The sequence below is a fragment of the Bombyx mori genome, chromosome 22 (assembly GCF_030269925.1).
Source record: "Bombyx mori chromosome 22, ASM3026992v2".
NCBI lineage: Eukaryota > Metazoa > Arthropoda > Insecta > Lepidoptera > Bombycidae > Bombyx > Bombyx mori.
The window spans coordinates 6,642,002-6,761,695 of NC_085128.1; the positions used below are offsets into that span (position 1 = coordinate 6,642,002).

At 35.8% G+C, this 119,694-nt stretch overlaps 4 protein-coding genes and 2 long non-coding RNA genes across 13 annotated transcripts; 4 read left to right on the plus strand and 2 right to left on the minus strand.

The window, feature by feature from the left end:
- The first annotated feature begins 317 nt into the window (after positions 1 to 317).
- Positions 318 to 12,242, plus strand: LOC101741455 (traB domain-containing protein). Of its 2 annotated transcripts, none has more exons than XM_012695341.4 (11): positions 318 to 513; positions 848 to 1,048; positions 2,309 to 2,404; positions 2,854 to 2,984; positions 3,265 to 3,389; positions 3,546 to 3,672; positions 3,844 to 3,983; positions 4,292 to 4,443; positions 5,673 to 5,778; positions 8,500 to 8,621; positions 9,577 to 12,242. In XM_012695341.4, exons 2-10 carry the CDS (start codon positions 853 to 855, stop codon positions 8,612 to 8,614), a joined length of 1,188 nt encoding a protein of 395 aa, XP_012550795.1. In that variant the 5' UTR covers positions 318 to 513; positions 848 to 852; the 3' UTR covers positions 8,615 to 8,621; positions 9,577 to 12,242. The 2 variants fall into 2 exon arrangements, with proteins under 2 accessions (XP_012550795.1, XP_012550797.1); XM_012695343.4 differs by lacking the exon at positions 318 to 513 and adding an exon at positions 514 to 657.
- A 927-nt stretch (positions 12,243 to 13,169) lies between these two features.
- LOC101742994 (traB domain-containing protein) lies at positions 13,170 to 20,696 on the plus strand. 4 transcript variants are annotated; one of them, XM_021351828.3, is made up of 8 exons: positions 13,171 to 13,410; positions 14,212 to 14,354; positions 15,570 to 15,694; positions 16,387 to 16,513; positions 17,160 to 17,302; positions 18,420 to 18,577; positions 18,888 to 19,000; positions 20,573 to 20,696. In XM_021351828.3, the coding sequence occupies exons 1-7, from the start codon at positions 13,311 to 13,313 to the stop codon at positions 18,992 to 18,994; spliced, it is 903 nt and encodes a 300-aa protein (XP_021207503.1). In that variant the 5' UTR covers positions 13,171 to 13,310; the 3' UTR covers positions 18,995 to 19,000; positions 20,573 to 20,696. The 4 variants fall into 4 exon arrangements, with proteins under 4 accessions (XP_021207504.1, XP_021207503.1, XP_021207502.1 ...); XM_021351827.1 differs by having other exon boundaries at positions 18,888 to 18,990; XM_021351829.3 differs by lacking the exon at positions 18,420 to 18,577 and having other exon boundaries at positions 13,170 to 13,410.
- Positions 20,697 to 28,148: 7,452 nt separating this feature from the next.
- On the plus strand, positions 28,149 to 31,004 carry LOC101741318 (formylglycine-generating enzyme). The gene is made up of 4 exons (XM_004931896.4): positions 28,149 to 28,902; positions 29,261 to 29,432; positions 30,007 to 30,166; positions 30,671 to 31,004. The coding sequence occupies exons 1-4, from the start codon at positions 28,380 to 28,382 to the stop codon at positions 30,809 to 30,811; spliced, it is 996 nt and encodes a 331-aa protein (XP_004931953.3). The 5' UTR covers positions 28,149 to 28,379; the 3' UTR covers positions 30,812 to 31,004.
- Positions 31,005 to 39,082: 8,078 nt separating this feature from the next.
- LOC101741086 (elongation of very long chain fatty acids protein AAEL008004) lies at positions 39,083 to 73,328 on the minus strand. Of its 4 annotated transcripts, none has more exons than XM_004931894.4 (10): positions 72,801 to 73,328; positions 55,865 to 55,914; positions 46,537 to 46,605; positions 46,175 to 46,257; positions 45,989 to 46,096; positions 44,945 to 45,028; positions 42,433 to 42,489; positions 41,354 to 41,596; positions 41,106 to 41,258; positions 39,083 to 41,023 (listed from the first exon to the last, which is right to left on the minus strand). In XM_004931894.4, the coding sequence occupies exons 3-10, from the start codon at positions 46,592 to 46,594 to the stop codon at positions 40,874 to 40,876; spliced, it is 936 nt and encodes a 311-aa protein (XP_004931951.2). In that variant the 5' UTR covers positions 46,595 to 46,605; positions 55,865 to 55,914; positions 72,801 to 73,328; the 3' UTR covers positions 39,083 to 40,873. The 4 variants fall into 4 exon arrangements, with proteins under 4 accessions (XP_004931951.2, XP_004931952.2, XP_062530877.1 ...); XM_004931895.3 differs by lacking the exon at positions 44,945 to 45,028 and adding an exon at positions 45,362 to 45,442 and having other exon boundaries at positions 72,801 to 73,078; XM_062674893.1 differs by lacking the exons at positions 55,865 to 55,914; positions 72,801 to 73,328 and adding an exon at positions 46,708 to 46,886.
- Positions 73,329 to 76,545: 3,217 nt separating this feature from the next.
- LOC134200963 (uncharacterized) lies at positions 76,546 to 81,002 on the plus strand. Its single transcript, XR_009976096.1, has 3 exons — positions 76,546 to 76,800; positions 76,912 to 76,972; positions 78,281 to 81,002. It is a non-coding gene; the product is annotated as an uncharacterized LOC134200963 (long non-coding RNA).
- Positions 81,003 to 90,236: 9,234 nt separating this feature from the next.
- Positions 90,237 to 93,348, minus strand: LOC119630208 (uncharacterized). Its single transcript, XR_005245994.2, has 2 exons — positions 91,889 to 93,348; positions 90,237 to 91,804 (listed from the first exon to the last, which is right to left on the minus strand). It is a non-coding gene; the product is annotated as an uncharacterized LOC119630208 (long non-coding RNA).
- Between the last annotated feature and the right edge of the window lie 26,346 nt (positions 93,349 to 119,694).

Below are 119,694 nucleotides of genomic sequence, written 5' to 3' on the forward strand. Positions count from 1 at the left end.
CATGGGCGACGGTAACTACTCACCATCAGGTGGGCCGTATGCTCGTCTGCCTACAAGGGCAATAAAAATAATGCGCAATGTAGGCGTGAGGTGATGGTTTGCTTATTAGATATAAAATAATTAATAATTGGGAATTTAATTGTTTTTATGATCGAACAATTACCAATAGTCATCGAACAAACGATAATTGATCAAAACTAATTAATCTGAGCGATAAAAATAAAGATATCTAGTAAGAGGGGGCAACTTAAGGGTGATCATTTGTTTCATTAATTATAAATAAATAAAAGATGAACAAACAATTTTTATATTCGAACGTTAACGAAACAACGACGAACAAATAATTAAAAATAAAAAAATCCAAAATAAAAAAAGGGGGCTAAATTCAGTAAGCCCACTTAAAGTGAAAGTAAGGAAAATCTGGAAAGTTGATCCCGATCAAAGTTGTCGAAAGTTGTCAATTGTCAGTTGTCAAGAATAGCAAATAGCAATTCATATTTCGTCCATAAATAGGTAGGTACCTAAATCCGAATTTTTCGATTTGTTTACTTCGTTTAAACGCATCTGTAATAATTGTAAAACAAATTAATCTGATTAAATCGATTAAATACTCAAAAAAAATCCGAAAAAGAGAAGAATTCGGAAATCGTTACTTAGGTCTTTAAGCTTATATTCAGTCGACAAACGTTTCGAGTTGGCACTTCGATCATTTTATCCATATGTTTAAATCATATCCATTTAAACAGGATTATGTTAAAAAATAACTAATGACTCGATTTAAAGTACTCAGCTTTACCTAACAGTGTATGTCAGTTTAAATTTACACAATTCTTATAATTTATTGTAGAAGAAATGGATGCTGCCGATCGTCTCCTACAAAACGACGAACATAAGCCCCGTGATAACTCAGATGGAATAATATTCGCACCGCCTAAACCTTCAGTTAAACGTGATATTACGAATGAATGTCAGTTGTTTATAAAAGCTGAGGATGGTGGAGGAGATGCATCAATAAAAATCAATGAAAATATGCCCGGGGAGAACAGTGGTAAAATTTAGAAAATTTGTTAAATCTTTTGTAGTACATTAAGTAATAACTAATGATATGTTGAAAGATATAAAAGTGTGTAATTCATTATCAAAACATGTCTTTTTCATAAAAACATACTACTCTTTTAATGATTTCATCATATAACCATAATATTGGTAAAATGTTGAGCAGGTACCAAGCTTTGTGATTTTTTAATTAGTTAACAGTGCCTTTTTAGATATACTTTTTACCACACACATCTGGCTCTTGAATGAACTGTTCTGCACTATACTTCCTGAATGCTATATATCCTTCTCCAAACAAGGCTTGCAGAAAGTATTCTAAAAGTAGTATAGTAAAGTATACTAAAAAGTTTATACTTCAACCTCAGGTCTCATAGTGAGTGGAGGCATTTATATTGTTATTTTTTGTATAGCTGTAATTTCACTGCAATAGTTTGAAATTCCTATCCACCTTATATTATGCAATCAGAACTTGAATTGATTGGTCAGCAATAGAGGAGCTTTTATAAATACTATTTACCTAATCATATTAATTATTTGGTTTTCATAATTAATACATGTGTTTAGTAGGTATTATTTGTAAATTAATTTATTTCTAAATAAAACCACTATTAGTATTCTTATAATGATAATTTATTTAAAAAAAAAAAACCTTATTTGATATACTCATTTAGAACTTTATCAAATATGTGAAATAATTAGTAATAATTTCAATTTAATTAAGAAATAAAAATAATAATTTCAAAAGTGCAGGAATGTCACTAATGTTACAAATATGTAGAATTAAGTGTAAACACAATGTTGAGAAATTGTAACATACATAACTATGAAATGAATCAAAATTAATAGGTATGTCATTCAAATAAAGCACATTTTCTAAAAGTGGAATATGTACATTATATTATAGGCACATAGTGGCTTCTTTAATATATTTGCATTAAGGTATATAGCCTAGCAAAGTTTTGCAAATGGGATAGATAACTAGTATAGCAAAATTTTATAATAGGGTAGATGATTGGGCTAGTATAGCATAGGCATTTTGGCACCAATAGTATAATTGTGAGGGATCTTAATGTAACTTAATATCTTAGGGGATCATAATATGGACCGAAAGTAAATAATCTATTTAATAGAGCAAATAATAAAACTTGAAGTGCTTAATCGCAGCCAGTCACATAAAAATAATTTAGATATAAATGCATGTATAATGTAATATCACAATGTGTTACACTTGTAGTTGTTGGTTTTATTTCAGGAAAACCAAAGTTTGTAACATCAACTCCTGATGAAAAAAAGGAAAGCCCTTCTGAAAATCAAATTGCTGATTCTAATCCAGAATGTGATATGGAAGGTAATATGAAACAAAGCCTCCATTGCCGAATTCATCAACCCCATAAAATGAGATATAGAAAAATTACTTACTGGATGGTCGAGCTCATGATCCACCTGGTGTTAAGTGGTTACCGGAGCCCATAGATATCTACAACGTAAATGCCGCCCCCTACCTTGAGATATGAGTTCTTAGAAGTTTTTACAGTACAATGGCTACCTCACCCTTCAAACCGAAATGCATTGCTGCTTCACGGCATAAATAGGCAGGGGGGTGGTACCTACCCATGCGCACTCACAAGACGGGGTACCACTAGTAATTACGCAAATTATAATTTAGTAGTAGTAACCCAAGTAGTACCCAAAGTAGATTAACATGCAAACATTATTGCCTTATGTAATTTTTAACACTTGACAATCGGTTTTTTTTTGTCTGAAATGAAAATGAAGTACATATATGCATGTTTTCAGGTGTTCCAGAACTACCTTTAGATGAAGGATTGCCTAGCACTGTCACAGTACTAGATGCGCCTGATGGCGGAAAGGTATATTTAATCGGTACTGCACATTTCAGTCTACAATCACAAGAAGATGTATCTCGGGTTTGTAGTCAAGACATTAATTAAATAAGCTAAGTCCATATTATAATAAGCAAAAATGTTACTTATGTTGGCACTATTCTATTCTATCAGCCCACAGATGTACACTGTTGGATATAGGCCTCCCCCAAGTCTCGCCACAAAGATCGTTCCTTGAACTTGATAATTAATGTAGTTCCAAACTTAAATTAAACTAATGATTGAAAATTGAATTTTGTTATAGTGTTTTATGACATTTAGGTACAAACATTTAAGTTTTTTGTATAGTAAATTTATATTTCAGGTAATACAAGAAGTAAAGCCCCACATTGTTACAGTTGAGTTATGCGTTCAGAGAACCAATATTTTATTGCTCGATGAAGAAGTCATTCTTAGAGAAGCTAAAAATATTAATATCAAGAAAATAAGGTCGGTATTTTGTGTTTTTTGACAAAGGATCAATTATTTTCCATTATACCTTACTAGTTTCATAAGTGATTAATTTTTTAACTGTTTTAATAATAATAATAATGTTTTTACTTTAGAACATGAAACTTAGTATTTAATTTAATGTGTTGTTTTCAGGGCAACAATGGCTCAAAATGGTGTCTTCAATGGACTCATGTACATTCTTCTCTTAAATATGTCTGCTCATATCACCAGAGAGTTAGGTATGGCACCTGGTGGGGAATTCCGACGTGCTATGGCAGAGGTGATTATCTATACTGCTATAAAACCATATTAAAAGTACATACCTACTGTATTTCTTCACTGAAGATGCTTACAAAAGGAAGATTTAACTATTTTATCTACTTAATTCTTGCGATTGAAGTAAATTTTAGCCAAGACAAATATTCCTAAAACACCTCTTTTTTTTTTTCAGGCGAAAAAGATTCCGAACTGTGTTGTACAACTCGGTGACAGAGCGATAGACGTTACATTGCATAGAGCTATCGCGTCACTCTCCTGGGGACAGACTATAAGATTCATATGGCATTTACTTACGTCTAATCAAACTATAAGGTAATCTTTGACCGTAAGGTTGTCAACTCTTAAACCTGACCATGAATCCTAATGACCTATTATTATTTATATATAATTATTATCAGACCTATAGTATTTGCTAGCTTAACAAATAAACATTAATTTCCGTTAATCTCAAGGTAAACCGTATATTAGTCCCGTTTTGGTTTGCTATACAGTGAATGTTGTTCTCAAACATCTGCATGTAAAAATGAAAAAATTCTGAAGCGTGAATGTCGCGTTCTATTTTCGATTCGCATTAGGAATAATATTTTTAGAATTCTTAATGTTGTGTATATTTTTTACAGCTTAGAAGAAGTGGAAAAATGTAAACAGAAGAAAATGTTGGATGATATGTTGGAGGAAATGGCTGAAGAATTTCCCGCATTAAAGCAAGTGTTTGTAGTTGAAAGAGATATGTTCCTGTGTCATTCCCTGCAAGTAGCTGCTTTGCAGCCGCGTAAGTACCCATCGATGATTCAATAAAAAGAATGCTAAAAAAGTATCGTCTCCATCAGCAGTTTCAGTACTGGCATCTTTTACGTATCATTCGTCACAACTGAATAGGTGGAGGGGGAAACTCAATGTTGACTAATCGAGGGAAAACCATGTTATGTTCATTCGAATGAAAATCTTTTCATGTATGCTCATATTGTGTTTGTAATTTATTATTGTACTCTCCAGTATCAAATATATAGGAACTGGATCCATTCTGGATACATACTGGATCTAACACTGTCACTCAGTTCCACTTATACTACACTCTACTTTGTATAAGTATTGTGTGAGGGACTGTCGCTGTAAATGTCTATCCAGTAATCACTTAACACCAGGTAGACCGTAAACTGGTCCATCTTTCCAAGCTTAAAAAAAACATATTTCGAAATGTCCATTATATTGTACAATGAGAGAGCGTCCCTTGAAACTGGAGCGGCTTAAAGTAGGCCCGGGCCTAAAATTGCATTATTTAAGGCCGGCCCTAATTAATGCAATTTTAACATATTTCAAAGTTACTTTTCTATGACGGATATTTAGTTTTATCGCGAAAACAGTTCGTGGACTACCGTCAAATGCGTATGCCATTCGAAAAATTTGTACTCCTTCTACGGGAAGTTGAACACCGGCGTATTCGTATCTTATTTTTCCTACCTATTCGCTGGTAGTCTTAAGGGACTATTCCACTACGCGCGAATGGGTGATAAGCTCATGGGTTCAATCTGTGAGAATTTGCTAATACCAGCCCTAGCAAGGGAATTCGCTTCGCAGAATCTACTAACGGATCTGAATCACGACCCACTGAGAAAATCGGGCGAGAAACTCAGTGGGCTGTGTCTATGATGTCCCGATACGAGTACAGTAGATGCTTTATTCCGTAGAACTCAACTGCATAAAATAAATGAAGACATAAGTGGGTGAAGGGGATTTGATACAATTTGTTAATTTTGAGCAAACGGACAATAAATTTTTGTTACTTGTACTTTTTCGACGTTCATTACGTGTCATTTCTAAAAATATCCTTTAAACTCAAAGTTTTAAGGTCTAATATGGTTTATAGGCACACAGCACCTTCATTCAATGTTAAAACTGAAAACCTTTAAAATTGTACTTAACCTCTTAACTTACTTTAACTCATGTCTTCAAATATTAGTTGTGTAAACTATGATAATAATAATAAAAATTGGCTGTTAGGTCACGAGCCTTGTCGCATCGTGGGAGTCGTTGGGATCGGCCACGTCGGCGGCATCGTGGAGCACTGGGGCAAGATCAAGCCAGAAGACATTCCGCCTTTGTTACTGTAAGTTCATTTGAATTTTTGTCATCAAGAAGATAAAAATATAGTTACGCGCTGGTGTTCGAGATAAATAAAAATTCTACCGAACTATAAATTAAAACTGCATTAACACTTAGAACACTCACGGAACGCTTTAATAGTAATCTTTAATATCTTTTTTAATTTAATCTTTAATAATAATTTAATAATAAATTAATTTAATAATAATCCCGTAATTAGTGTTACGCCGGTAAGAGGAACGCCATCTATCGTCAAATACTGGTGGTAGGACCTCTTGTGAGTTCGCGCGGGTGGGTACCACCCTACCTATTTCTGCCGTGAAGCAGTAATACGTTCCGGTTTGAAGGGTGGGGCAGCCGTTGTAACTATACGCGAGACCTTAGAACTTATATCTCAAGATGGGTGGCGCATTTACGTTGTGGATGTCTATGGGCTCCAGTAATCACTTAACACCAGGTGGGCTGTGAGCTCGTCCACCCATCTAAGCAATAAAAAAAAATAGCCGAACGAATATCGAAGGATCTAGTAACATCTAGAACGCTCGAGACGCAAAACGCCATCTATTGTCAGATAGCAGAAACGCATATCGAAAATACTCGACTTGTGAGGAATGTTCTCGATAGTTTTAGGGATGTCTTATCGGCTATAAAAGCGTTGCAGAGATGGTACGCAGTTTGTTAGTAATCGAAACTACTCGAAGCGAGACAACGAACGGATTACCTGAAGCAAAGCGGAAGAAGCGAATTGAGAATTTTAAAGTGTTTGTGAAGTGTTTTAAGTATTCTAAGTGCCAATACAGTGATAATTTGTACTTCGGTAGAATTTTTATTTAAGCTTTTTTTTTTAAGCGCAACGACATTGAGTGCACCAGGTCGATGTCTAGTTTAATGACAATAATGGCCGTCTTATATTTCGAACCGGAATTTGTGAATGTCAGCGAGCACGCAACTTATTACTCTAATGACAAAAAAAACGTTATTTTTTAATAGGTCGAATTTGAAATATGTCGCCTACGAATGGCGACTATCAAGCAGGACAGGCTAGTCTGACGTTAAAGGCTTCGTCAAATAGAATGTGTATTAAAATACTGGATAATGCCCGAAAAATTTATAGAATTAGTTAGAAAATACCCATGTTTATACAATGCCACATCTGAATCACTCCACATCTTAATACTTTTAAATTTTCAGACTGAAACAGAAAGTCACTATGATTTGGCGAATGCGTTGCGTCAAGGAGCATTGGACTCATCTAGTCAATTTGTGTGACATGAAAAGAGCGCGACGTTAAAACGCAGCGCTAAGTACGCGTTCTGTTTGACGAAGCCTGTGCGAGTTCTTTAACGCTCTCGATAGCGTAACAGTTAATTTAAATGTCTATGGAGTTGGAACGTTTGCCGCTAGGGGCGCTGTTCCGACTGCATACAAAGGACAATGACCAAAAGTGGGCCAACTTTATGTCTAAACTATTTGTACTTGAAAAACTATGCCTTATTTTTTCACTTGTTTAGTTTATGTATCAACATTTCTTTCACCCTGGCATTGTTTTACAAAAAAATAAATTACTTATTTGATAACATTTCAAAACTGAGTGCCATAGTTTTTAAATTCGCCAATAGGCAAAGGGCTTAGCCCATACAGCCTTATAGTAAACCTATATGCTGCCAGACGAAAGAGTTGTCTGTCACTTGAACAACAATTTAAAAAAAATAGCTAATGGCAATAATTCACAGAGTTTTTAGTTTATTTTTGTTCAATTCCATATTTATATATTGTAATAATAATTATTACTTAAAACCATGAATTATTTGATATTTTTAGATATTAATGATTCCATTAGTAAAAATCTCAATGGCCTACCATTACTCTATTCTTATTATATATGATCAGAGAGTTTTGGCAGCAACCCGAGTGAAGCGTCACTTGAAGTTTTATTTTAATGTTTTTTTAATAGTTTATTGTGATGTATAATTTATAAATTAGGTGTTGTTTTGTGTATTAAACGTCAATAATCGTTGTTCACGATTATTGAGGCATTGGAATAAAACTGTGGCTAACATAGCAGGGACTGTTTTTTTTTTTTCAAGGTAAAAGGTCTGCGGAAATTCGCGCTCACGCAATGTGTTATTAATCGAGTTGACGTCAAACTTCCAAAAAGCTTTTTATTGACATTAAAAAAATATAACTACCACAGACTAGGCTGTATAGGCTACGCTCTTTGCCTAATTATTGGCGAATTTAAAAACAACAACAACATTATCGTTGCCGGCTTCCGGATTTTCATTTCATTTTATTATTATTATGAGGATATAATAATAATAAAATGTACGTAAGGGCTTATTTCTAGCAACATTAACCACAATTAACTTATTTAATACTATAATGATGAGAGCGATTATTGATTTCGAAGAAAACAATTAACAACTCAATTCTAGCTGCAGAAAAAGACAGATTCCTCTTAAACCTGTGTGAGAATATAAAAATCGTTTTCTGAATATGAAACGATATTTCTTTGTCTATCAAGTTGTTTCTCAATTAAGTTAAAACCATCATCACACGACAACTTTTTTTAGGGGCCTAATCGCTCATAGAAAATGGGCATTGTCCTTTGAGTTAACTTTACGCTATCGAGAACGTTAAAAAACTCACACTAGGCACACTGGTGCGCGCTAAGTACGCGTTCTCTTTGACGAAGTCTTAAAAGACATGCTTGTGTTGCGTACAGAGTACCGCCACCGTCGTTGTCGACCCGCGTGCTGCGCTCGAGCGTGCGCGTGGCGTGCGTGTGCGGCGTGCTGTACGCCGCCTACCGGCTGTTCCCACGCCGCCTGCTGCCCTGATATTAAGGTATATACCTACGGATCGGATTACGGATCGTACGGATTAGATTCCATCCAGCGAGAAAACGTTCGTTGAAAGGAATCTATACAAAACATAATAACGATTTAATTAAAGTGTGCTTGTTTATTGATTTTTTGGATAAACAAACAGCAACAAATTTAGATGATTTTTACGTGTGGTTTGTGGGACGGAGAATGATAGACTAAGTACTTTGCTCCAATTTAGTTATCCGTTAATTTATATAGTGTAACATTTAATTTATCTACTCAAATAAACTCATGGACTTTGGACAGGCAAAGACCAAATTAATAGATAGATAATATAACTAAAAACTATAACACTGAATCCTAGAACGTATACAGACAATTAACTAGTGCAACCTATTGTATTTGTAAACGAATATATTTTAAACTAATTAATAATCAAAAACGGATGTTTGATATAACTTCACGTTCAGACAGGTCCCCCAATTTATGTATGTAGGTAATGTTTAACATGAACTCCTAGTTCTTCGAGATATTATCGAAATCATCATACATTTATTTTATGTTTCAGAGGATTATTAATTTATGTAAAGATAAACTAGAAGTGTTGATAACTATACGTCTTTTTGTATCCCCACGATCCACTAACGATGCTTTTAGGTACCTAAAGCACCAGTAAATTAATCCATAGACACAGCCCAATGAGTTTCTCGCCGGACCTGCTCAGTAAGTCGCCATTCCGATCCGGCGGTACATTCTGCGAAGCACTGCTCTTGCTAGTGCTAGTGTTAGCAACGTCCTCAGGTTAGAGCCCCGTGAGCTCACCTACTAGTTAAGGTTACGCTGATATAGCCTCTCAAGTCTCTCAGCTTAGGTAGGAAAAAAAAGAAAAGGTGAATCTAGTATGATCCCTCGAGGTCACTAGAATAGGTAAAAAAAATAAAAAAGTGGTACATAACTATGGCAGTTTGTTTCAGTTGGCAACACGTTGACGTCGATTCGAAGGCTACGAAACTTGTCTGTCGGCTCACATTTTACGTCCGGACGAGCGCGCCTGCCTCAATGATAAGATGTAACATGTTCGCAAGTCGTTAAAAACACTTTTACGTTTTGTTTCTCTTTTATTTTAATATAGACGATTTTCCGTGACCACGGAAATTGTAAAGACTGCGTTAAAAATAGAGAATTGTTAAAAAAAAAATTAATAAAAAAAAGATTAAACCGTAAAATTGTTTTTGATCTTGTCTATGATTATGAAAATCTTGAAAAAAGAAACTAAGTTCGCAAATTTTATTAATAAACGAAAAAAGAAAAATTATAATTAATAATATAAAAATAAATTAAATAGATATATATATATAAGGAAAATAGCTTATTATAATCCTTGATAAGGTATATCACCTACACATATTATACTGAATTTAAATGTTGCGCATGTGCGCAATTTAATATTATTACTTCACAGATGTAGATTACTTACCGGTTCTAATTACCCTTTTACGGGATCCAGTTTCGATTTCCGGTTAGATTCAATATTTATTTTAGAAAAATATTTCCTTTGCACCAATTAATTCCATCGTTTTAATTGGCAAGCATTAATGAGTCACTCCTACTACGTAACATTGAGTTGCATTTTCTTTGAAAATGACTTCGTATTATGGTAGTATGAATTATAATGTGAAACTATAGTCTGGTTGGCGCTAGATAATGTATCACAGCATGGCGGACCGCAAATCAATTTACGAATTTTAGGAATAGACTTTTTTCCCTACCTATTCGTTAGTAGTCTAAGGGGCTATTCCGACATCTTCGACGTAAATGCCGCCACCCACTTCGAGACATAAGTTCTAAGGTCTCAGATTTTATAGTACATATAAACAAATAAACTTAACAATAAAACAAAAGTATAGTGCTATGAGTCATTGTACTGGAGCGGTTAAGGACACGTAAGGATACGCCGAAGATGCCTCAAGACTGCGGTCGCTACCCAAAGTGGCCTTTTGTACATTAAGCTCTCGTTGCAAAAGTGTTTTGCGCATTCGAATTTAAAATTTTGTTCTTATGTTACAAATAAATAACTTTCAACAATAACAATTTATAATATACATACCTACAAGACGATGATTTTGCTCCATTTGTTGTATTTAAAATGCAAGTTTAAATAAACATGTTGTATTTTGATAAGTGTCTTGTAATTTTTGTTACAGTAAGTACTAGAGAGTACTTAATACACGGTATTATTTATATACTATTAATTATATATCCTGACTTATTATATAACGTAATGTTTCCTAGTACTTTCTGTTAAGTTTTTGTTTTCTACGCTTATTGCAATAATAATTGAGTCAAAATTTTACAGTAAGGACTGTGATAATTTAAAAGGTAAAAAAAATCCATCCATGTTATTATAGATAGATCGTAGAATTTATATAATTGAATACAGTTTGTACCTAATTAATATTTTTAGTATTAATTAAAACATCGTGTTAGGCAGGACTACCTACTCAACTATTTGAGTTTTAACTGAATAAAAATAATAAGTAGTGTATTACTGAATAGTACGTATTTGTTCGTGGCAAGTACTAGGTAGTCGTTAAGAATTTTAAGACACAGCTTCTGTTTACCTTTTTGTTTATTATTTTACAGTTTTTGAACTAAACAAATAAGATATTTCAATCTAAGACCACCATTCATAACAATAAGCGTTTATTGCTTAATTAAATAATTCTTTGTAGATTTTAACGAAGGGAAGTTGGTGTGTTGCCTTATTTAAAAAAAAAACAAATTAATATGGCAATACTTTTCGGAGGATGCTATTGTGTTGCCTTATTAAAAATGAAACAAATAATGGCAATGTTTTACGGATTGACAATAGAAGTCTATAACCAAGCACAAAAATACTGATTGCGGGTTGCTTCTGTGTGAAGAGCTTAGTATTGGTGGATTACCTAAATCATGTGTGAAGCTTATAATGGTAACGAGTGTATGAAAAACCGTAAAATTCTAGAAGAAAGTTATTTAAAATTAATTGAACAATAACGGCAAACACCATAAACTCTATTGTTATTTTTCGAATTACATAAAAAGAAGAGTTTGTTTGTTCGTTTTCTATGCGTTAATCCGATTGAATTGAAACTTCTATAGAGGTAGATGCTATTAATTTGCATTGAAAATGTCCGGTTTAATATCATGAATGTACTACAATTATTATCGTTATTTGCGAGTAGGTTCAATAAATATGTTTATTATCCTTTATATAATATATAAATTAAATATGTTTAATATGTTTATTTTCGAACAGAGATAACGACAGCCAAGCGTGACAGAGATTCACTGGTCGTCCTGCTGAACTGTATAAGAATAATATTAAATGAAACTTATGAATATGGATAGGTGTATCTCATCTGATGTATAAGAAGATTTCTATTCCTTATGACTATGTAGTTAAATATACATGTTGTATATCGTTCAAACAATACTATAGGATTTATTACTACTATTTTATGCTGGTTGTTTCTCAATATTAATACATTAAATATAATAGAGTACAATGAACATGTTACCATCTTTGAAATGAACGTTAGGTTTAAATTTTGTAAGTTTAATTTTAATATTTGCCAATAAATATCTTATTAGTTACTGAGAGTTGCTTTTTATTCCGCTTCCATTACACATGCAGTTATGCGTTTCGGTTCGAAGTAAAGTAACAGTAATATAACAAAAACAGTGTTTTTTGGGATGATCTCTGTTAGGATCACGGATTGTTACTTTCGACACTCTTTCTAACACTGAGATGTAAACTTTAACTCTGTATGTAAACAGTATACAAATAAAACGGGCAGCGACGCGCTCGGTATACCAATAAGCCTACAGTTTCTCGTCGGATCTTCCCAGTGGGTCGCGATTCCGATTCGGTGGTAGATTCTACGAAGCATTGTTCTTGCCAGGGCTAGTGTTAGCAAATTATTTTAGGTTGAGCCCGTCAGCTGACCTACCCGACCGGACGTTGCTGAAATAGCTCCATAAGCTACCAGCGAATAGGTAGGGAAAAGAAATTAGTCTTTTTTAAATACATTCATACATATTCCCTTACATGAAAAATTATATGAAGCGAAATGAGATGAAGTTGATAAATTAGAGACTTCAATCAATTGGGATAAAATTAAATAGAACGAGATAATATGGGATGAAATAAATTCTCAGTAAAATAGTGATTATTTACTGAGAGTTCAATTGACTTAATGGAAAATAAAACTCTAGAAGTCCAGCGGCTTTATTTATTTTCCCCAGATTTGAGCACTTCGACATATTCTAAACAGCTAATAAACTACCATTTTACACATTTAAACCTGTAGAAACAGTAAATTTACAAAAAACAATTCACAGAACTTCGCTACTCGCGCTCCAGCTAAAAGTTCAACAATGTCTTCAATAAATTACTCACTTAAAAATATTTTAATTTGCCTAAAAAGTAACTGTTTTGTTTTTATCTTCCAGTAGAAATTTGAATAACAAAATCAATGTTACTCAAGGTGAATCCATACTCCTTGCAAACGAATCAAACCCATTTGTGACATAAATTTATTGTTTTAACCTATCAATTATGGTGCAGTAATTTATAAATCAGTTTTCGATACCACCTAAAATAAATTTTCGTCTATTTTACAGATATGTGACGAAATTCCAGTTTTTATAAATAGTGAAATAAAATATGAAATGCCCAATATGTGTAATAGCTAGACAATTGTTATTTAAGAATATTGAAAGCATTGTCACAGCAAAACCAAATACTGTACAAACATATTATAGTCGTAAGTGTTTAAAAACATTCTTATTCAGTATTTGGGGCATAACATCAGCGTACCTAATCATAAACATACAATGTAGATAGGTAATAAATTCAACTTTATCACTATTTTAACCACGTAATTCAAATTTCTGTACGTTGTTGCCTACGAGTTGTTGCCATTTGGTATGTGATTTAAAAAAATGCTTTTACATCTTTAAAATAAAATCTGTATTGTATTTAATGTGGTCACGATTGAAAATACTTATCTACACTACATTAGCCTGGACAATATCAGATACCTAACTGACTGTAATTTTTTATTCTAATGAAATACGTACATAACAAATGTTCACGATTGACTTCCACGGTGAAAGAATAACGTCGTATAATAAAAAATCAAACCCGCAAAATTATAATTTGCGTAATTACTGGTGGTATGACGTCTTGTAAGTCCGCAAGTAGTCCGTGTTACTCTGTTTCGCTCTTAGCCTAAGCAGCTATTCCAGCTTCTTCGGAGCTCACGGGCTCAACCTCAGAGAATTTGCTAACACTAGCCCTAGCAAGAGCAGTGCTTCGCAGAATCTACTCACGCTACGGTCTGCCTCTTTTTGAAACGAAGTAGTTTACGTACATAGTAGCCAGGCATTATGGTTTAAAGACTAGGGCAGTCATTATATAGTTTCATTGAGACATCCTCATAACTAAAACTGAGTTATGTAATTCACGTATTTTGTTTTATGGGATTCGATAACATCAGTTGGCCGTCACTTTCTCCAACCAATAAGTGAAATAAAAATATGATTATGAATTGTAATACTTGCAGAAAAGGTTCTATTACGAAAGAAAAGTGATGTATCCCAGCATTTACCAAAATCTGCTACACTTTTGCAAAATGATAAACAAGCCACGGTCGTTCTTTTGGGTACAGTGCACTTCAGTAAACAGTCTATTGAAGATGTTTCAGAGGTAACGTGGCATATGTTGTTCACTAGTAATATTTCTATGAATGGTCTGCTAAAAAATAATCGTGGGTTTGTAATCGGGTACTACAACTCTTGCTACTTATGCTTGCTGGAATCTCATTATTTGCATATTTTTTTTGTTTTGGATAAATTTCGTTAAGGATCTACGGACGAGGAGGACCAATGTGAGTGTGATCTCTAAGCCAAAATGGTCACTCTCGTTTCGTATAAAACCACAATGGCCTCTCCAACAGCTTTCCACGACTCAAGGCCAGAGGATGTCTATAAAATACCTACCTAGACGCAGATACGGCAAGCAAGCGCTAACCCTCACAGGCCTCTAATAGATATTGTTTCTCCCGCATTGATCAGGAAACCTCATGTGACATGGTAGGCGGGGAACACACCAGTACCCCTTAGGCCGGGACCCGTATCTGCAAAAACCTTCGCTCGGTGGAAGTTTTCCATTGTTGTTTCATTTAAAATAACAAATAAGCGGGATCGTAAATTAACATATTTAGGCTTAAAACACACTTTACTAGGTACTAGTTCTCAATATAGCAATTAGGGAGTTACTTATTTTTAAGTTAATATTTATAAGTATGTACTTATAAGTTATTATTAATCATAATGAATATACAGGACAAGAAAAAAGAATTACAGTGCACTTTAAAATATAGTAGTCTGAAGAAACGTAATTTAGTATTTTTTTGGATTTTCTCTAGTCGTATACGACCCCGGCAAGTGTAAAACGACAAAAACTGTAGTGTCCAAAACGTCGGAAATAATGTAAAGATAATAAAAGGCGCCAGGTTAAAACCGTAAAAGTAGTTTTAATTATAAAACATTATTTTCACTTAGTGCAACTTTTAAACTGATATTGACATGGCTTAATGCAATATTATTAATAACGACTTCTACGGTGGAGGAAGAACATATTGAATAAAGTGAACTTAGAAAATTTAGATTTGCACAGTTAGGGTTGGTAGACTGTACTATGAGTCCTTTACGGTGGGTACCACCATCTTGCCTATTTCTACTGCGTAGTATTTTTTGCGCTCTGGTTTTCAAGGATAGAGAAACAAACAGTTATACGGTAACTGAGATTCGACCTCATATCTTAAATTGATCATTCACCTTGTCTTACGACACCTTGACGTTAGGCTTAAATGTGTATGAGTACGGATATTCGGTCTTGTTTATCGTAAAATTATTTTAGATAGTAAAGATACTGAATCCCAATGGTATTTTGGTAGAACTTTGTCGCCAAAGAGTATCATTATTGGAACTAGACGAAAAGAAGTTTTTGGAAGATGCAAAAAATTTTGATTCCAAAAAGCTAAAGTGAGTTTTGACAAATCATTATTTCGCCTGTTTGGTGTCGTTCTTGAATAGCACCACCCCATCTCTTCCCGTAGGTGTTGTACAAGGAGTCGAAGGGATTCAGCGGAGAAGTCTCTAAGTATTGTACTTCAAACCTGAACCGGTAACTTTTTGGTGTATAAATGTAAACCCTCACGGGTAGGTTACACCAGCCTCCTTGTCGTCGCAAAGCAGTCATGCATTCCGGTTTCAAGGGTAGGATAGTTGACTATTGTTATACAACTATCGTGATTGAAACTGTGGTCGATGTCTCAAACGTATTGAATAGGAGTTGTAATACCAGTTTTTGGGGCGCATCTCGTTGGACTTGCGCCTACGCGATGAGGGCAGTAGGTGCGTCTTATCGCAGTTAAACCGACCAAAACACTCAGTGGATCGAAAAACTCGTGGCTGGGTCTCAGGTGACGGATTTGGGGGTGAGCTAACGCGTTTCTCAGGGCTTACATCTTCGCCATTCTGTCTCCACGAAACGCCGAACCGGCAGTCGTCGATACGGCTAAAAGTCATTATTTTTGGCATTCATTAAATAATTTATTCTAATAATTAGAAGATAAGTAGACAGTTTACTTATCTACAATTCCAAATCACTTCGGATATTTTTTTATTGTAAGTATAAACTTAAACTAAAATTTAAAACAAAAGGTTTTTAACAGACAAGCCGTCAAAGGCCAAAATCTCGTAACTGGTATGCTCCATGCCATGCTGCTCAAAACGTATGCTGATATAGCTAAAGAGCTAGGTGTTGCTCCTGGAGGAGAATTCCGGAGAGCATATCACGAGGTAATCAAAAACCCTACTAATATATAAATGTGAATGTAAGTTTGTTTGTTACGCTTTCACGCGAAAATTACTCAACCGATCATCATGAAACTTTGTAAAATTGTAAAATATTTGTCAAAAAATCTCAAAATCTAGCTTCTTCAACGCCATCTACCGGTTCAGTAATGAATTTCCAATCCTGAGTACTGTAAATGAAGTCGCGGGTAAAATTTAGCGTTATGCCAAAGTAACTATTCCACGCGGACGAAGTCGCGGGCAAAAGCTAGTACTCTATAATAAAACGTTTGATTTCTTTAAAATATATGTTCTCTTATCATAATAGATTTATCTACCAAACAGTTCGATGAATGTATGAATCCAAATTTTATAGATTTTATATTTTATTTTTATTTCTACGAATACTGATTAGTTCAGTCTGAAAATTCTTTCAAAATAAAGATTAAACCTACGTTAAATCTCCTGGAATTCAAAATTTATTTCTTTTTCAATAATTGCAAAGGGAAACAAAAATGAAAATCAAATGAATACGAAATCGCGTTAACCAATATAGTTTATGTAACAGTAGCCAGCAGAATATTTTTTTTACTAATATAGTCTTAAGTAGCAGTATCAGTATTTGGTACAAAATTTAACGTATACTTGACAGATGCAAAAAATTCCTGGATGTAAATTGTATCTCGGAGATCGACCGATTCAAATAACAATAGCACGAGCTTTTCAGTCGCTAAGTGTCTACGAGCTGGGTCAAGTCCTGTATCACATTTCAACATCGAACCCGAAGCCCTTAGAGTATGTGTAATTGACCCTCGTTTTTGTATCTAAATTGTAATTTAGTCTTTAGTACGTTTTTTGATAAACTTTATGTGGGTTATCAAGACCGTTGCCGCGTTGGTATGTACATAAATATGTCAATGAACTCATAAATAGCTTGTAAAATTAAAATCGGTTTGAGCTCGTTGTTGATATGTATATGCCTTACTTGAAATATAACATAAAACAAACTTTTCAAATTCGACGACTTCAACACAGGATTTTCAAGTCGGAACCCATGGTGCGGCACAAGTGAGCAAGATGGTCGGAGCAAAACCGTATTACTTACCGGTGCTACCTATATTAGCCCATACCACTAACCATGCAACAGCGGTCTTCGTAAAAAAAAAATTATTGCTTTGATGGGTGGACGAGTTCACAGCCCACCTGGTTGATGTTAAGTGGTTACTGGAGCCCATAGACATCTACAACGTAAATGCGCCACCCACCTTGAGATGTAAGTTCTAAGGTAGGCTGCGGTAGGCAGCAGCTTGGCTCTGCCCCTGGCATTGCTGAAGTCCATGGGCAACGGTAACCACTCACCATCAGGTGTGCCGTATGCTTGTCTGCCTACAAGGGCAATAAAAAAAAAGGTCTCAAGTATAGTATAGCTGCCCCACCCTTCAAACCGAAACGCATTACTGCTTCACGGCAGAAATAGGCAGGGTAGTGGTATCTACCCGTGCGGACTCACAAGTGGTCCTACCACCAGTAATTACGCAAATTATAAATTTTGCGGGTTTGATTTTTATTACACGATGTTATTCCTTCACCGTGGAGGTCAATCGTGAATATTTGTTGAGTACGTATTTTATTAGAAAAATTTGTACCCGCCTGAAATTTGAGCATCGGTGTATCGCTCAACACGAATGCACCGGACGTCTTATCCTTTAGGCCACGACGACTTCCTAATAGATCGCCTACTTTGAATTGGCTGAGCCTTTGCTCGCCCACCTGCACTGGTGAAACTGGAAAGGCCTCCAGGCCACCAGTGATGCCTCAATCACAAAAAGTAGTTTGAAATTGTAGGTTTAGTTTATACCTCGTATTAAGTTCACCAACTGTTATATGTGAGGTCAACTTGAACTTTCTCTAGTAAAAATAATCTGGAAAAGTACAAAGACAAAGAGTTTGTACAATCTCAATTTGAAGAAATAATAAAGGACGTGCCGGCATTCAAAAAGATATTCCATGTTTTTGTCGATGAAAGGGATAAATGTCTTGCATATTCATTGCAAGAGTGTGTTCGTTCAGGTTAGCTGTTAATGAATTATTTTTTATTTATTGACACAGGAAGGCGGCTTCACGGCCCATTTGCCCTTGAACGGTTACTGTAGCCTGTAGACACCACAACATAAACGCTGCTGTAGGAACACCATGAAACGAAATTAAAGTTTTAGTGGCTTTGGTACAATGGCTGTCCTACTTTTCAAACCAGAATTCGTTTATCGTCGCTAGTCTAGAATTTTCTGAAGTTGGCCGCAAGATTTTTTATATTATGGCATAGCAGTATCTTCTGCTGTTTATGTAGGTAATAATTAATTATTAATTAACATTTTAACAGTGGAAAATCCACGCGTACTAGGAGTAGTTGGCATGGGTCATGTGGACGGAATTATCAAGTACTATGGAAAGATGAAGCAAGAAGACATTGTTCCTCTGCTCTTGTAAGTGAAGGTAGTTTTTCTGTTTCAATATATCAATTATAAATGATTATCTTTTACTGACTTTCCGATCTACGTGTACTATATATCTTATATCGAGTGATTGAACACCCGTGCAGCTTTTGATTAAAAGGTATCTTGCCTATATTCTTTCTAGCCGGGGGGTCCAAATTATTTCTATAACGAATTTCGTCAAAATGGGTTTAGTTGTTTTGGCGTAAAAACGTAACAGATAATCAGATTTACCTGAGTAGGCCTCCCACAAGATGGAGAGGCGACATTTTGAAGGTTGAAGGAATGCGCTGGATGCAGATAGCGCTCGACCGGTCATGGTGGCGAGGCTTTGAGGAGACCTATGTCCAGCAGTGGACGTCTGTGGACTGAAGTATAGATTGCTTTGTAGCTTTAACTTAGTAATTTTCTGTACAATATAACCTTTTTTCATTAAAATCGAATATTGGAAAAAGTAGTCGTCATTTAACGAATTTAGGAATTTACTTTTGTACTCTTCAGTAACAAAGCAAAAAAATATTGTTAAGGTAAAAGTAACTCCTGTCTGTTACGTTTTCACGCCCAGACTACAAAATGGATTTCGATAAATTCTTTATGGAAATAGGTTGAGCCATAAGAAAGAACATCCCTATGAGGAGGCAGTCTCCTCCCGGTGATGGTCACGGGGCGACCTAAGGGGGTTGAGGCTGCGCCGCACGCTACCGTCACTCTAGCGCGCTGGCACCAGGAGGACGGGACGGCCTGCAGGTGTTGAGACTCACATACCCCGCGCGCCCCCTAGGCGCGGGGACCTCGTAGGAGGTTCGGAAACCGGCCCGAAAAAAATTTATTATAATAATAATAATAAGAAAGAATATAACTATATTTCATTCCACTGCTGAGTACGAGTCTCCGCTCACGTAATATATAGTCCGCGCAAGCGGAGCTGCGGCCGGAAGGGTAGTTAAGCTGTTTGGTGTACACGATTTCTAGTTTTTAAATCACAATTCTTAAAGGATTCAGGTTTAAGAATTTAATTCAAAGTGGCCGCTGAGTTAAAATGCCAAGTTTAACTTACTGTAGCTCATGCTATTAGACAATCTTGTCCAAGCACTACTGGTACTTTATTGAAATTCACAGAAAACAATCTTATAGAAATTCCTTACCAGAGGGTATTTTTGTACGTTCTCGATAGCGTAAAAGTTAGCTCATATTTGTATGGAATGGGATCGTTTGCGTACGTTTGCCGTTAGGGGCGCTGTTTCAACTGCATACAAAATTGGGTTAACTTTTACGCTATCGAGAACGTTAAGAAACTCGCACTAAGCACTCTGAACATGGAAGTCGGTCTTGATTCAAACTTGAGAACTGAATTCGAAGTCTCCATTATTTTAAAATAACGGTTGTCTATATTCATAACTAGAATACAACTATGGTTGTACGGCAGTCAGCAGTAACAATATGGAAGATATGGCCCACCATCAGTACCGTACCTATATATAATAAATAAACTAATAAATGTCTATTAAAACATGAACAGGGATTCATGTCTACTAGTACCTACAACAATTTAAATTATCCACATTTTTTTCAGGATTCCTCCTCCGCCATTTTACGTTCCGATAATTCGTAAAGGTTTGAAATTCACATTTTATTTTTTATTATTTTCATTTTTTTATAGGATTATTTTTGGATAAAATTATAATCATTTAAGCGAATCTAGTCTTTTATTTACTTTTACAAAGTATTCAAGGTTAGTAAATAAATAAGTGTAATTAATAGATATTTATAAGGTTATTGTATGGAGTGTAGGGTGGAAAAATAAATTCAAATTCAAAATCATTTATTTCAACTTGGATGTCATCAAAAACACACTTGTTGAATGTCAAAATGTAAAAGAAAATGTTAACTCTACCACCGGTTCCAAAAAAGCCACAGTCCTGAGAAGAACCGGCGAAACAAACTCAGCGGGATAACATTTTCATAATATTTAATCAAATTGGCAGTTTTTTCTATGCTTTCTTTAAAAAAATCGGAAGGCAAGTGAGAAGTGAGTCCACTCAATTCAGTTGGATTTTATACAATTTTAAACCAACGTTCACTTCATCAAAAGCAAATTTAATATAATAATAATTAGGTATAATACGGACGTTAATTTCAAACCAAGAATACGTAAATTTAACTAGATTGTCGCGAACATGGATATTAACTTTCATAAATGTTCTTAAACGTTTAATTTTTTTTCCTATATATTCTAGTAACTTGGAGGGGTTATTCTAGATTCACCGAGCTAGTAGGTGAGCTCACGGGGCTCAAGCCAGGAGTGTACTAACACTGGCCCTAGCAAGAGCAGTGCTTCGCAGAATCTACTATAAGATCGGAAACGCGACCCACTAAGAAGATCCGGCGAGAAACTCGGTGGACTGTATTATGGGTTAATAAATTTGTCGCGCCCTTCGTCACAAGCGAAGGGTTTGGAGAGGACGGTGACCGGTGCTTGAGATACCTCAAAGCCAACGGGGCCAATGGATCGGGAGGACCCGTAATGACGTGTTTTAGGCGATGTCGATTCGGGTTACCGGATTGGGTATGGCGTTTCATAGGCACATCTTAGCAGGAATATAGTAAAGTGAAAGAGCAGTGAAACTATTTAAGGTTTAAAAGTAAATTATAGTTCATTTCGTATCTTTAAAATACTAAGTCGTTGAACATGACTTCTCGGGCAATTTTAATAAGTTCTCTATATTATTGGGGCTTTTTTTTCTTTAATTTCGTCTCATCTCTTTCCACCTTGAATGTGTTTTTTTTCTAAGTTGGGGAACGCGAAGAGTGAAGTTGTGTGATTCGTTTTATTTTGTCTAATTAGTGTTTCTTCAGGTTTAAATGTGTAATAACGGTGGTTTATTAACTGTTTAATATCTGTGAAACTGTACAAATGTGGGAAAATGGACAAAGCCGCTGGACGTAACTTCGTGGGATCCTCCAAAATGTTCAGTGAAAAAATCTCATTAAATGACCACCATTTTACTGAGATTATATTTAATCCCATATTATCTCATTTCATTTCATTTCATCCAGGTTGATTAATGTCTTAAATTAATCATCTTCATTTCATTTCATTTCACTCCACATTATAATTTTTCATAAAAATAAGAATAGGTATAAATTAAATATGAGACATAAAATAAAGGTCATAAAATCCCTTAAAAAAAATATTTTTCTAAGTACTGGTCTACGACACTGGCAATAATGTTTTTACAGGAAACCGTGTCTCCATATACTTAGGTATTATACCTACCTACACGGTGTTTACCGTAGATGCACCGTAATCTGGTCTCTATCTACCGTCAAGGTAATATTATTATTACCTGGTCAAATATTACCGTATTAACATTATAAATTACGTTTTTGTAAATATTTTATCATTTACTGAGTACTTAAAACGAATCTCAGTCTATCAACTTAATAAATTTTGCAATGGCAATATTACAAAAATCCCAAGAGGAATCCCCAATGACAAGAAGTTTATCTCCACCACGCAATCTGTTCTCGTCCTTATTTCTACATAAGAAAGAAATAAAGTACGTGTGACCTCCCGATCCATTAACGGTGCTTTTAGGTACCTATTTACCTCAAGCACCGGACAGACCGGTCACCGTCCTCGCCGAAACCGTCGCTTGCGACGAAGGGCTCGATAAGTAAATTAACCCATAGATACAACCCCTATGAGTTTCTCGCCAGATCTTCTCAGTGGGTCGCGTTTCCGATCCTATGGTAGACTCTGCGAAGCACTGCTCTTGGAAGCGATGGTGCGAAGCACATCTCAATGGACCAGTGCTAGTAACACTCTCGGTTTGAACCCCGTGAGCTCATCTACACGTAAAGCTTTTTTTTTTTATTGCTTTATTGCTATTCAAACTGAAACGCATTACTGCTTCACGGCAGCAATAGGCATGGTTGTGGTACCTATCCGCGCGGACTCACAAGAGGTCGTACCACCAGTATAAATGGCCACTAGAGGCCTATCAGCATCAGTTGAAAAAAAATGTACGTCTGATGGATGAAAGACGTAAAGTTTCAGGCCAAATAACGACATGTTGTCAAAAATGAATAAATCCATCGATGAAAAAAACACTGCCGTGCTAGGAGAAATTCAGAATAACAACAAAATATTCAGACTTGATTGGTTCATTCATAATAATGTTTTTTCCTTTGAAAAATTACACGGTAATTTACACGGTATACTTTTACTAAATTCAACATATCTTTGCAACACGGTAGTTCTTGATTTATTACTTGATTTATTGACATAGGTACATGGAGACTTTGAACCCAATACAAACTGAAAAAAAGAACATCAAGAGAAAACACCTACTCCCACTATTATCTGTCTGTTCATTATTACACCGGTCACTCACATGCGCACGAATACGCAAACCTGCAAGTGTAGGACGACATTTGCGAATGATTATGCAAAGTTTTCGCAGCATTCGTGGTTTTCCAAGCTGTGTCGGTTTTTTAACAGACATCAAAGCGCGCGAACCTCGAACCTTCGCGTAGTCTCCCACACATTCGCTTGCCCAGTTGCGCCGACGATTGCGAAGGTAACGGACGTATCGCCATTTTCATAGTTCGTGACGTCTACTGTGTAGCGTATCTTCATTAAAAGAAATCCCATAAAAACAGCATGGCTGATAATGATGTCTGGGAAAGAATTCAAAACTCTTTTTCTTTTCAACGTTCTATTGACGACTTAAAAAGGAGGAGAAATTCGTGAGACATTCGTAAACAAGTGTAGGAGGAAGCGCAAACGGGTTCGCAAATTGAGTATGCGAACCCATTTGCACAGTCGCTAGGTTTGCGAATGATTGTTTGACGGCCCTTCACATGCGCGCAAACATTCGTACAATGTACGTATATTCTCGCGCATGTCAGTGGCCGGCATTAGTCTCTGAACTAAGTAGCCATAGATATGTTTAAGTTGACATAGAGGTCTTTATATAAAGTCAAAGGTCTATACCAGGCACTGAAGTAGGAAACCTATGGAAATGAAACGTCAACAAAAAATTCGTGCCACTGTGACGCATTGAAGTAGGAAACCTATGGAAATGAAACGTCAACAAAAAATTCGTGCCACTGTGACGTCATCTGGCCACAAAACATGGCGGCTTTAGTGCTGCTCAGAAGATTTTAATGTTAGTAGGTTTTATCGATAAACGTTCTTGGCTTATTTTATTTTAAATATTGTTGTGTATGAATGTATTTGTAGAAATTATACTTTAATAGGAATTAAGTATATTGTTATGTGCAAAGATGATGTGATTTAGATATTATGTGAAATCTAAGACGAGTTCGTGCTTCAAATTTTCCAAGTAAACGATATGACGATTTTTAAAATTTGCTACACTGATTTTATAAAGTTGTCGTTTGCCGCAAAACATAAAGATATGGCATAGTACAGTGCCATCAGCCCATTTCTATCATGCTAAATGTTATCGTATTTTGAGTACGTGTTTTTCTTAGACTATTACAATCTATTTTAATTGTTTTGCTGACTCTAAAGTCCGTAACACACTACCGCAGCGCACCCCAAGGAAGGTGCGCCGCACCATTTGAATCACTTTCACTTGAGAGTGATTCAAATTTTAAACTTATCAAGGGACCGCGTGAAAAAAAAACACCTACAGAACATTTATTCATTATTAAAAACGTCATTCCTTGTGACTTCCTCTCTAAAATCACTTAATTATTAAATATTTAACGAATTTACAATAGTGTTTTACTCACTGCGAATAAAACTATTTTATTTAAATAGTTCCGAAGAGATTTTGTCGGTAGCCTTTTTCCCGAAATATCTTCAAAATGGGTGCTATTTATATAAGCAATTGTACGTATAGAACAATATGTCGTGTCCCTACTATATAGGTCTATGCTCCGTCTAATGAGGCCGAAAATCCGCCATGTTTAGCGCGCCAAATGTCATTGTCACGTAAGTTCGGCCGTCTGTTTTGGGTTGTACATTATTTATTGACTTTGATATCGATTTAATATGATTGATTATATAAAATTTCATAATTTATCATGCTTAAAACATACAAAAATAATAATTAAAAAGTTTTTTATAGGATCTCAAGAAAGTCGATGCCCTAAAACTATTATCTATATGTATTTAAATTCATTATGGAGCCCTCATCCGAAAAATCCATTTTTCGGTCGGAATCTATTGATCATGACACTAATCATAAATACCACTTTAAAATATGTCATCAAAACATATTTAGACATTCTGTTTAGATATTTCGGGAAAAAGGCTACCGACAAAATCTCTTCGGAACTATTTAAATAAAATAGTTTTATTCCGCAGTGAGTAAAACACTATTGTAAATTTGTTAAATATTTAATAATTAAGTGATTTTAGAGAGGAAGTCACAAGGAATGACGTTTGTAATTAATGAATAAATGTTCTGTAGGTGTTTTTTTTTTTCACGCGCTCCCTTGATAAGTTTAAAATTTGAATCACTCTCAAGCGAAAGTGATTCAAATGGTGCGGCGCACCTTCCTTGGGGTGCGCTGCGGTAGTATGTTACAGACTTTAGAGTCAGCAAAACAATTAAAATAGATTGTAATAGTCTAAGAGAAACACGTACTCAAAATACGATAACATTTAGCATGCTAGAAATGGGCTGATGGCTTTGAACTACGCCATATCTTTATGTTTTGCGACAAACGACAACTTTATAAAATCAGTGTAGCAACTTTTAAAAATCATCATATCGTTTACTTGGCAAATTCGAAGGACGAACTTGTCTTAGATTTCACCCATCTAAATCATATCATATTTGCACATAACAATATACCTACTTACTTCCCTATAAGTATAAATTCTACAAATAAATAATACTCAACAATATTTAAAATAAAATGAGCCAAGAATGTTTATCGATAAAACCTGATAACATTGAAATCTTTTGCACAGCACTAAAGCCGCCATGTTTTGTGGCCAGATGACGTCACAGTGGCACGAAATTTTGGTTGACGTTTCATTTCCATAGGTTTCCTACTTCATTGAGACGGAGACGGAGATATTTACGTATATTCATGTTTCATTTTATGTACGCACTGAAATACTGTTATATTGTTTTCCTGCGAGTTAAAGTGCTGAGTAAGAACGAGATAGATATATGTTTATGTGTGTGCCTTCAAAATGGATGCTATTTATATAAGCAATTGTACGTATTGAACAATATGTCGTGTCCCTACTATATAGGTCTATGCCCAAAACAGACGGCCAAACTGACGTGACAATGACATTTGGCGCGCTAAGCATGGCGGATTTTCGACCTCATTAGACGGAGACGGAGACATTTACGTATATTCATGTTTCATTTTATGTACGCACTGAAATACTGTTATATTGTTTTCCTGCGAGTTAAAGTTCTGAGTAAGAACGAGATAGATATATGTTTATGTGTGTGCCTTCAAAATGGGTGCTATTTATATAAGCAATTGTACGCATAGAACATTATGTCGTGTCCCTACTATATAGGTCTATGATACCAGGCCATAAACTCAAAAAAAAAAAAGATATGTTTACACTGTTTACAGTACCGTACAATGGGGTAAATAGGGACAAAATCGACCTTCAGATTGAATTTTAAAATAGTTCCAATTAAATAGTCACTGCTCAACGAAAGAAATAAGTTGAGTCTTGAACGTACCTAGGTGATAAAAACCGTTACATAATTTTAATTATTCATTTTAAAGAAATAATCGGTAAAATAATGGTCGTCCCAATTTACCCAGCGTCCGGGGTAAATTGACACGGTTAAGGGTTAAATTGGGATATTTGTAAGGGTTGTCAACTCGCAGTACTGCGATATATAGGTAGGTGCCATATAATTATTTATATGGACCGAAATGATGAATACAATCCATAATTTAAGCACAATACACAACATAGTGTAAATTAAGCTGGTTTCTATTCCGAAGCGATGTGACGTGAATGATAATCAACAATACAATGATCAAAAAACAGTATGTGCATGTTATATTTTAGAAAATTATTAATTATTTCCTTAAAAATCACAACTCTGAAACAAAATGATAAAATAGAATAAAAAATAGAAAACAAAAGGACTGGAAATGCAATAATACAATTTTATTTAATCAACATTTTCAAAATAATCTTTGAGCAAGAGTAAGATATCAGGTGAATAAGTTAAAAAACAGCTTTATCTGATTACTGCCAATAATAACAAAAATAAAAGAAATTCTTTCTAAGCTAAATAACTAAACTCAATTAATTCACTCACTCATAATTGGATATCTCGGATTTTTAATTAATGTTACATTTAAAATCTGAGGCCTGTTTTTATTTGTGTGTGCGTTTTGAATGTTAACAAAATCATGATTCGACGCGTGAATAGATTCTGAAATAACAAAAGTTTTGATTCGTTTGAGTTCTTTTAACTTTTAATTTTTTTTATTGCTATAAAGAACATACGACCGGGCAGATTTTACAAGGTAAATGTCGCGAAAAAAAAGTAATTATATATATACTTTTATTTTACCTATAATACTTACATAAACTAATTGATAAACACATTAACCTTCTTTACATCACGCAATTAAGTGATAGTATAGGCTAAAAAATCTATTATAAGATATCAGTGACAACCCTAACAAGCCATCCCTATTTTGTCTTTTGGCGTTCCAATTTTGTGTTTTCTCGTCCCTAATTTTTCCAGTCTCGTTCCCAATTACCCTACAAACGTCCCAATTTTCCCCAAAAAGAAAGGAAAAAATATACATTTTTTATTTTGTCGAAATATTGTATTTAAAATAAGAATATTGCAACTTACCGTTTGTTGTGGTATTTCCAGGTGTATTAAAAACTTATATAAACTGTGATCTTATTGAAAAAACAACGATAATATTACTTTTTTTTAAAGTTCTTTAAGCTGTTTTAAAACGCACTTTTCAACCACTATTTTCAATTTAATTTGACGAATTTTTGGGACCAACTTAACTCATATTTAGTACTTGCATAGTTAACTTGGTTTTTCTTCTATACATTGATAAATATTAACATAAACAAAATTAGGTAGATTCCGTGCTACAGGTACTTTGAGAATCTTCCGCAGGTTTGTCCCAATTTACCCCAGGATCCCAATTTACCCCATGTCATGGTACGTGCCTACTCCAAGGAACGGCGGTCAGCGACTCTCGCATATTTACAAAACAATTCATGACATTTCACACTAGTTATACATAACTGAAAAGTAGACCATTACTTTCATCTTACCTGTTTTTCTTCAGTATTGCACAAATGAAATGCAACTCCTTTAACTTAAACGGCTCCAAGTTTTAAATTAGGTCTTGTTGTTATTGAATTAATAAATATGCATCTATCTATATGCCTTGTTTGGCTTACACAAATTATCTTTCCTTTGGTCGGAAGTGATTGTGGCTGCAGTGTGAATAGAAATGGAGAAAAAGACCGAAATAATTTATATTCAGGCAATAACAATGAACAATGCTCTGTTGAAAATATAAGTGATAAAGTTGAAGATGAACAGCGGTCTAACGAAATGATGGTATTAGTGCCGGGTGGGGAATACCAATATGGAACTGATGACATTGTAATTGAAAATGATAATGAAGGACCAAAGCGAATTGTCAAAGTTAAAAGTTTTTTTTTGGATAAGTATGAAGTATCAAATCAGGATTTTAAACACTTTACTAGAGTTACAAATTATAAGACTGAGGCAGATATTTTTGGAGACAGTTTTGTGTTTGCACTTTTTCTGAATAATACCTTTAAAGAAAAAATCAAAGATTTTCGAGTTGCCCAAGCTACTTGGTGGTACAAAGTGTTTGGTGCCAATTGGAACCATCCTTTTGGACCCGATTCTAGTATAACAGGTAATTTATTAATGTAAAAATATACATGTTAAGAGGAATTATTGCTTGTACCTAGTTCATAAATAGGTATTCTGTTGTCTCCACCATGAATAATAACATTGCAACCTAATACAATGTTAATGCAATTCCTTGCAAATTATAAGTCCCTATATTATATCTGGTGTGGGAGGGATCTTACAAAATCTATCCAATCACATGATAACATGTGAAAATATGATTTAGACTGACATCAACTGTAAGTATTAGGAGTCTTATCAGTAACAGTAGACTTACATGCAATGATGATGAAGTTGATACTATTAACAACGTCAATGATGATGATGATTGTGATACATTTTAAACAATATTCTGTGTTTAGATGTAATGGATCACCCAGTTATACATGTATCCTGGAATGATGCGAAAGCCTATTGTAAGTGGAGAAGGGCAAGACTACCTACTGAAATAGAATGGGAAGCAGCATGTAGAGGTGGACATCAAGACATTAAGTATCCTTGGGGAAATAAGCTTTTCCCAGAACGACAATACAAGTAGAGTTAATTAATTAAATAATAATATATTATAATAATTAATAATTTTATGTTAAAGGGCAGTATTTTGTAGGCAGCTGCTTTGCTGTGCTCTGGCATTGCTGATATCCATAAGTGATGGCGACTACACACCATGAAGTGGCCACCTACATACAATGGCAATAAAAAAAATAGAATTTCTAAGACTGTTACTATTCACCTTAAAAGTTTTATTAGAGCCTCAAAAAATTACTAGTAGGGCATATTTTAAGCCTGCATGGGTACCATTCTCTCAGTTTGTTTGCCGAGTGCTTTGTGTAGAAGTTGGTGCAGCAGCAGCAACAATTCTATTAAGACTCACCTTGTGTACCATTTAAGAGCAACAGCAAGGCAGTAAGCTCACCACCGATCTATACAATAAATATGTTTTTACATTTAAAACAAATTCATCAAAACTGGCCCCACATAAAGTGAGCTAAGGGCAAGAATAAGAAGATGATTTAAAGCAAATCCACCAAACTTTGTATCTAATATATTATAATAATATGTTTCTCTTCTTTGTTCCGTTTTGTTGTACAAACTTTTTTCCCCTCAGGGCAAATATTTGGCAAGGAACCTTTCCACATCATAACTCTGCCAAAGATAATTTTGTTGGTACAAACCCTGTAGAATTATTTCCTCAAAACGATTTTGGTCTTCATAACATGGCTGGAAATGTTTGGGAATGGACAGAAGATGCATGGACTGAAGATGATGTAAGTGAATTATAAGTACAGTCAAATGTCAAAACAAATATATAAGGTTTTATTGAAAGTTATGAAATTGATTATATGCAACATGTGACTGAATAGGCAGATACAAAGTTACTTTTTCTGATGTTGGGGCTAGAAAAATTGTGAAAACTTCCTTAGAAGTAAAAAGAGTTTTGAATGTTTGGTATGTAAAATCATATCATTTCTTAAAACTTGGTACACATGAATTCTGCGTATTGATGTGTAGCAAGCAATGTAAAATACACAATATTCTCTTAAGAACCTCAAAGAAACTGTAATATATATTGGGAAATTTCTTTTAGATAATGTTTTGTATAATTTTAAATAAAAAAACTTGATACATCTGAGTTTGTTCAACCATCAACACAATAAATATCCACACTGCGGTGGTAATGGGCTGAATGCTAAAGGGGTATATTTCTTGAAATAATTATTGATGTCTATGTGATGACATACAACTGGTAAAACTGTATTTTTATATTTCAGCCCAAAGAGAAGGTGAAGAAAGGTGGTTCGTATTTATGCCACCATTCCTATTGTTACCGATATAGATGTTCAGCACGATCACATAACACTATAGATAGTTCAGCAGGGAATTTAGGATTTCGGTGTGCTAAATCAATTTAATTATGTATTATTTTTTAAGTTAAGATAATAGTAACATAATATAATAATATAAAGGTAGGTACTTAATAAATAAAAGTTAAATCAACCTGTTCATTTTGTTATTTTTATATATTATTGTTTTAACATTTCAATTGTGACATTTTCTAGGATAATTTGTATCATGAAAGACTTTAATAAATGTTATTAAATGAAATTCGTAGGTAGTATTTTAATTTTAATTCATTTTTAACTTTTTAGGTACTGACATGACCTAAGTATACTAAAGTAAGCAAAAAAAAAAAAAAATATTTTTTTTATAAATTAAAAGTAGTACCAATTTAGGTCTACACTTGACTAAAACCATGTATTTTTTAAAAGACAAGTATATGAAAGATAGTCCTAATCTTATACATTTAAACGAGCAATTCTTGTATATTAATTAATATATATACAATCTGAATCTCGGAAACGGCTCCAACGATTTTCATAAAATTTAGTATACAGGGAATTTTGGGGGCGATAAATCGATCTAGCTACGATTTATTTTCAGAAAATGTTGTTTTATTCGTGTTTTTAATAATCAACTCTTCCCGACATCTATTGGCGAATAATAATACTATTTTTCTTAATTGAGGGCAACTAACCGCTTTAAAGACACAAGATGACGTTATCAAAAAAAATTATATAATAAAATATAATATTTTTTTTACTTTTTTTTTATTGCTTAGATGTATCGACGAGCTCACAGCCCACCTGGTGTTAAATGGTTACTGGAGCCCATAGACATCCACAACGTAAATGCGCCACCCACCTCGAGATAAGTTCTAAGGTCTCAGTAGTTACAACGGCTACCCCACCCTTCGAACCGAAACGCATTACTGCTTCACGGCGGAAATAGGCGGGGTGGTGTTACCTACCCGTGCGGACTCCCAAGAGGTCCTACCACCAGTGATCTCAGTATAGTTACAACGGCTACCCCACCCTTCGAACCGAAACGCATTACTGCTTCACGGCGGAAATAGGCGGGGTGGTGGTACCTACCCGTGCGGACTCCCAAGAGGTCCTACCACCAGTGAATCTGGTAATTGTTATACATACTAATATTATAAATGCAAAAATAACTCTGTCTCTATTTTTGTCCAGACACAGCCCACTGAGTTTCTCGCCGGATCTTCTCAGTGGGTCGCGTTTCCGATCCGGTGGTAGATTCTGCGCAGCACGGCTCTTGCTGGGGTTCGTGTTAGCAACGTCGTCAGGTTTAGTGTATATGGGTCTATGGGTTTGAGCCCTCTGAGCTCACCTATTAGTTAAGGTTACGCTGAAATAGCCTCTCTAGGCTATCAGCACAGGTAGGGGAAAAAAAAGCGTGCGCCGCTTCGATCAACAATAGTAACTAGATTTCGGGTCGGTGCAAAAATCCGTCTCGTTAAAATTAAATAACAGCTCACTTGAGATGTGAGCTCTTATTATGTTTAGTTCTCTTCAGACACCAACCGTCAACCAGACGTCAACCCGTCTCACAATGCAGCAGTGTGTATTCAAAAGTTGCAAAAATAATGCCCGAAAAACCAATTTACCGGCCGGAGTATCTTACTTTCGGTAAGCACATGAACTTTAAGTTATATTTTAAGCTTTAATAAATAATTGTTGCGTCTATTTCTTAGATGTATCTTGAGGTGGCCAAGAAAATGAATAAATGCGTTTACTTCTTCAAATACTCATTATATTATTTTTAATTAATTTACAAATATAGAATTGAAATGCGCGTCCATCTTTTTTCTTCGTGTTATAATAATTTTAAATTTTGACAATTGGTGCCACTGTTGCGTTTCCTGTTTTGTGATTGGTTCGTGCGATATGACGTCATCGTTGGCCAATCACAGCCATCAATGTATTACGTGACGTTGATTCGTTAACATGCTCCCGGCCTTGGAAGCACCAGGTTCCAACAATTGGCGGTGATCATTCAGGAACCCAGTAGCTGCTACCGTGCGTAATCATTCTTCATATAAGGGAAGCGGACAGATTTTGGAGAATGCCCGTCTCACTATCCCATCCTCTTTGCGAATATCAGCCACACGTGACAAGCTGTCTTTGCCTGGATATGTTTTGATAATTCGTCCCAAGCTCCATTTCAATGGCGGTAAGTTGTCATCTTTTATAAGAACCAACATGTTTTCCTTGAGCTCACCCTTATGTTGGTACCATTTGCTCCTGGTTTGCATCTCTGACACGTATTCTTTAGCTCAGCGGCTCCAGAAGTGCTGGCGGATCTGTTCAACTCTCTGGTATCTGGTAAGTCGACTAGCCGGAACATCGTGAAGGTCATCAGGTACAGGTGCAGTTAGCGGACGGCCAACCAAAAAATGAGCTGGGATAAGTGGAAGAAAATCCTGTGGATCTGAGGACATAGGGTTTAAAGGTCGGGAGTTGAGGACAGCTTCAACCTGCGATAGTACTGTGCTCATTTCTTCAAATGTAAGGTGTGCGTTGCCAACCACACGCCGCAAATGATACTTACAGCTTTTAACACCAGCCACCCACAAGCCCCTAAAATGACTAACATAACACGGTATCAATCTAAAATTTATATTTTGAGAAATCGCGTAGATATGCCTTAATGTCATCTGAACAACAATTTAAAAACTTTGCGAATTCATTCATTGCGCCTACAAAGTTGCGCCCTTTATCGGAGTATATTTCAATAGCTTTTCCTCGACGTGAAATGAACATCTTCAGTACCAACAAATAAGCATCTGATGAAAGGTCGGTCACAAGCTCGAGATGTACAGTGCGTGAAGCAAAACATACAAATAAACATATATACGATTTTTGTAATCTTGCTCCCCTACCCCTACGATTTAAAATGAACACTGGTCCTGCATAATCCACTCCACAGCGTAAGAAGGGAAAACCTGGCTGCAGCCGTTCTCGAGGCAGATTCCCCATTATGGGATTAAGAGTTACAGCGCGCAATCGGGCAAACTTCATACAACTATGTACCAGCTTCTTAGCAAGATTACGACCTCCAATAGGCCACCATGACTCTCGTAACGTATACAAAAGAAGTTGCGGCGCAGCATGCATCATTCGAGTGTGTTCGTATTCAAACAATAAAACTGTAAAATTATGTAGTTCTATACATATGGGTTCAATACGCATAGCATAGCTGTATGTGTATGTTATTTAACAATGATAGGCAAGAAACAAATCGATCCCATACTTGCGTGACGTCACAAGGAACCGGTTCATCCCAAATAAGTTTCAACAGCCAACATTTTTGTAATAATATCTTAGCGATAGTAATAACTGGACTAATTAAACCTAAGGGGTCATAAATTTGTGATGCGCTAGATAAAATAATGCGTTTCGTAATAATATTGTTGGCATTATACTTAATTTGCGTGTAAAACATTAATTCATCTAACTTATTATTATCCAATCCATCTAATACCGTACAGTTTTGTTTTGAACGTTATCTCTTGCTAGGCCGAGTTTTTTTGTAACATTTTGCACATCGTCATTAGTAGTGCAGTCAAAGTTAAATATCCATTTACGTAAAATTAAACTAGCCGATTTTAAAACCTTATCAGTGCCTTCGCAAATTTGATTTAATCTTGAAATACTATTTTGACTACAAATTAAGTCGTCCACGTAAAAATTATCATTAGGTTTCTTTCACGTACGGAACCTCACACTCTTGCGCTAATTGTTTTAAACACACCGTGATGAGGTAAAAAATAATGTGGTGTTTAATAACTATGTACAAGACTCATGTGGCGTAAGTTAATGTATTCGTGTATAAAGTCGATATACATTTGTTTGTAAGTAGGATTACGTTGCAGCCTTTTTTCTAAAGCGTATAAAGTGACGTTCAGCTTGTGTGCGCGTGTCACCTAGTAACTTCGGAGAGTGCTTGAACGGAAATCGAACCTTAAACCGCCCGTCCGTGAGGTTGTTTTAATAAAGTGCTCCTTACAGGTGCGCTTCTCGTTACTTAACTTAGGAAAATTAATTGGTAATTCTTCGATTTCCCAAAAATTGCGTAATAATTGATCTAATGAGCACGTGTCACTGTCAACGGTTTGCGTAAAGTTACAGCTAACATGTCTTTGTTTGCGTGTAAAAGATTGAAATGAGCCCGAGATTATCCAACCAAGATGCGTATTTTGGAGATGGGAGCCATTTTTAAGTCGTATTTTACCTTCTCTAATTCCCAAAACAAATCCGCGCCTATTAATAAATCGATCGGCTGACTATCATAAAACGTCGGATCTGCTAGTACAATGTTATCCGGTATGGTAAACAAATTAGCGTTATATGTCTTCATAGGTAAGTTTGATGTTATTTGTGGTAGAATTAAACACTGAATGCGTGCAGCATAACTACTAGTGCGTGATTGGATCTCTATATTACAGTATTGCGAACACTGTAATATTGAATTCCCTACGCCGTTAATTTTTTGAGTGGACTGTAATATTTGTGGATTTAATTTGTCACAAAGTGTTTGTGTGATGAATGAACGTTCGCTGCCACTATCGAGTAAAGCGCGCGCTTGATGGTAAACACCCGACTGGCTACGTATTTCTACAATAGCTGTGGACAGCAAAACTGGTTGCGCTGGATGCATGTTATCAATTGTGTCAGTAGTTTGCGCCTGAAAAGAGTGTGCGTTCGAGTTATCTTTCGTATTAGACGGGACGGCTGATTGTTCACAAGATGGCAACGTAACTTTAGGGAAACTATGATCATAATTTTTAATGACATCGCAAATTAATGAATTATGTTTTTTATCACATTTTCGACACGGCCCGAACACACAGGTGTCAACAGTATGTCCTGGACGCATGCAATTAGGGCACAACTGTTTGGTTTGGATAAATTTTAATCTATTTTGTACACTAAGGTCCAAAAACTTTTGACATGAATATAGCGGATGTAAATCATTACACATTATACAGGGTCTGTAATTACGTGCATTCTTTCCTTGTGATTTATTATTATTATTTGGTTTATTTGAAACTATATTGCAATGAAATTTAGATGTTAACTGGTTACTGAATTGCTTTTTATTATTGTCTGTCGCGCTATATACGCCTGCTTTACTGTGTGATACTATAAGTGTTTCCAAAATATCCGCCCTATTTCTAAGAAACTGAAGTAAGTCATTTAGTTGAACTACAGTTTTGGTGTTATTGGTTGATGTAATTAAACTACACTTGTGCTGTTCCCATTCCCGTTCGGTAATGGAATCTAATTTTGTGACAATAATGTAAATGATTAACGTATCCCAATACTCTGTAGATTCCCCTAAAAGCTTTAAAGCGCGGAGGTTTTTTAAAATATTATCAATTAATTTGCGTAATTGCACTGGTGATTCTTTGGTCAACGATTGCATGGTAAACATGGATTTGACATGGTTATGTACTAATAATTTCGTATTATCAAATCGATTTAACAGTAGTTCCCAAGCAACTTTATAATTATTAGCAGAGAATTCTATGGAATCTATGACCGATTTAGCGTTACCGGACAAAGACGATTTTAAATAATGAAATTTTTGAATTTCTGTAATTGTTTCACTATTATGTATCAATGACAAAAATGTATCGCGGAACTCTAACCAGTGCTCATATAAGCCGTCAAAGGTGGGGACAGATATAGTGGGTAATTTAATACTTTTGGAACTTGTAATCGGTGGTTCAGACATCATACCTTTTGACTTTTCATCAGCGGTGGTCAGACATTCAGCAAGGGCAAGAATATTATAATATTTTTGCTCGAAATCTTCACGCGATTCTAACTGTTTTTCAATATCAATTTCAACACTAATGTCTTCTATTTGAGTCTGAACGAGGTTAAAATCATTCATTAAACTTTGCGATCCTGCCACCCGCAGTTTTAGCTCGGTACGTTGATGAATAGTTAATTCTACACCTTCGAATGAATTCACGTATTTTCCAAAGTTAGTCAAACGACATTTAATAGATGCGCGTTTTTTTGTAAGATCTTTCATCAATAATTCTACATTCATTCTACATTCTTCAATAATCTTCTGATGTAGCCATTGTGGAAACAAGTAAATGGTGGTGTACTTACAGTTTTTAAATAATAAAACAAAAAAGTACGTACGCAAAATGAAAAACAAAAAAGGTTTGAAGAAAGCAGAGTACTACTATATGAGTCGTCTATTATCAAAGGCGGCAATCTGTACATTTGGACAAAAATTTTTTATTGATATGTCAATACAGATTTATTTGAATATAATCGTCCCCTTCAAAGAATACGGTTCAAAACCTGCATTAAATAAAGGTTAATAGTTAACCTGTTATTTATCTAAGATGTCGTTCCGAAGAGTTTTGTGACTGCCAATGGAATACAAAGTCAATAATTCGTTTTTCTGATTTACCAATCATTGTCCAAAAGTCAGATTGCCGCCTTTGATAATAGTCGACTCATATACGCGAAGGGGAAAAATTTAGCAAATTTTGGTTAGCACGCCTTGCCAAAGCACTGTAATCTTGCGAAGCTGGTGAGATTTTCCGAATTTTCCTTTTCAATGGCCGATGCGTCTCTCAAGTAAGCGTCTGGTTCAACTTAATTGATGATCTGGTGCTGAAGGTCCAATAGAAATGTTGCGTCTATTTCTTAGATGTATCTTGAGGTGGCCAAGAAAATGAATAAATGCGTTTACTTCTTCAAATACTCATTATATTATTTTTAATTAATTTACAAATATAGAATTGAAATGCGCGTCCATCTTTTTTTCTTCGTGTTATAATAATTTTAAATTTTGACAATTGGTGCCACTGTTGCGTTTCCTGTTTTGTGATTGGTTCGTGCGATATGACGTCATCGTTGGCCAATCACAGCCATCAATGTATTACGTGACGTTGATTCGTTAACAATAATATTAAATTTTAAACAAAAATACCGATCTTTAACCCCGCTACAAATTTTGGCCAAGGCTCGCCAACACATGGACGAACTTTTGTTGAACAGAACGGTAAATGATGGAGTAGATTTGTGTTGTAATAATTTTTAAAAATTTGTTAGCAGTACTTCAAAATTGGTTAGTTAAAATGGTTACTTCGTTACAACGTTACCACCACCCTGCTTATTTCTGCCGTGAAGCAGTAATGCGTTCAGTTTGAAGGGTGGGGCAGCCGTTGTAACTATACTAGACCTTAGAAGTTTATTTATTTATTATTAACATAGAAGTAGAAACACAAGCATAATGTGCATCTGTGCTTGAACTAGGTGATAAAACCTGTATCTCAAGCAGCAGTGCTCCTCGTACAAAGAATACAACAGCTTTACTTCACAGAAACAGAAAGTTAATAGACAAGAAATACACTGAAATTCATAGAACTTATATCTCAAGGTGGGTGGCGCATTTACGTTGTAGATGTCTATGGGCTTCAGTAACCACTTAACACCAGGCGGGCTGTGAGCTCGTCCACCCAACTAAGGAATAAAAAAAAATTGTTGAGGACTTTCTTATCTTGAACACAGATAAGAATATTATTATGAGTTTAAACATTATGACGCCACCTCTTTGGGGTCCAAAGAATACTCCTTGTTTTTCAAATAATGCATAACCAAAGAACGTAATTTTAAATTTGGAACTCGCGCAAACTATTCGCATTCCCGCTTCTCTGCACACCACAGGCGAAATTAATAATAATAACTACTCTTACGGTTAAATCTGGCGTTTTTAATTGCTATATTAATATTTCCAACGTTTCGAATACCTACTTTATAGTTTTCAAGATCGACTTAAGGTCAGTCGTAACCGTGAAAGTCGTCAAATATGTCAGTGACTCGCGGAAACAAGAAAATATTAAAAATATTTAAATCTAAACGAAGCCCGCTTTTTTCAACTGCTATCGCCTCATATAAAGACTTACTACAATTAAAATTGTGAAGTGCTCGCGCATCGTTTTTCGCTGAAAAACAAGAGTCCTTATCAGAGAACATCAGGTGAGTTACGAGTTTTGAATTCTCCGATTCAAGCGGTTACCGCGCCGCCAAAATAACGCTAGCGCCTGCGCATCGCATCGCCTCAGTTTGAAACATTTGCAAACCGCATCGGTGTAGCTATTTACAGGCCACACCTGAATTTATTATTTAGACAAATTACTACGACCCAAAGCACTCATTATGCTAGAAGATTCTCAAAGAAATTCTAATTTTACTTTGCAAATAACACTAATAGAATATGTCCACGACTAAGTTTACAAGGAATGTGAATTCAATAATCATGCACTAGTTAAACTATTAAAACGAATGTTAATTTTATTATATATTTAATTGATAATTTTTGTATAAAAATTACATAAACTGATTTTCATGGTTTATGAAACAAAATTTATATTTACAAATGGCGAGTTTCAGTTTATAACCAACTGCATAAATAAGCAGAAATTTTGTTTGGAGTTATTTAAAAGCACCTTAAAAATTTTGCTAAGTACAAAAAAAAGGAAGACTAAAAATAAGGAAGTTCGTCAGTAGCTACCATTATAACCCGTCATCGATTTGATCTTAATGATGTCACGGTTAGAGTGAAAGATGCGACAATAATAATAATAATCTTTAAAGTCTTACTAATGTTTATAATATCGTAGTTTTTAGTATGACACGAAAGAATAATTTTTCCGATTTTGATAAATAGGCGGGTTCGCAATTATAATTTAAATTCTGCTTAGTTTGTACGGCCATGAGTCCGCATGAGCTTTCATCAACTTTTGGTACATCTGTGATGGTACAAAAATAAAATGAATTTCATATTTTTACCATTTCTTTTTGATAAGTTTGACATATTATTAAGAAAATGTTATGGAGCCCAACAAATCTTATTTTAATTCTGCAACTACACGGATTTGGGGCTGTGAAAAATTATATGGAATCGTGTTTTTTTTCTTTTAGGGTATTAAATAATCTGTGTAGATAAGTACTACTTCAATAATAAGGCAACAACTCTCAATCAGATCTCAACTTCCGAGACGATTGCTCTCAATTAAACGTAAGCAGAAAATAAAACAAGGATTTTAGTTTTATTAAAAAAGTAAATGAGATAAATTGATCACTTTAAACCGTGTATATTATTAGTAGGTATTGAATATTCATAATCATCAGTAATTATTGTTCAATTCATCACTATAACCGTAACATACACATGATATTCATAAATAAAAGTTAATTTAAAAAAATAAATAACCAACACAACCAGTCATTGCAAATTAAAACTAGGATGGATTCTATAAAATAAAATACAGTAACTGTAATTGAGATACAAATAGAAAATTTTCCAACCAATAAAAATAATGTCATTTAACAATTTAGTGTTATAATATAACATGACAGAGGCAGGTTGCCTTAAAATAAAATTATAGTTAATATAATGGTATAGGTACATACTGCTTCATTAGGTATTATATACATATTGTATTGACACTATAAGTAACTGGATTATTGTAATATTTAAAATATTACAATTCTCTCAGAGTGTAGACTGTAAGTAACTTAACAATAGCCATCAAAAAAATATTTTCTCCTAACTAATATTCCAATTACCGTTTATTTACAAGCTTATCAATATTTAGTTTGTAACAATGGTAAAACAGAAGCACCTCTCACGAAAACGAACAAACGATTCGTCTTATCTTAGGAGCTTCCGGATAGGCAACAATCCAAACGGACCGTCGTCGCACCGCCGGTCACGTCCGGCCAACTTTAACATTGACAAAACAAAATTTACATTTTCGTCACCACTTAACCATATGTACACTAGATAAATCACATTTAAGACTACACCTCTAGGGCTACGGAAGCGGAGGCCGCGGCCCCAAGAGTCCGCACGTTACGTCCCGCGACAACCAGGTTACGAATCACAGTCTACTACGGAATGCTAAGACTTTTATCCGTCGATTGGAACGCACAGTACTGCAGAACGCGTTACGCTGTGTCTCACATGGCTGACGGAAAACAGACCGGTTAAGTGTCCGACACCGCGCAACGCACACCGCAGCGTTGTGCGATCCGATCGACAGACCCTAGCTTTAAGAGGGCGGCGGCGCGGCGTCAGTTGCCGGCCGGCAGAACGGTGCGGGCGCGCGGCATCGTGCCGTTCGTGTGAATTTTGTTGAATCCGTTCTTTAGCGAACCGTTCTGGTAGGTCAGCTCTTTGATCTCGGTCGTCTCCAGTTCCGGCTGCGGAGACTTGGCGCGCACCTGTATGAACAATTGATTTGATTTGATTGATTGATTGATGGAGAAAAAGTCATACAATAGAATTAGTTAAACTGTACTGTACCTTAGGTTTAGAGTAAGATTGGTCGTAGAAGTCCTTGAATAGGAAGAAAAACATGACCGCGTGCATTCCTATCCACCAAACGAATGCACGAGGGTAGTCGCATTCGATGAACAACAACTGGAATGCATGTACCATGATGCCGACGAATTGCACCTGTGATAAAATTTACGAACATTATTTCCTTAGTTTCTTTAATCACATGGTTTTCAACTACAAAAAGATAAATATGACCGATTTGATGATCTCACCATTTGCAGAGTTGTCAAATATTTCTTCCACCATAGATATTTCCTCATGTGAGGGCCCATAGCTGCTAGCATGTAGTAGGTATACATGACGATGTGTACAAACGTATTGAGGAGTCCGAAGAACGTAGAGTGTCCGCCTGGCGTGAATTTCACTCCGAACCAAACGGACATGGGCATCACTCCGTGGTGGATCACGTGCAATGTTGATACATGATCAAATTTCTTTCTCAGCACAAAGAAGATCTGTAATGGCATTGTGTAGAATTATAATTCCGTTAATAGGCACTTTAGTTTTTTAGCCTACCTACTGCCAGAAACCTCAAGGGACTATTCTACCTTCAAAGAGTGTGAAGACGAGCTCACGGGACTCAGTCTGAGCCTTTGCAAACATCTTCGTTACTGGTGGTAGGACGTCTTGTGAGTCCGCACGGGTAGGTACCACCACCCTGCCTATTTCTGCCGTGAAGCAGAAATGCGTTTCGGTTTGAAGGGTGAGGCAGTCATTGTAACTATACTAAGACCTTAGAACTCATATCTCAAAATGGGTATCGGCATTTACGCTGTAGAAGTCTGGGCTCCGGTAACCACCAGGTGGGCGTGAGCTTGTCCATCCATCAAAGCAATAAAAAAAAATCTAAAAAAATTGCCTTAGCAAGAGCTGTGCTTCACTGTATGGATCAGAATCAGATCAGTTGTGCTTGTGAGTTAAGCTGGAATCCTTCGTTGCACTCGACAAGTTCGGTGATCGGTGCTTGGAATAATTAAAAGTACCGAGAGTGGATCTGGAGGTTCCGAAATGATGTGTAATTATTTAGTAATAATGAAAACCAACTATTAATTTTAATACTTAGTTTTCAAAATTTAAAAAAAAGTTCATGAATTAATTCAATATTTTTAAAATCATGAATTGATCAGATAGAATAAATAGAAATAATGATAGAATAAATAAATTCATTAATATTGTAAGAAATTCGAGTTATCCAACGTTTTTAGAAACAGTGAAACATGACTTTAATTGAAGTTTCTTGAACAAGGAGTTTTGGATTTAAAAAAAAAGACTTATTTAATCATCATCTTACCGTATCAAAAAACTCCGTGAACTTTGAGAAATAATACCACCAACACGCATGTACCATCTGTTAACGATATTAAAGTAATATGAGTATCATAAAATATTCATTGGTTTATTTTATTAGTGCCTATTCTAAAAGAAACATTCATTTTTACACTGTTATAAATTCCCATTTCCAAGCTTTCAATAGAGTTGTATTTAAATTATGTACAGCCATTATTTTTAGTTTTAATTTTACGCTAAATAGCTTACGTTTTGACTGACTATTTAATATCATCGATTATGATTACCTAGATACAATTAAGGTTGATATACTCAATGAGTTTCTTAAATACAATCGTTAGAGTGCGACCACAAGACTATCGTATACAAGTGTATGATATTGTCATGTGAGATTACCTTTTTACGGTTAACTCTTTTATAAAAACGTGCCTAGATTCAGGGTAGTCAGACAGAAAGCACTATTTAAATGGATCATTCATTTGAGCCGAACTGTTGACGATGACGCTAATTCGCATTCGAGAAAAAAAATCTAATCTTATAATAAAAACATGAATTCATAAGAAGCAATAACTATTATGTTAATGCGTAGCTATGCATGTTACTGTGAATGGATTCAGTAAAAATAAAAAAAATACTAGTTAATAATTAATGTATTTTTTAATATGATGGTTTGAATTAATGTGAGAAGATATATTATTTAGTCGGTTTCTTATCTTATCTTAATTATAATCTTCCACTCTTTATTATTAAAGCGCAAAAACTGTTCCATCTTATAAATTAATTAAACACGCAATAAATCACATACAAATATGAAGGTCCATTAATAAATTAAAAAGCGTTAAGGTGGTAGGCAGCCGCGTTTGCGTTATGGTGCCCTACGGTCTCCCGTAACAACTTTATCAATTGGGCGGTGAGCTTCGTCTATACATCTAAGAATAAAAAATATATGAAAAGTGCATTTTGGTAGCAACTTTTTGTATGAGACCTTCGCTGTACCGAGTTTATTAATTGACTTTATTTTTAGTTAGTTAGACTTAGTTGTTGATTTTAATTATGGAATCACAGCCTGGCGGCTCTAAAATGAATTCACCACGCAAAAAGCGTCAAAAGGTAAGTTAATTTATTAATTTATTTGTACTTGAATCACTACCATAATAATACAATAGATAGTTTTATCATAAACACAGCTGACTCGGACTCTTCCGACGAATCATCTTTGTCTAGTACAGATTACAGCGATTAAAATTCGAACTTTGTAATAATTTATTTAAATAAAAATGTTTTTTACTCCTGAAACTTTGTTTACATTTTTTATCTCGTCTGGTTGGCCTTACTTTACATATAATCTACGGCAAAGCAATTCATGCGGTTTGAAGGACTATCTGGAAAGGTAAATGAGACTGGCCTTGTGGTTCAAGGTCTAAGGATTCCCGCAACCACTTAACATTGGGATGACAGCCTAGTTAGAGAGCAATGAACAGAACAATTAGATCCTTCAGTATTAGAAATGTACTAATCAAACAAACGTTATAAATAGATTGTCTAAAACTTCTGACCTTCTGCGATTTGACGGATTTAATTTAACTAGTATTTAGTAACTAATCCATTTAATTTATTAAGTTTCAAAGATTTTGTATGTGATTTTTTGTTGTGAGAGAACAGTTTATAATGATTTCTATAATACAATCAAATATTCTATTGTAGGATTGCGGTATCGGAATGCCGATATGAAGAGATGATAGCTAAAGATGATCTGATAATGAATCCGATGCCATGAGATATGTTTTTGAGCAAGATGACTTAAATTACATCAAGATCGACGGGCCAGGTCATATCAGTACAGGTCTCGTATTATTTTCCCGATAAGTTTTGAATATGGCAAGTTTTTCGAAATGTTGTGCCGATAGATAATTCAGTATGTATGAGGGTAGTTATCTATTTCGGGATATAATTGATATTGTTCGACGCTAATAACTTTATTTAAATAATACTTAAAGTATATGATACATAACATAAGATGAAGTGTAATTTTGTTAAATATGTGAGTTTATGTGGTCACTTTTTGTAAGGGCAGCAGAAATGATATAGATTTTTACATTGGCAGATTAGCAAGAGGGGTATAACCAAGCATGACATTAAATAGGGAAAAGAATATTGTTATGCTGCGATTTGAAATTTAGTTTGTTTCTTCTCTCAAGCCTATTTTATTTTAAGAACTGCAAATGCGGTAGTTAGGTGGATGTGTCATGAGCCAGCAACCGGGCACTGCCAATAAAACATTTGGAAGGTGGAAATAAATGTATGTATATATGATTTATTTGTAACAAGATTATTTTGTTTTTTGGTTGTACTTTAAGATGTTTGTTCTAAGTTTTCATTTAATTCAATAATTAATAACTATTTCTGAACAAAGTTATTAGCGTTGACTTGATCTATGAATGTTTGCTTATAATGCTTGATCAATTAGTGTAATAAGGTGCTGAGGTAAACATAAAGTAACGAAAGTGATAATTCACCCTCATTGTTTGTGGATGTTTCGAGTGGTCGACCGGCTGACATTGAAAGTTATACCTGCCTGTGAACCAGCCCGCGGCCCCAATCTGAAACAATTGCCAACACCAGGCCCTTATATACATTGGTTGCTACAATTAGTTGTTGAGTATTTTCATACTTTAAATCTATGTTAATGGTATCTACCTACAATGTAGGATACTATGCAACTTCCTGTAGTGTTAGTAATAATACAAAATAACTAAATAGGTATTAATTTATTTCCCAAACTGTAACTAATATAGAACCATTTTTACCCTAAGCTATTTACAGTTTGTATGTGATATTCCTGCAAATTATATGATCTTTGTTTGTATATACACATGAGGGTTAGTGGCATATCTTGATGCAGGGCAAATACATCCCATGTGTTCAAAACTTACTCTAATAGCTACAGGATTGTCTGTGTAGTCCACAGGTTGGCATTTTAAGCTGTAATGAAACAGCCAGCCCCCCATCATACTCTAAATAGAGCATATTAAAAAAATGTATCAAAATCAATTTAAAATATTATATACGACAAATTTTGCTCACTACTAATAAATAAAATAAACCAAACACATTTCTGTTTACAATTTTAGCCAACAGAAATAGACAAGGCTTTGCAAGCTATCAAGTTCTCACCAAAATACAGTAATACAGAAGAAAGCATTTTATAAAAATCAATTTGGAATTATAATTTGGTAGGTACTAATTTACGAAATATGAAGAATAGCTTATTAGCTCATAGAGCCAACTAATATATATAGTATTGCCAAAAAAGGTATGGAATATTAGAAATTGTAAACCTTAATAAATGGTAAAAAAAATTTGAAGTCATTTTATCTTGGATGTGGAAAAATCTAACAAATTATTCCAGATCTAAGAATATTAGAGGTTATATTCTTGCACATTTTTACCAGAATTACGAAGAGATTTCAAATACATGTTAGATGTCTGGCCACAGGTCTACATAAAACAATTGTTTACTATTAATCAAACATTGATTTATATGCACAGTATATTCTTACCTCGTAGAAAAGCCATGCACTGAATATTACTTGGAGAAAGTTATATAATATTAGAAGATTTTTTAATTCATATGGTTTTCTATTTTCCATAAATTGTGGCCCTAAAACCTGCAAAAAAATCAGTAATTAAAAAAATCAGTAAAAATATAACATAATAATGAACAAATTATTTAGTTTAGTGAATACCTTGACTAGATAGACATAACTTAAACATATAATTAATGTGGGTAAAGGTGAGCTCATAAGGAACCATGGATTAGTCCGAGGGTCTGAAAAAGAAACAATTTTAATTTTAATATATCTATAACATAACTGCTTTGATACTTCACATTAAAATAGAATACTAATGGTTTTTCAAAGTAAACTGTGTGTAGCACGTAATAATTTAGTTTTAAATAATTTTAATTTATCACAACTTTATTCAAAAGGACATTAAACTGAAAGTTATATGAAGTATTGCAAGAAATTATGAAGTAACATTTTATTTTATTTTACTGGTTTGTTTTCTGACAAATATAAGGTTTGGTTTATGGGTAGTTTAAGCTTACCTCCATATTTATCCATAAATACGTGCATATCATTTAAATATTCCAGTATTAGTGCCATTTTGTAGTCTTCTGTAAAACAAATTATTTAAATTATTTTTTTGAAAAAATAACGTCAAGAAATACAGCTTTCGTTTCAAGTAGGTAGCGGTTATGACATTAGATAAAGCATACCCCAAAAATATATACTTTGTATGACTATTTCGTTTGTATTAACTTAAACATTTATTAATAGTAAAAATTATTTTAGTTCTTCATTTCATACTACAAAAATCAAAATGAAAATAGGTTATCCGGATATAGTTCTCAACGACAGTTGACACTGTTGACAGTCTTGTCACCAGTCACCTTCGATTACAAAAAAATTTGTAGGTTTCGTAGCGACTTGACGTACTGAGTCACTGTTCGGTGCTTACTAATTGATATAGTAGGTAGTATCAGAACAGTAGACAACATCAATCGCTCAATTATCGTGCCATCTGATAGTAATTATTTATTCCTTGAGTCTTGTGAATAGACCGGAACGTAACGGAGTCCTATGACTGAATGATGGGACATTTTTTAAGTGCAGATAAGACCGCCGCTTCGTGCCTTAAAGAGGGAGGCCTCAATCATCATAAGTGGGAACATCTCGTCTCCCGTCTAGATTATTAATAAAATCAGCGTCTAAGGCAATAACGAACGCAATATGCATTTTGGGTGTACAATAGTTTTCGTAGATCATCGAAATTTACTTAAATAAGCTATGAGAAAACTAAGCTGATAAAAGTGAATTAAAAGCAAGGGTGGAATCTAACCTTTATCAGACAACTAAGAGCTTAGGGGTATGATTTGATTGTACGTTACCAACAATATAGTATAATTTGCGTCAACACGGTTATACAACTAAGTTCGAGAAATGGGTGCCTCTTAAAATTATACAATGTACCTCTGAAATACATCATTGAAGGAGTTCAGGCACACGATGCACAAGCTTCACGCGCTTGGCGATACCTTCCACTGATCAAGGCCCCTAATATTACTTCGCAGTGTAAACTATGATTCGTCACAATAACTCCCGCAACCTATGAAATATTTAGAAAGGATATGGAGAAAAAAAACAAGTGTTGAAGTTTGTTTTGAGTTGTTGATTGGGTACACTAATGAAGGCACTTTACGATAGAATTTTAACATATGATGAAAAGTGGATTCTCTAAGATAATCGCAAATCAAAATTTGAATGAAATCATTCAGATCAAGTAGGCACTAAAGCGAAACGCATCCACAAAAGTGTGTACAGTCAATGTGATAGTCGTTCCACACTTAAACTTACAGAAGGTAGGTAGCTTATTGAGATTTAGCGCATCAATAGCACGTTGTTATTGAGAAAAAACTTGATCAATTATCTAGGTGACTAATCAACATCTATAACTCACGAGAATCAACCTTGACTGGTCAAACGGTATTTGTCATTATTGCTCCACGAGAACGCAATTGTTATAGCTCTAAATGATCATTGTTTATTTCGGAATTTGGACAGTTTGTAGTAAATAATAATAAACGCCTTAGGAACAAAAATGTATAGAATTTGCAGACTGTTCTATTGCAACTGTAATAGCTTTTTCTCGAGATGCAAAAATGTAGCAATGTACCTAATAACGGCGCAAATATGTACTTAAAAAAATGTGTATGTAGTTATCATTATAAAACCGCATAAAATAGTATGAAAATTTCATCAATATGTACTTCAAATAACTAGTAAAGATTTACCTGTTCATTAGTAAGTGTACGTTAATGTAGTTGTAGTTTAAGCAAAATAATATGTTCAAGCGATGCGGACCTGTGTGATGCTTATACGAACAAAATAATTTAACGAACGAAAAAGTTTAACGATGAAAATATACAAATATTTGTGTCGTAAGGATGCTTAGATAATATTCACCCTCTCCTTAAGGACTGGGTGAATCTTGACCAACTATGCTTTACTTCTAGTTTGACACACGTGTTTACCACCTGTTGTTGCGCATAGTTGTAAGTTCCTTCAGTGTATAAAGGGGATGGCCCATTTTAGGCCCAAAGCGGACAATAGATTATAGAAAAAATACTTAGTGCATTAATTTTGTCATAAATAAATATGCATTTACTTTCTTGCAAATAAGCGCCACTATAGTTTACAATAAGTAGTTTAAAAAAAGTAACTCTATTGAAAAAACAAGGATTTTTATATTTGCGGGAAAAATATTGCCAGCTTCAAATCCTTTTACGTATGAAGTAAATATTTTGAGTATATAAATAAAACATATAAATAAATCATTTTAAGCATTATCATTAATCAAACGATTTTAATGGATTTTATGCACATAAAATAACATCGAAGACATACCCATTGGACTTTAACTTGTAACTATACTTGAGACCTTAGAACTTATACCTCAAGGTGGGTGGCGCATTTACGTTGTAGATGTATGTGGGCTCGAGTAACCACTTAGCAACACCAGGGTGGCTGTGAGCTCGCCCACCCATCTAAGCAATAAAAAAAACTTTACTAGTATTGTTATTTAAATATGTACAACTAAAACAAAAACATAAAAAATAATGTGTACTCGTAAAAAAAAGATTAAGATATAAATCAATTATCGGTTATTTAAAAAAATAATCGATATATGAATTTCATATAATTATTTTTCTTTATACTGACAACACTGAATTTAATCTGACTGACTGATACTTCGCTTGCTGCTTGTGGTGTTGTGCTTGCGTACAAAATGGATGTGTTTTGATTTTTCTTCGATTTATTTTACTTTTATCAATAACGTTTCATACTACGACTAAAAAACATTGTTTGAATTGTGGTTTTACCCTGACCGAGATTTAAAACCGTGTATATGCTCTCCTTTGCTATCTTTAGATGATACTAATTGTGTATGAAGATGAAGAAAATATAGATATTTAAAGAATTAAGTGTGTTTTTATACCCTATTGGATAAAAATACATTAGGAACATCTTAAACATTAAGAAAAGAAAAGTTCTTGAAGTATCTCACAATCCGAGACTTATTTATATAGAAAATTAACCTCAAAACGAGTTTTTATTTTTATTATATTTTTTATAATAGTGGCGTCAATTTCAATATATTTTTTAGATATCCAATACATTTAAGAATTTGAATCAGTACATTTTTATAGTAATATTTGATGTCCATCTTGGGCCTAGCACACTATGGAGAGTGGGCAATCCCCTTTGTTGGAGGAGAGCCGACGACAGTGTGGTTGCGAGGTGGATACTGACAGTATGGGCAGACGCAGGCTGCTTGCCTCATGTAGTAAAGCCGAGCTCTCGCATATTATCGTATTAAATTAGTAGTTACAATTGATTAATTTCGACATTTTTCTTACTCAAAAGACAGATTCAGACTCATTTGGCTCCGCAACCGTGAGTCAAGGTCAAGGTCAACGAGTACAATTTGTTTTTAAATTGAGGTTATTCTATTATATAAAATCAAAAATATAGTATTGTGAAAATAAATGCTTTTTAAATCTTTAAGTGATAGTAGAACATTGTAGCGAAGTTGAGTGAATTGTTTTATTTTGTTAATCTTGTATTTCTTCAAGTTTTAACGTGTATTTATTAACTGTGTAGCATCTATATGTGCAGCAGTACACAGATGTTGGCAAATGAAACAAAACCTGGACGTGGCTTTTCGGGCTATTCAAAAAATCCACTGAAGTCTCAGTAAATAACCACTATTATTATTATTATTGAGACTTGATTGATTTCATCTCATCAATTCTCGTTTCATTTAATTTCATCTTATTCCGCTTCATATCGTTTTTTTTACAATAATATAATATATGTCGTGGATAACGACTTTTAGTAATATTAAGAAGTTGTTTTGACTATTATTTTAAATGATGAAATGTTGTTTTGATAAATGTCACAAAGTGTAGGGTACACTACGTGGTGCCACAGTATAAAATGGCGGTACGTGGACAGAGTCGTGGCATTCCGTGTCAGACAGTCATTCAGTCCGTATCAGACGGTCGGTTCGTCTCAGTCAGTGAGTCAGTCAGTCAGTCAGTCGGTCTGTCGGTATGTGCAACGAAACTGTCGGTTTATCCTGTCATTGTGAAAGTTGTGTGTGTTGAGTTTCAATAACTATTATTCAAAAAGTTTTATTGACGTTCAATCGAATACGAGTGATGACGGAAACTACCGCTTAGCCATCCCTGGTGGCGCTGCCGTCGACATCAGAAGTGGGATCAGGACTCTACTCTCACTGGCGTGACGTGTTTGAACATGTTCAAAGTACAGCGAAAAAAAACATGATGCAGATCAGAAATCAGAATACCAGTAACGGTATCTGAGATCACGGGTCGAAAATTCATCGGGAACAGACAGATGCCGATCCATGTGCTTGGTGCGCTACGGTTGATATGTACCTCGATGAACGTCTACTGGATGGTGCATAGCTCATTGTAGTCTTCAGTGGGGCCCTGAAAGGCGGTGCCTTATCATGTTGTCGCGGATTTCACAAGTAAGTGTCACATGGAGGCATTTGCGACTTATTTCTCGCTCGTTATGCAAAATTCTTGTTGCGACGCTTATCAATTTAAGCAATGGTAAGCCACAAAAGCGTGAATGGTAAGCCACAAAAGCATACGCAAGTCGTGTAATAACGTCTGCTACCTCGATGGAAGATCTGAGCCACGAAGAAATCGTCACATCTTACGTTCTGGCTCATGTTGCCCAGTTGACTCTCGACTTATCACATGGCATTTACTAGCGGAAATACGACACGTAACACGCTTTTGCAAGAAATTAAGGCAAGTGCAAGTCTCAAGTGAAACTTCGATCGCAATAATGGATCTGTCATGACGAGTGAGTAGTTCCGACACGAATCGTTTTTAAGCCAATGACTACTGCTACAGTTACATGGCACTAGTGCAGTAAACCAGGACATGAGACTGTGAATTGTCGCTGAAACTTTAGAATCTACTAGATTCAATACCAATAACATTACACGTTCGATGACTTCGGGCTCCAACAAGCAAGCAAACAAGAAAGCAAGCAAGTTTCCGTGGGGAAGAAAAATGGACACATCTGAAGTCATCGTGACCTGTAAGATAAGACGTCCGGTGCGTTCGTGTCTGGCGATGCGGCGGGGTTCGGGTCCCGCTGGCGGATGCCAGTTTTTCTGGTGAAGTGCGTGCTTGACAAGTGTTTGCGGTTGGCTTCCGCAGTGTGGGAGTAACATCGTGTAGGAGAGGTGGAACCCGCAAAATTGTAGTTTGCGTGGTGACTGGTAAGATTTGCTGTGGTAAAAAGTTTGCGTGGTGGTAAAATGTCTTGTGAGTCTGCACAGGTAGCCGGAGGTGAGTCTTCCGCGGTCGCGGCCTAACCAGTCCGCGAGAACCGGGCAGATCGCCTCGACGGTACGGAGGCCGGCCGACGGGTCCGCCAAACGACGAGACCACGCCTCTAGCACGGACTGCCGAGATTGGAGCCCCCGCGCTCCGGCTACACTTGCGCTAGGGCGCGCCACCTCGTAGGAGACTGTGAGGTATCCTTGAATGACTCTGACTACGATCGCGCGCTGCCGGCGTCGCAGCGCGGCGACTTTCTCATGGGTAAGGACGTGGCACCAGACGGGTGCTCCGTATAGTGCCATCGACCGCACGGGTACCATCACCATGCCTATTTCTGCCGTGAAGCAGTGTGTATTTCGGTTTGAATGGTGGGGCAGCGGTTGTAGCTGTGCTAAGACCTTGGAACTTGTGTCTCGGGGTGGATGACGCGTTTGCGTTGTGGATGTCTGTGGGGCCCAATAACTACATGGCACCAGGTGGGCTGTGAGCTCGTGCATAGTCCAAGCATCTAAGCAAAAACATTGCCACGAGTTGCCGCCGAGGCAAATTGATGGCGCGATGTCATCGACGGCCGCGAGCAACGCAGCAGCGGAGCAACGCCGTGACGTGCCGGTAGCTGCGTAACATCTGGTATTTTGGTAAATGAGAAAATCTGGTGAGTCGTTTTTATTTTTATTTGGAATCTGGTACCGAATGTTCTCTTGTCGAGAAATCTTTATACGATGGTTCTCATAAAAGGTTTCTGTTGTTTTGACCCAAAACTGTACAGAACAAATCCTATGCGATGGTTTATTACTTACCTATTGTATGTCATGTACTACCTGATAGTTGTTTTAATCGGTTCAATGAGATTGAGCATTCAGCGAAATAGAACACTTAAATCTAGTGTCCTTAATCAAAGCCCAGACTTGCGTTATTGATGACCAAGCTCGCGATGAGCTCATGGAATTGTTCTTGACAAGAAGTGCTAGAAACAAATCTTTTTTTAAATTGTTTTATCCAACGTATAAAAAGGGTGAGCCCTCTTGAGCTTTTAATAGTTCGCGTGCCATACCCCCAAAGATTTTTACCGATATGTGATACTGAAAAAGTTTCAGAACCTTCAAACTGACATTGCTGCAAGTACTCTAGAACAATGAATGTTGATTGACTGTCGATTAGAGTCACAGGGATGACTGTTGATTAGAGTCACAGGGATGACTGTTGATTAGAGTCACAGGGATGACTGTTGATTAGAGTCACAGGGATGACTGTTGATTAGAGTCACAGGGATGACTGTTGATTAGAGTCACAGGGATGACTGTTGATTAGAGTCACAGGGATGACTGTTGATTAGAGTCACAGGGATGACTGTTGATTAGAGTCACAGGGATGACTGTTGATTAGAGTCACAGGGATGACTGTTGATTAGAGTCACAGGGATGACTGTTGATTAGAGTCACAGGGATGACTGTTGATTAGAGTCACAGGGATGACTGTTGATTAGAGTCACAGGGATGACTGTTGATTAGAGTCACAGGGATGACTGTTGATTAGAGTCACAGGGATGACTGTTGATTAGAGTCACAGGGATGACTGTTGATTAGAGTCACAGGGATGACTGTTGATTAGAGTCACAGGGATGACTGTTGATTAGAGTCACAGGGATGACTGTTGATTAGAGTCACAGGGATGACTGTTGATTAGAGTCACAGGGATGACTGTTGATTAGAGTCACAGGGATGACTGTTGATTAGAGTCACAGGGATGACTGTTGATTAGAGTCACAGGGATGACTGTTGATTAGAGTCACAGGGATGACTATCATTGAACACTTGTAGTCACAGGGATGACTATCATTGAACACTTGTAGTCACAGGGATGACTATCATTGAACACTTGTAGTCACAGGGATGACTATCATTGAACACTTGTAGTCACAGGGATGACTATCATTGAACACTTGTAGTCACAGGGATGACTATCATTGAACACTTGTAGTCACAGGGATGACTATCATTGAACACTGATAGTCACAGGGATGACTATCATTGAACACTTGTAGTCACAGGGATGACTATCATTGAACACTGATAGTCACAGGGATGACTATCATTGAACACTTGTAGTCACAGGGATGACTGTCGATTAGGGTCACAGGGATGACTGTCGATTAGGGTCACAGGGATGACTGTCGATTAGGGTCACAGGGATGACTGTCGATTAGGGTCACAGGGATGACTGTCGATTAGGGTCACAGGGATGTCTGTCGATTAGGGTCACAGGGATGACTGTCGATTAGGGTCACAGGGATGACTATCATTGAACACTTGTAGTCACAGGGATGACTATCATTGAACACTTGTAATCACAGGGATGACTATCATTGAACACTTGTAGTCACAGGGATGACTATCATTGAACACTTGTAGTTACAGGGATGACTTAGTTACTGTGTACATGAATTGTATGGGGAGAACTTGCAGCAGTAGTAAATCACTTATTTTCGTTTGTGTAATCTTTCAATGTCGTTATAGAATTTGTGTTTAGAATAAAAATTATTTGATGACTTTTAAATTTTCCGATAAGTCGTAAAGTGTAGTCAGGAGTGATCGAGCGGAATAAGTGTTTCCGTGGATGTTTTTGATTGTAGGTTAACAATCACACGAGGACGTGTGACGTGTCAGAATGGCCGTGTCGTGGATAACGACTTTTAGTAATATTAAGAAGTTGTTTTGACTATTATTTTAAATGATGAAATGTTGTTTTGATAAATGTCACAAAGTGTAGGGTACACTACGTGGTGCCACAGTATAAAATGGCGGTACGTGGACAGAGTCGTGGCATTCCGTGTCAGACAGTCATTCAGTCCGTATCAGACGGTCGGTTCGTCTCAGTCAGTGAGTCAGTCAGTCAGTCAGTCGGTCTGTCGGTATGTGCAACGAAACTGTCGGTTTATCCTGTCATTGTGAAAGTTGTGTGTGTTGAGTTTCAATAACTATTATTCAAAAAGTTTTATTGACGTTCAATCGAATACGAGTGATGACGGAAACTACCGCTTAGCCATCCCTGGTGGCGCTGCCGTCGACATATATAACTATAGAAACCCTTTAATTAAGGTTTTATAAACTCAACACTGGGAACAGTGGCATCACAAGAAGCGAGTTGCCATACTGAAAAGGCATCAGACAGGGATAGATTTTTATTATGATTTTAAAATATCAAGAATCGCCGTACTATTATAACCTAGCTGTAAATTCGTTCCTATGGGAATGGTTCACTAACACCCGTTTATGTTATAACTACCAATTGTATACCAGGTGCCGCAAAGCTATTTAATATGGGGCTGCAAATTAAAAAAAGGTTTGTAATTTATGACTTTATTTTCTTCGGTTTTCGCGAGTCATAGATTTAATTAAAGCTGTACCTATATATAAATTCATTATTTTCACGTTTCAAATACTTTAAAGTTACTGTGGCGGTAGAGAACTAACGTGTTATTCGTCAGCATTTGAATGTTATGCTGACCACCGTCTTAATTTTGTTTATGAAAAATAAGAATTGTTGTTTCCCTTTAATTAAGTTTATTCAAACAAGATGCACTGATTTTCTCGCTAGTTCTTCTCAGTGGGTCGAGATTACGATCCGGTGCTAGATTCTGCGAAGCACTGCTCTTGCTAGGCGTTAGTGTTACCAAATTCTCTCAGGTTAAGCTCGTGAGCCTATTTAACCCGGAATAGCCCCTTAGGCTATTCGCGAATAGTTAGGGGAAAAAAGATCTAAGACTACCTTGAGGTGCGCCTATTTTTTGGGGTATAATAATTCACGATAAAATAATCCCGGATGTTAGATCTCTAAATTTATTTCACTGATTTTATTCTTTATTGTACACCTAAAATGATTAGAGTGAAGAATTTTCACCAAAGAGGAATTCAAATATTTGAAATGATTAAATTTGATTAAATTTGATGTTGGTATCTAATTTATGTATAGAATCGTAGCTTACCTTAATATTATTTATGTTTTCGAGGCAATTGTCTTAGTTCTGTCCTCCTTCTGAAAACAAAAAAAGTTTTGTGCTTGAGTCATTCGTTTAATATATTATTATGTAAGTATAGCCCTAACTTAGAACTTTTAGCAACAATTCAACAAAAACTATTTATATTTTTGATGCTGTTTATTTAGAAAAGGTTTTAAAAAAGATGTGTGATCTCGTGGGACACCGGATAGGAACGAAGTTCCTTATTAAAAAAATATTAATTTTAAGTTCTATTCGAGGTATAAAGAGAATAATTATTCCGGTATACATTTTTTATTATGATTTTCTAATTGATAAAAAAAAGCTATTTTACAAAGTTATCAACTTTATTTTATTCAAAATGATTTACAAAAAATATATAATAATAATAGAACAAAGAAACAGCTTTTTATATGAATAATAATAATAACCGTCATCACGTAGACTATATATTAGACACTGTATAGCCATCTACTCTATCTCATCTACTACGACTATACATAAATAATAAAAATCTTACGTTACGGAGGTTTTTTTCCGGTTAGGGTACACCTTCGCATCGTCACATAAGCAACTTCGTTCCAAAAAAAATTCTAATTATGAATTTGAAGTCCTCGTGGTCTCAAGGATAAGACTCCCGGAGCATTGATATTCGAACGATGTGACTGTGCCGGTGTTCTAATCCCGCAGGCAGGTACCAACAATTTTTTCTAATGAAATATATAGGTACTTCATAAATGTTCATGAATTACTTCCATAATGAAGGAATAACCTGTCCTGGTAATGGAAAGGCCTCCGGGCCACCAGTAAACTTTCAGTCATAAAAAAAAGTGAAGGAATAGCATCGTGTAAAATCAAACGTGCAAAAATTATAATCTGCGTAATTACTGGTGGTATTACGCCCGTCTTGTCAGCGCGCACGGGTAGGTAATACCACCGCCCATTTTTTACATAAAGCAGTAATGCATTACGGCAGGCGCTTGGGTGATGTAGTGTAAAACAGACTACGAACTCATGTAACAAGGCGGGTGACGGCATTTACGTTGTTGATTTCTATAGGATATGCTAACCATTTAACTCCAGGAGGGCCGTGAGCTTGGCCACCCAACTAAGCAAAAAAATCATATAATATGAATCATAATATATGTAACCATGTTTTATACGATTGTAATTATATATGCATTACAGGACGGTCTATGTGAATTTTTAATGATTAATTTTTCTAAGCCTATGCAACACACTTGCAACAATCTCATTCCCGATCCTGCGGACAGAATGGAAAGCAGTCGACGTCGCCCAAAACACGTCATCTCGGATCCTCCCGATCCACAAACGGTGCTTCTAGGTACTTCAAGCACCGGTCACCGTTCTCGTCGAACCCGTCGCTTGCGACGAAGGGCTCGACGAGTAAATTAACTCTCAGACACAGCCCACTGAGTTTCTCGCCGGATCTTCTCAGTGGGTCGCGTTTCCGATCCGGTGGTAGATTCTGCGAAGCACGACTCTTGCTAGGGTTCGTGTTAGCATCGTCGTCAGGTTAGAGCCCCGTGAGCTCACCTTCTAGTTAAGGTTCCGCTGGAATAGCCTCTCTAGGCTACCAGCTTAGGTAGAAAAAAAAAAAAAGAAAAAAGCAACAATCAAAATTAATAATAATTGTATACCCATTTCTATACATTTATAATAAAACAAGTATTAAATTAAAATGTATTCAAATATTTATGTATCGTATTATTGCAGTATTATCTATTTTCAAAGTATTTATTTCCTACGAGCGATTTTAGTATGATGAAACGATTACTATTTTATGAACTTGTTAAATCATAAAATCTTTCAGAGTTACTATTATTTATTATCACAAGCAAAAAACATACTGCGTATTTTATTTAAAATGTAAATCATTCATTAATAAAAACATTGCCATGGACAGCAACATTCTTATGTCTTCTGTCCATTCTGTCCATCGATTTCTGCTTCTGTTCTGATGGAGAGTTAAGATCAGATACATATTAGCATATGTTTCAATACCTGATTCGTCCATCAATTGGGAAATAATCTTCTTAACCTATAACTATGAATTTTTGCAGTCACTATCACACACTCAAGGTTTTCTAAACCATTAAAAAAATATATTGCTTAGATTGATGGACGAGCTCACGGCCCACCTGGTGTTAAGTGGTTATCTGAGCCCATAGACACATACAATGTAAATGCTGTCACCCACCTTGAGATATGAGTTTTAAGGTCTCAGTATAGTTGGTCTCAGTATGTCAGACAGGCATGCGGCCCACCTGTTCGTGTGTGGTTACCGTCGCCCATGGACGTCAGCAATTCAAAGGGCAGAGTAAACCTGCTTCCTAAATAATTTTAAGTAAATTTTGTTCATAAATGACAATTTCAAGAAATTAATTTATTATAGAAATTTGGGTATTTGAAATTTCATTTACCATTATTTTTATGAATTGTCGATCATGAATATTATGGTTTTATGCGATATTCATAAATGTTATCTTGACCTATTTCGACTAGGTGTGTCTACAGTTGGTTCGTGTGATAAGATACAAGCTAGACACGTCAGATATAGTGATACGACAGATATTTTTCCTATCGTGAAATCGTGCGAGATAACAGTAATAAATATTGTTAAGTCTATCTAATTTTACCGAAGCTTATAACGCGCGAAATAACTGCAATTTCGCGTGGATTGAAGGTTTATGCAAGTTATGCAAGAATTTTAGTATTAGCACTTGTAGCTTGTCATAAGAGAATTCCAGAAAGATATAATGAAACCGTTACGCATTATAATAAAATAAAACTTGCATGTTTCACGCTGTGAAAAAACAAGACTAAAAATTACAGTACAGCTAAAGCAGTGAAATATATCTGCCAACAATCACTGTCACATTGTGTAATTTTATAATAAGATATTTTAGGGTTGGCTATTACTATAATATAATAATGACCAAAAAAAACCATTTCATAATTGTTTTTTTTTTGCCAAAATATTAAGTTATATAGTTTATAAATCTATGCGAGAGCAAAGGAGCGTTGTACTTATCTATCTAACTTATCCACCTAAAATTGTAAATTACAGAAATAATAAAACAGTAAACCTTTGTATTAATGTGTAGTTGGTTAAAAGTTCATTCAAAAATAAATTTGCAATATTACATTATTTGCTAACTAATTACACTGGTCATCATTTTTAATAATTAAATTACATGTCTTATCTTTGTTTGATGCATTTCTAAGAATTTAAAACACAATTGATACGTGTCCCTTGTGAGATTTGTGAACTAAGTTCACGAGTGAGAATTCTTTGGATATTTTTTTCTTCACACAGTATGCGTGACCAACAAATACGATTGTACAGTCATGTAAATTTGTTGTGGGTCGATTCTGTTCATAAATCTATACATAGGTTATGTTCACAAGCGACTTAACCCAAGGGCGGATCCAGCTTTTGCGCCAGGAGGGAGTCACATAGTCAAATTTTCGATGCGCTCGTTCCCAAACGCTTGCCATCATACAAAGTTATTATATTATATTAAATTAATTAAATATTGAAGGTATGTAGTTACATAAAATCTGTATAGTGACAAAATATATAAATAAAATCATTAGGTTCAATTAGTGGTTCACCTAAGTCCTGGAACCAGCTCAGGGGGGGGGTCATGACCCCATGACCACCCCCCCGGAATCCGCCGTTGACTTAACCAATGAAATAATAACATCGTGCAGCAAAATATGGCTGCAACATCGTAAGAGTTGTTACTGGTAGTAAGACTTTGTGAGCCCATATGTGTTGAAATCACTTCCCGTCTATATTTTCGATTGATAGGATAAGTATAGCCTCTTTTAATGGAATTGAGACTGTTCTCACGTCTCGAAATGCGAATGGTGACATTAACATTGTTATTTTATGTTCTCATGGACTACATCAATTAAAGATTAGAATTTCTATTAACTCGGGTAATATTTTAATACCTGGTTGTGATATAATGAGAATGCATTTATTGCCAATAATAGCATCGAACTCGTTGCGATTTTTGTATTATTTGGAAGTTATAGTTGAAATTTCAACACAGCTCTCAGTTCAAAGTAAGGGTTTTATTTTGAAGGCCTTGAATAGGGACAACTCGTAGGTTTTATTGAATTATGTGTCCAGTCGTTTGAAGATAATCTCTTCTTAAGTGCTCTTTTCGGAGTTGCCAAATCGAAATTCAAACGTGTTGGTCAATTCTTTCCAGACGGTGTCTAATCATAATACGAAAAAAACGTAGTATTTTAGAATGTCTCGATCTACATGACAATATTACATAACGTAGTTTAAGACAAAACTGGCTTAGGGAGGAAATCAATGAAGTAGGAAACCTAGGTCTATGGAGGAAATACAGTATGACTTAAACTAAATATATTCTACGCCGTCAAAGTATCTAGGCTGCAAATTTTTAGTGAAAACTTTTTTGATGAATTCGATTAAGAAATTTATTTCACATTTACGCTTGTAAAGTTTTCAAATGAGAAATTAATTTAGAATTTTCAATAAAGTCCCGAAAACCATGATTACTTAACTAATTCTTAAATTCTAAGATCAAGACGTGAGCAGGGTCAAAACTCATTTAAGCATTGCAACCGACATTGGACCGACAAATTGGAAATAGCTGTCGTTAAACAAGTTTATATTTGGGGATGTTTTGTACTTTATAGTTTTAGCTTACTGATAGGCAACAGTAGGCCGTAAACTAACTGGGTCATTGGTTGCACGTCGAGTTAAGTAACAGAGAACAGCACGGGTCGCGGTTCTCTTACAAGAGCAATGTGCGAGTTTTGTCTCGTTATACTTGCACCATGCACTGGTATCTCAACACCACAAAAACATTAGCGATTTCATAAAAATAAAACAGTCTAAATCTGGTTTCGAAATTTAGAACATCGAGATTTAGCAATTTCGCTTGTTAAGGACTGCGATACTATTTCAATATTAATTGCATGTGCTTTAGCGGGAAGTTTAATGTTGTAAACTACAATAGTTTTAATTGTAATCATTTATTTTTAAAGAAGAAATTACTATTCACTGCTGTATAGTAAAGTTTTCTTTTTTGGTATTTTTTTATGTTTCATTTAGTTTTACTGTTGATGATAGTTTTTGTGTAGTCTCCAGAGTTGTTCTGGAAATGTAGCAAGTACTGATTGCACATCTGCTAACCATTGCTTTCATGGTCGTCGCGTGGGAATGGACGAACTTGGAATTATAATTATTTTTACATGCCAGTGGACTTAGTCGGCCTCTTGAATACAAACGTCAAACAATATTACCTTAATTTACATTAGAACACATACTGCGGCAGTTCAGAATTAAGATATTCGAACGGTTATTCTACCAATACCATATTATACAATTCCAATACCGAAAAAAATATTATGTACCTAAATCAGTTAGTATCAATTAATAGTAGAGAAGGAGAATAAAATGGTCTACTACTTTATGTTCTGTGAAAGCAAATGCGGCGTTTTATTATATACTTTAGTTAAAATAGTAGTTTATTGTAACAATTAAACGATAAATAATCTGCCTTTTCAAAGCATCATTATTGGATTACTCACGGAAAACCTTATGAATAAAACTCATTATTTTATCTTTCATACTTTATTGTTTGAAGTTGGTTGCGGGGAAAAACATGTCAAATTGACATTCAAGTAGTGTCCCTGGTATTTACAATCGACGAGCATAAATAAAAGATCAAGAGCAATACTGACAACGAAGAAATGGTCATTTGTTCAGGTCACATTATTAAATACGAAGCTAAACTTAAGTTTTTTTTTATTGCTTAGATGGGTGGACGAGCTCACAGCCCACCTGGTGTTAAGTGGTTACTGGAGCTCATAGACATCTACAACGTAAATGCGCCACCCCACAATGGCCAACTTAATTTATAGGTGGTATAAGAAATTGGTAGAATCTGAGTGTAGAGATAATAAATAGAAATTATTGTAACTATATTGTCTACCCCCAGGTATATTTTTAACGATTGGTACTGATGGTCTTTCATAAAAAAATCGTTTTACAATTTTTATCTCTAATATGCAATGTGAATTCTATAATGAGGCTTTAGAGGGTTAAATACAAAACTGCCAAGACAAACTGAAACAGTCTCAATAAATAACCGCCACCCGCCACCGCCATACCGATACTTTTTCATCCTATCTCATCTTGTTTTTTACAACCAGCTCAACTTTCAATATGTAGTGCAACCGTCTCTTTTTTCGAAACATCGTTGTGTGGTATATACATGGAATATATCTTCCTAAAAATTTCTGAGTATTTTTTTTGTTATACTGAGATACGGCCCGCGAGAAGGACGTCATTAAGCTGTAAGGTTCTGTTTTTTGCCATTTAGTTACACGGCAAAAATAGAAAACACATAAAATTATGTATTATGTGTGAGTTTTCTTTTTTTCTCTTTTATAGCAGTTAATATGTAAAGAAATAGGTTTTATTTCATACGACATAAACTAGTAAATTATAACAAAATTGTTTTCATTCTAATGATAACGTTTTAGTAATGAATTAAATAGTGTGGCATTGTTTAGTATAATTACAATTGGAAAAATCTTATTTAAACAAAGAAATTTACTAATTGATTGTTCTGGTTTTTTATTGATTATTTATTTAACGGCCGTCTGGTGTAGTGGTAAGTGACATGGTCACTACACAAGGGGGTCGTGGGTTCGAATCCCGCCAAGGGAAGATATTTGTATGATAAATATAAATGTCTTTTCCTAGGTTATGGATGTATATTAAATATATGTATGTGTATAATAAAAATCTTACATTTATATCCGTTATCTGGTACCTGTAACACAAGTTCTTTACGAACTTATCACGGGGCCGGTTAACGTGGCGTCATTGTTTGTAAATATTTATTTATTTATTTATTTTATTTATGGGGACCGATACTTTTTCGTAATAAGTACAGTCAAAATCTGTTATAACGACATCGAAGAGACTGCTCATATTCAGTCGTAAAAACCGATAGTCGTAACAACCGGTGATGTTTAATGTGTGTCGTGCAAGTACAAACAAATCGATAGGGATTTATTGGAAAAATATATTTACATAATACGCGATTTTTCTTCAAAATTAATTTGTTTTATTTTTCTTTGCGACATTTTGAAAGTTTCACGAATAACTCCACAAAGTTTTGGTGCTTGTGTATAGATAAGTAACAAACTAACTGAAGAGATATGAAGAAGCGGGCTTTGACTCTACCGCATGCACGTGTTTTGTTTCTAAGAATTAGAAAAGACCCTACACTAAACTAAATCCTATTGTTTTCTTTCCTGATTTTAAAAGCCATTGAAGACAAATGTGCATACCTATTCAAATTGTTTACAATACAGCTGAGCCGGTCGTTCTAACAGATCTAATTCTCCGAAATATTAGATAAATGTGGTCGTTTTATGAGGTATGTCGTTATTACCAATGTCGTAGAAAGCAATATTTTTAATAAGGCGGTCATATAGCATTCAGCCGGGACCTTTGTTCTTGGTTATTATAACCGGCATGTTGTATTAAACGATGTCGCAGTAAACGGTTTTGACTGTATATACTATAATTGTGTTTGTAACTATTCAAATACTCAAGTGGCTCCCTACAAGCTATGGCTGGAACGCCCTCATATTACCCTTCCTTTAGTCTTCTGTTTTTCCCCTATTTGTTCGCTGGTAAATTAAGGGGCTATAACAGCTACGCGCGGACGGGTGGGGGAGTTCACGGACTCAACTAAATCAACTAAGAATTTGTCAATACAGGCTCTAGTAAGAGCACTGCTTTGCAGAATGTACCACTGAAAAGGTCCGGCGAGAAACTCAGTGGGTTGTGTCTGTGGGTTAGTCCTTTTACCGAATGCGACGAAGAGTTCAGACGGTGGACCAGGACGAAGGAGGAAGAGGACGGTGACCGATGCTTGAAGTGACTAAAATCACCGAGAGTGGATCCAGGAGATCCAACAAGACATGTTTCGGTCAACGACGGCTTTGCCTTGCCCTGTTACCTGTATCGGATTTGGATTCTGTATAATCCTTCTTCTCCACGCTACGTTCCGAAGTGCATTGAATTTTAATGCTTGGCATTAATTTTTTGATGTCAGAGAAAACTTGTAATAATATTGTAGATTCCTGTACACTCATCATCATTCTCCTGCCCTTCTCCCAGTCACCTAGGGTCTGATCAACATGTTTTCTTCTTCCATACTCTTCTATCATATACAGTTTCTTTGCTCAATTCCCTCTTACATATATCGTCCTAGAGGCAAGACTCTATACTGTACTATATTATATAATTGCTTTTTAACTGTCGAAACCGTCTATCTCTGGAATGGTTTTTCAACAAAAAGTTTTTTTATCAATCTGTGATCCAGCGGCCGACCTTTGCATCATTACTTAAAAATCATTGTTGCGACAATTGCCAACATAATATTAATGTCCTAATACGATTTCCTGATGCAATCTTTAAAATTAATTAACTAGGCAAAATACCTACATTATTAATAATAGAAAAGTACATATATATACTACATAGTTTCAATAGAAATACGTACTAAGTAGGTATATAACAAGATAGCTTTAATAAATTATAATTGTAATAATATCATAATCACGAAAATGTGTTTGATTGTTCTTATGCAGCGCAACGAGTTATAATAGGCATAGGAATGACAAAATGCTTTTTGTTGTGGCAAAAAAAACGTACTTCATTGCTTTAGAATTACATATTTTACGCAGGTGAAACCGTTGGGTCGTCACCTTGTGTAAAATTAAATTGCGTTTATTGCGTTTATTTTATTATAGTTTAGTTTATTTTAATGACGATGGTAATAATATTAATTCATTGATATCGGCGTTTTATAACAACGTGACGCTTAAGTGGACGAAATATTTTTAGTACTGACAGCAATATTGTATGTAATATGATTTTGTCGGTACCTATCGTCGTCATCTACAGTGGCGCGTGTTTGCACGCTATCGGAGACGTCGAAAACTCCATTTTGTTATTGTAATTAGTTTTCAATGTATAGCATTTCCAGCAGAACTCCAGTAGATAGAAAGCATGTGTGATTCGTCTCACAAATAGGGCTGCCACAATTAAAATTGTGACATTATAATTGAAACTCCTATTTTACTATTTTCAATCTGAAAGCGTGAGTGATTAATTTCTCATGATTGTAGAGCCTAATGAATCCATGTAATACAAGGTTCATTGGAATAAATCGCTGTTGCTCTAGTTTTATATTTTATTATTAGTCACTTATTTATAATAAGTTTTGTACATTTTGAATGTAGTCGTATTAAAGTTAAATGATACAAAGATTTTTCTATAGCCTTTTATAATATTTTTAATAAACAAAATATTTCTAATATTTCTAATAGCTGTGGTCTAGTAACCATAATCGTATTTATATAATTAGTGTATCAAATTCTGAGAATGGGCGTAAAATCAATCGGAACATAATTAGTATTACTGATGTCGCTGAACATATTATGCAGAAAACGATTCGTCCACTTTTTTCATTGGACACCGGTAGCGAAAAAGAAATACAGTACAAAATACAAGGTCAGCGAGCATTGCTAACTCTGACTCTTGTGCAGACGAACGAACGCAGACACGCAGGCTTGTGACGATCTTCTACTTAACTATATTTGTGTAACTCATACAGTTTATTTACTTCCACAATCACAGATACAATCTAACCTGGTTCTTTGGTCGGAAATTAGAAAAATAAATTGGGTACTTTCGAAGGTTTCAAGGTGATTTTTCATGTTTTAAGGCCTTGTGTGTTGATATTGATGAAGAGCTACATACGGTTTTGTTTCCATTGAAACTTGGTTTTCTAACAATGTGGATGAAATCATCGATCTCGGTAGTTGATTTTCGCATCGATTCCGTAACGTTACGAAGTACTTTTGTTGGGTCATTATTAACGACAAGATTGCTAACAATGTATGAATGATGTTGCATTCATTTGTCAAGGTTTTTATTTCACTGTACAAATGCAATGTATTCGATTTTCTATGGTACCTATTGTGGTTTTAAATATGACGTCACTTGTTGCAACATTAACTGCTATAATTCATTGTTCAGCGATGTCATAAGCTGATATTAGGTTTTTGTAAAAGTAAAAATGTTTATTGTAGCACTAGCCACGCATTAAACGATTGTTTTTTTATCTATTATTTATTCGAGCAAATAAAATACGTCAAGTGTGCCTTGAATTTATTTATTTTAGTGCCCACGGTCTTAGCTTATTTAAAAATTAAAACTGCAAGGTTAATGCTATAACAACTCTATTCAAATGTTTATTTACATTTATGAGTATATATATAATATAATCAAGATCACATCTGTAAATGCTTTTGTCTTCCGTATTATAATCAAGAAATACTCGATTAAGCGTGAATATTTATAATTGATACCTCGAACATTGTTTCTAAGAATGAGGCTGCCAATGCAAACAAATACATATAAGCTTAAAAATCTAATACAATTTGGTATATTCAGGCTACTTGTAACGTTTTCTATTGAGTACTTTGACCCACAATCTAATTTTTACAAATAATATGCTTAAATATTATGATTATGGTAAATTTGGGTAGTAATGGTCAATACTGATTTCCTATGTCACAAGCATATGTATCTTTATGGTCATATCAACCTTGGTTCAGTATAAAAATGTAGAATTGGATGTCGAAAATAATGCCGTCTAATAAAGTCTGTCATTGGTGAAAAGTGAGTCCAATGTTTGTGTGCGTGTTACGGCTGATTGCAGAATCTAGAGCGGTCGTTTGAGTGAATCAGATTTGTACAACACTAGTATAGTAGTGCGCTGCTCTCGATAAATAGTAGAACCAACGACGGTTAGAAACTATGTTTTAGAGGCTATATTGAGCGATGCACCGGTGTTCGAATTCCAGGCGGGTACCAATTTTTCTGATGAAATACGTACTCAACAAATTTCAAACCCGCAAATTTTAGTACGTCATAAATGTCTATAGGCTCCAGTAACCACTTAACACCAGGTGGGTTGTGAGCTCGTTCACCCATCTAAGCAATAAATAAAAAACTATTTTATTACTGGTGGTAGGACCTCTTGTGAGTCCGCAGGGGTAGGTACCACCGCCTTGTCTATTTCTGCCGTGAAGCAGTAATAAGGTGGGGCAGCCGTTGTAGCTATACTAAGACCTTAGAACTCATATCTCGGGGTGGGTGGCGGCATTTCCGTCGTAGATGTCTATGGGCTCCGGTAAGCACTTAACAGCAGGTGGGCCGTGAGTTCGGCCACACACACACCTAAGCAATAAATAAAAAAATGCGGCCCATGATGACATCGACTTACTTTTGTGTCTTACGTATCGATCTCCATAGAACGAAATTAGAGAGGCCCTTTCATACAAATGTACAATATCCGTTCATCTCGTGGTTGGTACATTATTAGGTATAATATAATAAGTAGGTCGGGTCATTGTTGTAATAACATGTAAAAATAATCGCTGTATGATTAAGCCGTTGTAAGGTTTGCGTTAAATTTAAAAACTGTTTTTAATTTATTAGGTATTTGTTTTTATTGCTTTGAAGGGACTTGAAGTAAGTTTTATCTTTGAAGGTGGCGAACATGGGGAAAGTGATTTCCACCGCCCATGTCTACATTATATATATCGACCAAGAGCTATATCATAAATGTAAGGTTGTATTTAGTTTCCAGAGTTAGTTTTAAATAGGAAATGTAACTGGAAACGTACAGTGCGTCGTTAGGCGTGATTAAAAGCGTTATAGGTAAGGCGGTTGGAGTACTAGTATTCACGGATGACTTCCACGATGAAGTTATTATGTTGTTTTTTTTTATTGCCGTATAGGCAGACTAGCATACGGCCCACCTGATGGTGAGTGGTTACCGTCGCTCATGGACGTCAGCAATGCCAGGGGCAGAGCCAAGCCGCTGCCTACCGTTTAATACTCTACATTTGAAGAAGGACAGGTCATAGCGCTCGGGAAACACCGTGGAGGGGAGCTCATTCCATAGCCGGATGGTACGTGGCAAAAAAGATCTCTGGAAACGCACTGTGGATGAACGTAGTGGCTCCAGGTAGTATGGATGAACTCTACTCCGGTGGCGGGCGGTGCGATGGTAAAAACGAGATGACGGTATCATCTCGAGCACTCCCCATGGAACATACGGTACAGAATACAGAGGGAACCGAAGTTCCTCCGCAGACCCAGAGGTTCCAAACGATCCGTGAGAATGGGATTATCGACAATCCGAACGGCCCTCCTCTGTAGGGAGTCAAATGGAAGAAGCTGGTATTTGGGAGCCCCGGCCCAGAGATGGGAGCAGTACTCCACGCGAGGCCGGACTTGTGCTTTATAAAACAAAAGCCTTTGTATGTATGTATATTTATGTTAACCAACCAAGTCCCATAGAGAGTCGTTGAAGTTTTGCTCTTTTTTAGATCAAGCTAGCACCGGCACAAGTTTATGAAGCACAATGAAACGAAAGTAATGCGTTCAATTAAATTGTATTTATCAATTAAAATGTAACTAATTGATCAATTCTTGTTTTGAATAACAAATAAATAATTTGTATTAGTTAAATATTTATTTATTGTAATATTCCACGGTAAAATGTAAGTTAGGAATATTTATTTAGTACATTTGCGCGCAAAGTCTTGAGTTCATTCGTTTGTTATGGCCGAAAGGGCGGAGTCTACGATCCAAATGGCTAAAAGAAATTACCACACACATTGCACACCACAATATTTGTTTTTAATGAATACCGAAACGAATACAAGTAAATGTCGATCGCGTAACATGTGCAATTCAAAGATTAAAGTTGATAAACTCGACAAAGATATCATTATATTTGAAGAAGAAGCTGTTGAGTCATGAATTAATAAAATTGATTCTAAAGAATATAGTAACGAATTGTCCGTTGTGTATATGTTTTGCGCAACACCCGGAGGCAGCGGTCTCGACCCTGAACTCAATTCGGAGGCGTTCTTTTGCAACTGATCGGTGGTCGGGTGGCGCAGTGGACGTCGCCGGTGTAAATGTAAACATTTGCAGGCGCAAGTCGATCACACGAGGCCGCACGGGACGTGCTCTAACACTAGCTATACCATTCATGGTGGCCATCCTTGCTATATGTACACGTCACTTTTATGTTAATTATCACAGTTCCTATAAACCTTCAACGGATTTGGTGTTTATTTTGACACACCACAGCGTCTATTTAATTTTTTGTGTTAGGTTAATAATTGTAGAGATAATGCAATAGTAATTTTCATACAAATAACATGTAGTTTAAAGTGATGCTTATTGATTGAGTTTAGAACATGTATTTTACATGTTTTTTAAAAGAAAATTCTTATTACTAATTCTTATTAATAAGGTTAGATTCATTAAGAATTGAATTAAATGAATAGTTGTATAATTAGGGCTGAAATTGAATGCTTGTAGTTCGGGAGTAAAATGGTCCCCCAAATACGTCGCATAGCACAGAAACAAAAATATCCTTTATTTAAAGATTTTATGCTTTAATATAGGTAATAGAGTTGCACAGATGGAAACAACGAACATACATTTAATAATAATTTATAGCTTAATGATATGCATGTGCATAAAATGTGTTAAATTCAAGGTTTTGGAATATGAAAAAAATCTGATTTTCCAGTTGATGTGCCGTGTCATGTTGTTATGAAATAGGGAAAATGAATACAAAAACAAAACACGCTATTTGATTTGAAATCAATTTCAACATTTTAATTATACTAACATTGTTGATAAACCGTTTAAGTCCTAAATTGCAACAATAGCCTATTGTGTATAAATATAAATACGTTCTGAATTATCTAATAAATTAGAAAAAACGTAAAATAAAAACAAAGAGAAGGCCGGGTTAAATTTTTTTTTTTTTCGTTTATAATATTTTACAGCTTTCTACTTTTGTTAGAAATTATTAGAGTAAATTGTGCTCTATACCGAGTTAAGTTTGAAATTATCTAACTCAAACATTTAATTAATAACGTACCAACTAGCTATTGTTATATCTCTTTCTGGGTCCTGTATATATAGCGAGGAATGATAATAATAATATGTATATACGAGTTTTAATTCCCTTTATCTTTGGATCATAGAAAAATTAATCAAAATCCGTTCAGCAAATATTGAGTGTTGCTCAGAGGAACAAATTTCGAATCAAAAGATCGCGAAAATAGCTCTCCTCAATTTAAAGAAATAGATCTACTAGAGAATAGATCTAGCACTTCAATCATAGTTATTGTAATAATTACTTAAGTAGTCTAATGTACTTGCTACATGTAAATAAGTGTCCGAGGTAAGCTTTGTAAATTAAAAAAATATATTTTAAATAATAAACTCGGAATTACAGCAAACAGTCATCAATCAGATTGTGTCATCAGCAACGAATTAATGCAAATAAAGGAATATTAAGTTTCATAGTACTCAAGTTCGCAATAATTTTTTTTAGTGTTATATCCAAAGCTGTTATATAGATTATTAAAATTGCTAGAAATTATATTTAAAAATTTAAAAATAATAACAAGTGTTTTATGTTTAATAACATATTTTATGTTTTATGTTTAATAACATATTTTACAATTATAATATATAGTTGTAGAAAAAAAAAGGAATTTTAGAGTATAAGTTAAATAAAATACAAAAAAAAACATGAATTGCGTTGAAAGAGACACAGAAATTAGTAAAAGTTGTAAAGTACATTGTAGAAATTTTTAGGAACCCCTATCAAAGTAGAATAAGAGAGTAAAACCAAAAAAAAAAATTTCCATTTACAGTTGGATTTTTAGATTTTTCTTTTGTCTTATGAGAGCCGGAAACACATTCGAAACAAGAACACCCATACACCGAATACGTTTGACAAAGATACTATGACCGGGAATCGATTTCAGAACCCGTGTTCATATTGCCAGGGTCATTGAACCACTTCTCTTGAAATTAGATATGTAAAATAACTCGTTTATTGTATACGAGTTCAGTGTTTTTGTTGAGTGCAGTAATTTTCCAACTCAAACGTGCATTGACGTCAATGAGACTATATCGGAAAAAATATATATAACAAAAAATAATAGGTACGTATTTATCTTGGATTCGTATTAGCCTCGTATTGTCATTAGTGCAAATCTTATAATCTTTTATTACATTGAACGTCTTTATTTTTTTAAAACTGTTCGTTTCATTTATGCGGCTGTTTTTTAATATTCCACATCAACGTTTGGGTTTTATTAATGTCCTAGATTAATTAACCTTTGGTATGACAGATTGGTATAACAGGTATTAATTAATCTTCCGCGTCGAAAGGAAATTTTCTTTACTTTATTTAACCTTCAAATGGATTAGATCAATAAGTGACATTTAATTATTCTGTACATAATTATGTTAATATAATTAAAAAGTTTTTAGGGTTAATATAATCTTTTTTATTTTTTATTTCCGACGTTAAGAATACTTAAGAGTTCTCGTAATCACGGATAACTAACGTGCTATTCGTCGATATTTTTATATTCTGCTAATTACCTTCCTATTTTTTTTGTTTCTAAGAAATATTTCTGCGCATTTAGGTTTCTGTAATGAAATATTCCGCAGTATAGTAAAACAGTTTAATGTTTTTTTATGAAATTTTAGACATTTGTGTACATGCAGTATAAAGTGAAGATTGAGCTTGATACGGACGCTATTCGTCACGTAAATGCGACATAATGTATTTTATCAAGTATTTTGTCCATCGGAGTTTTGCTAATGTTCACTACGTTCCGTACGTGGTCGTGGTTGTCGAGGTAGCGTCTTAGCCCGCTAGGGAGGCATGTTAATCTCATGTCATGTCACTGGCCAGGCGTAGTGACCTTACGTCACGCGGCCACCGCTTTGCGCTGTAACACGCGTTGGGAATACTAACGCCACCAGAACGCCTTGGTGAATCCTTGGCTTCAAAACCGAGCTCCTTTCTTAGTGGAATGTTGCGTCTATTAATGATGTTTAAACTAACTACTCGCGGCTCTGCTTCACTGTTACTGTACTAATGAGTAGTAAATGTATAAATCATCGACATTTATATGTGACATTTAAAACCCGACCAATTATTATTAAATTAAAAAATACAATCAGTCCGTCGATTAGTATAGTCCAATGACTTGTTTCAGAATATCATAAATGTCTTATTTATAATGTGACGATAACTTTGTTTTAGGAATTTGGTTTCATTAAATTAACATCGTTTGATCTCCGTAACCTTTGATCGGGCCAGTCTCATCATATTAGCGAGATGTTCATGATTATCGTTTCGCAGCGACGTTAGATTATTAGATCGTCACGAAGTACACATTCCTGGTGCTGACGATTGTTTTACATGACTGCAGAGCCTACAATAGAGGATGGTTATAGCCTTGGTAGACTGTTAATCAACACAGTAACTACCGTATAATTACTAATTATTTAAGACCGAATTCCTTGGTTGTTAGACGTTTTGTATTAGAAAATATAGTTTATTATTTTTTTGTCCAGTTTATTTTATATGTACAATATGGAATATGAACATTAGGAAAATATTTTATTATTATATAAAAATTACCTTACTTATACTTGTTATTCATTACCTTGTACATTAGTAAGAGATCGTCTCTGAGAAATTTATTAGCAATGAATATTAATTATATAGTGTCTATGAGCTCCAGTAACCACTTAAAACTACTGGGCTGCGGGTTGGTCTAACCAATTAAAGCAAAATAAATTTTGAATTATGTGAAATTGGAAAATCTGAATGATGGTATTAAAAATCTTGAACATCTCGTCACGTGACTCGTCCAAGTTTTAAATAATTAATGAAATACCAAAACTCACCTGCGCAGTTTAATTTGTACAGGCGATGGATCCTTTACCAGAATCGTAGTTGTCGAGAACGAGAACACATTCACTACCGGAGGATGTACCTACTGGTGCTCTTTGCCACTGCGAGGCGAGTGAGGGCGCTAGGGTTGCGTACGCGTTAGCTAGCTACGGGCAGCGCTTGCACACCGCGCGCAGGTGACTTCTGTACTGGCGGCGCGCGCTGTTCCGCGCTCTTTTATCATATCGCCACTTCACGCACCTTCAACTTGACTTCTCCTCTGTTCGCTTCAATATTGTTATTTCAGGATCACTTTTTAACACTATACTACGATTTTAAGTTCACAAAATAAGTTCGGAGACCTTGACTTCGACTGTCAGTTTACACATTTATCTGAACTAGAGGTCCCGCAGTAGTCGAAATTCGACTATAAATAATTAATTGGAATTGTAAGTTTGTATACTATTATGATTGTATTTTATACTTCTATAATCACAAATTTCGCCAAGACTACACTATAAAAAATATAAACAAAGACAAACAATAAATTAATATATTCTCAATTTGACAACAAACGTCACGAACAAAAGTTTGACAATAAATAGTATGCATGCGTGTGTGCGTCAAATACATGGTATATAGTGTATGTAATGTTTTCTTTATTGAATTAATGTATCTTTTATGCATTATTTAAAAAAAAAATAGCATTGTGCGCTTCTTCTCTATATTCTCTATAAGTGTGGAAAATTTCATACTCCTCCGTTCGCGCAATTTCCGTAAAAAGGGATACAAAGTTTTTGCTTCACGTATTAATATATAGAGATAAATAATAATTACAAGAATCTGCTTTTAATAATTAGTTTACAGTTCATATTAATAGGCTAAATAATTACTATAAAATTATATTTAACACTATTAATGTTTTTTTTTCAACTTGTTTAAATAACGAAAACAAAAATACCTACATACAAAGATCACTTAGTTCCTTTTCTCTCCTGACTAGGCGCGTCGACACCTCCGCCTCCGCCATTCGCCCAATCACGATGTACGACCAGCCCATACCGTGAGCCCCGAAGGTCAAATACTTAGGCGTCACCCTCGACAGAAGGATGACATTCCGCCCCCATATAAAGACGGTACGTGACCGTGCCGCCTTCATACTAGGACGTCTCTACCCGATGATATGCAGGCGAAGTAAAATGTCCCTCAGAAATAAGATGACACTCTACAAAACTTGCATACACCCCGTCATGACCTATGCAAGTGTAGTAGTCGCTCACGCGGCTCACACTCACTTAAAATCATTCCAAATTATTCAATCCCGTTTTTGCAGGATAGCCGTCGGAGCCCCGTGGTTCGTCAGGAACGTCGACCTCCATGACGACCTGGACTTAGAGTCCATCAGTAAGTATATGCAGTCGGCGTCGATGCGCCACTTCGATAAAGCGGCACGACACGAGAACCCTCACATCGTGGCCGCCGGTAACTACATTCCCGATCCTGCGGAAAGAATGGAAAGCAGTCGACGTCGCCCCAAACATGTCATCTCGGATCCTCCCGATCCACTAACGGTGCTTCTAGGTACTTCAAGCACCGGTCACCGTTCTTGTCGAACCCGTCGCTTGCGACGAAGGGCTCGACGAGTAAATTAACCCTCAGACACAGCCCAGGTTTGAGCCCCGTGAGCTCACCTACTAGTTAAGGTTACGCTGAAATAGCCTCTCAAGGCTATCAGCTTAGGTAGGAAAAAAAAAGTTCCTTTTGTTTTATGTTTTCAAAGTGTCTTACAGCATTACAGTAGTTAAGTGGCTTTGAAATTATTTTTTTCGTTTCATAAAATTATCATGAAAAATTATTAATATAATATTATTGTAGGTTAGTGTGGATTATAATACTTTTTAAAGTTTATTAAGCGAATACGAACACACTGTCCGCTTGATAGTGAACTTTCCGTATTCACCAGTGAATAATCATTTTGCACTAGAAGAACATAGTACATTAGCATAGCATATAATTTGCTGTAGATAGCAATCTGGAAATCACATGGAGGTGAATTAATTACAGACTCAGTTAATACGTCACAAAACATATACGGAAACGCAAGCGGACGAATGGATGAGCACAGCGATTTAAAAACGCACCAATGATTAGAAATACGGCCTCATTATATTATTAATAATTACGTCGTGTAACTAATCCTAGGCGAGAATGTCTTGTTTTCTGATACCGTGTTTTATTACCTAAGACAATATTGGCAGCAGACTCCAATGAAATAATATAATGAGGTGGAACTATTCAGTTTGTTAAATCACGTTTATGAATGAGGCCTATGCGGATAACTATAATTATTATTATAATCATTATAAACATTTTTCAGGGAAATTCTCAGTACGTCCGAAACATCACGAAGGGCTTAAAATAAAAAATCAGTTCCTATTGCTTTTTAATGACGCTACTACAAACTTAATAATTGTTAAAAATCTTAAACCTTCCAAATTTATCGTGCTCAAGGTAAGATCTGTCCCCGTGGTACACGTGGTTGTGTAAACAAACACAAACAAACACACCAAGCCCGAGAATACAAATCAAGAGAATATGTACTATACAAAATACCTTATTATTTAATTATATTTTCTTTGTTGTACACAAAAAAAGGAAATATATGACGAAAAATGTACAAAACCACATAACCACGATATAATGAAATGTAAAAAAATAAAAGAATAACATATAATATGTAAATATTTAAAATGAATATACATACTACGACGATATAACAATTCAAAATACAACACAGCACCAGTAGCCAAGGTCACTAACCATGAGACCAACGAGCCGATCAAAGAGTTGTGGATAGGCTTTTTTTCCTATTCGCTGATAGCTATTCGTAAGAGCTACCCCGCACGGGTTGGTGAGCTCACGGGTTCAACCTGAGAGAATTTTCTAACACTAGTCCTAGTAGTGTTTTGCAGAATCTACCACCAGATCAGAATCGTGGCCCACTGAGAAGATCCGGCGAGAAGCTCAGTGGGCAATGTCTATGAGTTAGTTCGCTCACCGAACTTTTCGTCGAAATCGACGAGGAGGACAGTGATCGGTGCTTGAGAGGCCTAAAAATAGCGAGAGTGAATACGGGGGAACGGACAAGATATGTTTCGGGTGACGGTGGCTTTGCGTTGCCCCGTAGCGGTCGGATAAGTAATTAGCAGCCGCCACGATTAGAGGGTTTTTGTGTCGCGCCGCTTTATCGAAGTAGTGTTCTGACGCTTCCTTAAGATACTTACGTATCGGTACTAAATTTAGGTCGTCGTGAAGATCTACATTCCTCCCATACCACGGTGTTCTGACGGGTATCCTGCCGAAACGGGATTGGATGACCTGGAGAGAGTTAATGTGTGCACGGGCCGCGAGAGCGAATACTATACTTGCATAGGTCATGACAGAACGTATTCAAGTTTGGTAGAGTGTCACTTTGTTATGAAGGGACAATTTACTTCGCTTGCAGATTATGGGGTAGAGTCTACCGAGTAGGAATGCGGCTCGGTAGTATCCTATATAGCACATAAGATCCAAGATATAAACAATCGTTATTCGTAATTTGATTCAGATTCATTTGAGCATTTTTGCGGAACTGAGTAGGTAACAAACATACAAACTTTCGCATTTATAATATAACTATAGAAGATTAAAATAAAAATTTAATAGTAGTAAAACTTCTAGAAAACTTTTTGATTGTAGTCTTTTCTTGGTAGCGTTGTGAACAAGTTATTGTTTTAACCGCATATAATATATGACTTGATGATATATGATAATATATGACTTCATAATGATATTTGTAGCGTCTAGCGGTTTCGTCCGCGTTACTTTTTTTTATTCGGTATTTAAGATGTTTCGAATACATTACAGTTCTTGTGGAACCTGACGCTTATTCGTTCCTCGAATAATTTGCAAACTATGATTTGAAATAAATAAAAAATAGCTTAGCGTTTCTTTGTACACAGAAAGTATCTTGTAGTAAGTTAACTACCAGTATCTTGTTAGATGAACATCAATCACAATTTTTTGTATCTATTGTTTTATTATTACACAGGTCACTTATTTGTCGTTTGTTTGTCTTTGATACAGAGAGTTCAAGGCATTTGTGGCACTCAACATAATAATATGGGGATGAACTTCAGCATGTGAGGTATGTGTTTACGTCATAAGCGAGAATAATTTGAAATTCCCCAATCGTGAGCTTGTTTTTGTCTCTAATTTTTTTAAACCGGTTAGAATATGGTAAAATAAATAATTAGACGTGAGATACACTTAAAGACCTATGTATTTTTTTGTATTAAATTAATTAGACACACTACTAAGCCTGCTTTGAAAAGTATAATATAGATGCAGTATGTACATTATTTCTAAATGAAATTAATATTCATTGTTAATCTAAGCGGTAATCGGCTGATGTTTATATATCAACTCGAGGTACTGAAACTAGAATGAAGTCTAAGAAAGAAGTAGTGGTAATTATTAATATATTTTTTCTCTCTCTACCTTCCAAGTTAAATTATTTAGTGCTAATAGTTGTCGAATAAAATGGTTCTAACATGTGGCAGATTTATATGTAGACCCTAAAATCGTTTCGTTTTATTTAAAAATTTTCACTTCAACTCGAGTTACGAGATATGATTTTCATTCCCAAAGAAAAGCGATTTTCTTACTGAACGTATTTTTTTAAAACTCGTTTTTGCTATAATGATTAATGTTAGTATGAATAAGTCGGACAATTCAAATTACTTACCTACAAATACGTATCATAAATTAGGCAGTATGAAGTCATTTAAAGGATAAAACACCCGAGAAACTCGTTTATCAAACAATGCGATTATATCGGTGTTCAAATCAGGCAGGTAAGAACCAAGTTTTCTAAAGAAATAAGTATATGATACTTTATATAAGTATATATTTTATTACATAATTTATGTAATAAAAAAAAATAGAAGAACATAATAAATAAAATTCGAACCGCCAAATTTTGAATTGGCAAGGTGCAATGGACACACACACGTGTACGTACAATAATGCAATGGTTTGGAAAGGTTGGAAAGGAAATAGCCGTTATACGATACGATTGAGGCTTCGACCTCACGTCTCAAGGGGGTGGAGGCAGTTACGTTGTGATATCTATGGGCTCCCGTAATCGTACAAACAAGGCTGTGAGCTGGTTTACCAAACAAAAATGGGTAGGTAATTGTAAAGGTTAGGTTGTAAACGTTTTTAGTAGTCAAAAAGAGCTATTCGGAAAATGAAGTATTTTTCATTTGAATTTTGCTGGTTTTTTTTAATTAGATTTGATCTAAAAAAATCACGAACTTTTTTCCTATAATTGATGAAACCTAGATCTTAGATTTGATAAAATTTTATCATTTTGAGCTTTGTTTAATTCTGGAAAGAAAATAACCTAACCTAATTTAACTAATTTCTTGTAATTGTTGTTTTTTGTTTTCAGCATAAAAAGCTGTTCAGCGATTTGAAGTTGCCGTTTTACAATACTGGTCATTCGAAACGTAATTTATGTATTTAAATAAATTTATTTGTTATCTCTGTACCAAAGTTTTACGAAATTTGAGAAGAAAATCAGACTGTTGGACTCGTGAATCTGTTTTTTTTAAAAATCAAAATGCCTAAATTCTTAGTTGATGATGCCATCTGCCTTTAATCCAGAATTTGTTAAAACTTACGCGAAGGCTTAACGAAACTAAATTAACCATAACAAAAGCAAAGTAAAACTGGCTAAGTATTCTTTTTTTTTTCTTTGCTTCAAGCATAATACGTCATGGCAACGCCCGATTCATAATGGAAAATAACGAAACGAGTATTTGGGACCACAAGTAAGTTGCATGCTTATGTAAATTTACAGTCAGGCTGTGTTTTTTCATATTTCATCGCGCCTCTGAAAGTAACATACAGTTAACCGCCTGTGATTCGCATCTTATTCTAATTGAACGCTCTAATGCTGGGGCAATTGACATTACCGACAACTGAGTTCTTACCAACTTGTTCTTAGTTCACTACTGTGCTTCTCTACGTTTAACGGCTATGAAACCCTGTGCTGACTTGATAATTTATGGAAATAATTATTGCGAATAGCAGCTTTTTTTAATACAAATATTTTATAGAGAATTTAATAGGTTGGGGAAAAAGCTTCTTCGCATTTTCTAAGAAAATTCACAACATTTTTTGATATCGTTTATTTACATTTAATTAAAGTACGTAGGTACCATTTTGTTAGATAACTTTTTACCACCTTGTAAGTAAGGACATGATCCCATTGCTATAGAAATTTTCTGGCTTAAGCGTTTTCAATCCGGAAATTTTGATGTCAAAAATGCACGTCGCTCTGGTCGCCCTATTACGGATAAAATGGATGCCATTGTTGAAAAAGTGGAGCAAGATCGACATATCAGTAGGTACGACATAGCTGAAGAACTGGGAATTGACCACAAAACAGTTTTGGCGCATTTGAAAAAAACTGGGTGCACAAAAAAGCTCGATATTTGGGTACCTCACGAGCTCACTGAAAGAAACCTAATGAGCCGTGTACTCATTTGTGATTCTTTATTACCACGTAATGAAACCGAACCATTTTTGAAGAAGCTGATAACTGGTGATGAAAAGTGGATCACGTACGACAAGAACGTGCGAAAATGGTCGTGGTCAAAAGCCGGTCAGGCTTCACAGACTGTGGCGAAACCCGGGTTAGCTCGCAACAAGGTGATGCTGTGTGTGTAGTGGGATTGGAAGGGCATTATTCATTATGAGCTGTTACCACCAGGCAGGACCATCGATTCTGAGCTCTACTGCGAACAATTGAGATTAAAGCAAGAAGTTGAGAGAAAGCGGCCTGAATTAATCAACAGAAGGGGTGTGGTTTTTCATCATGATAACGCTAGACCTCACACATCTTTAGCCACGGAGCAAAAATTAAGAGAGCTTGGCTGAGAGGTGTTAATGCATCCGCCGTATAATCCTGACATTGAATCCTTCAGATTTCTACCTGTTTCGGTCTCTTCAGAATTCTTTAGGTAGTGTCAGATTAAAATCACGAGAGGACTGCCAAAATCAACTGTCGCAGTATTTTGATCAGAAACCCCAAAATATCTCTAGCAATGGGATCATGTCTTTACCTACAAGATGGCAAAAAGTTATCGAACAAAATTGTACCTACATACTTTAGTTAAATGTAAATATGCGATATCAAAAATTTTTGTGAATTTTCTTAAAAAATACGAAGACACTTTTCCCCAACCTATTAAATAATATTTAATAAAGGAATTGCGTCTTATTCATTAACGCTTTTTGTTGAAAACCTAATTGATGTGTATTTGGCTGAGCCCTTGCTCGCCCACTCGCCTGGTAAAACTGGAAAGGCTTCCGGGTCATCAGTAATCAAACATAAAAAAGTACAAATTTTTATAATCATTACTGTCACTAGTTCTTATAATAATGTGGATGTTGCCAGTACTACCACGATAAGACCAAGAAAAAAAAAACCTTTTTTGACCTTATTTCCCAATTGTATTAAATCCATATTAATTGTCTAATGGGTTGGCTCGCTTTTGTTAAGCTTATGCAGTACCTACCTGCGTCATTTAGCAAAAAAATAATAATTTTTACAATTAGATTCTGGAAATCCCACACATTTGATTACGCGCCAAAATTTTGTTACACATTTTTTACTTGAATATATTTAATAAGTTATAACAACTTAATGGTGCAAAACAGATGTTTGATGCTCAGATCGCAACGTAAATTTTATATTGAGGAATATCTGGTGAGTCATATATCTTGATATTATATTGACCATTCATGGAATATTTTACAAATCAACGTTGTCGATTCTGGTACAATCCGGTGTTAACTTTTAGGTAAATAAGCTGGCCACATACTTATGAGAATCATGTGGTATCGATTATCATTTTATACGATAACTTGTTATACTTGTTTTGATAGATATTAAAACGGATAGTCTTATAGTGTAGTAAAATAATGTTGACAACATTATTTTCTTAGGTTGTACAATGTTGGCTCATATGTATAAATGTTATAATAATTGCAAAAAAGCTTAACAGAGTATATTATATAGTCTCGCTTATTGTTTTAAAGTATTAAGTAACAGCCGAACATATGTATTTTAGTACTACTATTAAAAAACCATAGTTTCTGTGGAATTATTGTTTTGCTATCTCCTCCTCCTTGCGTCGCATTTCTCAATTCTGAGGGTCGTGACCGCCCCTCTGTATCACTTTCTCTCGCACGACCTTTCTCTATCTGTTTTTGTTTCTGGCGGTGTGGAGAGCATTCTGAAATGTGGAATCAAGAGTGGTGCTGATCTGATCTTAGTTATAGACAATAAAAAATGTATGCATCCGATTTCAACTATTCATTCACCTTGCAGGATAATATGTTGCCATTATTGTTTATGTCGGCTAAGCATTCTCTGGTGCCATAAGTCATTTCAATATGACATTTTTAATTAAAAAAAAAAAGGAAAAGAATATGTGTCTGAGAATGTGTGGTGTATAAAATAATAATGTGAGGAATGTTGTTCTTCACGACGACTTAAACCTAGAACCGATACATAGGTATGTTAAGTAAGCGTCACAACGCTACTTTGATAAAGAGGCGCGACGCGATAGTCCTCTTATCGTAACCGCCGCCAATTAAATATATCTGACCCAGGTGATGGGTCACGGCAGAGCCGCTATCACCCACAACATGTCTTGTCAGATCCGGACTTAGTGCATTTAGGCTTTTCAAGTACCAGTCACCGCGAACTAGCCCACAGACACAGCCTATCGAGTTTCTCGCCGGATCTTCTCTATGGGTCGCGATTCTGATCAGATGGTAGATTCAGAGAATTATTGCTTTTGGTAACGTCAGTCTTAGCAATTTCCTCAGATTGAATCTGTAATCTCACCTACCGGACACTGCGTATATTATTATAAAATTTGTACTATAATTTAAATTTTTAGATAATAAAAATATCTCGTCTTGTTCTATGGTTATTTCTTAGTAAATTATACCCTATTAATCTTCATTAGATCTCTGATATTTGCACCGTTATGTATCAATGAACTTGTTTTAAAACGGCAAATAGATGAACGGCTGACGAGCTAAGTATAAATCTTCAAGAAATGATTAACTGTTGCGGGACTAGGCTGTGTCGTAAGACTCAGATGTGGTGCCAAAAAACTTGTGTTTCGAATTGTCAACATTACTATATGTTATAAATAGGTGTGAAATACCTACATTTATAATTCTAAAGCGTAGAATATTTCAAGTCCTAAATAATATAAAAAAATATATATATTAAGAAGTGCGAAGAGAAATGAGAATTCTATAATCTAATCTAAGTATAGAGAATTCTAAACCTTATATTTGTAAGCATACTCGGGTGAGTTTAAGGCCCGCATAGTGTTAAGTGGTTACGCATAGTGTTAAGTGATGGTCAGAACAAAGTGAATGCTGTTGTCAATCATGAAATTTGTGGAATTTCAATTGAATTGGAATAGTTAATTCTAAATTAATCTTGAATCCCGAACGTATCTCTGCTTCGAAATAGAAATTATATACGGCAATTAAAAATCCTTCCTCGACTATTTTATTTCTTAATATTATGTAAATTCACAGCTTAAACAAGTTTCACGGCTAAGTCCGGTATTGAGTGAAATATGAACTTGTATAAAATGGTTGAGGATATAAACGAATATGTTGGAAAGGAATCTGAAACATTCACTAGGATAGAAATTTCGCACCCTTGATTTTAAAAATCTTAAAGGTTAGATTTTATGTTGACCTTAATATTCTAATTTCATATACCTGCTATGTATATCTAAATGGCCAACTAGATAATAATATGTACATATACGGTTTGTTAACTTTGCTACTTAGACAAACAGTCCGGCGCGGCTATTAATTTATAATTAACCTTTGAATTTTAATTTCAAGGGTAACTTATTGACTAAAATCAAGTATTTGGCTCGTATTTATCCAGGGGAACGCAGGTTTGTTGTAGTTTCTAGAGCAATTGTTGATATGAAAGTAATATATATAGGGGAGGTGATTTTCCGTAACACAATTGACACAATGATCAGGGAGTGGAACAAAAATTTAGATGTTTGTTAAATAGCTGGAATTCAGTTGGAACCTACTATTATTGGCGGCTTGTAATTATATAAAAAAACGCTACCACATAATCGGTTCAGTATGCACTGGGGCTTACTGGTAGGTCGTGTTCTATAGCTTTAGTTTCCATAAACTCGTGAACATATTATGTTTTCTAACTATCTATTCAATTTGCACGACTTTCAAACTATTTCTCTTCGTAATCACTTCCATCGGACAAAAAACCTTCAAACTTGATTTATGTAAACATATTTAATTGTTTGATTTTGTGTATATTGATTAACTAATATTTCCTGAGTAAATCTTTTATCACGATATAAATAAGTGGCTAACATTAAATTACAAGGATAAAACTGCAATGTATAGAGCTAAAATAATAAGCATCTGGATTTATTGACCCTTGTGGTTAGTCAGTTCTGTTTCGAAAACGAACAACGCCCCTATCAAATTTTGTAACTCTTTTATTACATTTTTGAATACCTTTGTAGGCAGGCGAAAATACGCCTCACCTGATGGTGAGTGGTTACCGTCACTCATGGACGTCAGCAATGCCATAGGTACAACAAAGTTGCTGCCTACGGCTTACTGAAATGTTTGAATACTGATAGGTAATAATACTGCATAGGTAATAAATTCAAATCATTTTGAATAGATTTGGTAGAAGTTTAATTACAATCAAATAAACTTTGTTACGATTAGTCAACATTGACCTGTTCATAAAACTTATTGAACCTATTTTTTATAAGTACCGGTTGTGTCATTCAAAGATGTTGGTTATAGTGTAATAATAAAATATAACATAATAACATAATAATAGCATACTAAATTAATGTAATATTTAAGGTTCCGTAAACAACTTTGATTAGGATGAAAGGGAGTCAAAGGCTCCCGAATTATTCATATGATTTTAATTCACGTGGGAGGAGATAAATTTTATCAATTTAACATTTGATGGGAATGTTTATCTCCACGATGACCTGGAGCTTGATTCAATCAGTAAGTATATACGGTCGGCATCAATGCACGACTTTGAGAAGGCGGCACAACACGATCCCTCTTGTCGTGGCCGCCGGAAATTACATACCCGATCCTATGGACCGAATGGTGAACAGTCCACGTCGCTCTAAACACGTCATTACGGATCCTCCCGATCCATTAACGGTACTTTTAGATACCTCAAGCACCGGTCACCGTCCTCGCCGAGCTCATCGCTTGCGACAAAGGGCTCGACGAGTAAATTAACCCATAGACCCAGCCAGCTGAGTTTCTCGCCGGATCTTCACTGTGGGTCGCGTTTCCGATCCGGTGGTAGATTCTGTGAAGCACGGCTCTTGCTAGGGCTCGTGTTAGCAACGTCGTCAGGTTTGAATCCCGTAATCTACCTACTAGTTAGGGTTACACTGAAATAGCCTCTCAAGGCTATCATCTTAGGTAGGAAAAAATGGCCTTGCGACCTGACCAAGACGGGTAAGCAAGCTCAAAGACCCGGCCGGGAAAAACCGAGTCGCAGCTCCAAATTAAAGGTTGTATGCGAAAGAATAAAACGATTCGATTTACTAAAGTACATAAATGTACAATAATTATACGTAAATTTACTAAATACTAATTTACTAATAAAACTATATTTTATTCGATTAAAAATTACACTAAAACGACATTTGTTCAAATATCCACATAGTTTAAATTTACAATTCGATGTTTCTTCAATCTTAAAAGTATTGAAAGATATTTAACAGTGCCATGTTCGTTAACGTAATAAATTTTTCATACTGTGATATAATTAATGGTCTTACGTTACTTTAAATAAACAAATTCTTAGCACATCCATAAATTTAAAATTATGTACATTGTATTGTACATATTTGAAATTTAATTTAAATTTTCGAATAATGCAAATACACTTTAATTTATTTGCTGTTACCGTAAGATTAATTTAATATTATTTTGTAATTTTTGCCTCTTACAGTCTAAAATAATAAAGTATATTGAATTAATGTAAAATATACGCTACACATTAAACAGTTCCAAGGTAAGAGTTTCTATATAATGGAAACACCGGAAACACGTACGAGACGGCAGCTAATGGAAGGTATTTTGTAGAGTTTTTGGGGTTGGATAGCAGTCAATAAATAAAACTTATTTGAGACTTCAATCTCATATGGCAAGGTGGTTGTCGGATATGGTGTCTTTGGCCTCAGAAAAGTAGGCGGGTTGGTTTGCTTACTCATCTCCGGTAGTAAAATTCAGATATTTGAAACTCATAATAATTGAAGAAATGTTAAATGTCGTCATGAATTCATTTAATATAATAATAACAGTAAAATACAGTTTATCTGTCCATTGGCGAAAAGTACTAAAAATATAAAAGGTTAACTAAAAAATTGTAATAGAACATAGTCCTGAATATTTTTTAGTTACATTTTATCTGTCTGTCTGTTTTTTGTTTGTTTTTTTTTTCACGCACATATCTGGAACCACTGATATTCACAAAATTTTCACAGGCAGAGATTAATTTAGAGCAGAAGAAGCTTGTTTCATTAAAATTATCATTATTCGGTCGCAAAAAATTATCACCTGCAGATTTGTCTGTTTCAAAACCTACCACACAGTCAACAGTTATAGGAATTGCATCAGTGCTGTAATATTGGCGATTCAATAAAATTTATATTAGGTTCACTTTTATTTCTGCTTCAGAATCGAACTCCTTCGTGTAAATACTGTCGACACAAGTACTGTACAAAACTAATTGAGACTGATGGCGAAAAAATAATCAGAAATATACAAATGCTATAGCAACGTTATTTAACACTTAGACGTGAATTCCGGCGCCAAGCCATTCCGCATTCAGATATGTGAACGCGGCTTCATCGAAAACTCTGCATATACCAAAACAATGCCTACAGGTTTCAGCAACTCAGTTTAACCAACTTTAAATCAAAATTAATAAATTAGGTCTTTACTTACGAAATTGCCATTTAGTATAGAGAAAATTAAAGTCATTTTTATGATTTTTATTTATATTTATCAATTAAAATATGCACCCAAGGTATCGATGCATCTCTGCGAGCACAGTAGTAAGCTTTTGCTACGACCAAGTTGCTTTACGTTTCCATGTATTTTCTCATGTAGTATTTATAACAATACTTACATAAATGTATATTATTTATAATAAGTATGCAGTAAGTGCGTTCTATTGAACTCTTCTGAAAGCTGGTTACTAGTTAAATTTATTTACAATTGCACCATATCTTTTAACACCGTAAAAGATCTAACGTACATGATATGTGAAAAGTACCTAAAGATTATTGATTTCAAATACCATCAAACATCAGTATAAGTAAATAAAATAAATAAAATAATGTTTTAGCGACTTACTGACGGAAAATCCCATCTTAATATTTATTGTACAACAAAAATATTTAAAAAATAAAATAAGAATGAGAACACACTTTAATACGTTTTTTTCAAAATAATCTCAAACAATGCATACAATCAATTTCGTTCGACATTGGACATTGAGAAGTTAAAGTTCATAAAAATACGTATACGGAAAAACAAGTTATAAATGTCAAATACTTAAGCTTTATACATAGGTTCTCTCATCCATATTCTCAGTTCCAGACAGAAAATTTTCTAGTTCTGATTAATGATAATCCTAGTTACTTAAACAAATCGCTGGGAAATGTTTTAAGAAGTTGTTCGCGAAGATCCTGTAATCTCTGTTTTCCTACCGTTCCACCTACCACCATTAATATATGTTTAGCGGTTGGGTCGGATTTGGATTTGTTACCAGGCGTCTTTTTCCTGGGTATCACTGAACCGTGCTTAGTTCTTTTTTTTTTTTTTATTGCTTAGATGGGTGGACGAGCTCACAGCCCACCTGGTGTTAAGTGGTTATTGGAGCCCATAGACATCTACAACGTAAATGCGCCACCCACCTTGAGATATAAGTTCTAAGGTCTCAGTATAGTTACAACGGCTACCCCACCCTTCGAACCGAAACGCATTACTGCTTCACGGCGGAAATAGGCGGGGTGGTGGTACCTACCCGTGCGGACTCCCAAGAGGTCCTACCACCAGTGATATCTACTCCAACTTCATGTTTCCTCAGCACTCATTTATTAATCGAAATTTGAAGAGAGTCCACAGCGACGGTAATGGCTTGAGCTTGGCGTTCCCGCGATATACTTAGACTTTAATAATTTTGCAATACCATATTTTTGTCTTCGTTTTTCTATTCCGATTGGATTAGAAATTATTTAATAAGTTCCTTACTGTAATTTGTCTCAATTTCCGGATCATAGTTTATCAAGTTTTGTCTGGATATTATAATATATGTATGTACATACGTCTTAAACTTAACTGTACCGTATCGTGTTCCGCGTATTATAAATGCTTAAATGTTTTTTGTTTTTATAAAAATATTCGTTTTATTTGCAAAACATAAAACATCTGTAATGAAATAATTAAGGTGAGTAATTTTCGTTTCAAATAATTGTATTTAGTAAATGAGTTACTTATTAACTCAAATTCAAGAGCATGGTCATGCAGTTCCAAGTTCAAGAATTGATATCACCGCGAATGAATGTTGTTTTGTTGAAAATGACACCCATAAAATTAATCATTTGAACCAGTAATATAAATTTTTACTGATGTAGTGTAGATTGAGTTTACACATGTTGTTATGACTGTCCTGGAGATCTGCTACGAATATAATTGTACATTTCACGTTGAATCACAGGATAGCAGAGGATTCCAACAAATAAAAAATTTTTTTTTTTAAGACAACAGATAGCCTGATTTAATTACCCTTGACATCCCACAAGAAATACGAAAATCTGCACAAAATTACGAAATATTTATTTAAGCAAATTCACGGAAATCTGAGTCTTTCTATGATAATTGATGACCTTCCTATTTTCAAGGTGAAGTTTGTAATACTGGTTCTAATGAATTTACCCTCTTTTTTTAGAATAATGTTTTTTTAATTCATATCCGCTTCACCATCGTATCGAACGTCTCGATGAGGTTGCGTTGATGGATGCACAACAGCGTGTGGCGTATCCAGCCGATTCGCTTTTTATTTTTATTTTTTATTGCTTACATGGGTTGACGAGCTCACAGCCCACCTGGTGTTAAGTGGTTACTGGAGCCCATAGACATCTACGACGTAAATGCACCACCCACCTTGAGATATAAATTCTAAGGTCTCATGTTTTTAGTTACAACGGCTACCACACCCTTCAAACCGAAACGCATTACTGCTTCACGGCTGAAATAGGCAGGGTGATGGTACCCACCCGCGCGGACTCACAAGAGGTCCTACCACCAGTAATTACGCAAATTATAATTTTGCGGATTTCATTTTTATTACACGATGTTATTCCTTCACCGTGGAAGTCAATCGTAAACATTTGTTGAGTACGTATTTCATTAGAAAAATTGGTACCCGCCAGAGATTCGAACACCGGTTCATCGGTCAACACGAATGCACCGGACGTCTTATCCGTTAGGCCACGACGATTCAGCGAAGCACTACTCCTGCTTAGGCAGATGTTAACAACGTCTCTCAGGCTAAGCCCCTTGAACTCAAGCACCAATCAAGATGAAACCAGAATAGCCTTACGAGGCTACTGGTGGGTAGGTAGGAAAAAACAATGGTGGTCATTTAATACCTAAAACTAAACATGGCTTAAATAAATAAGGGTATTTAGATGTTTGCAAAATATGTCGAACGAATACAGCAAGCAGTCAGTAAATATTGTTGACGTAGGTACGTCAAGTGTTTTGTAGTCGTTTTTTCATTGTTCGTCGTGATGACCTTAGTTGGACTTACGTCAGAATGGGAAATGAAATATGGCGCTTGAACTTTCAGTGTGATGTTTTTAGGGTTCTGATCTTCAAATGTAAAAATAAAACCGGAGCGCTTTAAAAAATATATATTATACTTTTCCTTCTTTTCTTTTTGTAACTAATCGCCTATAGCCTCGACATGCTATTACGTCTCCTCCAGGCTGGTAGGTTCTGTCTGATACTTTAAAACATTTTGTTAAGGTAGTAGTAGTATGCTTAAGTGAAACCACGAAAGCTTACAGTAGTACTCAATAAATGTACCTAAAAGTTTTCCGAAATATGCTAAGGTTCTGTTATATGGTTTACAATAATATATAAATACATTTCCGAAAAACTGCTATTAGCTAAACATTAGCGCCGTCTATCATCACAGCTTAAACTAAACACTGAATTGATGTCAACTGATTTCTTCTTATGTTAAAAATTAACTTTCATCTATTCTCCTTCTTGCGTCGTATTCCTTATTGTTGAAGGTCGTGACCACCCTTTGTATCTCCTTCGCACGCACGATCTTTCTCATCTATTCTGGCGGTGTGGAGGGCGTAGTGAAACGTGGAATCAAGAGCGGTGCGGATCTGGTCGGACCAACGTATCGGACAAGGTCTTTTCCCATCTACCTTACCAGTCACGATGAGCCTTTCGAGATTGCTTTCATCTATTAATAATATAAAAAAAGCAATGCCGTTCGTTGATAATTGTATCGCTTCACTGGACCGATCTGGTTATTTTTGGTCTATAATGTTCTCAATAGTCCGAATGAGATTCTAATGCGAATAAAAAATGGCCCGGGTAGATGACATTAATCAGCTTTTACTTTTGTGGGTCTTTGCGTTCTGCAGGGGTTGGGGTACACCGCGGACCCAAGGACGTTTTTATGTTTTTCTCTATTCCAAAATGTTATGATAGCACCTACGTTATTAATCCAACAAGCAAAATATAACTTTTCTTCTTCTCTTAAGAGAACATGGTCAATTTCATTCTATTACATTTCTTTATTTTATGAAATCCCAAAATTTTACTGTGAAACACACAAACACACACACACACACACACACACACACACAAACACACATCAAGAACATTAATTAGTACTAGGTGGATGAAGAGCCTTGTGTATTCATAGTTTGCAGTTGAAACAACTAGGGCGCGAGTTTTATTCGCACTTGTCCGGCTTATTTTTTAATTCATATATCTTATAAACATGTACCACAATTACATCAACACAAAAACAAAACTCATCCAAATCAGTTCAGATTTTGCTTAGATTGATGTGCACAAATGCAGAGATAAAGAGAGATCAACTCTATTTACGGCTTAAAATTACAAACACATCAATATATTATTCATAGATACTCTATTTTTCATGATCCCAATGTGTACTAAACAAATTTAACGAGGTATTAACGTGAGATACCAAAGATGAATTTTAGTGATCATATTCGTTTATTAATTACACTTCATGTAAAATTTATATTGGCGGACTTAATTTTCTACCAGTCAACCAAAGGTAGTGCAGAGTACATAGTGGTAGGTAAAAAATGGTCACATCCACCCTAGCGCAGCAGTTCCCCAAGGGTGTATTATATCACCGCTCCTGTTCAATATATATAAGGAGCTTATAATGAGAATCGCCCTCGAAATCTAGTCGGATGGAATAACTATCGGAGGTCGAAAGATTTCAAATCTTCGTTATGCAGACGACATCACTTTAGTCGCGTCAGGTGTCACCCCTATGGAGGAGCTACTCGGCAGAGTGGAATGCGTCAGTCTTCATTTCGTACTTAAAATTAACCGCAACAAGACAAGTGTCATGATTGTCGACCGTGCTAATAATAACTCGCCAGAGGTCAGAAAAATTGCGAACGGCGATGTCGTACAATCATACATTTACTTGGGTGCACTGATATCGAATAGTGCCGGGTGCGTTGATGAAATCAAGCGGCGTATGACTATTTTGACGTCAGCAATGGACAGGCTGAAGAAAATATGGGGGACTCGAAATATCACCGAAGCCACTAAAATCAGACTTGTAAGAGCGCTACTCTTCCCAGTTTTTCTTTAGGCTGCTGAGACCTGGACATTAAGAGAAAGTGAGAAAAAGAGGATAGATGCTCTCGAAAAGTGGTGCTGGAGAATGCTGCAAATATTGTGGACGGAGTTCAGAACGATTCAGTCAATTCTACAAGAACTTGGCATCAAGCAGCGACTATCGGACTAAGGTCATCACGACTGCAAAACACTTGACGTACCTACGTCAACAATGTTTACTGGCTGCTTGCTGTATTCGTTCGACAAATTTTGCAAACATCTAAATACCCTTATTTATTTAAGCCATTTTTAGTTTTAGGTATTAAATGACCACCATTGTTTTTGCCTACCTACCTACCAGTAGCCTCGTGAGGCTATTCTGGTTTCATCTTGATTGTTGGGTGAGCTCGCGGGGCTTAGCCTGAGAGACGTTGTTAGCATCTGCCTAGGCACGAGTAGTGCTTCGCTGAATCTAGTACCGGATGTGAATCGCGATCGACCGAGACGATCCGGCGAGAAACTCAGAGGGCTTTGTTTGGGGGTTAAGTTTCACGAAGTGTTTGACGAGTTCGACGTCGCATTCTCACTTTCTTCGGGCATATGTCGCGGCGGAGTGACGACTCAGTTGAGCGCCTTGTGGTGCAGGGCATGATAGAGGGTACAAGACCGTGCGGCAGATCACCGTTACGATGGACCGACTAAATAAAGGCAGCTCTAAGCGGTCCTTAACGAGTGCACAAGAAGGGCCGTGGTACGCGAGGAATGGCGACGTCTGGTGAAGCGCACCACCACCCAAAGCGATGACCTCGACCACTCTGCCAAGAGTGCATACGACTGAGAAGAAGAAGAAATGGTAGGTACAATGAAATTTATATTAAATTACAAATACATATTAGACTTTTTCTATTTAATTTACCAGGAGTTATAAATAGGAATTGTAAGTTGTAATAAACATGGCGTTGCTCTGAAAATAAAGGTTTTATTATTTTAATAACTTAAAACATACACAACAGTAACAAGCAGTACAATCACATTATAGGTATCTCACCTGAAAACAAAGAAACGACATTTAAAGTCCACCACTCTCAATTCCTTATAATAGTTATCCAATTTAATTTAGTAACAATATGCCCGAACATGCCAGATGTCAACCCTTCAATCTCAACGCATGTCACCATTATGGACAGGGCTGTCTATATAATTACGCAGGAGCTATAAGGGCGCTGTACAAATGTAATATAAAGAAATATAGTTTCTTTACATACATACACAAAAATACATACATACCATACATAAGCGTAAATATATATATATATATAAGTATATGTGTAAGATAGTATGGCGAAATCTAGCGGATATTTAGTTTAACAACAAAAACACTTATTTAAAAAAAACACTACTTGTAACGTCGCCATGTCAATGGCTGACTGTCATTTAGATTTTTTATTTTAAAATAAATTAGTGTGCCAGTGTGAATTAAACAAAAACTAGTCCGATCTTCCCACTCGGCTATTCCTGCTTATTCGTTTGCCTCAGACGAATCAGTCGATAGTTTAATAAAATCAGCAGGACTAGTCGTAAGTATCAGACCTCCTTCATTCCCGATCTTTAACGTCGTCCTCTCCTATATTTCTCTCTTAAAATTTATTTATCCATCTTCTTTGGTACAGCGATAAGTCTTCTATCGTTTTTCTCTTTTTACAGTATACTGCTTTGTGTGAAATGATTCTGGTAAGGTGCTTTCTCCAACTTCTTGCAGTCTTCTTTGTCTAACTTCTTGTAATCTTCTTTTTTAATTTCTTGTAGTCTTCTTTGACCTCGTCCTTCTCAACAACAGTAGCACAAAGTGGTATTTTCTCCATTATAATTCCATTTCTTGTAAACTTAAGTTCGAATTCACGCAGTACATTACATAATTATGTAGTCGTGATATGGTCGGAGCTCGGCTAACTTCGTGCTACGACAAAGCCTAGCCGATGGAGGCGCATAGACGACATCACACTTACCAACCAGCCTTCTTGAAGAGCGGTGCCTCCGTCCTAAGAACTGTCATTCGTTTTCTGTTTGCTAATGTCAAGAGACGATTTCTAAATTGTTCTACGACAACAAACGTGATTGGTGTACTCAATATTTCTCTTAGCTCGATCACCGTATTCGCCCCTACGATTTCTGACGATGGTGTTAATAACTGTGGCTTCTCCGACATACAAATAAGAATAAGGATGAAGTTTAAAAATTATGCACGCGCTATGTCTCTGCACCATCCGCCAGCTGATATACACAGGATGAATAAAACAAACAAAAAAATGACAATACTTTAAAAAACAAATACAGAAAATAAAGTAGGTATACTAATAACGAAAAACATAATTTAAAATAAAAAATTTAAAATGATGATTTATGATTTAAGATAATTTAAATAAATGACGTTTTACCGATATTTTTTTCGTTAGATCTTAAAACTCTTTCTACGTACGATTTCTACATATCTGTGTTTACACTCTATATCTAACGCGATTCAATTAACAAATAACTGATTGTAATTTTTAAAACGTTTCAATTGAACACTATCAAAATGAGTGAAAATGAAAGTGAAAACGAAGAAAATTCTCCTCCTCGAAAATTAAAAAAGATGCATTACAATCAAAAATATTCTCAACTATGGGAAAAAGAAGAATATTAGCGGCCTGTAAATCTGTTTTATCATTGGACTTCTAATAAAAATAGTTCATATATATGTCTTATCCAATCGAAAAGTAAATTAAGGATGCCAGATTCTTATTGGAGGGTCTCTAAAAGACTTGAAAAGTATGGGTGGTAGATCTACAAAATTTTCATAGTAGGGTTGGTTGGAAACTACCAACTTGTAGACCCTATCTCCCACCTTGACGAATTTTGAGTTGGCAACTATCTATCTATCACTACCTACTCCGGCCACCAGCTATCGTTCCTCCAAAAAGAAGTTCTTGGATATAATTAATCTTGTGTAATCTCTTGTGTAATTGTAATAAAAGTTTAAGGAACTATGAAATTAGTATACCTATAATCATAGTATGCATACAATACAGTATACTTGTTCCTTGAGTTTTTGTATCACAGTACAGGCTAGGTACGTTTAATTTATTGATTAACGCTTACAATGTAATAAAAAGACTCCATTGTAGATTTGTATCATTTGTGTAAGAAATTATCGCTCTTGGGCTTGAAACATTATACACTAACTTAGTACGTTGTATCATCGTTAAAATTTAACAGTTAGTGTTGGAAATGTTATATTTTTTTTTTTAATTACTACTATACCTACTATTAAAATTACAAGGATCATGTATTTTTCTTCCACTTATTCGCATCACCCTAAATATGGCAGCCGTATGAAAAACCCTCAACAATGAGAGTTGCGTGACGGAATAGTCGACGAATTTGCGTTTGATCCCATAACGAACACAATTAATGTGTAGAGAATTAAATTTTAAATTCCCTCCCCGCAAAGTGAGAGACAATTAAAGCTGAAAAGGTATTTAGCGAGAAACTAAGCAATTGCAGTCGAGAGAGTCGTACATATATACAACACGGACAATTAATGAAAATAGACTACATATTTAATAACCTACATGTGGCTAAATGCACGAAAATTTCCCCCAGGTCTGTCTAATAAAAGATAGCAAAGTAGAGTTTTAAAGAGATTAGCACATCCCTGTACTTCTTCTTTTTCATAGTCGCTTCACTCATGATAATAGTAGTTGTGATCGCCATGTTGTATTGGAAGGGGTAGGTTTGATGTGTTTTACAATTTCCTGCCATCTCTCCCTACTTGAGGCCATTCTGCTGCACTCCCTTAAGGGAACCACGCTGTATTTATCTGGCTAGATATTACAAATCTATAGGATGTACTGGGCTGTCTGTTTGTATTTATGATTGTGTGTTAAAGAACTTCAATTTTTAAGTACGTTTAAATTTTTTGAAATAACTTAATACTCGCATTAGTTTTCCATCTTACAAATCTCAGGCTTAACATTCCTAACCCACCTTGAAGGAATGACGTCAGAGAGCCAGCCGGTAATTTAATATTAAGTTGAAATCAATTACAGCATGGACGGATATTTAGCCGACCCCATTTAATAAACAAGAGGAAAATTTTCGGAAAGTTTCGGAAGAAAGATAAAGAATATGATTACAGATTACTATACAATTACTTTTGTTGTTTAAGTAATAGACTATGTAATTGCCCTCCGTGAGTTTGGGGGTCTTGTTTGACGTCTAAAACAGTAAATCTTACGTAATTCACTCTTTTCGAAAAAATTCAAAAGAAAAATAGGGAATATGATTACAGATTACAATACAATTACTATTGTTGTTTAAGTAATAAATTGCGTAATTGCCCTTCGTGAGTTTGGGGTTTTGTTTGACGTCTGAAATAGTAAATCTTACGTAATTTACTGTTTTATAATCAGTAGGTATTTTTATACGAGATTTTGTACGTATTTCGTAAAGGTGACTGACCACTGAAGGTGATTGTCATAAATGTTTACTTATCTTTATCTCAATAAGGACGCATCTATTTAAGCCTTATTGATAATAAATATTGCAAAAGTCTATGGATTAAATAATTTTTTGAGGAAATTAATGATGGTGATAGTACGTCCATACTTTAGAGGGAAACAGATTTAAATGGAAAGGAGACGGAAAATCGTGGGCCAAAAATGTAACAACTTGGAATGCAGGAAAAAATTTGTCATATTTTTTATATAAGAATATAAAAAATCACCTCAATCCTTTTTCTGGGACCGGAGAAAAATGAGAAAGTTAGTTTTTGTCGGTTTAGCGGTGTGATCGATTTAATTAATCGATTACAGGATTATAAAAAAAAACATTGCACTAGGTAATGAATGCAAAGTCATTAAATGAGTGATTTATACTTGTTGTATACAAGTGCGGTATACGCCAGATTTAATTGCGATTATATACATAAATGAAGAAAAAGTCTATTATTACTTAACAAAGTAATATGATTATCGATTTCAAATCGATTGTATTTTTGATGACAGCTTTGACAGTAAGCTGACATGACGTTTGTTCATAGATTATACAATTATTTTTTGGCGCTTGTTAGTTTTTTCTGCTCTACTCGTTTTGTATCTTCGACGCATTTTGAGTGTGTATCTATCGGGCTGTTTTTATATTTTCAACGATCACTGCTTTATTATTACGGATTCCAACTCTGCCAGCCTTGTACGACAATTGCTTCTACACTGGACACCGAAGATCGCTCACACGTTTGACTTGAAATTGTTGCATTGTGTACTGTTGAAATTATGGATCGCTGTGTGAATTGTGGGATAGCAATTCCATATTCCATACCTGATATATAATTTAAAAGATTATCCAATGGATATAATAAACATTTACTTATGCTTAAATAAGTTATTATTCAGCTCTTTTAAAGAGATTTGTTGGACGGTTACATTTGAAGGGATTGGGTTCTTTAGGTGATGAGGGGCTATTTAAAAACACAACTGCTTGATTATAATTATATTGCAGATAGCTTGAACACTTTTAAACCATTATACAATTATTATCTTTATATTTTTTAATAAAACTATTACATGTTTGTCTTGCCGTGTCTAGATGAGAAGTCACTGACATTTTCTTACGAGAATACAATGATCTGTTTTTTAAAACATTTAAAATAATTCCAATATTCGAAATCTAATCAAGTGTCAAGTGTTGCCTGCCATTACATTTAATATACAAACTCCAACACACCCCCTCAACACTTGCACACATTTTTCTCAGTCTATAATTTAATACCAAAAAAGAATAACACTAACCTAACCTTCATAAATTAATTCTTTCCATACATACCTAAAAAACCTCACAACCACTTACATTCCGTTACTTCTACATAATCCCTCTCAATTCAACCAACAACTATTCATTCAACCTTTCAAACTTAATACTATCTTTAATGTCGCTACCTTTAATCCTTTCTTACTTCTCCAACTCCAATTCGATCAAAAATGTACTTTCATTCAACCATACAACCATTCAACCTTAACTTCCCTCTTGACTCACTATATAAAACCCTAACTATAATAGTCTAACTCCTTCTCGACTTCCTACATAAACTCTTCAAGTTTATTTAAAACTTTTAACGCCTTCTCAACCTCTTTAATAACCTTAAACGCCTTCTCAACCTCTTTAATAACCTTAAACGCCTTCTCAACCTCTTTAATAACCTTAAACGCCTTCTCAACCTCTTTAATAACCTTAAACGCCTTCTCAACCTCTTTAATAACCTTAAACGCCTTCTCAACCTCTTTAATAACCTTAAAACTCCTTCTCGACCTCTATAACCTTAAAACTCCTTCTCGACTCTTTTACCTTTAAACTCCTACTCGACTCTTTTACCTTTAAACTCCTACTCGACTCTTTTACCTTTAAACTCCTACTCGACTCTTTTACCTTTAAACTCCTTTATCTCCTTCTCAACTTATTTAACGTTAATCTCCCTCTCAACTTCTTTAACCTTAATCACCTTCAACTCCACTCACAAACCACATAACTCATAACAAATAACCTCGCTCAACTTCAACAAACTCAACATTTCAATTCACATAACACATACAACCTTACATTATTCATACAACCTTCCATTATCTTTTATATTTTTCTCACTTCCTAAATTTTCCCACTTTTTGCACATATCCGTTCAATTATTTTAATATAACACAAAAACAAAATTCCTAACATCTATTATAAAACAACAATAAAACAAAACTATAAAAGAGACAAAAGAATTTTAGAAAACAACTGTAAGTTTGAATCAAAAATGATACTTCTTCCACGGCTTAGGATAACTATTGTTTTTTATATTTTTATGGTCACCCCCTTAATTGTTTGTCTCTGTTGAAAAAGAGCACCCCCTTAATTTTGAATTCATTGAAAACACCCCCTTACTTTATGAATTATCCTTGTCTCTTTTTAGTTATATCTCTTGTTGTATATAGCATTTAAATTTCCCTATCAATCTTATAAACTAACCCATTTCTCCCGAAACACAAGTTCACTTTTTTTAAAATGAATACACTTAAAGTCTCAAAGTTTTCCATGACCAGATTTTCATTTGTTAATCTGAAATAATTTGTTCCACTTTCATTTGTTTCTCTATATTTTGCCTTTTAACAACATCTTCTCGAACTTTACGGCATTTCTACTTCATTACACTCCATTAGTATTATTTCCTCTAATATTACCTTCTCGAACTCCACTAACTCTCCATTTCTTCCTATTTCACCTTCTCGAACTTCATTACCTCCATTACTATTATCTCCTCTAATATCACCTTCTCGAGCTCCATTAACTCCCATTTCTTCCTCTAGCACCTTCTCGAATTTCATCGACTTCGTCTTCACGATTATTTTTATTTGTTACTTATGTTAGTATTCTCCCTTCCATTACCTTATCTCATGCTCTTATAATAATTGTCTGTTTGGTCTTTCAGCCTTTTATAACATTTTATATATTTTTGAATGGTTTTATTTTCATTAAATTCATTACATATTGGTTGCTAAGAAAAAATTTTACAAACAGTTTCGTTTCCATGGTGATGTTGTTGGCTTTTTTAATTAGCAAATTATAATAAATATTACCTTATAAATTTGTTCTGGGCCCATAACCTGTTGGACGGTTACATTTGAAGGGATTGGGTTCTTTAGGTGATGAGGGGCTATTTAAAAACACAACTGCTTGATTATAATTATATTGCAGATAGCTTGAACACTTTTAAACCATTATACAATTATTATCTTTATATTTTTTAATAAAACTATTACATGTTTGTCTTGCCGTGTCTAGATGAGAAGTCACTGACATTTTCTTACGAGAATACAATGATCTGTTTTTTAAAACATTTAAAATAATTCCAATATTCGAAATCTAATCAAGTGTCAAGTGTTGCCTGCCATTACATTTAATATACAAACTCCAACAAGATTGTAACATAACCTAACTTTTACTAAATCTTTATTAACTCGGCTCTCAGATTGAGAAAACTTTTATAATTTCCAGCAAGGTACTGATAAATCTGAATCTATTAATTCATATTAGTTTCATCACGTTACATTTGGGCCCAAAAATGTATGTAATCGTTTCAGTCTCCTTTCTAATGTTTGAGTATATAGCTACAACATTCCTTTGCAACCCGTAATACGTACGTCTCAACATAGTGCTGAGATCCAATCGTCAGCAATTGTTTTTTTTGTTTGGGTTTTCCCGAACCTTATACTACGTTACTTTTAAATACTGTGTTGGTACATGCATACGCGCTCTATAGTATACCAATTTAAAAAGCACAACGCATTATTAAGAGTTTATATTTAATTTTAGCTCTTCTTCCGCTCGGTTGGTCTCGCAAGTTCATTGTCTTATTAAAGGTCATCTCTTAAGAAAATTGTTACCGTCAAAAATTAACAGGACACACGAGACAGATTCAGGTCGTTAATTGCGGCTAAATACATGGCACACTCTGATGCTCTTTATAGATTGATAACGCATACTTTTGATTTTATAAGACGTAGGATGGGTGTTGGTGTTAAATGCTCATCCTTCTGCAATATATACTATAGATATTACAACCACCTCGAGACATAAAGTGATTGTAATGTTTCAATGGCACTGTATGACGGCTAGGCGGCTGCCCCATTCTTAGAAACCAGAACCCACAATTTTTGCTGTAATTTTTTTAGACATGTGATGTTGTTGTGTCTTAAAGTATTGGAAGCCTGATATAGTGGTATCGAGCCACGCGACTACGACAGTGTTCAAATGCCGCAGACTGATTTAGAATTATTATCTAATCCAATTAATTTCCATCAGCGGCAATCAATTTTTTAATCAATAACAAGAAAATTGTGACGTAGATCTTAAGCCTCGAGTTGGATGACGGGATTTACGATTTTGTGATGTCTATGGGCTCTGGTAATCACTTAACATCAGATGAACTCATTCACCTTTCTAAGAAATAAAAAGAATGGGATGACGTCGTTTATATTTGTAACTTATGTTAGAAGGTAGTTCGTTGTTAGTGTTTAGAGGTTTTTAATTTATCTTGCTTATAATGAAAATGTTGTTTTCTTAAATATTGTTTTCATTTCATGTTAATGTACTACATACACACGTGTGTGATGGTAATGTTGAGGGTTGACTGAGACCTAAGGAAACGATGTGTAAAATACTTTACACGCTATTTGCAAAAAAGATTGAACTGGGTGACAGATGATCGCACCTCCTGACCCACGCTGGTTCAGACCTCTTTTTTTCCTATCTATGCTGATAGCCTTGAAAGGCTATTTCAGCTTCGCTCTAACGTGTGTAGGTGAGCTCACGGGGCTCAAACCGGAGTGTTGCTAACACTGACCCTAGCAAGAACAGTGCTTTGCAGAATCTACCACCGGATCGGAAACGCGACCCACTGAGATGGTCCGGCGAGAAACTCAGTGGGCTGGTTCAAACCTCGTCGCGGATGAAGCAGCCTAGGTAAAATATATTTCGGATAGCTCGATGACTGAAGCGCCAGGTGGTCTTGGCGCTGATCTTGCTGACGCCTTGCCCTGCCTATCTTAGTTGAATTCTGTCACAATACTAGATATTGAGACTGTCAGAGAGAGGGTTTTAGTCAGCTTAACGCTGATATGCTCCTTGTATCGCCCCCAACGAATACACGGAAAGCCCGCCATTTCTTCTTGACTTAAGTCAAAAACTAAAGAGAACGTAATTAACCACTCCAGGGGAGTATCTCTTTATAATGTCTTCTAGATTATCGAAATATTGTTAAGAGTTTTTGTCGGCGTCAGAACAAAAAAGTTTTAGGCGATAATCGTACGAAGTGCTCTTGCAAAACATAATCCGTGTACGTCATATTATTATAATAATTATACAATGTTACGCGAACGTTAAATCAACCTTATCTCAACTTTTCCATCTCAATATTTTTTTACAACAATTTTGTTGTTAATTAGATCCGGTTGTTTTTATTCGCGTAAAAAAGCATGCTCCGCGAATAACAAAGTTATTTCGGGTTGATGTAAATCAACTCACGTTATTTTTAAACCTGTGTATTTTTAGGTTTTATTACTGAATATGTCTTTGAATAAATTTTTAGTCTGTTTTTATATTATTCGATTTTATGAGTTGTCTGGCATGTTACGAGGAACGCAATATTTAATTAAAGTAGGTCTTTACCTATGAAATTGCCGTTTTACAATACTGGCCATTTGAATCGTAATTTGTGTATGGCTGACAATAAATTCTAAATTCAAATAAATTTTATTTTAAAAATATGAAGTCCTATTTACTCAGCAGCAGTTTTCAATGTTAGTATCGAAACAATATTGGTCCATTTGCGTCAAATTGGCAAGGTAAAAAAACTATCTAAGTGGCGTACGAACGGCCGTGCGGTGTAGTGTTAAGTGACATGGTCACTACACAAGGAGGCCGCGGGTTTGAATCCCGCCAAGGGAAGATATTTGTATGATAAATATAAAATGTCTTTTCCAGGGTTATGGATGTATATTAAATATACGTATGTGTATAATAAAAATCTTACATTTATTTCCATTATCTGGTACCTGTAACACAAGTTCTTCACGAACTTAGCACGGGACCACTTAACGCCGCGTGTTTAAAAAAAAAAGGAAACAACTAAAGGATCGCCAGCGTAAAGTCGCGTAAAGGTATGCCTTGCGTTGCTTAATAAATGCTCTCAGGTATAATAAATGCTCTCAGGTAAAACATCCGTTTATTTGTGAGATGGTTCTGGTTTGTCTCGAACACAACGAGCTACTATTTTTTTTCCCCTACCTATTCGCTGGTAGCCTAGATAGCTATTCCAGCTACGCGCAACGGGTAGGTGAGCACACGGGCTCAACCTGAGAGAAATTGCTAACACTAGCCTTAGCAAGAGCAGTGAGTGGTTCGCAGAATCTATCACTGGATCGGAATCGTGAATCATTGAGAAGATCCGGCGAGAAAATCAGTAGGCTGTGTCTTTTGGGTGAGTGAACTCTCGTCGAACTTTTCGAAGAGTTCGATGAGGGCGGTGACCGATGCTCGAGGGATCTAAAAGCATCGAGAGAGCATCCGGAATCCAACAAGACATGCTTCGAGCGAAGGCGGCTTTGCATTGCCCCGTCGCCTGGGTCGGATAGGTAATTAGCGGCGGCCACAATAACAGGATTATCGTGTCGCGCCGCTTTGTCGATGTAGTTTTCGCTACTACTATCACTATACATGAGTACTTTGTCTAAAACACGCTTTTATTTTTTACCTGATTCTTAGCACATTTTTTTTCCTACCTAAGCTGATAGCCTTGAGAGGCTATATCAGCGGAACCTTAACCAGTAGGTGAGCTCACGGGGCTCAAACCTGATGACGTTGCTAACACGAACCCTAGCAAGAGCTGTACTTCCCAGAATCTACCAACGGATCGGAAACGCGACCCACTGAGAAGATCCGGCGAGAAGCTCAGTGGGCTGCTTAACACTGAGCACTGGTCGCAGGACCTTGAGCACCTAAGAGCTATCACCAGCTTCTTTATTTCTGCCGCAAAGTATTTAGGAGGAAATAGCTACTATTACAGTTTAATTAAAACTTCAACCTTACGTTTAAAATTTCGTAGACCATAGCTTTCTCATCTGGATTTACCCGGTAACTGCTTAAGATCTATAACCGTATGTTTAAAATCAACGAAAACAACGAAAAATCAGTTATAAAAATCACAACAGTAAGCGAATAACATTTTTTTACAAGTTTTAGCATGGATTGTTAATATGGAATGAACAGAATTAGACATATTTAAAAAAAAAATCTTATTTTAAAGCCGTTAAAAATGTTTTGTTCCGATGAATTTCTTTGTAATCGAATTAAGGTTGTTTCCACATACATGTCTGATTAGATTTATGTCCATATGCAGGTAACGATATTTACGCTGAGAATGGTGTAACTAACCTTTGCTCTTCCACACGAAAAATAAATATGTACAGATGTATGTAAACAATTATAAATTATTGTACATGCGAATCACGTTGGTTAAAGAATAAACATTATTTCCGTATGTGTATTAAATCGCACTCGACAGGTTTCAGTATGTTTTATTTCCGCTCCTTTACTACCTTTATTATTATATGTTTAATTGCACAATATGTCATTATTGAAGTGATGCTATTAAAAATAATAAATATTCAATTTCTCTTAACGAGATCGCAGCTTACTGGGCCAATTCACAAAATACATAGGTTTATTATATCTGAGTGGAGTGTTTGCCAATGAAATATACATATAGAGTGCACAAAGTTTATATTTTGATGTTTATTTTCCATTCAGTGTTAACGATACATATAACGTATCTGGAATGTACGATAAATAACTAAGCAGACGACATAATATCATGATGACACTTCCAACTATGAGTGTTTGAGTGGCTTTTGGCACTAAGTATGTAATCGAAGTTCACGGTCACAGTAATTTCTGGAGCTCATAGACACTATAATGTGAATATCCACCCACCTCAAGATTTGCGAAGTCTTAATTGATTGTATGGCGATTCTGCTGCAAAAACTAAACCGTACCTTTTCAAAGTGGGAGCTTGACGTAAATCGTCTTTTATGTTAGACGAAGGAACACTATCTTTCCTCCGATCGTCCTCTTTGGCCAATCAATACCCCGGGCTAGTAATTCGACGGGTCCCGCCTACCCATTTGTCGTGTCTGTCTCCAATAACACCCCTAATCTGGTTCACACAGAAGGCAACCATTGTGGACGCCCTAGATCTTCAAGGACTGCTTTAACCCACTCCTAGTGCATTTGAATGCCTTTAGTACTTATATTCGAAGAACTCGCCGACGACCAATGACACTAAGACGTGATACTTAGCCCATAGGATTATCCCGCTGAGTTTTTCGTTGCTTCTTAAGCGAAACGTAATCGCGAAACAGATACTCTCTTGCTGCTAGGCTTTCTTTGAGGGCGTTCGAACCGTTGATAAAGGGTTCCTCTTAGGGCTGTGTCTTCGAGCTCGCCCCCAGAACCTGGTTAAGCATCATGACCTACAAATTAAACGCAATCTTTCTATAAAAAGAGTTGTCATGAGAACGAGCATCCATCATCACCATACTCAGTAAGGACTTAAAATGAAGTGAAAGGAATTTTTCAAAGAATTACCAAGGTTTATAAATTCAATTTCTGGGAAATGTCCTTGTGTTTAATATTAATTTTATATTTGGTTTCAATCGTTTTCAGATCAATAATTTGAATAATATTTTTGAAACGCTTTGAACATCTGTATAAATTATTTTCGATACAAATATTGTATTTCCTTGATAATAATGAATTGGTCTTAATCTACATATTATTTTGTTTCAAATAATCCAAAATGTTAACGACGTACATCCACGAAGATTGGGTCATTTTTTCTCGGGTTTTAGGTCCGTACCTATGTTTTCGCGTTTTAGGGGGCACGATGGGCGAAGATGGTAAAAGCCAGGGCCAATGATGGTATAGGCCCACAAAATGACTCTCGCCAGACCCCCGATCCCCGACCATGATAGAGCCCGGACAAACTTACCGCGGTCAACACTATAACCAAACTTGCAGCTCACATCAAGGACCTCCGGCCGGCGGATCCTTGAGATGTTCGACGACTCTACGTGGGCCGTTACGTAATGAGCACTGGTAAGGCGGGCTCTTCAAATTGATTTTTTAATTTATGTACCCATTTTGCCATGGTCGTCTTATACTTTAAAGTACTAGTAACTACTACATTTAGGTTGAAAATTCCCAGAAAAGGTTGTGTTTGACTGTTTGTGTTTGATAGAGTTCATTGATGATTTTTTAATGACAAAACATAATCTTTAAACATTTACCTGTATTATTATATTTGTAGTATGCGTAAAAGGTCAGTATTCATTGCCAGTTCGTAGTTCTCTTGGTTACTTGACTACCATATATTTCTCAAACGATTAAATGTCAAGTTACAGTGGCCACGATACCAGTACAACCCTCGTATCGTTGCATAATAGTAGACTTCGAATAAATATGTATTGTTTGAGGATCAAAGGTCATTTTACTTTGATAAGCAGGTATTTTTTATGTTTGAAGGATTACTGGTGGCCCGGAGGCCTTCCCGGTTTCACCAGGACAGGAGATAAGCAGGTAGTGATGTCGGGGCAAAGCCCCTCATTCCTTTAGAGTAGTTTGCTATGTTAGTCTCACAAACAAACTGTCTCGAAATCCCAATTATTTACTAGTCGCGCTTATGAGTATTTTTAGGGAATTATTTTATAAGGTACCTACTTGTTTATTTTTTGTTTTCGTTAGCTTACACAGTGTTTTGCATTGTGTTAACATTGAGTTCTCATTCCCCTGTGATAGTTGTGTTTATTATTATTAGTATTATTTTTATGGTGATATGTAAACCATTATTTTTTCAGTTTTATGGTGTTGTTTTCTGACTAATGTACATTCTAATCTAAGTCACGCGCTCCTGTCTTTTATCCTATTTCTACATTCGTGAGGTGTGTTGGGAGCCCCTATGGAATGCTTAGTGTAAAATTAATATTGGGAAGATTAATGAGAAGAAGAAAACAACCTTTACTGGTTTGGATTGTTTTCTTTTCGTTTTGTTCGAAATTTTTATATGTATTAACATAGGGTCTGTATGAGAAATTCCTTTTGAAAACCCACGGGATAATAATAATTTTCATACAATTAGCTATGTATAGCTCACAGCGGAGTGTCTCCGTGTTTCACTAGTTTATAAATAAAAATGAACCGTTGAACGCTTTGAACGGTTTTAATTATAAATTTTTTTTTATTGTTAGATGGGTGGACGAGCTCACAGCCCACCTGGTGTTAAGTGGTTACTGGAGCCCATAGACATTTACGACGTAAATGCGCCACCCACCTTTAGATATAAGTTCTAAGGTCTCAAGTATAGTTACAACGGCTGCCCCACCCTTCAAACCGAAACGCATTACTGCTTCACGGCCGAAATAGGCAGGGTGGTGGTACCTACCCGCGCGGACTCACAAGAGGTCCTACCACCAGAGATTCCTTTTGAAAACCCACGGGATAATTTTCATACAATTAGCTATGTATAGCTCACAGCGGAGTGTCTCCGTGTTTCACTAGTTTATAAATAAAAATGAACCGTTGAACGCTTTGAACGGCTTTAATTATTAATTTAATCGGGGGTCGAATTTATGTCTCAATGTGGGCGGCGGTACTCACCTAGGAACATTATGATGTCTATTAGTTTCGGTAGGTACATAATTAACACTAGGCAGGCTGAGTGTTAAATTGCACTTACATTAAAATTGTCACAAGCTTATACCAAAATGCAAAACTGAATTTAGAACGTGGAAAACTATATTTGTATTTATACTATTACATAATATAATTATAGTCAGTATAATTGATATGTATTTTAAGACATTTTGAAATTCTTCTTAATATGTACTTCAGCATATTCTCAAGTAGTTTGCGGTAGGCAGCGGCTTGGCTCTGCCCCTGGCATTGCTGAAGTCCATGGACGACGGTAACCACTCACCATCAGGTGGGCCGTATGCTCGTCTGCCTACAAGGGCAATAAATAATAATAATGGTCCCTAAAAGCCTCTCAAAACATCTCGAGAGGCTTGGTCTCAACAAAAAGTCGGTGGTGGCCCAAATGCAAAAAGCAGTCTTGCTCGACAATGCCCGCCGTATAGTTCGCCAGTTTCTCTCCCAATAGTCCCTAACGCTCCGGCCGATTGTTGCCCACCTCGCCGGAGTGTGTCCTGCCGTCTTCTCAGGCGAGGCAGTGTTACATATAATAATAATATAATACATATAATATAATACATATAATAATAATAACATTTAAAAGCTAACATTTTCGTATGAAGATCCACAGGTAACTCGGTTTTTATCTATAAGAAACAGGCTATTGTAGTTTGATGCTAGTGTTAAAGACTAATATTTGATCTTGCAGCATTTTGCTTCGCGGCAACACATTTAAATTTGCAATTTAGTTCGTGTCGTCATTAGTCGCTCTAAGCGTAAAATAAATCGTACTTAATACTAATTACAAATGACATTTTTTTGTAATCGTTGTTATTTGTGTTAATTGTTGTTTTGTTCCAATATAGAATTTGTCATACTTATTTTATCTACAGTTCAGCCTCAATCGATAAAAAATATATTCAGTAATTAGCGTTTCTTTTCTCAAGCGGGGTCAACTATTTTAGGACGTCTACTAATTCATTTCAAATGTTTACATTTCATATTAAAATAACTCAATAGCTCTTATAATGTCTTACGTTTTTATTTTGTTGCAAGAAATATTTTTTGCACAATAAGCTAAGTTATCCAAAATAGTAAAAAACGGTTTTCAATTTATTGTTAGGCAGAAATTTTTAATTTCAAACCTTTTCAATTGGACGCTAGAGGTTATTGTCAAATAAATAAAAAGATGCACAAGTAGTTCATGACGTTATTTAGTACTATGGCTCGCACAAGAACGCTCTACAGAAGTTTCCACTACGCACTAGCGACAAGTAGCCTCTCTTCCTTATTGCCTCTTTAAAAGTAATTGCTACGTCATTTAACGATTCATTCGAAATGTTATGTTCATAAAAATAATTTACACAATGAAAAAGAAAAGATACCTTTTATTTTCTTTCGACCTAGATAGTAGTACTGATTGATATATGTATATCGAGACACAGTAGCCCGAGCATAATCAAAACAAGCCACATAATATATGTTATATATACTTGGCGAAGTATCAAGTTATGATATTTTATGTAAGTACATAGAAGGCTCAGTGATGTTTATTAACAAATACCTCGGCTCAATGGTAGGCAGATATATCTTAATGCTGATGACAATGTACTGCGACTAGCGTAAGTACTTTCCATAGTGAGTAGGTACCACCGTCCTGCCTAAGTAAGCCGCGATGCTGGTTCTGGCTTGAAAGGTTTTGAAGTCGTCTTAAGGTGATTAATGGTCACTGAAGACTAGGTGACTCGTATGCTCGTCTATTAATCTAGTGTAATGAAAAAATGATTCTTCCGCCATTATATTATATATTGTACAGTTATTGAGAATTCGACTCTATGCCTCAGCTTTGATGGCGGAATTTACATTGCAGCGTCTAGGTTACCTAAGGCCATGCGGACAGACATCTCGTTTACCCATGAACGCATAAAATACACGATTTCAAAGATTGTATTAATGAATGGAAAAATTTAATTGTAACTAACATTATTTCAATTTCTGCCTTGTCATACAGTGCGTCCAAGTATTCCAAGGATAGTCGGTGCATTATTGTCATTCCATTCCTAACGTTAGCGTAATATTACTATTTTTATTAAAGGCAATATTGTCATTCAATTCGTTTAATTTACATACTACATTTTAAGTCCATATCTATGTTTATACGTAATATAAACGAGACGAGTTTATCGGCGAACAAGAATCATAAGGATCCGGATATTTTATTTATATGGGTACAAAATGCCAAATGAAGTTGGGATGCGTAATGATTTTTGCATAACTGGTTCGAGAACTGTTTAAGACGAGTTCTTAAAAATGTTAGGACGATTTAATCCGTCATTTGATGATGTCGTCATTGATTATTATTAATAATGACAGTTCGATGCGATTTTCATAAATATACCTAGTCCAGCCATAAGTTCTGTTACAAATGAAAATGCATTATTTTTTTAACGAAGTAAATTTAATATTATAGAAATGTATACCTACATATTTATTAAAGTTTCAGCAAAAAATAAAAAATAAAATTATTCGTTCTTTTTTTTGCCCTTGTAGGCATATGTAGAAAATTTTTCATTGGTAAAGAGGATATTTCTGTGTCTTTCACCTTTTTTCCTTTTTTTGTGATTGAAAGATTAGAAATTGGTTGTCACTGGAAAGGTCGAGGGCAAGCGACCAAGAGGCAGGAACCCGACCCGTTGGACGGACCAGATTCGTGCAGCTCTGGATACCATAGTGCACGATGCTCTGCACTCAGCTGCAGATAGGAACAGATGACGGCGCATTATAAAAAACAAACTGTTTCAAGGCCATGACCACGACCCTCAGTAATGATGAAACCGACGCAAGGAGGAGGAGGAGGTGACCCGAAGGCCTTTCCAGTTTCACCAAGACAGGTGGGCGAACAAAGGCTTAGCCAGGAGGGGTGGGATTTGCTAACAACTGCCCGAGCGCCTCCGAAGGAGACCTAACAACTCAAGAGCAATTGCTTCGTGAATGAATCTACTACCGGATCGGAATCGCGACCCGCTGAGAAGATCCGGCGAGAAACTCAGCGGGCTGATGCATGGGTTAGGCTGCACGTCGACCTTTTTGTCGAGTTCGACGAGTACGGTTACCGAGGTTTAGGGACCTGCTCCAAGTATTAGAGCTGAAGGCGTCTAATGCAAAGGTTATTGGATCTGATGGATCCGTAAGGACGTGTCTAGGGCGACGACGGTGACTGGCTCCTGCACGATCAGGATTCGGGGAGTAGTCAGCGGCGGCAACGACAAGGCGATTATCATGACGCATAGCCTTATCGAAGTACCGTTCCGACGCTGACTTCTTGTATTTCCGAATTGATTCGAGGCCCAGGTCATCGTGTAGGTCAACGTTCCTCACGAACCACGGAGCCCCGACGGCTAAACTGCAAAAGCGGGATTGTAGGGATTGGAGGGTGTCTATATGCGTGCTTGCCGCGTGAGCGAATACCATACTTGCGTAAGTCATGACGGGCCTTATGCAAGTTTTGTAAAGTGTCACCTTGTTCCGAAGGGACATATTACTCCGCTTACAAATCATGGGATAGAGTCTGTCGAGAATAAATGCGGTACGGTCGCGGACTGTTTTTATATGCGGACGGAATGTCATGGATGCATCCAGGGTGACTCCCAGGTACTTGACCTTCCTGGCCCAGGGTATAGGTTGGCCGAAGAGGGTGATCGGGGGTGTGATATTTCTCCTCCTAATGCGTGAGGAAATAAGCGGTGAGTTTCCCCTTTGAAATAACACTGCTGTGCTTTTCGCTAGGTTGATGTCTATGCGCCATTTTTGGAACCACTGTCCTAGGGCTACGGCTGCGCTCTGAAGCTTCTTCGCAATAAGGGACTTATTTCTATTCGAATAGTAAACAGTCGTGTCGTCGGCGAATAAAGCTAACTGGGTCGGCGGCAACCGGGGAATATCGTTGACGAATAAGCTAAATAGGAGGGGCGAGAGGACAGAGCCTTACGGGACTCCAGCCGTGAGAGGTCGTGGGGAGGAGCGGGTTCCTTCGACTCGATATCGAAAAGAGCGGTTCGACAAGAAGTCCCGTATGATGAGCACGAGACTATCCGGCACGCCCATGTTGAATAGTTTGAAAATCAAACCGTTGTGCCAGTCTTTGTCGAACGCTTTTGCGACGTTGAAGAAGAGAGCTCCCGTGTAGATTGGTTTTGGTCGGTTAAGCCCTACGAGAATGTGCTCCGTGAGGCGGTGCACCTGTTATACGCATGAGTGATTTGCACGGAATCCGAACTGTTCATCGATGAGATGCGATATTTAGCGGGTAGTGAGTCGGGGTTAGCGGAGCGACGATATCGAAGGCGAGATCATCGACTATCGCGTCGAGCCGCCTGCCATTAGGGGTTGTGGTGTGTGAGTTCCACCTGATGTGCTTACAATTTAGGTCACCCGCCAGAATGACAGAGCTCCCCATGCCGAGCAGCGCCTCAATATCACTGCTTAGAACGATATTATCCGGTGGAAGATAAACGGACGCGATAACGATCGGCGCGTGTCCAGTCAGTGAGATTCGGCATACTGATGCTTCGATGTTAGTGAGCACGGGGGGTCGAGCGGGATGCAGTGCAGGGCTCTTCTATAGTAAATGACGGTATCACCACCACGAGCAGTAAGCCTGTCGTTCCTAAGCATGTTATATAGTTTTCACTTTCAGGGTCACATGGTGCGGGCTTAAGTACAGTCTCCTGCACTGAAAATATGTTGATTTGATGGTCACGCAAAACATCACAAACCTGATCACGTTGATTTGCGAGACCGTAAGCGTTAAAAAATCCTATCGTTACGGATAGGTGCTTTATTCTACTTATGTACGCCATTGATTTCCGGCGGAGTGAGGGGAGGACGTACGTATTTAACGACGTGTATACGTCATTCATACGTATTCTTGCACAGCGGCGATGAAGTGTTGTGCAGTGGAGGCGGCGCGTATGGCGTCGCCCAAAGCATTAACGCGATCAAAGTTGATCGACTGAAAAAAGTCAATCGCTAGAGCGAGATTGTCGGACGCGATCGGAGGGCAGGTCGCGGGGGAAGGACGAGTTGCGGGGGAGAGAGTTGTAGCCGTGTTCGTGTACGGCAATGGTTTAGCCCAGGCCGAGAGGCTGGGCACCGACGCCGGCACGAAAGCAGGCTTAGTCTTCGGCACAGAGGGTGCCGTGGCTTTGATGTCTGGGCCGGATTTATTTTAGGGGCTCGGGGGCAATCACGGTAATTCCGCGGGGTGACCCTGTGTTCGACACAGGACGCAGCTAGGCGGTTCCGTCGCTGTTTTTTGATTGCGAGCGCAGAAGGCCGTGGCGTGATCGCCCAAACACTTAACACATCGGGGGCGCGCGTGACAGTTACGGGAAGAGTGCCCGTACAGTTGATAGTTATGGCACTGGCTAGGAGTGCCTTTTTTATGGGGGGCTTCGACGGCGATACCGGAGAGCCTACAGACGGTCTGTGTGTTGAAGATTTTCTTACCCTCAGGGGTAGGCTGGAGGGCGACTAGAACCATATTATATGGCTTCCTACCGCGACCGGTGTGCATACGGTGCACAGAATTTACTGGTAGGCCTTGTTCTAACAGGTCGGCTTTGACGAGCTCTACATCTAATTCTTTAGGGATTCCGCGTATTACAACGCGGAGTTCGCGCTCTTCCTGGAGCGTATAAGTGCGGAAACTTATACGCTACTTACGAAGGTAAGAGGTGAGGGCTCTATGGTCGTCTGATGATTGCACCTTTATATGGATGGCCATGGATGTGCCACGAACAATTATCTATTATCACAGATAGTCACTTCCGATAAAAGACTTGAACGCCAGATGTGCTAGGAACCGAGGTCGGGCGATCGAACGGTCAATGAGTGCGTCCGCACGCGACGGGTGCTTGAATCGGAATGACTGGGGTGGGTCATAGAGTGTGTATGTAGTCACTGATATACATTTATATAATGTATTAAAACAAGTATCAAAGACAAGCTTTATAACGGATAACTTGTTCCAGTTTCTTTGAAAGAAATCTCAAAAAGGAATGCTGCGTAATTAATGTTCAGTCGATTTTCTAATAGCCTCAATCAACCAGTTATACATTTATAGTTGTGTCGAGGGCTTAGTAACAAAATTAGCCAGTGAAAAAAACAAAAATAAGAACTGAATTAGTTATTGCTTCAAATTTCCATATCACATCACAAATTACATTCAATAATAATTCTACGTTTTTGTTTTCATTCAATTTAATGTATGTACAATGACCATGAGATTTATTAGTCTGATGTTTTTCAGTTGCTTAATATGGTAGGAAATATCCCTAAACTTTTTGTTGTAATCATACTTCATAATTCAACAAAAACTTCAAACACATTCAACAGCTCCAAGATTACTATGTTTTTCTTATGTATCTTACAAGTTAATTGTACTAATATTAGCATAGCAATTTAACGCAAAAATCTCGATACAGAGCAAAGTCCATTATTATCGTCAATTCTGCCGTCATCTTGTAAGTGTAAACATAATATCCTACAACGTTTCGAGCTTATAACTTTAGAGTATAAATAATATTATGACGTTAATAATGTTTTGGTCATTCCCACTTCAGCTTAACATACTTGATATTTTTTAAATGTATTGTACGCAAATGGTTTGACGTTATAAGATATAAAGCGAAATTATTTATCAATTATAAACATAGGTGTGCTTAATTAATATGAGTGCTTATGCTGGTTAAATAAGACTATAAGTATTTTTCTTTTGTACGTAAGTCGCCACGTAACATGGCAGTCGGGTCGATGGCTTCAAGTTATTACTGAAGCGCAAATTACACTTCACGTTATGATTGAATTAAATCATCTCTGAATCTTGAGGTTTTACGTCGAAGTCTTAATAAGCTTAATGCAATGTAACAACTTACTCCGTAGGTTCTTGTACTCCTAAGTAAGTACATTGGGACTGTGTGAGATCTTACTCATGTGAGATATTTTACTGGTGGTAGGACGTATTTTGAGTCTGCATGGGTAGGTTGCCACCACCACCACCACCACTTTGCCTATTTCTGTTGTGAACTAGTAATGCGTTTCAGTTTGAAGGGTGGGGCAGCCGTTGTAATGTAAAAGCGAAGACTCATGTCACGAGGTGGATGGCAGCATTTTCATTGTAGATGTATTTGGGCTCCGGTAATCACTTAAGACCAGGTGGGCCGTGAGCTCATCCATCCATCTAAACAATAAAAAAAGATTCTTCACTATCTTAATGAAGTAAATAATATATTTTTTTACAATGTAGTTAACTGTATTACCTAGAAGCTGAGTAACAATCGGCTATAATTGCGTGATTAGAAGCGTGAAGAAAACATAAAACAAATCACATGCAAGTTCGTAAATTAATTTTAATTATGTGAATTTTTTAACTTTATTTGGTCCGATGAAGGTCAGCGAATTTAAGTGTCTAAGTCGGCCGACCTGTTTTTTATATTTAAAGGCTCCGAAAAAATGCATATTTTAAATGGTTGAGTATCTACACTTAGGTACATATAATTTACTAGTGAGGCACAGCCAAGCTTTGTGTAACCACCGTACAATATTGGGAGAAAAATACTGTATATATTAAATGTTATATGTCGCTATGTTTAGGAATCTTGTTTATTTCTTATTAAATATTCAATCATATTGAGGTACATTTTTTTTGTAGACACAAGTGTTTTTTTTTACTAAACTAGAAATATATGAAACTTAATTACCAAATAATTACAGCCGACATGTAAATATTTAGTAAGCTGGTTAGTTATGGTAAGTAGTACTAATTTATTTTATTGTGTAGCTGCTAATGCTAGCAGTTACTAAAACTCATGAATAAATGCAATTTAAAAGAGATTTTTATTATACGACTATATAGCTGACCCGGCGGCAGACTTCGTAGTGCCTCAATCGATAAATAAAATACCTATAATTTTGTATAACATAAACTTAAAACAAAAGAAAAGGAAAAACAAAATTGTTATTTTTATTTAATTCTGAGCAATTTCATATTAATCTACCTTTTAAAGGTAGATTTCCTTCGTCCTTCGTGAAAGCCGGCTACGTCTATATTGCCTCTGATTATTTTATATCGGTACGTGTCTGCGGACTTTGCCCGCTTGCGTATTCGGTTCGCTTGATATTACACCAGGCCTCCGATTTCGACCACGACAGTTTCAATAATATGTTCTAAATGTCAAAAAAATCTGCAAGCAATACTTTTATTTCATATTTATAATTTGTATAGAAAAGCAAAGCACTAATTTTTGTTTTGTCGGTTCCTGAACTACTGTTTGTTATTCGTCTTTAAAATATATTTTTAACTGTGTTCATAATTGGGAAATATAATTTTATTACACCGAATTATTATAATACTTATAAATAGTTCACTCCGATTCGCGGCTTTATGACCCAGCTCGGCGTTCATTAAACAACACCGATTGCTTTTTATTATTAAAGATCTTACATTCCGTTCCATTCGATAGATATCTTAAGCCTGCCGAATCCTTTGTAGCTGTTTGCGATTAGTTTATCTATTGAAGAACTTCAAAGAAGCGCACTCAAAATCGTTTGATTGTATCATCGTTTCCATATAATTGCTGTTGATTTGCGAATTCCTAAAACACTAACACAAAAACAATAGGTACATCATGCAATGATCATTTCAACCGATAGTGCTGTTTACGAATAGCTACCAAACAGAATTGCCTATTAAACTCGGACGTGCCTATGTAGGTAGTCACAGGATTTTTATACGGTACCTATACATTATTTTTGGATATCATCTCTGTAATTATCTTTTCCTCGTCAAACTCCTTCACTTTCCTTCTAATTTTAGTGGGATATTCTGAATGAATATTCTGGTGGGTGTTATTATAGGCACATATTCTATTTCTGACCTAAGGATAGCATAGTCGTAAATAATTTGATACCTTACTACGACAATATTATTATAGATTTAGACAACTAAGGCATTAAATTAATGATAGCGTGCGTGTTGGTTCATATTATGGTTCTCGATGCACATCGTAGCCGAAAGATGTTCATACATTTTGCATTTCTTACGTTCACTAGGTTGAATAGCCTAAAATCTTCACGTGTTCGACGTAAGAGATTACTAAGGTATTCACTGGAGAACGGGTAGCGGCGTTATCAAAGTATAATATCAACATGCTCGAATCGTTAGTCGGTATTTACATGTACGTCGTCGTGTCGGTAGTTACATTTACATTAAGTCGTGGTGGCTTAACGGATAAGACGTCCGATGCATTCGTGTTGAGTGATGCACCGGTGTTCGAATCTGAGGCGGGTACCAATTTTTCTGATGAAATACATACTCAACAAATGTTCACGACTGACTTCCACGGTGAAGGAATAACATCGTGTACTAAAAATGAAACCCGCAAAATTATAATTTGCGTAATTACTGGTGGCAGGACCTCTTGTAAGTCCGCGCGGGTGGGTACCATCACCCTGCCTATTTCTGCCGTGAAGCAGTAATGCGTTTGGTTTGAAGGGTGGGGCAGGCGTTGTTACTATACTTAGACCTTAAAACTTATATCTCAAGGTGGGTGGCGCATTTACGCTGTGGATGTCTATGGGCTCCAGTAACCACTTAACACCAGGTGGGCTGCGAGCTCGTCCAATCACCTATAGAAGCAATAAAAAAAATGTACGTATTGTGAACTGGTATGGGTAAATTTTGCTGTCACATTTTATGCGTTCACTTATAAAGGGTATGCCTGCCATACGTTGTGATGTATGGCCTTCGGTAATTTAAATTAATTATTCGGTAATTAATATGCCCTCGTATATGGATGGAGTGTGTGAATGACGATATGAGAGAGAGAGGAATCAGTGTTGAGATGACAGCTGATAGAAGAGAATGGAATAGAAACATTCGCTGTGCCGACCCCACCTAGTGGGATAAGGTGGTGAAAAAGAAGAAGAAAAATTCGGTAATTAATACTAAATCAGCGTTGAGCTTGTCCGGACATCTATAGTAATATAAAAATTGCAATACAGTACACCTGGGCGTAATTAGCCTTATTTACGTTTCAAACAAAATCAATATAATACCAGTACAGATAAGTAGGCCATTATGTTTGGTTGGGTAATACATAAATATGACTTACTCATTAGTAGAGTCCTTGGAAATTTAGATTGCATGTCTCGTTTTGTACTAAAATCGTATTCATAAATACTTTAGCAAAGCCTTGCATAGAATATTTATCACATTTAACTAGGTAGTTAAGGAAATTAGGATTTATTTTTTTACCAATTTCACTTAAATTCTTAATTTGCCTGTATATTTTTGTGTTGCCTCAAAACTTCTTCTAGGTGAAGAGATTTTGATGATTCTTTTTTTATTTGAAAGCTAGTGCTTTTCATGTGGTCCCTTTAATTTCTATCTAAGATCTGAAAAGTTTTTGAGTTATCCTTAATAATAATAAATTTGAAATTGATTATATTGCTAGTTGAATTTTATTTTATTGAAATCTGTGCCCATTTTGTTGATTTCTTTTATTAGATATGTTGCAACTTAATTTGTTGTATCTACACTAATATATAAATCTACAGTGGTTTTTACGGATGTTCCTTTATAAGTACTGAACCATGCATCCGATCGACTTGAAATTTAATATCCATGTAGAAAATACATGTACTTAATGGATAGGCTAATATTTATGTTGCAGTGTTGGACTCCCTACACCAGTTGCGGGGACGTTAATGAAGAGACTAAACTAGACCTAGACTAGACTATAAAACTACAGCACCTTTCATCAAAAGTGACTAAGGAAACGGAAGCGACAGCCTGCTATTAAATTACAAAAACCAAAATATTTAGAATGTACTGTAAAAGTGCCTTTAAAATTTTGAACCTTTTGAATTTTTGTCCAATTAACTGACAGTTATGTTGTGATAAGCTACAACTTTACTAAAGAAAAAAATTAAGTATGTCGTAACTTAGCTAGTCTCGTTGAAGTCTTTTGCTTACTATTAGTATTCTATTGTTGGTCTAAAATACACTTAATATTTTTCTTTTGTGTCGAACGTTATGATAGAATTAATGTGATAGATTAAGACTTATGATAGAAATAAGTGACACGCAATGCTCTACAAAGCCTCGAGATAACGTCTTGTGGATATACGACAGAAGGGAAGATCTTCCACCTTGCGGATGGTATTGCTCGGTAGACTGACGGTCCAAATGTTGTTGTTTGGAACTTGTATATATGCAGACTTATCTTGAAAATGTCATAAGCGAGATTCAGGCACCTGTCAAATATCTTGTGTTCTCTGATGGCTAGTCTCATTTCCATTGTACTGTATTGTACTTTAAATTATAACGCATTATTAATTAACAACATTTAACAGCAGTCGACGATACTGGGGCCCCCGAGTTTGAATGAATATATTTAATAGTAATTAGTTCACAGTAGTTGATTAGCATACATGTGGTTCTAAATAAGTAATTTAAAACTTATCAAATTTAATTTTTTGGATTAAGTTAAACTAAATTTAATTGATTCGCGTGTAAATTATGTGAATGATAGGATCATTCAATAATATCTGATTAAATAGCTATTGCATTAATAATTGATTAATTCACATTGTGAAGTTTCTGCAAAAATCGAGAGACACCGTACTGCTCATTTACGCTCCACCGAAGTTTTGTATACGTGGACAATACTGAAAGACACTCCTGTTGTCTGTACCTACTATCCAGCTATGTCACTTGAAGTAATAAATGGTGAAGTCGAATATTGCGGAACATAAACAGTTTTTAGTTCAAAAAGAGTGTCAAGAATAAATTCTGCGGCAGTCGACTAATGCTTAGCCCAGACGGACGCTGCCCTAACCCATAGACACAGCCCACTAAGTTTCTAGCCGGATCTTCTCAGTGAGTCACTTTTCCGATCCGGTAGTAGATTCTGCAAAGCATTGCTCTTGCTAGGGCCAGTGCTAGCAACACCTCCTGGTTTGAGCCCCGAGAGCTCACCTACTCGTTAGGGTTACGCTGACTTAGCCTATCAAGGCTATCAGCTTAGGTAGAAAAAAAAAGGTGCTGCCTTTTATGTCATCTGTAACTTCCTTTAGTTTCCACGAATATTGGTGAAGCCTCAGCATCTGCGAAATTAATTCAAAACGAGTGCTACTGTCTACTTGTTAATCAAGTTCGAGCGAGACCGAATACCAAGACCAGCGTCTGTGGAGCTACCGCGGGTAGGCCGCCTACTTACTGATTGCAGATTTGCGCTTTAAATTTGTATTTCGTTTCCGGTCATGACACCGATGCTGTGATACACAGCATGCCAAACTAAAAAGGTACTTAGGGACTATTTACGGCCTATTTACACTCGGCCAGTTAGACGAACGACGACAAGCCTTGATGAGTCTGGGCAAATGAACTGTTCACAAGTTGGCGAGCTATAGCCAATATCCACAACTTGTGGACCACAAGGACATAAAGCCAAATATTCACAAGGGTATATTTGTGCCGCGAATTCATCGTTCGATATCAATTCTACGTGTCCCTCGGCGAGCTTTGTTGTAATAATGTGTAATAATTAGTCTTGGCGCATGAAGACTTGTTCGGGCGAAATTTAGGTCACGAGTGCAGTAGTGGCAACAACAGGAATGATTTTCTTACAGTTGTCGATGAGACGCGAGCTTAAACGCATCTGACGGTAGATGGTTAGTACCATCCATGGTCATTAACAATGTCAAGGGCACAACAAGAATGTTGCTTACCGTTAAACTGTAGTCATTCGTTACTAGAAAAATGTTGTTGTCGAACGCAAATTTATCGCGACGCACCTTTGGACTTTGTCCTCTAGTGTATATGGGGCCGAAGATTTTTGTTGGGCGATAAATGACAAGGTCATGGAACCTATCTCTTCTACGTATAAATACTCGGCTTATGTAAAAAAAAGATTTGATTGTTTTGTGTATTACTAAAAAATCCAAACAAAAAAAAAACAAAAAAAAGCCCGCTTCATAAGCTATAAATGTAAACAGACCTACTCACTTGTAGGAAGATCAGTTAAAGTTTATTATTTATTTAAACAAATAGTTAATACATGCTATATAATGGTTGTCGTCGGAATTTGCCGTTCCTTTTGTGGTATAATCATGTATGCTCACTTTATTTACTTTATCGGTCTCTGAACAATACGGCAAGTGGCTCGATATTTAATTTTGTCTCGGTACAAGCAAAATCTTATTTTTTTAGTATCATTACAAACGACATTTATGTTTAAAACTACCATTTCATTGACAACATTACTGTCATCATAATACGAGATATTTTATTGTATTTTTACTAGAAATCAAGGCACTAAAAAAATATTTTTTAATTGATTTTGCTGCATCCTTAAATCGAGTGTAATCGTATCAGACTATTATCGGGATCAAATCCAGTGGGCACAATTATTGTATTGAAATATTATAGATGAAATGTTTTGCGCGGCATACGTTCCACATCGATGAACAAAGAAC

What these genes read in the sequence shown, in the direction of transcription:
- LOC101741455 (XM_012695341.4), top strand. Translation starts at nt 853, where the DNA reads ATGGATGCTGCCGATCGTCTCCTACAAAACGACGAACATAAGCCCCGT. An exon ending in TCCGACGTGCTATGGCAGAG is followed by an intron (nt 3,673 to 3,843) that starts GTGATTATCTAT and finishes TTTTTTTTTCAG; the next exon opens with GCGAAAAAGATTCCGAACTG. An exon ending in GACATTCCGCCTTTGTTACT is followed by an intron (nt 5,779 to 8,499) that starts GTAAGTTCATTT and finishes TGTTGCGTACAG; the next exon opens with AGTACCGCCACCGTCGTTGT.
- LOC101742994 (XM_021351827.1), top strand. Translation starts at nt 13,311, where the DNA reads ATGAAATGCCCAATATGTGTAATAGCTAGACAATTGTTATTTAAGAAT. An exon ending in CTATTGAAGATGTTTCAGAG is followed by an intron (nt 14,355 to 15,569) that starts GTAACGTGGCAT and finishes AAATTATTTTAG; the next exon opens with ATAGTAAAGATACTGAATCC. An exon ending in GCAAGAGTGTGTTCGTTCAG is followed by an intron (nt 18,578 to 18,887) that starts GTTAGCTGTTAA and finishes ACATTTTAACAG; the next exon opens with TGGAAAATCCACGCGTACTA.
- LOC101741318 (XM_004931896.4), top strand. Translation starts at nt 28,380, where the DNA reads ATGCATCTATCTATATGCCTTGTTTGGCTTACACAAATTATCTTTCCT. An exon ending in TTCCCAGAACGACAATACAA is followed by an intron (nt 29,433 to 30,006) that starts GTAGAGTTAATT and finishes TTTTCCCCTCAG; the next exon opens with GGCAAATATTTGGCAAGGAA. An exon ending in ATGCATGGACTGAAGATGAT is followed by an intron (nt 30,167 to 30,670) that starts GTAAGTGAATTA and finishes TTTATATTTCAG; the next exon opens with CCCAAAGAGAAGGTGAAGAA.
- LOC101741086 (XM_004931894.4), bottom strand. Translation starts at nt 46,594, where the DNA reads ATGGCACTAATACTGGAATATTTAAATGATATGCACGTATTTATGGAT. An exon ending in TCACGGAGTTTTTTGATACG is followed by an intron (nt 41,597 to 42,432) that starts GTAAGATGATGA and finishes ATGCCATTACAG; the next exon opens with ATCTTCTTTGTGCTGAGAAA. An exon ending in ATTTGACAACTCTGCAAATG is followed by an intron (nt 41,259 to 41,353) that starts GTGAGATCATCA and finishes ATTTTATCACAG; the next exon opens with GTGCAATTCGTCGGCATCAT.